The sequence below is a fragment of the Chelmon rostratus genome, chromosome 20 (assembly GCF_017976325.1).
Source record: "Chelmon rostratus isolate fCheRos1 chromosome 20, fCheRos1.pri, whole genome shotgun sequence".
NCBI lineage: Eukaryota > Metazoa > Chordata > Actinopteri > Chaetodontiformes > Chaetodontidae > Chelmon > Chelmon rostratus.
Genome location: NC_055677.1, coordinates 20,767,414 through 20,891,136, shown reverse-complemented (window position 1 = coordinate 20,891,136; position 123,723 = coordinate 20,767,414). Strand labels below are relative to the sequence as shown.

Genomic DNA, 123,723 nt, shown 5'->3' with positions numbered 1-123,723 from the left:
AAGCAAACAGCTCTTCATGTGTGAAGCTGATGGCGAGGCCCTTTGAAATGCTTCAAAACAGCGGGCACTGATTCCAGTCACCTCCACTGCATGGGAGTGAAAGTGGAAATCTCACAAACAGGCTTCTCAAAACCTGGACCAGTAAGGCCAAAGCTATTTGTACGGCTACATACCATTAGAGGTGAGGGAGAACACACAGCATCACATCCAGTGCAGTGTACAGGGGTCGTGTTAATGTAACGGCAAAGTTGAGCAGAAGGAGGCTATTTCAGCAAACACGCTGAAGCCTGCACACTTCCTGCGCTCCTCTTTCCGCATGATCAAAGATTGCGTGAGCGCTCACAAGCATAACATCATGTGCAAGAAGAAGAAGAAGAAGAACTGGTTCCAGTTGCAGAAATAACTCATTTGCTGGCGCGCTTTAATTCAAAGCCATCCTTTTTCCAAATGTGCTGTCATAGCTGCAGCGCATGGCAGACGACGCTGTGTTCTCGCATGCATGGCAATGCTAAGTAAGCGTGTAAGTATTCCAAATGTCAGCCCGGCTCATCGTTGTTATTAATGAGCTTCAGGCGGCAGGAGTGGATCATTTTCCATGGAAATTCAATGCATTTTAAATAGCAGTGGCTCAACATTCCAGGCCAGGATTTACATAAGGTAATTGCAGGATGCTGAAAGTACCTTCTTGCTGGCAATGGATTTTTTTCCCCCTCCTTACCTTCAGTAACACAATCAAGTCCATTAAGTATGCAATAAATACAAGGCAAGACTGTATGAGCGCTCCATGACAGATAATGGCCCCTCTCCACAATATCTATTTATTTACCCTTGGACAGTTACGGCTGCTGTTCTAGCAGACACGCACCTCTACAGCCTGAGTTCACTTCCTTTTTCCTCCTCACCTGCTGAAGAAGACTCGACAGCTTCAGTCCTATGTGCTATTTCCTCCTGCTGTGACTGAGTATTGAAACAGGTTGGCTGCCAGAAAAGGAGAACGTGTAGGAGAATTGAGATGAGGCCCCGCGTTACACCTCTCTGAGGTGTACCTGCGGCGGCTGCAATGGGGGCCTGGGGAAATTAACTGTAGATAGAGAGTGAGAACACAAAGACAATAGTGCCATGCTGGATGTATGCAGAGGTGTAGGGGGACTTCAGGCAACCCACCTCTCCTTCTGTTGCTGAGAAAAAAAAAATAGCTTCTTTCCTTTGGCTTTGTCAACTGGTGGTTATAACATCTTCCCCCAGGCTGGAATATTAACATCAAGTATACCGTCTGCCTTTTCCATGAAGTGGAGTACCGTGGGCCTTAGGTGGTAGTTAGCCTCTGCAGGTCTCTGACACGGCCTGTTCAGCAGCTCATTAGAGAAATGGGCTGAGCTGGCTCGCCGCCCCTCCTTCCTCTGCACGAACACTCTTCCCCTGGAGACCCTGGGATTATGTGTTGGTGGCGTGTAGGGGCTTTTTGGGCCATTAAGTGATGATTACTCTCAGAAAGTGCTCCGTGTGTTCCTTTTGATTAAGACTGATGGATGGGACCGGGTGCGGGCGACTGCAAAAAGCAGAGGTTTCTTGTTTGGGAAATGAGAGCAGCAGCGAGGCGGTCTTCCATCCGGGACGGAGACACGAGGTTGAGTTTGGCCACGATGAGAACTGACTGCGAGACAGGAAGAACTAGGTGCTCTGATTCATGTGAAAAAGGGGGTGGCTCTGTTTTTTTTTTCTCTCCGTCTCATTAACGCTGTTGGCTCCAGAACCTGTTAGCTAACAGCGTATGTATTCCCCCGGTGGAGCTTTCCTCCACTGAGGCTGTAATTAGGACATTTCATCCGCAGCCTTTTCAACACAGCTGTCTGATTGGAGGAAGGGCCCCGCGTAATTACTGGGGCCCTGGGCCCCTGACGCTGCCAGGTGGGGGACCCTAAACAAATCACAAACAAGGATTGAATTAAAGGATCAACAGCCTCACACGTGGACGCCCACATCTGATCGGAGGATTCTCGATCGTGCACGTTTGTGACTTGAAGTCGAGCAGAGGTTTTCTCTCCCTCGCTGCAGGTAGACCTTTCAGAGGGAGGGCCGGACCACTTTGCCAGCTCTCTCATAAGCTCATTGGATTTGCTCCTGTGCCAACGTCTTACTTAATTAGCCTGCACATTTTTACGGGCATAAATCGCTTTTACATCACTGCCAACGGAGCGCACCGCAAAGTGGGTCGATCATATATTATGTTGATCCTCCTTGGCGCAGTTAAAGCCATACATTACATTTGAATTTGTCGAAGAGCTGAGGGCCCGCGGAATAATTCTTCTTTGTTGTGCTGTCAGCGCTAATCTCTCCCCAGGGGCCTCGGCATCAGCTCGCTCTTTCTCTCTCGTCGCTGCCCCCAGATCGGATGAGTAAATTGAGGCGAGCCAGGAGGGCACCCACACATCTCTCCGTCACCCCGCCGCCCCTCCCGGCACGTAAACCTGCCTCCCACCTTCCCCTCGCTGCTTCATCAGAGAGCTCGGGGCCTCAACTTGGAGCGTTCGTGATGCTTATGACACATTTGGAAAAATTTGCCAGCACCGTCAGAATCAGATCTCTCTCACTTTGCTTTTAAGTTTCTCATGTTTCCGATCCCACACTCGCAGACTGAAGGTTTGATCGACTTTAAAGCTGCACAACATATCGCACTATTTTTCTTTGAACAATAGATTAGCTAACTTGGGCTGCATGTAGCCTGGGTGTCGATGAGAACACAGAGAACTATAAGCATTTTAGCATCTTTACAGTTTATAAATGCTGCTTGTGTATATGATGCTGCTGTACTTAAGTAAGAGTTTTAACCAAGCGTGTATACTTAACAGAAGACAAAATGATGAACTAGCTCTTAACTACAGTGGAGCATTCAGCAGCTAAAGAGCCAAGTATTTCCTCAGGAGTTGGTGGAGACCAAAGCAGAGCTCAAAGTGGAGTTAATCTAGTACTGAGATTCGTCAGGTGGACACAAACACGACTCCAAATGAATGATCACGTTGCTCTGTGTCTGCTGAATCTGGAAACAGGAAACTGTTTGCCAACAGGTTCGACCTGATAAGGTGAAAGTGTGTCAAAGTTGTGTTTACAACTTGTCATCCTGCCCCTGAGTAGTCAAAATAATCAATGCAGTTTAACAACTGCTACAAAAGGCCATTAGGCGCTCTTGGCCGGGGCTGCATCGTGTCCATAAAGTCCAGCTGCAGCTTTGGTGTCCTGAATCCACACTCTGAATGTACTTTAATGCACATGTTCATGTTGCTGCTGATGTACAATTCGGGCAGTAAACACAGAGACTGGGAGGTTCATTTTCGTTTCTGAGATATCCCTGGAGCCAAGTCATCACTTCCCACGGCTGATTTTTTTTCTCCAGCTGTGGGTATTTACTTCACTTCCTCTGTGCATTACGTTGTGGAACAATACAATCCATCAACAGCACATTAAAATACCAACCAGCCAAGCCTGCATGCTGACATCTTGGAGTGTACCTGAGGTCGGGCTGAGGGTTTGCAGAACCCTACATCTGCTGACACTTTAAAACAAATCTAAAAACACACTTTTTTTTTTTTTTTTTACAAAAATGTTATATTGTCTTTTTTATTTGAACTTGATCCTGTTTTCATGTACTTTTCTTTTAAACTTTGTCAAGGATGAGGGTTTGTGACAAAATCATTTCAGAATTATAAGCATTTTCAGGGCTCTTAACCCCATGTCATGGCCTTCATCAGCAAACAGACCTGGTACAGGTACGTGGGGTGGGTGGCCTTTGACTTCCATCAGGCAGAGCCTGTGATTGGCTGTGACTGTCCTGGTCTGTAGCTCTGACTGTCCATCTGTCTCCCTGCTGTGTCTCTCCTCTCCCACTAGGGTGTAGTGAAGAACATGGATTCACCCTCTTCTTCTCCGCGACCCAGATGCATACCTGCTCCAGGCTGCGCTGTTTATTCTCCTTGGATTAACTTCCCCAAACGTCCACCCTCCTCCTCCTCATCTTCCTCCTCCTCTCCCACCTCCACACAGGGAAGGAAAAACAACTAGAGACACTTGGCTCCTCAGCACATGGCAAATCTGCTCTGACTGAGCTTGTAAACACGCACACACACACACACACACACACACACACACACAAAATCAAGCTTTTGCCACTGTTCCTCTCCGGCCCCCTCCGCATTAGCATGGAAGTCATCCATATTGATGCTAGGTGATTCATGTGCTGCCAGCCTCTTTGTTTTATCTTTTTTTTCCTCCTGCCTCCTTGCCCTCTTTACCCAGGCAAAGCTTTCTGGGGATCGGGGGGGTGATTAAGGCGAGGAGAGATGGAGGAGTGGTCGACCGAGGACCCCAGGGTGGTGGGGGTGGAGGCGGCAGGTTTGTAGCCGCGGTCCCCCTGGTGATGAGGTGGAGCCTAATTGATTTGTCAATGTGGAGCCATCTGGCACGGAGAGATGGGGCTCCAACCTGTTCTCCTTCCTGAGGTGGGAGGTGGGGGCATCAGGAGAGGCGGGTTGGATTACACACACACACGACACACACGCACACACACACACTCCTTGAGATTTAATATCATCTCGTGTTTTTTCACTCACACACTCACCTTCGCTGAGGACAAAGTGTGTCTTCCTCTGCTTCTTTTTCTAGATCATTTACACTAATCCAGTGTACTGGTTCCGTCCCCCTTTGCCCACAGTGCCCCCCCAGCGCACTCCCAGTGAATGATGACGGGGACAGAAGGCACGACGGAGCCCCGAGGGGTGGGCCCCCAGCTAAAAAGGAAACAGGCACGTCTCTTAACCCTCACGCGGGGGCCCGGGCTGGGATCAGAAGGTCAGGGTTGCTGATGGACGCCGGCGCAGAAACGAGGCCTCCGGTGTCTTAATGAAAAGAGCTTGAGGAAATGGGGACAGACAGAGACAGAAGGAGAGAATGGATGCTGCCTGCACTGATTAGGATCCCTCCTCATCATCCCGCTTCACCCACCCACCCTCCTCTCCCCTTCATTCCCCCTATCGCCCTTCCTCTGACTGGGAGCCTCATTTCTCGGGTCATTTTAAAGGTTATGATAAGAACAGCAAATTGGTGTGTCTGTATGATCGATACTTTGGCTAATGATAAAAATTAGCTTTCGTTTTTGTCGTTTTAGTCTATTTTCAACACAAACATCACTGTCTGAATCTCTGGAAGCTGCTCTCAGTGACACTGACAGAGCTCCACTGATATGTGAAAACCTCCTAACGGCAAACGCCGGCACTTTTGGCTTCATTTTAAGGAACAGGGCGTGAGATGAGCCGCTTTGGCATCCCTGGGGCAAGGTGACGATGTCTCCAAGTCAGATTTGTACACATATTTCAGGATGTCGCGCATCACCGGAAATCTTCAGATTATTCCTAAAATAAACACTTTCAAGTTGCCCAGGATGAGGGGGAAGTGTGGCTGCGGCAGAAATTGCTTTGAAAACACTGACATGCAACTTCAAACCAAGCACTGAAAGGTTAGTGACACCTCAGCTTGATGTACCACGTTGGAAATTCGCACTTTGACTATTTCATTCTTTAATGCCTCCTCACACACCACCTGCCAAAGCAGCTACATCTCTCCTCTCTGAAGCTGGTGGTTCTTTAAAGCTGCGCCGATCAATATTTTTACATGAACAATGCCTCACATGACTGCGTGTAATGTGAACGGTGTGTGTCGGAGTGATGAACCCACTTGGCGTTATTACCCAACAACTCCAGTCCACCTCAGCTCTACGGAGCATTTTGGCGTCTTTTCACTAATTGTTTTGGATTCACAGCCATAACTTAAAAGTTTGGTCGGACTCATCTCTCTCATCAACCTCGTTTCCAGGCTGCAGACGGCCATTTTCAGCCAAACAGCTCTGATGGGCGCACAGACACAGTTAGCGACTAGCTGGTGAACACAGAGGAGCAGCTAAAGAGTAATTAATATCAAGATGAGGTGGAGACCAAAACAGAGCTGAAAGGAAGGAGAGTGAATACTGGACTTAGATTCATCAGGAGGTTTGAAACATGACTCCAAATGAATGTTGCTATTGATCTGCAGCTGATTTGTGCTGCGGCTGAGATTTACTCCATCCAATTATGTTATTTCTGTTTGAAAGAAGTATTTGTATGCTTTAAACTGTTGACTTCAGTACATTTTGACTGTTTTAAATCAGGGCTGTGCTCCAGAGGTCCAGATGTGCTGTAACTGCTGATATAGTCCTATTTTTTGAATAATAGCAGGAAACCTTGTTCTTGTTTGTTGCCTTATTGCAGTCTGCTACTTAAAGTAAATCCTGGAAGTTTGGACACAGAGTGCAGGATTTTGACTCCATTATACCTGGACCGACAAATCGTAGGAAGGATCTTATTCAATATCGTTTATTCTGCTGATTCGTTATTTTATTAATGAGTCATGAATTAGAACTAAAAGCTCAGATTGTTTTGCCTGCACACTGTAGCAGTCAGCGAGTCAACATCTGTCTCTGAGTCTGCAGGAAAGTCAAGTAGTCAGTTTCAATCAACAGTAACGATTACTGCCACTATAAGCTTTAATCATAAAATCATCATCATCATCATCGTAGGGGTGTGCTGCTCCAGGCCTTGTACCGTATTTAATAAGAACATTCAGCAATTCAATGCTGAATTCATTCTAACAGCTTACTCTAACGTACTCTTATTCTGTGTCTGTTCTAGCTGCAAAACAAAGTACATAAATGTGGAATGAAAAACCAGACTCTTTTTTCAACTTAAATTACCTCTCATAGCTCGTGCTCTCTTGCGTCATGAATACAGTGAAGGACAAACAAACAACTAAGTCTATTGTTTACAAGAGGTGGCTCAAATCACCACTTTCCTCTGTGCGGTTCCTCTATAGTGTGAGAAAATTCTACCGTCGACCGAGAAAACACTAAAAAAAAATAAATCATCATCAAGCCAAAATCCCACTGTGGCTCTTAGTTTCTGTCTTTTTTTTTTGATGCAAGGTATTCACGCAAACATGATGATATGAAATGATCACAAACAACACCCCCTTTCTTTGTTTCTGTCTTTAATTAGCAAACAGAGACTCCTTTTATTATTTGCACTGTTTTTTACACTGTTGTGTATGAAGCTCTGGAGCTGCCGTCTGAGACACAACAGCAGCTCGGCCGGAGCTGTGAGTCTCTGCTGTTAACAGAGGGGAGGAAGACCAAAACTGTTGATAATCGCTGGATTTGAAACAACAGGTGCTGTCCAAGCCTCTCGGCCCGATTAGCTGGAGGAGGGACAGGAACGGCACATATTTGAGGGTGAAATGTGTGTGAGGAGGAGGAGGAGGAGGAGGAGGAGGAGGGGAGTGAGCTGAGTGTACAGAGTGCAGAGAGGTAAATGCAGGAGAGAAGCTCAGCTAGTGGTGGAAAGTGGTGGATGACCAAGGTTGCTAAAGTCTGGAACGTCCCCTCGTTTAACCTCTGCTCACGTGAAACATGCACATGCTTCACACCGACATCTCCCAGCAGAGTCAGACAAAGGCCAAGGTTAAAGGTCACCTCTGTGGAGGAGCGTACACCTGGGGAGCAAGCAAAGGTTGAGCACAGGGGGACAGAGGCAGTGGACACATTCCTAATAGGAGCGATGGATGTTGAGAGGGGGGGCTGCTGCGAAAAAGTCCATAAAGGAGACGTGCAGACAGGGAAACCTCTCTGTGGTGAGGCGACCTGAACATGAGAGGGCTGAGAGCTGGTTTATCTGAGTTCAGCTGTCGGGCGCTGAGTGACTCGCAGCCCCCTTCCACATCTGGATGTTTGCTCCATGGCTTCTCTCCTTCGCTCTTGCCGGTCAACAGAGCACGTCTGTCCTCAGATGCAGGGCTGGAGCAGCAATTTTAGAGAGGCTGAGGTCAGAAGCCAGCGCAGCCACCCCACACTTTACGGAGACATGAAAATCACATCAGAACTCGCTGTTCTGCTGTGATTTCGTAGTTTTTTAATCATTTAAAAACAGCTACATGTCGAGAGCTTCTACGTTATCATCTCAAGCTGGCTTCTCTGCTCCAGCAGTACATGTGTTTATTTAATATCCTCATAATTCAAGTCAAAGCTTCCACCAACTCTTGGTGAATTTACCTTTTTTGAAAAAAAAAAACCCCTAAAAATGGAAAAAAGTGAGTGGTGGTGTTCTGGAGCTGTTGTGTAATTAAGGGAGAGAGGTTAACAAAAAAAGAGAACAAAGCTGCCTCCTCCAGGGTTTACTTCAGGGCCGGAGCTGCTGCACAATCTACTTTTATTCACCGCTGGACCTTGTGCTGACTATTTCCCAAACAATTATCCCTTTGCCAATAAATGAATCCCTAAATGCGCTGCTTCCAGCAAAGCTTCATAGCAATGAGGAAGCGATACTGGGACTCAGAACTATGACATGCTGCAAGACTGACACAAAACTGGAAATGTGGTGAGACCGTAGAGATTAGCACTGGCACATAGGTGTGCAAAACAGGCTTGAATTGACTGGTTAAACACATCAAAAGCCAGCTGATTTATGAGGATTCACAGGCTTGAAATTTGGAACAATATGGCCGTTGTTGCCTTTTGTTTTTGCTCTTGTCTGCGTTAATGACAGAACCTTTGGTTATATTTTCGGGGGCTCATGCCACAGACACTTGTGGTTTGTTTTTCTGCATATGATGGGTAAGCTTTGGCAAATGTAACCTGGTCTAACAACAGCCTATAGCCATGCAGCCGCTCTGTGGGGTGGACTTAAGCAGCCAGTATGCCTTATCAGAAGTGCTCGTCGGACGGTTGGGTGGATTAAGAGGCCCCGTCCTCCCACGCTGTTCTGACATCAGATTAGGGTGAGCTGCTTCTGACCGTTTCTGTAACTTTTCCAAAACCAACAGACATTCAGCTGTGTGGTTAATCACCAAAGTCACAGCATTTATTTATTCCCCGGGGACCATGAATGTCATCAATTTCATGGCAATTCATTCAGTGTTTGTCCTGGTATTTGACCAAACAACAGAATGTGTACAGAAGAGCTTCAGGATGTCTCTTCACAAACCTGTGGGTGATGTCAGCGCTGCAGTAAAATTTAAGCTTTGGTGGTGTATGTCTCTACGGTTGACCACAGAGACTTGCAAAGGAGCCAATGTGCACTTCCCAGTGCGCAGTGTGTGGCCCTGTGCGTCAAGCTGATTGCTTTATCCGTTCCATTCAGGAGACGGGTATGAAGCGGTACTCTGTTCATAACACTTGCTGTTATACCTGAACTCAATAAATAGAAATGCGGCCACACGATCCCCTCTGAACGGCACCTCTGCACGCTCAAATCATGAGTCAGGTCTTCTGGTACTGACTTGGAGGAGAGCCTTCGTGCAAGTTTTATGTTGGTGATGTCCTTGACAGTTGTTTCTGAGGGCTGCTGCTGGATTTCCAGTGTGCTGGAGTGTTTTTCCTAAGACCTTCCTGACCTTCAGTGTTTCAAAGGAAGTTGCAGATGAGGTCTCAACTCAGCGTCAGAAGCAGAAGCAGCATCATCTCCTCTGTAGTGACCAGGAGCCTGAGCAGCCAGGAGGAGCAGAATATTTATTTAACACACAGGCACTCAGATATAGTCCTTGTAGCACACGGGCCCTGTAAGGACAAAAAGGTGAACATTTAGGGGAGTGTAAAGAGATGTCACACCTTTTTATGGGCTTATCCACTGACCTCCAGCAGCCAATCACATGGCAACTTTGGAGACGTCTCTTGAAGGTCCAGGCTCCTCTGAGGAGGCCGGAACAATGGGATTACAGAGCACACACACACACACACACACACACAGGAGGGAGGAGAAATGGATATTTGCGTGTGTGTGTTCATGCATGCTTTCCTGTGTGTGTGGGAGGACCAAAGTATACAAGAGTGGGTAGTTGGGTGGAGGTGTGTTACTTACAGCATAGTGCAGCGTGTGTATGTTTGTGTGCAGGCAGGTGGGTGGTAGCTTTTCAAAGAGCAGACCATTTAATTGAATTCTGTGCAGCTCCTTGTTATTCTAGTCATGACTGAGAACTGCTCCATGTTGTCCCAGCAGTGTGGGAGGGCCGGCCGTACCTGCAAACACTGGCTGGTTTGCACTGTGTGTGTGTGTGTGTGTGTGTGTGTGTGTGTGTGTGTGTGTGTGTGTGTGTGTGTGTGTGTGTGTGTGTGTGTGTGTGTGTGTGTGTGTGTGTGTGTGTGTGTGTGTGTGTGTGTGTGTGTGTGTGTGTGTGTGTGTGTGCGCGCGCGCGCGCGCGCGCGCGCGTGTGTGCGTGTGTGTGTGTGTGTAGAAGCAGGGGATGTGAGGTGATTGTGGTTGCGCTGGTGTTTTTCTAGCGCAACGCGAGTCCCGATGTGGTAACGAGGAGGGGAAGTGGTGAAAGTCAGCCCTGAACCTCACCCTGAAAAGAAAGCATGAAACTGCCAGAACATTAATACTAAATATACGTGTGTGTGTGTGTGACACAGACAATGAGAGAATGTCTGCATGTAAAGCCATCAACTGATTGTCCTTATTACAAAGCAACCCAAACTGCACAAAGGGGGACAAAATACCAGTTACTAACACATTCACTTCAGCAATAGAGGGGATACGCTGTCTAATAAAATGAATAGAGTCTCTAAGCAATTACAAGCTTAAACGATGATGCATAAATTTCATTTATAGATAGATTTCACCAGGGCTTATCTCTGAGAAACACTGTAATAGGATTCAGCTGCAAGGCAAGAGAAGAAAGACATGTGCCCAGAGGTGTGTGTGTGTGTGTGCGGGGAAGTGAAGCCTCATTTGTGATTGAAGTGATTGGTAAAAGGTGACCAGGATTCAGGATAACGACTCCCTGCAAAACAAGGACACCTAAAACCTGAGTGAATCTCAACACGGTTAACGATTGGTTTCATATTACCGTGGCTGAAGGGTAATTCTTCGGGGAGATGTTTAAGGTGCGAGCTAAATACAGCGCAATGACAATCCAATCAACCCTTTGCTGTGTGCGTGCACACACACAGACACACACACACACACAGAATGATGTTCTGACTGACCTCCTCGGTCGCTGACCCTGGAGTCCTTTGGCGCCTGCAGTTGGTCACACGCTTGTGTTTTGTGCATGTGTGCATCTGTTGCAGAAGTCTTTTTTCACTCTACATCGCTTATGATGATCGCATAACAAAACGTGTTTCATGTGATGTTAAGCTCGTTGTGTAAGGTCACGCTTTGTTTCATAACATATAAATAAGCATAAAATAACATCACACATAATACAACCTGACATGTTATGTTACATCGTGTCATGCTGGTATATTATGCTCTGTAATGCTGGGCTTTGTTATCTTATGTAATGCTCAATGTTATGTTCATGTACACATATCATAGGAGCTCCTGCATACGCTGTATGATGGAGCTGTGGATGTCTTCATTAATCAATAATCAAATCAATAAGAAATCTGATCAGTAAGAAAGCCGCTGATTGTTGGGAATAACCAGTCCACTTCATCCTTGATTATATACCACTGATAAGGTACATTTCTTATTATATACTGTATAAGTCATACACTATAATATTCTAATAATATTCAGTTGTGATTGATTTTGCTATGTGATGATTTAGTTATAAAGTGTATCTGGAATTTGTGCTTTGATTGGGACTTGACTGTGTAATTGTTCGTTTGGCACTGTGAAGACCAGCACTATACTTCAAATGGTTTCCTGTGTGTCTCACAGGTTTTATACTGTAGGTAAATAAATTGATTTTCAGTTATGTATGAGCTTATGCTGACCACCGTGTTAAAAATGGAGCTCTGAAAACGGCAATTTGTCACATGAAGTGGAATATTAACCTGCCCCTTTACACACACACACACACACACACACACCCACACAGACACATAATGTATCTGTGTACGTTCTACTATTTAGTGGTTGAGTAAATGAACATGATATTTAAGTGACTGCTATTTCCTGAGAGCAGGCTTTTCTTTCCTCCTCCTCCTCCTGGCTTTTCTCTAAATTTCCCCGGGGAGCTTCGGCCCCCTGGGTTTGGCTCGGTGTCAGAGTCCCGGCAGCCATGATACTTCATCAGGCTTTTGCACCATTATTGGCAAGAGCACTCCATATCCTCTTAGCAGTTATAGCTTTTCAATTTTCCTTTGAAATGCTGAGCCCAGCAGAACATATGGCAATATCTTGGCTTTAAGTCCTGGATTGCACTGAAAGCCTGTAAAACAGCCCCGCATCCCCAACATGCAGCCACAGGCTACTCACTCTTTGACCTTTCTGGAGTTTCAGAGCGGTGCCTCGGCGCTGCTGTGACCACTGCTGAAGACATTTATAATAGGCACAATTACAAGATGCTGTTGGAACAGTTTGACACAGTAATGTTATGGCGCGAGCTGTCCTATAAAGCATTATTCCACCACCAGCCCCCTCTTCCAAGTGTCTCTGGGGACCCACTCAACATGACGGCAGGGTCAAACCTTCTCTGTCACACAGTCCCCCATCACACACGTATAAACACACTCCCCTGCAACCTCAGGTAGTTACAGTTGTACAATAGACTGCGCCTGCTCCACCCACAGACTAAGAGAGGCTGCGGCTGAATCATTGCTTTTCCCTGAAAACAAAGACATCATATCAGCAGCACCTTCTTAAGACTTAACGACTTTCCTGAAACTGCCCCCAAAAATCCTCCTTTGGAAGCTGCATGAGTCAGTGCTGCTGGGAGGACAAAAAACCATGAGAGAGACGGGGGGAGAACTATCAAATATGTTGACCGGCTTTTGTATCATTTTCAACTCCTCAACAGACGATGGATTTTCAGTCCATTCCATTACTAATTCATGCTGGTGGAGGGGCTGGGGGCGAGGGGGGCAGGAGGAGGGTCGACCCTCCTGGAAACCCAATCCAGATCAATAGGGTTGACCTTGGGCTGGGCTGCTAAGAGGCAGAGAGGGGGGTTCTGACTGATCACTGAGGGGTGTGTGCGCCTCCTTTATTCATATATTCAAATACTGGAGTTTAGTTTAGTTTGAAAGATCAGCTTGACATTTTGAGAAACGCTGTTTATTTGCTTTCTTAATGACAATTCGATGAGAAAATTGATGCACCAGCCAGCAGCTGGTTAGCTTATCAAACATGTATGTACAGTAAACATGAAGCTATCGCTAGCAGCTGATTGGCTTAGCTTACCAGGAAAAGCTTGACCGCTAGTTTAGTTAATCAGCTGCTGGCTCTGATCTTAGAGGGGTAGTATGTACCAGACTATTTCCTGGCCAGGTGTAGTTACTTAATAAAATCATTATTTGTTTTGATTTTAGTCTGGGGCCTCACAGACCCCATCCCTGTATGTGGAAAACCCCCTGTGAAATCAAACAAGTTCTGCTTTATTTGTTTCTTCTTTTGACCTTATTTGTTCTGATTTTATTGTGCTTTATTTTTTACCAAACCAAGTTTAGATGAATTAATTCATGAATTATTCTCTTACTCTTAGCCAGTTGCCACCAGTCTTAGCTAATTGTCACCAAATTTGCAAAGCCAGTCTGTGGCGCAGTCACAGACTGGTGACAATTAGGCAGAAATGAGCATAAAGCAGTTATTCAACCACATGTCTTATGTTTTATATGTTATAAGAGGTATGCATGAGCAAATAGATATTCCTTTAGTTAATCAAAAAATCATTCATAAAGACATCTACACTCGCATAGTGATATTATGATGACTCAGTTATAGAGCCTATAGAGGTCTAACTCCCTGTTAGACTCCATACGAGTGTTCATTGTATTTATCCATGTTTTACACCTGGAGAAAAACTCGTGAAATGAGGTATCGAGCTGGTAAAATGATGTTAAGTATGTAATACAGAACGTTAGGGTTAAATATTTTCAATTATGTTCTGAATCTTTTTTCCTCTCTTTTTATGCTTTTGAAATAGCTCCTCATGGGATTTTTTTTAATTGTAATATTTGCTTGAATATTGCAGTGCAAGCAACAGCATAACATTGTGTGATTTCAAAACTCTCAATAACAATATCAAACCCAGCAGCTTGTAATTGATGTAGTTTATTGTGAGATGGGGAGTCATAAAAAAATGAACAAAAAAAAAGAGAACAAACAAAAAACAACCACTATAAAAAAGATGAGGGTGTTAAAGGGGAGGGGCATATAAAAGTAGGCGTGGTCTTGACACTGACATATAAAGTAACAAATTGGCACAAATAAAAACAAGAACATACGTCAATATTATTTTGGCTTGGCAAAAAGGACAGGTTGTGTGGTTAAGGATAATCCTTCAACAAAACAGCACACACTCATGCTATTAGACATACTATTAGTTTTCAAAAGTTCAGTAGCTTCATATTAGAGAGGGGAAAGAAAACTAAACTAACATGAGAATGGATGCAGAGAGGTCACAGGTTCCAATTTTCAGGCTTGCAGGGTGCGAGTTTCTTTTTTTCCCAAGGAAAAACATCATTTTGTTTGTTCGAAAAACATACTTCAGTATGCTGGAGTCTCATTTTTCCAGGCTTTTAGTTATTTGCCTTTGAATCTTTTTTTCCATACTAAAATATATTATCGTATTAATACAAACTACAGTATTGTACACTACATAGTGTAATAAATAACCATAAAGAAATATAAAAAATAAGACACATAAATATAAAAGTTCTCTATGACTAAACAGACATACCCATCTCCTTGGGGGTGGGGATAATACTGCCATTACTGAAAACATACAGTACACACACTGAAACAGAACATACAACAACATAAGAGACAAAAAATAATACTGACAGGTAAAAACATCATTGAATTAAACTCCTGGGATTCATATTTGCCTACATTTTGTTACCTGAAGAGACATCTGAGCGTTTCATGGTGTGTTAAACAAGTGCACTGAATAAGCTTTGAAAAGGCAGGACACAGTTAACAATTAGAAATCATACTTCATCATCATCCATTAGAAAACATGTGCATTGTAATTCTTTTAGCCGCTCAGATTTGAAATAAAAGCAGTTTATCTAAAACCTATGATACATGATTATGTGGTAGGCTAACTCTTAGCTCTCAGGTGTGGTGGCGAGCAGGAGTCAACAGTATTCCGGCTTATTGGTTTATCTGGGACCCGGCAATACCTGATCGTAGCTGCTAAGCTTCAACAGCAATATTCAATGGCACTTTCGATATGCATGTTTGTCTTGTTTTAGGTGGATTTTTTTTTGCATATGGCTCGGAGTGGGGGGTGGGTATCGGGAGGGTCAGACAGTTTTCTACATCCCCTTTCTGCTCGCTCTGAACATTAAAGCAATAGTTTGACATTTTGGGAAAATACACTCACTTGCTTTCTTGCTGAGAGTTAGATGAGAAGATTCATACCACTCTCACATCTGTCTGGTGATTATGAAGCTGCAGCCAGGAGGCGGTTAGCTGAGTTTAGCATAAATAGTGCTGGAGGAAACGGCTAGCCTGGCACTGTGTGGAAGTCAGAAATAGTCTGGCATGCATTACCACCACCTTCTGCTCTGCAGTGTGGAGCTGTAGGTAAGCAAGAAATAACTGTTAGCTTTAGCAGCTTTGGATTCAGCAGCTGTTTCCCCCTGTTCTTCATGCTATGCTAAGCTAAGCTGAGCAGCTGCTGGCTGCATGTCTGGCAGACACGCATGAGAGTGGTATCGAACTTCTCATCTCACTCTCACCAAGAAAAGACATGAGCATATTTCCCAGAACATCAAACTGTTCCTATAAAACACTGATTTGTAAAGAAACCTGGACACCTGGATGTGTCTAAAAGCAAGTAAATGACTGAAGAGACCCATCTGCTCTCCATTGTTCTTCTTCTTAAGGCTCACAATCCAATCAAAAGAACATCAAAAAGACATGGTATGCTAACATCTGCTAGCGTGATGGCGTGTAACATCTAGTGCGGTAATACTGAAGGGTAGACAACACAACTCAACTGCTCAATCCATAGGTAAACCAAGCCACTTGTAGTGCACAGGATTTTTCTTATTTTCCTTCCAACTTAATAAAATACTGACTTTTTTTGTTCATTGGCAATAAAAAGGTATAGAAATATCTCCCAACTGTACAGCTTTTAAAGGTTAAAATATGAGTGATAAAATTAGTAACACTGATAAAAAGAAATGACCCAAGGTGTTTTAGTAATAAAACATTATCTAAAACGTGTCGGCTCTAGCTTCCAAAGTCTGTATAATGCATTTCCTTCGTTTTTTTAAATTTGTGTTTGTCTTCATCATTTTCTTTACAAATGGGTTTTTCTAACAGTGAGATATCGTTCTCCTGTGGAAAAGTCACGAGTATTTTTTCAGGCACACCTGGATTTCTACACAGTAGTGAACTGAAACGAACTGTCAGAGTGACCAGACATCATCTCCTGCGTTCCTCCTCTGCCGGCGAGAGGAGGAATCTGATTGTGTCTCATGGAGGAGTCTGCTTCCTCTCTTAGTCAATATCTCCTTTCTCCTGCGCCGTCTGGTTCTAGTCTTCAGAAACCACATTCCTGTCTGTTTCGCCTCCACTCTCTTCTGTGGCCTCCCCCTCGGCTTTCCCCTCTTCCGTCACCCCTTCTTCTGCATCCATCGCCTCCTCTTCCTCCATCTTGACTTCCTGAACGCTCCTGAGCTCCTCCTCCTGCCTTGTGTCAGCCTCCTCTTCTTCCTCTTTCACCTCCATCTCTGTCTTCTCCTCCTCTCGTCCCTCCACCAGTACTCGCTCTATCTCCTCCTCATTCCTCTCTTCCTCCTCCTCCTCCTCATCCCCTCCTTCATCACCTATCTGCACCACCTGGATGTCATCCATGTCCACCACACCTTCCTCCTCCTCCTCCTCCTCCTCCTCGCTCTCCTCATCCTCTCTGGTGCTGCTCCCTCGCTCGTCCGAGTCTACCTGGGAGGGGGCCAGGTGCCGCCTCTGCACCCGGGCCAGGGCCTCCATCTCGGCCTGGGCCTCGCCGTCCTCCTCGGGGCTCTCCCGACCTCCGCCTTGGCTCTGCGTCTCCTTCTTGCAGTAGGAGTAGCGGTGGTTCATGTGCTGCGAGTAGGAGCCCGAGTGGGAGAAGCGCTTGCCGCACTTGTCGCACTGGTACGGCTTCTCCCCCGAGTGCAGCCGCATGTGTTCGATCAAGTGGTGTTTGTGTTTGAAGGCCTTGCTGCAGATGCCGCACTCGTGAGGTCGCTTCCCTGCAGAGAAAGAGAAAATAAATATGCATCAACATCTCTGTTTAAGAAAAATGAAAATGCTGTTGAGTAAAACAGCACAGACAAGGCAGGCAACAATAAACACTGCATTGCAATCGCAGTGAATCCCCCCGCAAGGTTGACAGGCCCATAACATTATCTACCATCAATGTATCCAAGGAGAACTTTTCAAAACAATACAAGTTCAAAACAAAATCACAACAATTGTGCTTGAAAACCTTGAAGGAAACTTTATCCAGGCAGGGAACAGCTAGTTTCACCTAGGATGAGGTCATTTGGAGCTGAAAACTGTGGTTGCAAGCCAGGTATCAGAGCAATAAAGCAAAAAAAAAAAAAAGAGAGAGAGTTGACCTGCACTTGGCCACAGAATCATCATCTTGGAGCAATCCAAATCACTACCAGAGCTCGCTTCTTGCAACATTTGGTGCTTCACATGAGAAGCTGGCAGTGCAGAGGTGGGGAGTTGGCGGAAAGAAACTCTCAGACCTCTTCTGTGCATGTTGAGTAATACCTGCTGGAATGGAGGTGTCCACCCTTTCTTTACGCTGTAGCTCAAAATCCCCGTTTGCTCGCACTCTGACTCATCTTTCCCAGGACCCAACAGTGAGTGATGGTGAGACAAGTTCCGGTAGTGTTTTTTTTTTTTTAATTCAAGAGTCCATCTGCGATTTTTGGCTGTGTTCGTGTGTAGGCTTGGGAACTTTGTTTTTACCTGTGTGTTCATATTTGTGTCTCAGCAGCGAGCTGCTCTTCTGGAAGATCTTGTCGCACAGGTCGCAGGCGTACATGCCGCTGTCCGTCTTCTTCATCTTCTTCCTCTGAGGACCCGAGTCAGAGTCGTTCTGCTCCTCCACGGTGGACACGCCCTCTGAGCCCGTGTCCTGCTTCTCTTCCTGGAGAAAATGAGAAATCACAGACGTATTGGTAGGAATTCAAAGTGTGGTTTTTCTACAGCACAGAGACAATGAATTACTCAGAACGAGTGAACAACTTGTGCGTGTACATTGCAGGAAATGATGCTGTGTCACATCCTACTCATCGCTGTCTCTGGAGGTGAAATTAAAATCACTCCAAACGGCAAAAAAACAACCACAGTGTTCACTTATAGCACATCTACAGTTGTTTCCTGTCTCTGGGCTGGTAAAACTCATCCACTGATGGACTGAAAGATGATGTGAGGCAATATTAAAGAGAAGATATATACACAGGGCTCTTTTTTTACAAGGCAGGTCTACGCCAATCCACTTAACATGAAAGTATAATACAACAACAATAAATCAATGAGGCAGGCAGAGGTGTGCCGTTTAAACAGATTCCCGCAGATCAATAGGGGCTCTGCAGTAAAGTGCAGCCTCATGTCCTCTTGGTGACAGCCCGGGAAGATCACTCACACACCCAGAGAGATCTACATCCATCATTACAGACCCATTAGGTGTCTGCACAATGAAGAACTATTAAGGGCTATCATTTTTACAAAGCAGTGAATTCTGACATTTCTATATATGACTTATTGATTAGACTTTGGATAGTTTCAGACTATCTATCATGTTCTGGTGGATTTTAACAATAAGAAGTAATGATCTGGACCAAAGGGTTTGACTGATCACTCCAAAAAGAGAAAAGCCAACTTGATTCCAATCCACTTGCTTCTCCAAGTACACGCTGAGAGTTTTAGAGTCAGTGTTTGAGTGTTGGCTGTGGCTGACCTCCAGTAAAAGTACAGGAACAAAAACTAACTCTGAAAAGCTCAGGGAGCTAATAAAGCTGTGAAAATTTAAAAATAACTTCCCCACTTGTATACAACAGTTTGACGTGGGAAATATGCTTATAAGCTTTCTTGGCATGAGTTAACACTGTATTTTACAAAATGACACACTATACTTTTAACAAGGACTGTGGGCAGCAAAGCTAAATAGTTACTAAATTAGAGGACACAAATGGTTGCACACCTTCAATCCGTTGAGGTGGATGGTTTCGTGCGTCTCGGTCCCGGCAGGGCTGTTTGCTGTAGTGGTATAGGTGTAAGCCAGCTGGGGGATCAGGATAGTCTGTTTGTTGTTAGTGGCAAGTGCCCTTAGGCATTGCATTGTGGTCACAATGTCGAGGGGTTTGGCACTTGGCTGGCTGGCGTACATTGCAATGGGGCTGGCGCCCATGGCTGAGAGTGGCGATGCCTCTTTCTTTGTGCAAGTTAAGTTTAGGGGTTCATCCACATTGGTAGAGCCAGAAGAAGGGGAGGGGTAAACACGGCCTTTAGCCACCACTCTCTCCACTTCCTCTCTGGCTGGCTTTGGCAGCGACAGGTCTAGGGGTCCCTCAGTGCTCTGAGGAGGCTGGGCTGGGACGGGACCCCCAGCTGTCAGGTTTAGTGGCGAGGGGGAGGCCGGTGACCTGTCAGTGCCGTTGACCTCTGCTGGGGTGGCTTCTGTCGGGCTATCTTGGGTCACAGATGGGCTCATATTGGCCGTGTCCTTCCCTGGGACCAGAGACACCACACTGTTGGCTTCACAGGTGTCCTCTTCCTCTGAGGGAGGTGTTGGGGCACCCAGTGATATCTGGCCCTCCTGCATTTTGTCAAACCACTTCTTAACCACATGGATCGGCAGGCTGACTGAGTCAGAGATCTTAGCCAGCTCATCCTTGGTGGGCTCTGCATTTAAAGCAAAGTAGGCCTTCAGCAGGGACAATAGGTTTTTGGGCTGGTTGCAGAGCCCTCCCTCTGACAGCAGGGCGGCGACAGCAGACTCAGACTTATCCAGGCCTGCTCCATTCAGCCTGAGACCATCTGTCTTGCAGTGCTTGAGGGCATGGAGTGCTTCCAGCCCACCGGGACAGTTATCACACAGGAGACAAGTTTTAGTGGTCTTTTCCTCTCTTTCTTTAGTCTCTTTGGGTCTGGTTCCTTTGATGGTCAGATCTTCTGGGAGTTTCTGCGACTTGAAGGTGTCAGTGGTGGTCTGAGCTGGTGAGTTAGGCTCAGGCTCTTTCTTTAGGTTTTGCGCAGTGAGTTGGCCCTGGTTGGGGTCCAAACTGTAGTTTATTATGATTTTTGCATTTCCATCCTGTCCCACAATAGGCAGACTGATGGCTGAGATGAGCTGCTGCTGTGGCGCATGGAGAGTTCCAGTGGTTAGCCCCGAGTTCACCTGTCCCTGGCCTTTGGCATTGCTTTCCAGTACCTGGCGAATGACGTTACCGTCCACTGCCACTTTCAGAGCATTCTGCAGGTCTGCCAGGTTGATGCTGATGGGTGACACCAGCCCAACAGTGGGCAGGACCACTGCCTGTACTGTGCCCTGCAGAGGAGCTGCAGCACCTCCATTGAAAATCCCACCGTTCATGGTGGTCACAGTTGGGGATGTTATCACCGCCGGCTTGTACTCGTAGTCCATAGGCTCAGTCTTGATCTGGTTGAGGGGCAGCTGCTCCTGCAGGGGCTTGCTGTGCTCCAGCTTCTCTCTAATCTGGGTGCGGAGGACTGAGGGTGACGTGGGCATCACCGGCGATGGACCCTGGGTCTGGCTTTTGGTGTTCCCTAAGCGTGGTCTGCCGTTAACTGAGATGACGCTGATGCATTTCTTACTGCTGATGTGGGAGCTGTATGAGCCTGAGTGGGAGAACCGCTTCTTGCAGTTGGAGCACTCATAGGGTTTCTCTCCTGAATAAAGCCACAACATATAAGACAGAGAGACAGATAGAAAGGGGGGTGGGGGGAGACAGATTTCCATTAGTGAATGAAGCTAAATGAGCAAGCTAGGCTATGAGCAGTATGGCAGGAAAAAGCTCTAATGCATTTCAATGATGCTTAAACGCTGATGTAATGGCACCATTGGGAAATGCCCTTCTCTAATTGCTGTCCCATAATGCCAAAAGAAACACAATTATGGCACATTAAGGAAGAGCACACAATGGACTGAAATACGATGAAGGATATCTAAATACAGGCAATTGGCTCAGACATAAATAAGATATAAATATTGGTTCAGTGGACACTGAAACATCTGTGGCCAGCAGAGAATCACAACAATGACGTACACACTACAGTTTCTCACGTGCACACACACACACACACATACAGAATGCTGCCATGGTGACAGGAGTTGTCCACTCACCGCTGTGGATGCGTAGGTGCTCCTTCAGATGATGCTTGTATTTGAATGCTTTGCCACATTCAGTGCACTTGAATTTACGATTGCCTCCCGACTGTGTGATGTGTCTCTGTCAGACGAGGGGAAAGGGGACGTTGAGTGAGATACACAATGAAAACACAACCTTTGAACTGCTACTAATTCATGTCACAATGTCATTAATCAATCGGGGGCAAAAGCTCATGTTTATTTATCATGTTTGGAAGCGAGCAGCTACAGAAACAGGGCTAACCTTCTATGTGGGTCTGCATAATTAAGAATCACTTTGTCATTGCAGAATTACTGCAGCACTACAGAAGTAGTACGCTACTGAAACCAATTACAATTAATCCAATCGCACTGACCGTTTGAACCGTAGCCTGATGCATACAAATATTAGAAGATCGTACTGAAGCAGAGAATATCTTTAATATAATTTTTAAATCCTAATAAAATATATACAACTTGAATTTTAGTATTAGTTTTTCACTACAAAGTTTCAGTATTGCAAATTGCTTATGTTAATTAGCATACTTCACAATTATAATACCAGAGCAGTGGTATGCTCTTAAAAGAGAATTCAAGGATTCACAAATCATCTGGCTGCATTAAACATTAATAATGAGTGTTAAAACTGTATTTCTACATGCAATTTATAGCACTAAGAGGAGAAAAAATTGAAAATGGAAGGCATTCAAATCTTTTGAACATTAGAAGCTACTGGAATGGGAGATTTTTCACTCTCAGCAGAATGTGTTTTATCAGTATCCGGCCCCGACTAGTTTGTCGGTCAGTTTTTACCTGATCCCGTCCGCCCTTGTGGACTGTCATATGCCTCTCCAGTTGAGCGCGGTATGCGAAGCTGTAGCTGCACTCCGGGCAGCTGAAGCTCTCTTCGGTCTTCTCGTGCCGGTACTTGATGTGCTCCTTCAGGGAGCTGTAACGCTTGTAGCCACGTGCGCAGTACGGGCAGGTGAGCAGCTGAGAAAACGAATCAGGAGTTCCTGGGTGAAAAAAAGACACGAGGAGAGTGTTGTAATGACATATGTTAGAGCGAAGGGGGGAGGAGAACAGGGGGTTAAGAACACATGGTCCACAGAGAGGGCTCTTTGATGTTACACAAGGTCTGCCACAGTAACACTCCCCTGCTATCTCACCAATCTCTGAGAGATCCTCCCCCACAGGTAAACAGCACCCAGGTAACCAAATGGATAAAAGCTGATTGGTGATCCACCGTAATGACTTCCTGTCATTATGAAGAAAGCACGCTGTGTTGCCAAGGCAGGACTGGGTTTTATTTTTGCTTTTGTACTTCTTGCTGACACAAAGCTCAGCGATTACAGCTTTCACACGCCTGAAATTCCATCATTTGATTGCCTATTGTGCGATAGAAGCTTTTCAAAACACCCACGCATGTAAGAAAAAGTGAGCTTGGTAAACAACAGCCGCATGCCGAGATCCAAGCTGGTTAACAGAGGGTCTCAATTGCCTGGCTCCCACACAGGTAAAACATTACTTCGTTAACAGGTGATGTATTAAGTTCCCTTGTGGGACAGGTGAGGGCCTCGGGATGGGAATGCACACACATTATCGCCCAGGTAGCGGTGAGTCAGAGCTCGCATATACGTGACAAATTTACTCAGGTGTTGCTGTTTCTCTTCCTCCCCTCTGCCCCTCCCCTCCCCCCTGTCTTTTTTCCCCTCTGTGGTAGCAGGTAAAAGCCAACAGCCCGGGAGCAATAAAGGCCCCAGTGTGCTGCACTTAACAAATAGCAGTGTGTGTAATGATGTTGGAGAGTGGCGTTAATGGGGTGGAGTTAACACCTGAGGTGAGACAGGGAGCAGGTAGAGCCATCCCCAGGGGGCGAGTAATTACTAGGTAGGTGCAGTAATAGTGTGAGAGCTCAGTGGCTGTGAGCTCTCAGGTGGAAATAGCAGTGTGTTTCAGTGCATGTGTGATTTAGGGACACTACACCTTGCTCATGTGTGCTATTAATAAAGATATGGATGACATTCAAAGCAATGAATGCACAAAGCACATAATCATTTTTCTGGAAAGGGAAATGATCTTGATCAGAGTGTTTTTATAGTTTTTTTGTATGACTTGAATGGGCTGTGAATGTCATGTGGCGTTGACCTGTACCATTCTCATCATGGACGCTGGCATCAGGGGTGCCCTGACGTTGAGGCTCGTCCTCTGGGGCCTCTGGGTAGATGACGGCCGTGTCTCCTTGCTGGAGCATCTCCTCCACTAGGGCGTCTGTGCTCACGTCATCCTCGCCGTCTGACACACAATCCTCCTTCACTGTGAAGGGACAAACACACACTGATTAGACTCAAAAGAAATAATCGATTACCCCATTATTTAGAGGCTTGCATGTTTTTCTATCGATGCAGACTGTACACGTGAAACCTTAACCTTTGTACATGAAATGTGATAATCCAATAATGTCACAGAGTGTCATTATAGCTGAACCGGATCTTACAGTCCAAGCCCTTGATCATGACAAGTTCACCAGCCTGGAATGAGGCATGCGGCACCAAGAGAAAAAACACAAACACCCTCAATACTGTTGTTCATAATAGGATGAGAAAACTAATTAGCATCAAAGGCCACAGGCTACTGTATGAGCATCAAGCTCTTTGTAAGAACTCAATGGTAAGCCTCTATTCACAATGTTAGGTAAGGTACTTGTTGAGACTGAGACTGATAATTAGGTGATGAATCTTGTTCTGGTGTATTACGGCAGATAGATATCAAGCAGGAACGGATGCATGCACACATGCTCACACACACACCACGAGTTGCTCTCTGGAGAGGCTTGGCCTTCAGACTGTGCTTAATATCCCAGCAAATGAGAGCCCGCATGTGGGAGCCGAGCGCATTTTAACTCCACATCACATGAGCCCGGCTAGCTGGTCTAACGAGCACTAATTACCATGCTGCGGCTTATAGGAAGTGTAACCTGAGGATGGAGTTTAGGATGCGCCTAAGCTTCCTTCCCTGTTTCCGTCTCTGCTCTCCCAGAGCTTCCTGAAGTGGATACCGAAACCAAGTATAGTGTGTCGGCGATTAAAGTAGGCAATATTCCTCAATGGATATGTTAGTGTGCCTGTATGTATCATTACACAGAATAATTACAATGGAGATCAGCTAAAAGCAAAGTGAGGCTACTGTTGATCCTGTGCTTGTGTTTACTGGACAGATGTTTTACGGCTTGATTTAAACACTCCCCCTGCTTAAGAGATTTGAGAATTGTGTTTTGTGAATTGTGTGTGTGTTGAAAGACGGGCCCAGCTGTGTTCTCCTCGGAGATGGGAACAGGTGTAGCACTTCATGACTCACCGACGCACAGTGAATACCAGTGCTCTTAGATACAGCCCAGCTCTGGCTTCCTCTGGTGCACCTCAAAAAGCCATGAAACAATATGAGTGCATTCATTTGTTGCTATGGTTATTGAAGACCATTTGAAGGAATCTCCCGCTCTGTGAAAGACCAGTGAGAGATAGTACAGAGAGAGAGGCTGTGTGTTGGCGAACTTGTGCATGTGCATGTGAAGCAGAAGCCGGCAGCAGGTGCTGAGAAAGCTGAATTGTGGAATTCTCATCATAGCGGTGGGTCAGGAACACATTAGGGGCTGCAAACCCCCACATATCACACAGTTTTTTTTCCCATGACCTCAACCGCATGAACAACACCCCCGCATTTTGCCACATTTTTTTAGGATCATAGATAAATAGTTTGACATTTTGGGAAATGCGCTCATTCACTTTCTTTTGAAGAGTTAAGAAAATCAATACCACTCTCACATCTGTATACTAAATATGAGGCTAAAGCTAACAGCTGGTTTGCTTAACTTAGCATTAACACTGGAAACAGGGGGACACAACTTGCCTGGCTCTGTAAGGGTAAAAAAAGACACCTACCAGCTAGCTGGCCTTACATTTAACACAGAGATATGAGAGTTGTAGAAGAAAGCAAGTAAGTGCATTTCCCCACTCATCACAATGCTTTAAATGAATAGTTTTATTATTTATTTAATATTTCGTGTTCTGTTGGTTGTTGACATTGTGAAACATGTTGCATGTGGGAAAGTGCTGATCTGACTGTGCTCCCATTCCCTGCTCAAAGACAGCATCCAAACACCCAAACACACCTCTAGGCTACTAAATGTTGAGCATGTGTGTGAAGTAGAGTCCCAGTTGGGGGTCTGTGGTGCAAAGGTATGACAAGCTGTTGTTTTCAGTCCTTGTGTGTGAGTGTGTGTGTCTGTTTGCCTCTCTCGGCTCTTTGTTAAGTATAGAGCGAGGCCAGAAGGGTTCACAGCCTCGCCGAGGCGGCCCCGTGTTATCAGGCTGCTCCCCTGACATGAAACATCACACAGGCCATTTATGTGCTGACGCAGGGGTGTGAATGCACCACTGCACAAGTGGAAAATCAGTTCAAAAGCCCCAGAACGAAGGCCCCGTGAGGTTGTGGCAGGACATTCTGTTGCAGTTTTGATCTAAAAAAGTAGCTTGTTCTTTATTTATTTTGCAGCGTAACCTAACTTTGGTATGTCTTAGAACAAAATCACCAGACCACCCACTCTCTCCGCTTCTCTTTCCCTCATTTCTTTCTCATCCCTCTCTGCCTCCATCTCTGCAACATGATACAACAGTATCCCATGATGCATTTCCTGCCCTGGCCAACCTTTGTCCCCACTGCTTCCTGTGGTCGTGCATCCAGACCCGTTTGTAGATTCTATCTTGGATGGGAGAGACATGTCAGCGATAAAGATTGCACAAACAGCTCAAATATTCCACAATCGTTGGTTACGACGCTACGCCTTATCTCCCATCACCAGAAAGTAAGTCAGAGGATTGATGTGAGGTATTTCCAAGTCTCGGATGATTTGCTTATCCTTGGCTTAGTGCTATCAAGCATTTATGCTGTTTGTCTCTACTGGACAATCTTCCCAGCTCTCTGGAGAGTCTCCCTTTCCTGTCCAGAGGGGTGGCTCAGTTTTAACATCACATTGTGACATAAGGCACACAGGAATGTATGCGTTCCTGTGTGACCACAGAGTCCTAAAATGAACAAAATGGATTTGAGCCCAATTGTAGGGAACATCAAATATCATCACTGCCATCACAGGTCAACAGTGAAGAAATAACAAGTGTCATTGTCTGCGAGAGCCTTGCAACTTCACTGCTGGTTGGAATAATGCCGTGCAGCACAAGTGCCCATCAAACACACTCAACAAACAACCAGCTCATCTTCTAGTGGCCTTACGCTATATTTCCATGCAGTTAAACCCAGACGTTCGCTCTCATTAAGTGCCACTGCAGCCTCACGATATCAAAGCTCTCCAGCTCCACCCTGCCCATTCTCTGAGATGTAATCACGCTCTTCAACTCATCAAATATAAAGGAGAAGCCCTCCCAGGTCAACACTCTCTCTGCCTTTTCCTCCCCTGGAGTTAGTCAGCCTGTTTTTAGAGGGGAGCAGGCTGCAGTTTACTGCACCAACACCAGGCTTTTCCACCACCGCATAATCATTTAGCAGTGAATGAGTAATGACAGCGAGCAGGGGGCCCATGATACCATATAATCAAGAGGAATGATTCAGAACAAGAGAAACAGTGAGAGGGAGCGAAGAGGAGAGGAGAGATGGCAAAGCAGTGAAAAACCACCCTTTGGTTTTGGAGCACGGCAGTCTCAGGAGAAGGGGTGTCAAGGTTTTAATTTGAAGCAAACTGGACTACGATGAGGAGAAGATTAGTGGGTGGTGGTCACTTTTCAAGGCTGCACCACCTGTTCTCAGGGGTGGAACCAACAGAGGGAGGGATGAAGGAATGAGAGACGATAGAAGTGTGTTTGTTTAAAGGACTGTGGCTTTCTTCGCGTTTCATCAGTCCGATCCAGAGTGACAGCGAAGTGTGTATGATGAATGAGATGAGGGCCAGAGACAGTGAGAGAGCAGAGAGCAAGAGAAGTGTGTGTGTGTGTGTGTGTGCTCATGAGTGAAGGCAAAAGAAAATTTGCCTGATCAGGCATAACTGTGGAGCGCAGCCAGCTCGCTGAGCTGTTTCAGTGTAACTCATGCTTTTGAAGTGTTTAATGTTCACGAGCCCTGGCCAAAACCAATGACATTATTCTTCCTCCAACTTTCCCTTTATGCAAAGAGGTACAGCTGGAGAGCAGTGATGAAAATGACAGCGCAGTCTGGGGAATAGGTGGCTACACTGTGCACAGGTCTGTGTTTTAAATGTGCACATGTATGTGCGCACGTGCAAACCGAAACCTCGCAACTGAAACCGACTGAGCTGAAACTGAAGGCAACTCACTGGAGAGGAATTTTCAAAAAATCCCTCCCTAAACTGAAAGTGATAGGTCGCTGGACATTTTCACTTGTGCTAACTTGACCTCTTGCTAAATCAAAGTCCGCCTCAGTCTCACACATCTCTCACCCATGAAATATCCAGCCAAAATCTGCTAGGAGCAACACCCTAAAATAAATATTCTTGTGGCTGAATATCTAATTACATTTCATATGGGCTTGTCACAGTGTTGCACATACTGTACTTGGCACAGGCCTGAAAACTAACAGCGTCAGACACAGATTTATATGCACATGCAGTATGAGGTCAGGAGAGCAACACGGAGGCCTTGGGCCCAGGTTGGAACACCAACATCCTTCAGCACCTGCAATTGTTGTTTTGGAGGGGGGAGGCGGGGTGTGACGTCAGCCCTTCCTGTGGCAGTGGGCTACCTCTGATGTCACTTCCACACAGTTTGAGGTAAAGAGAAGTTCACTGTGGCCCCTCCAATGCCCACCAGTGCCATAAAGCTCTCCACTGGCTCTTCGGCTGTGAGGCTATTTTCTGGGCTTGAAGGTCTCTCCCTCTGTTGGCATTGTCTTTGTTTAATACTGTGCTTCCTGCCTTAGTTGAAAGCCCACCACGTGTAGTACCTGTTTCCTTACAATCGTCTTTCACAATGAGACAAAGCCTGGTGTTTAACTGTGCACAGATGTCAGCGAGACATTTTTTAACTTAGCCTGCATCACGCCAGCTGAGGTCAAAATGAGACAGCAGCAGTCAAATGACTGATGTTGTAACAAAACATAAAGAGGCTGCATGACACATTGGCATTGTGTGTGCTAAAAGCCTTTGGAAATAAAGCTCTTATCCTGAGCAGATAGGAATAAATATCAAAGACACTTTGCCAGCGTAACCATGGCAGGACTGACGGTGAAAGGAGACACTTGCTGTAAAAATATACATCTTAAGAAGTCATTTGTTCTGATACTTGAAATTAAGTGATTCATTTGCCTGTGTAATTTGGATGATACTAGTGGCATGAAAGACCTTACTTTGCCTAGCCTCAATAAATTCTGGCAAATGGTGAATCAAATGCTACTTTCCCCCACTGGCATATTTTTTCATATTCTAGGAAAAAGATTTTAAAGCAGAAAATATGATTAAATGAGCACTTGTGCTGAACTTTTCCGCAATGCAGAAAAGTGGAACAGAAGCCACAGAGCATTGCGGAAATGGTGGGTAGGAATGCGAGGTGTGTATTTGCATGAATCACTGCGGATGTGTGTAATAATGTGCCCTATGAGTGTGCGCCTGGTCTCACCTCCGTCCCAGCAGCGCTCTCTGGGGTGCTCGTCGTCTGGCAGGGTGCTGTCGCAGTCGGCCCCGTCCGCCAGGCTGCCTTCCTCCTCCACGATGTGCAGCTTGTCCTCGTCATCTGAGTCTGAGCCGGCCTCCACCACATTATTGTAGTTAGTCACTGCACAAGGAGACATTGGGGACAGAGGTTAGAATTGCTGGTCAGATTATGTCTATTTTTTAAGTGAGTCTTTAAAGTAAAGCAAACGGAGTACACACATTAAGTATTTTTATCTTTGATAAAGATAATGGGAGGTGTACTGTATGTGCTTCTTGATTGTGAGCACTGAATGTGAAAGGCCATGAGTCGGACAGGTTAAGTATATGTGCTATGTCATTTAAATGTCAAAACTATTAAAGCGAATAGGTGACAGAGATCGGGGTAGGGAGCTGGAAACACCAATTAAATAGACCATAGCTTAACTTCAGTAAATGAGATGAAACTATCCCTATGGGGAAAGTGAGCTGCTACGGCAAGAGAGAATAAAACAGGTGGGGCACTAACAACAGAGTGAACTGAGGGCTATAAAAAACTGCTACAACTGACAATTTTGATGCTGCCATGTAGTAAAAGTGTGCAACTGAAAATCTGAGGAAGAAGATATGAAGCCACAGTGAAAACAAACTCCGGAACAACAGACTCTGCGTTGCAGAGACACAGAGAAAATTCACACTAAGAGACTTGCAGACACACATTCAGTACCAGTGTGTGAGATCATTAGATTGCAGGCTGAGGTGGTGTGTGTGCTGTGTGGGAGTCGGTGTGACCTGGTCGGTTGTGTTATGGGCTGAAGGAGCCAGGAGACACAGAGACAGCCAGCCTACAGAGAGGGTTATTACGGGGAGTAAATTTTCCTGACCAACTGTCTGCCTCAGATGTGTGTGAGTGTGTGTGTGTGTGTTCCTGTGTCTTCTTTTCATTTCCAACCAGTTCCTCCATCTCTCAATTCCACCTGTGTTACTTCCACCCACTCTCCCTGCATTTCCCCCCCCCCCCCCTCCATCCCTCTGTTCCACTGAGAGAGCTACAGATCCTCTCGGAGGCCAAATCAATTCTCCAGTGAGAGCAGCCCAGTCAGCAGAGGGCCAGGGCTGCAGCACTAAAACTACCTCTCCAGCTACTTTATCTCACATCATACACACTGCGCACAGCACTAGTACATACACACACCACCTGCATTCACTCTCTGAATATGCACTGGCAGTACAAAGCACCTGAACATTTTTTTCCTCTCTATCTTCACTCACCCCAACCCCACTCGCCCACCTCTTTCTGAAGTGGCTGCTTATGTTTTTTGTCTGTTTCAATCAATGAGAATTGTTTTGGTGAGGTCTCTCCCTTTCTCTCTGCATTGTGCAGGTCATTACAACAAGTTGGTATTCACACAAAATCATAGAGACGTGCAGGGTTCAGGCTGAGGGGGAGGCGGGAGGAAGGAGGTGTGGGGGCGGATGGATGAAAGGTGGTGGAGGAGGAGGGAGAAGCACTGTTATTTGGCGAGTTGTTCGCAGGGTCAACACTGCTGTGCCGCAGCTGCGAAATCCTATCGGGGTTCATCAGGAGAGCTATTTCATTCTCAACCTCTTTCCTCTCTTCACACTATTTCTCACTCCACTATATTATCTTTTTTTTTTCTTTATCATGACTTGACCGCTTCCATATTGTACTTTTCAAGAGGTACATTCAGCTCAGTTAGCGGTGACACACATCCTTTGTACACAGATTGCTATCCAGGCTAGGCGCCATAGTCTGTTTAAGGTTCAAAACAGGCAAGCCAATAGAGTAATTGAAGACATGGGAGCCATAAGGCTGGGATCCCATTTAAATGAACTGATAATTAATTGGATTTATGTAAGCTGTATAAACTTGTCTGTCCTTGTTCCTCTCTCTCTTGTCTACCTTACATCACCTCCCTTTCCTCATTCCTACCTCTCTTTTCTGTCAGAGCGACTCTGCCAGGTGATGTATTGTCCATTCAGCAGCCCAAACAGGGTGCAACACTTCATTCTGAAACAGAAGGTGCTTTAGGACGAGTCTGAGAGGCTGTTTAGGGCCACAGCCACTCAGGTGTGGAGCTGAGGTCAGCGATTACAAAGGCAACACTCTCTGCCAGCAGTGTCAAGAGAAAATGATCAAATATAAAGCTGTAGAGAGAAAATCAATGTGCTGCTGTGTGCAGATGGGAGGTGGCAACGGCCAGCAGGACAATAAAAGTTGGAGCTGCGAAGCACAGCAGAGGCTGGTAAGAGAAAGAGTAAAGGATTGGTGGTGTTGGTGGTGTGGGGGGTGAACAGAGACGGTCTTCCTGTGCCAAATGGTTGGCGGTGTTGAAACAAAAATGTGTGTTCCAACAGGAGATGTAACACCTAGCATCAACAAAGGCTGCAGTCCCTTCTGGCTGACCGGCTGAGCGTTTGGACAGCTGGCCTCATTAGCGCTAGCATGCTAGCACACAACAGGAGGAAGACTCCTACGCAGCTGAGAGAGAAAGCACTGGTAGGTGGAGGAGGTGAAGAGCTTACTTCTGAAAGTTTACTTTCCTCCACAGGTTGCAGCGTGTTGAACACCTGAGAAAATAATAGCCTGTGACTACGGCTTTGGCTTTAAGTTAGTCCGTAACCCTTGGCTACATAGATCACACCTTTACTACACCCACCTACGCAGAAAAATTCTATAGCTCTGGGTAGTAGGACACAATCACAATCAAGCGCAATAGCCTCAACATAACATGTCTGGATTACATCTATGTGCATGACATGATAAGCCGGGTCTTTACCAGGAAAACCTAATGCATCATGGTCCCAAGTCCAACTGTTATTGATGGTAGCAGACAAGCTGATGTGAAATGACAGCCTCTCAGTACGTTACTGACTCTTCACCTACACAACTTTGCAACATGCAACAGATATGTGCTGTTGCTGTCAATGACTGGAGCTCCCCAGTATTACCTCAGTAGCTGACTGAAGCCAAATACGCTCGAATCTCTCCACCCTCACGCTCACTCATCACCCTCTTCCCCCTTGCAAAGTTCCCAGAGTCTACTGAAGGACAGTGCCAGACAGTCCATGTCAGCCACACAAATATGCCTGCTGGAGAGAGAGAGCTGTGTTGTTATGACACCTGCCAGCCTGTATCAATTACTGACAAAGCAATGGTTGACTGGGTGGGTTACTCCCAAAACAGACCCTACGTTATCCCATCGGAGGGTATCACCTTGGCAGACGAATCGTCACTGATCTGTCAGCACAGTACATGAAGTCCCTTGACACTGGTTCATTGAGCAGATTCTGACCTGTAATTGAGCAAACTTGCTTGCACTTATTTTAGGTTCATGATATCTGATGCTGACCTGGCCCATGAATGATACACATTTCCGTTACTTTAAATCACTGTAGAGTCATACAACAGCAGATTGGTTTGCGCTTTTATACACTGAGGTGTGCCAAATAGGAATGGCAGTATCTCAACCTCTGTGGGAGTGAGCTATCTCTGTGCTTTGAGGCCCTCGAGGTGTGAGTGACTGGCTTATTAGCTGAGCTTTAGATGAGGACACGGAGAAACATATACAGCCTGTGAACAAACACATTACTGTCTGAAGTAGCTTTTATCTTGATTCATTTCCTATACATCTGTAAGGAACACAAAGCCCATACGTCGTATGTGTAGGCCGACAACCCCATACCAGAAGGTGTAGGAGTTATGTCTGGAATGTCCAACCAAAACACTTTTCTCTGAGTTTGGCTCTTAAAGGGACAGATCAAAGGGTTGCTCTCTCCTTACTACAAATATCAGTCAACTGACTGACACATATTCTGAGGTCTGCTGTTGTTCTGCTTGTGATTAGACAGACTGACTCATCTTGAACAGCAGCAACTATTTGTCTGGCCTTCTACCTCTCTTCTGTCTCTATATTTAGCCTTGGTACTGGCTCCCTCATTGAGGTACGCCACTTATCTAATTTGGAGCTCAGGGCCAGTCAGGCAGCAGTGGAACTACCACAGGCATCCTCAAAGAGAGCAGACCCTGCCGTCACAGAGTCTGCCCTTGCGGCTCTGCAATGCCATTTTCTCAGGGAAGCCAACCACTACAAAAAAACCCCAGCTCCAACCAAAGTAAAACAAAGCCGTGCCATTCAAAACCTCAAGTATGCCGTCTCAAGGTGAGGCGCCTCATTCAGCGCTGAGGTAAACGCTGCTGGTTTTGTTAAAACAACAGCCTTCCTCCCACAGAGTCAGGAAGGTCAACTCAAGTGCCGATAACAAAACAAAAGAATTGGGGATTTTTCATGGTTAGCTTGTTCGCAGGCTGCCTCATACTTTCTGGGCCGTTTAGGTCAGGCAAAGGCTGTTTGGTTCCAGTAGTTAAGAGACATAACTATAGACACACAACAGTATCCCTTTACACAGTCAATTAGCCGTAGAGGGCACTAGGGGTCCTAAGAGACTGTTTCCTAGCAAGTTTAGCCTTGCCTCGCAGCTAATGCCAAGTTTCTCCACCACTAATGTCTGCCAACCATACCAGAGGAGGCCAGTCACATAAAAGACCAATCATATCCTGAACAGTTTCTCCATAGATACACAGCACAATATTGAGCTCCAAAAACTCCCCAAACAATCAAATGACTCTTACTCACTGTTCTATGTTAGGCTGGGAGGGTAAAAAAGCAGAACCATTAAGTATAGACTTGAGGTAAAAATAGGCAAAGCAGTCCTGAGAATTAGTCACTTTTGTATTTCTGTATTTGCTTGTGCCAGAGCTACTTTAGATGTCAAATGTTCCATTGATAGATTCACGTAGAAAATTCAACAAGGCAAATAACAATACAATACAGTACATGGGTAACTACTACTATTATTCCATCAAAGTTAAAGCACTTCATCAACCTGTAGAGTGTAGGAATCATCTGAAATGTGAGCTAGAAGACAATGGGCTCTTGACTTCCTAATGACGCTGATCAAGGTTTTAGCATGTGAGCTAATGGGCCTCTGCGGGTCACTCATCTCCCATCTGATGAGCACTTTCCATGATAACACTAATGCTAATGGAGGCTATTGTTCTCTTAATCTGCATGATGACACTTCGAAGTGTAAAGGAAGCTAGTAGGTGTTAATGAGTGTTCGGAAAAGCAAAAAGGACCTAACTGCGCCTCAGAGTGTGTGGAATGCTTTTCAGAAAAGAAAATGATTAAACCTTGCCTAATATTGCTTGCAACGTGCCTTTAGTACTCAGGGTTAGTCCTAATAGTGCTGCTGTACCTAAATGACACCCAGATAACAGACTGTATTTCTACTGAGGGGAAGTCACAGGCGATGGTATTTGTCTCTGGGGCTAATGAGCCTGGTGATGAGCCACACATTCTGTTACACTGGGTGTCCTCTGAGAGTTGCTTCTGGCTCCTCTCAGCTCTTCTAAATAAGGCCAGGTGGGCTGGTATAGACCCGAGGGTGCGATCACACCACACACACTCACACAATCCACAGCAATGCCCCGGCCACCAAGTTTACACTCGTCTCCAAACCTATGTTTATGTTAGAGGTGAGACAGCCCCATCCACGGTAATAACAGTGGTACACCTAAGTGAGAGTGAAGAGTGTGTGTGTGTGTGTGCGTGTGTGTGTTCTGTATGTTAAGCCGTTTAAAGGCATGCTTGACACGTAGAGGGCTTTCAATCATTACAGGTGGTCACATGACCACTTGGCTGCATATCCTTCAGAGAAGGCCACGTTGAGCTACTAGCCGATGTACAAATTCCCCAAACACAAAAAGTCCAAAAACTGATGCCATCCTACACAACTCTCACAAACACATACAGACACCTAAACCCTGTGCTACCCGCTTCCAGTATCTCCACACCTCCCCTCCCTCCCTTCGTCCATCAGTGAAGAGGCCTGCTCCAGTTCTCCAACACTCAGCAGGTCTGTGGTGAGAGAATGTCCACCCAGTCAACCAGTCCAGCTACACACAGTGTAGACAGGTGACTGAGAAAGCAGTGATGTAGAAGGTGGGTAAGAGGTGGGTGAGCAGGGGGAGGAAAAAAGAGAGATGAAGAGAGGAAACATCTGCTGTAGATTCTGGTAAGCCCAGAAAACCTGCAGTCACGCTTCCGACAACCACCTTACTTCTGCTCTCTCTTTAGCCTCTCTCCTCCTTTTTTCTTGTTTTTTCTTTACACTTGATCTGTCACTGTTTTCCCCCTTTGTCTCAGTCGTTGCTCTCAGCTATCAGGCTATAAACCAAGTAACTGTGTTACCTGAGCTCTGCCACGTATTCAGCTCGATTTTATCCGCTGATGACTGCATTGGAAATCACCTCACAGAAACAACACCAAAACAGCAATGCAAATATTTAGCCGGTGCAAGAAACTCAGCGCACACCTGGGTAAACAGTTGTTTCTCTTCTGTTAGCGGCTGTGTCAAGTTAAGCGCAAAACCTCTGTAATACCAGGCAGGCAACCAAAGACAAACCTGGCTAATGTTGCGTCAGCCTCCGTCAAACCTCATTGGGGTGTCACAGGCAAAATGAAATGTCCCTGTCACCTCTGCTGTCAGACTCCATTCAGGCGGCAGTTACACACTGATAGGATTTGAAAGCTGCGCAGTGGTATAATGGTCTTCTTCCCCTTTGATTTTGCCAGTTTGTGTCTGGTTTGACATTTTGAGTGGAGGCTCTGTGAGGGTATTATTAGAGCAACTGCCTAAAGGTATTTAGCCTATTTAAATGTAGTCAGTTACATCAGTAGCATCAAACTTCATTACATAGCTTGTTTCCTTTTTCTCGAACCACTTCAGCACTAATGACAGCAAAGTGACTGGGTCAGCAGCTACTGTTTGAGCCCACACGTGTGAAAACCATCCACTCATGCATTAATGGTGGACAATGAGCAAATGTATCCAGAGGTGTGATAATCATTTGTCGTCAACAAGTGGCAGGCCAAACTGCTGAGCCTTTTGGGTGTAGTCAGACAGCGAAACCAATTTCACATCTTGATCCGAGCTCTGTCATACAAACGCAGGTCAGACGGCTGCAAAGCTACGGCTAACACGCTAGACGCTGCCATGCTTACTTAATGCCTGTTATCACTGCCGGTTTTCATCATGCTTTCATTTCAAATCAAGCTTAGGGATCATAAAGACTTGCCAATTTGTACATTCTTTATGAACAAATATAGGCAAATCTAACGCATCAGTTTTTGTTACTTTGACCTATTTTCAAAAATCATATATAACTCGACACCACGATTTCAGTTTCCACACTGTAGTATTGTGGCCCAACCGCTGACCTGGGACGCATTGAGGTGTGTGTTTAAATATATGCAATGAGCAACAACAGTGTTGTCCAACCTGCTTGTGTCGTGCAGGTCTATATTAGGTTAGTGTAGCACAGGGCCGTTGCATTTTAGGAGCAGGTGACTGGACATTCCTGCCTGTATTAGGCTTGACAGTTTACTGTGGGGGAGTGCAGAGTTGGGAGAATTACTCTAGCCTATGAGGACAGAGGGAGGTACACTGCCAAAACAATTCTCCAACTGGAAAAGCTGATTAAATCTTACCTGTAAATATACCTTACTGCACAGAATTATCACTGGCATCAATAAATCCGACACAACACCTCAGTTCATTAAGGAGACTGAACATCACCGTCATCAGCGCTGTCACATATTTACACTTGTCAGTTCTTCACTCGAGCTGAGGCTGTGTTTGTTATGTAGATTAATGCAAAGATTGCCAGTCAGCAGCGAGAGATGCGCACACAAACACAAAAGAGAGCAGAAAAGGTAAACAGAGGGGAATGATGGCAAGGTGGGAGGAGAAGAACTGCTAATGGCTTAAAAAGACAAAGCTGGCCTGTCACATGCAATGCTCATCTGAACTGATGACTGCCCCAGGGAGGGAGTGTCACACACTGTCAGAGAGACTGAGAAAGATGGAGAGAACACAGGAGAGATGGAGGCTGGGAAAAGGAGACATAAAAGGTTGAAACGAGGGTAGCTGCTGAAAGAGGAAAATCAAGAGAACAATAAAATGAAGGTAAGCGACAATGAGGAAGTGACAGGAGGAAAGAGAGTCGAAACTGAAAGAGTGAGGTCAAAAGGCAGCATTTACTGTATGTTGGTGTGTGGGCTTTCTCTGGTTGCCTGCGTCTCAGTAAAGGTCAGCCGTTGACGCCGTGGCTCTGCCTGACAGGCGTCTTGGTGAGGGGACAGGCCGTAGGGCAACTGGCAGTGCACACACACTCATTCACACACACTTGTACACACATTCATGGACAGGTGGAAGTGCAGAAATAACCTAGAAGGGCCTTTTTGTTTATTGGTTACATCTAATTTTACAACCGTTGCAAGTTCCCCATTTATAGCGATCAGCAGGTCAGCACACCTCAGTGAAGCCAAGGCAGAGATCCGCGCTGACAACCTACCGTGGCTTCACTAATTCTGACACTAACACGCAAAAGTGCAGCGAGAGCTCTTCCTTTTTGTAGGAAATCCTCCTCTTTGTGGCATTTTGACAACAGCTGACCACTCTCTCATTTCTCCAGAATGTCAACTCTGTCACAAGACACCCGAGGCCAAATGTCCTGGACAACCCCTGACACACACACACACACACACAACGCATAATCAAACACACTGCCTGGGGCTATCGCTCAGTTGTCACAGTGGCTTCTTGTTATTCATGTGAGGCAGGGAAAGAAAGGGGTTAACGCCGTAAACTTACATCCACAAAAGCTCTTTTGTCACCTCAGTCCTCCACCAACACCCCCCCCCCCCCCCCCCACGTCCTTTCCCTTCTCCCCAGGCAAAGTGGCTTTTCCCCGTGTGATCAGGAAGGGTTAGCCCCCTCTCCCCACAACATAAGCCTCCAGGGCGACTAGAGCCGAGGAGCAGTCAACCAGCACTGCTCACACCATTACCCTGCTGTTAAATGACCATGAGGGTGGACTGCAGGCGGCCTGTCGGATGGACGGCTACAAAAATCTGTCTTGCTAAACCAGGCGAGAAAGAATGGATACATGTGCGGATACATGTTGCGAGAGTTCACCCAAAGTGTGTATAAGGGGCCAAATGAATCCACCGTGCCCCTCTCTCAGCTCAACGCCTTCTCCTTTCACTATGACTGTACTTGTTATGACTAACACATAAACTATGATTTGCAGAACAGGGGCGGACAGATGAAAAATCACAGGCTGAGTGAGCAGCGCTGTTGTTAATGCGCCCTCTCAATGCGGCGCTGATTGGTGAAATGGCTGAGGCAGCAGGTAAGCGCAGGTCGTCATGTATTGATGTATTGATGGGCCTTCTTTTTGTCCATTACACCCAGAGGTGCTGGGATGGTGCGTGGGCGTTTGTCTGGTTGCCTCCAGGCCGGGAGACCATTAGTTTGCTGTGTCAGAATTCGAAGGGGAGTATCGACAGTCCAGCTGGGGCAATCGATAGGCGCAGATCTCTCACTCCCCTCTGCCATCTATGGTAATGGGCCTACAGTGAGTCAAACACTGCTGCTGTGGGACCCGTGTGTTATATCACCTCACTTAGTGTATTCCAGCATTGTAAACAGGAGAAAAACGAACTGTTTCTTTTGAGCATGGAAGGGGAACACAAGTGAGTCAGCCAGACTCTGACGCTGAATTGATTGATTATGTGGGAATAGTTGGGCCAATACAACTGCCAACCAAATAATGATGTTGCTTTTTTTTTGACTGTATGTGAGCTACATACAGCTGTCCTGTCCTCCATTCAGCTTAGTCATGTTCTTTTCTGTTCTGGTCAGATGCTGGTTGCTGCTCCCTGGGGCTGAAAGATGGAGGCCAGACCGAGGTTTCTAGTATGCAACGGCCAACAGGGTGGGACCTCGATTACCCAAGCACAGTGCAATCATTGGACAGAACTCTCGGGACTATCCCATGTGATGTCACCCGCAACGTGAAGTCATTCAACAGGGAACAGCCAGATGTTTTCTGGGATAGATCCTCCTCTCTTTCATGTCAAGTATCCCTGAGTAAAAACACTTAGGATGCCTATCTGATAACTGTTTTGTCCTTGGAGCAAAACTACATCTATAAAGATTGAGGTTGTGTATCTCTACAGCTGATAACTGTGGAGAGAGCGATCAGAACAACCTTTCTGTTTCTATTCTACCATTCTAATGTTACATACTGTAGCAATGCTCACTGTTAGAAAATGTCTCACCAAGGACACCCTGTAGCCCTAAACATCCGTGCTGTTAAAATCAGTCACATCACTGTTGTCAGTTCTTGGCGGTTTCCTGACCTGCATCCAAATAATGACTCATCGCAGCTATACAGTTGTAAGGGCAGGATACTTCTAGAGCTAAGACGGGTGGGGTAAAACCAGCTTGGATAGAGCGTGCTCTTTGTTTCTCTGACACTACGGTGGCTGATGTGGGTCAAACACAGCCGTGTTTTGCCTGTGTGAGCTCCCTGTGGTTCAGGGGGAATTCCACTGGGCAGTGTGTGACCCTGAACACTGGCCTTCCTGTTCGACTGTGGTGATGTGCTCTGTAGCCGAGAGGAAGAGGAAAGACAGACAGCTCTGTGCAAGGACTAGCTCTTCTTGTCATGAGTGTGGCTTGTGTTGATGGTTGTGTTAGAGCTGAATGTATATATATGTGTGTGTGTTTGTGTGTACCGGTGTGCAGCTGTTGTCAGCCAGATCAGTGATAACACTCCGGCTTTTAATAAACTCAGCGGGAGTGTGTATGTTTTAGTGTCTTAGTGTGTGTGTGTACTTGCTGAAAGGTCCTGGGCGTGTGATTGATGGCAGCTTTAGCACAGTAAACACATGCACACGCACACACAGTTACACACACACACACACAGTGGAGGTGGGTGGAGAGAGGGGTGGTCATATGCAGCAATTCTCAGCTAACATTATTCATCCTGTGTTCATCTGTGTGAGCCCACCATTCCCAATATTGATGAGCCAGGCAGTGTGTATCAGTCACTTTATTTACATGGCTACACACACAGAGGAACACACAGGAACACACATTAAAGAGCACAGAATGGAGGCAACTTAGAGCATTTTGGCTCTTTTTCTTTTCTTTCGTTTCTTACGTGCTGACCTTCTTACATTTGATATTTGGATGATGGGGTGATTCACAGAAAAGAAGGCTGGGAGAGGGCGGGCGAGAAGGAGAGAATGTACGGAGAGAGCAGGCAGGGAGGAGGAGAGGTTATTTTGGAGTCTCTGAACTGTAATCACCACCTACAGCTGCTTCCTCCCAGGTGCTCTAACTGGCCATCAACAGAGAGAGGGAGGGAGAAAGTAGAGAAGGGAGAACAGAGAGAGTAGCTGGCTCTCCAAAGGAACAAGAAATACTCATGTAGTAGAGGTTGTTTATAACTAGCCAGAATGACCATTTACCAGTGCAAAACTAACCCTAACGGCATTGTGATATCTCCCTGTTTTCACCGCAGACAGATTGCAGGGTGTTTCCACAGATCTTCCCCTAGCGAGCGCCCGCAGGCAAGGGGAAGTTTTATCTTAGGAGTAGAAGGAAGTTGAAGGGGCTATCACAGAGCTGACACAACACTTCCAGTACCTGACAGAGGAGACAGGATGGTGACTACTGTCAGAGGAAGCTAGTCTGGCTGTGAATTATGCCAGACAGCATGTGACTCGCTCAAAAACTGGTGAGGCCAAACAAGCAGCTGCTTTCGGTCTCTGTTAGTTGATGTATAAATGCCCGTTGACATACAGTTTAACATAGAGTGTGGATGTATACTAAATTCCACAGTGCAGTAATGCCATGGAGGTGCGTGCCTAGGTTAATCTTATAACCTGACACCGTTAACTCATTAGCTGGCTCACTTCATCCCAAGACCATGTAATGAGCTGATGTGTCCCGACTTCTTAAACGGCCACCCTAATGTCCAACTGAAATGCACCTGAAGTTCTGTCCCCATATGGTGGAACCAACATCTTAGCAGCTCGTCACAACATGAGATCTGATCTTATGCAAGAATTGGGGCTTTTAAAGCGTCATGATGGCTTACGGGTTGCGACTTACAAGCACACAAGCCTAAAAAGTAGCCAACAAATGTATTACCAGTAATGTTCCACAGTGCTTCACCTATGATGCATGTTTTAAAAATCTCCCGCTATGAGGCACAAACACGATCAATCATACACCCAACAGGCGCACCCACTCAGTTATAGGTGTTGCTGTGTGAGCCCAGAAAATACATCATACAGTGGTTCACATGCATTTCAGCAAAAGCTACCAGGGTTGTGCAGCAAGTGTGTTGCGTTCAAATAAAATCGCTCCATATGGGAGATTGCGGGTGCGTCCCTGTAAGTCATCCACGGCAGCCTCCCATTATTGTCCAATAAAAGCAGTTGGCGCCATGTGAGCTGCACATGTCACCACCAACAGCAGCTCCACTGTCTGCCGCATTTCCAGCCTACACACAGTAATACTTGGGATCTACTACAAAATGTGGATTAATAACATCACTATAGTGAATACACAAACCTCCAGCACAGAGTGGATTACAGTGACAGATAAAGAGACATGGCGGATGGAAGAATACCAGAATGAATACTTAAATTAAATCAACAATGCATTCTCATGTATAATGTATAGAAGGCAGCCTGCCATAGTGTTTAACTCTATATTACCAGCACAGACTGGGTATCCTGTACTTTGATAAAACAAAGAGCACAAGACAACTCAAAATCTCACTTTTAAGAAACCATGATTCTGATTTCAAAGTCCAGCCTAAATGAGTCATTACAATAACTTTGTTTCATAGCGTGACAACATTTTATCTGTCAACTGAAACCCCCTCCACAGACTCACACAATGAAATGCCTGTGCACAGACGCACGGCCCATACAAAGCATCAACCCATTCATGCATGAATAAAATCAGCAGCAATGATACAGAGAGCAGCGCTGAAAAACCACCAAAGGTTAATCATGCTATGTTGTCATCCTGTTAAAACCAACGCTCCCAGCCTGGCCAAACAAACCTGGCTGATAAGAACAACGGTGGCATCAAAGCCTCAGCCATGTGCTGCTGCAATGGACAGGCACCTGCTACTTTACTGTGATGTTCCTTATCCATGGGGCTGATGCGTAGGGCACTGAGTATGTGCACATGGGGCTGATTTGGACCTTTGTACACAATGGCTTTTCATTGATAAGAGAGGTCACAGTGAGATTATGGGATGGTGGGTGATACCTGGACAAGCTGCACTGTTTTTTTTAACTGCATCAGTGTGTGTCAGCATGTTTCTGCAGATGCCAGCTTTTTCACACTCATCTGAGGGTTAATATACATCTGGTCTGTGGTTCTAAATGCATGCGTTTATATTTGTGCAGCTACAGTATGTATGCCATGCAGTATTAACTGACTGTGCTGACTGTCTAGTGTTTTTTTTTAACATGCACACAGTGCCAACCTCAACCTTCCCAAAACACGCTGTCACAGTGGTGCAGTTTGCTGCCTCTCTGCCCCCGTCACTCTCCTCTGCCAGCAGCACTGTGAGGATTAAAGGAAAATCCTGACCTCCTCATCCACCTCTCTTTAAAGCCTCCTCTCATTATAAATGGCTCCTCCAAAACTAACTGGCTGGATTACTGCTCAGGTGCGCACCCAATCCCCCGCCCACTTCTGCTGAACACAACAAAACTTCACATTTTGTACACACACACACACACACACTAATGCACCCATTCCACACATTCCTCACACTCCAGCACAGGCAGAACCGCATAAACATGCAAAGAAGCACTAACAAAAAAATAATTCTTGAAGGCATCAATGATCTTTGTTTCCACAGGTCTCCAACCAATGGTACCCTTTACGTAAACTGATTAAGATGCAGCAACTTCAGCCCAGCGAGGGTTAAGGGAGAAAGTGGGGGGTGAGGCTGACAGTCCACAAGATATGCTGATATTCAATTTACCTGCCTCGCACACCACACACACACACACACACACACACACACACACACACCCCTCCCTACACCCTCAAAATTCCACCGGCGGGGCAGAAATGCTCACTCCTGTCTGTCTCCCTGCCAGAGTCGCTGGCGTAGCACTTTTCTCCATTTTCATCGCCATTCTTAACCTTTATCTCGCTCCTCTCTTCCCATCGTCTGCCGTCCTCCTCTCTTTATCTCTCCTTTTTTTTTCAAACAGACTCCTCACAGGGAAACAAGGCTGTAAAGGTGGGAGATGCTGATATTGTTTTACATTCTAAATATTTCAACATGATTGCAAGCTTCCTCAAATGAGGTTTTCAAGGTTTTTACCACCTTTTCATGTCACTTTGAAAGTAGCATGATACCAAATTTAATAAACAAGAAAACAATTACAACTGTAGACCTATTGGAACATGGATCTGAAGTGAATACAGAGTGGGCTAAATTCTCACCCTTCTATCCAGAAACATTTTTAAGAGCTAAAAAAATCAATTGAGAAAATGTTCAGAAATTGGAAAAAGGCTACCCAAGACCCTCAGATGTCTTAATGCAACCCAAACCCGAACACCTACACCCCGTACTGTATTTGTATTTTCCTACAGCCTCTATGGTCTGTCGTTGTCAAAACCTGGACTCACAGGTATCAGGAGAAATCCAGCATGCATATTTCATTCACACCCACCTATTAGTTATGTACGGAAGACTAGGCAGGTACACTCGCACTGCGGCCGTTTGTCTTTCTAATGGAGGGGGGAACAGCAGCAACTACAGGCAGGGAACAACTCTCATGCTCCTTTAATGGGAATGAATAAAGGATGAGTCGAGGCTCAGACACCAGGTTAAGACGCTGTTTAGCACCTCTGGCCCAGCGCCCGGTGTTGGAGGCAGGGATGGAAGGACGGAGAGATAATGGGAGGACAAACAGAGGGATGAGAAGAACACATCAGGTAGAATGTCAGGATGCATCACTGACCAGGTGAATGATTAAATAAATATACTGTTGGTTGAAGTGTAACATGGTGTAAGAAGAGTACATTTCGGCAAAGAGATGTACAAGTTTTCAGTGACTACAGTAACTAAACACAGTATATAGCACGCAGGAGTTGTAAGGGGATTTTTTCCACAGTAAAAGCTTAGCAAGGAGGCAGAGACAGCAGAGAAAGCTGCTTGTTGACACTGAGTCTGGTTCCATACGCCTCCACAGACCTCTTCTCTTTGATCCACCTTGGGAGAAAATGAAAGGCATTGAAAGAGGGAAAAAGCAACACAGGGAAGAACAGGGACCTGGAAAGACGAATCTAAAGCAGTGCCTTTGAGAAAAAGCTGGTGGTTTTGGGGAGAAGGTAGGAAGGGACAGGTGGTAGTGAGACTCTGTGCCATGGCAGTGCAGCTTAATCGGCTATGTCAGCAGTCATCCATCGGTGGGTTGAGAGAGCAGAACAGGCTGTTGGACGGTGATGGTTAAACCTGCCAGTCTGATACCTCAGACAGAGTCATAATGGCTGCCACCTGCCCTGTGTTACAGCTAGAAAGACCTCATGGCAGCAGCTGGCAGCACCTGTGCTCAACAGTCAGGTCACCACATCAAAACAAGTCTGAAGGATAAGACGACTACTAGGGGTGGAGTCAAAGGGTGCCTAGAAAAAAAAAAAAAGCCAGAGAGACGCTTTTTAAGATGCCTTTCTCCCTGTACTGGGACCAGTGAAAAGAGATGTAGCAGCTGTGAAGGCCAAGCCATAAACCATTTCCCAAATATAAAACATAAATAAGCTTTATCTTTAGCTTTGTACCATCGGCTTAGAAGAAGAGGGAAAGCTTCACACTTCATACAAACCCTGAAAGTTTATAATACAATGCTGAAGATGGAGATGGAGCAGCAGTACAATAGGAGAATTACTCCTCAGATCACATAAAGGAGTAACAATGTGTTAAGCACTGTTTTCTGATAATGACAGCTAGCCCCAGAGCAAATGCAGACCAGTGTGAATGCAGCTTCCTGCACTTTCAGGCTTTCAAGGTCTGTGGAGTATTTGAGGAGCTGTGGGTGATAGCTGGTGCCATGTGACATGGTGTGAGTGCATCTTATTTTAGAGTGAGAGGTTGAGATAAGGTGTTAAAAGGAGAGGAATGCTGAGCTGTCCTTGTAAGCCTTGATGCACGGTGGATGTCATCTCCCCTCCCAGGTTAAATTCTTTGATTACAGCCACTCAAAGATCTACCCTGTAATAGTCTGTCCTTTTCTTTGAGTGATTCCGACCTCTGCTTGTGCTCTCTCTCTCCTCCCTCTCTGCCTTCTTCTCCGTCTCTCTCTCTTTCTTCCTGCCCCACACAGCAGTTTATTTAGCTGCCATGTTTACATTCCTGTTCAGTCAGCCTCTCCCAGGGGAGGATGACTGGATCCGAGCACTGTGGCTGAGCCTCTCTCTCTCTCGTGGCTCAAGTCAGTTACATGATAGTTACAACAGATAGCAGTGGCAGACACATACAAGCACACAGTCAAGGGTTGCTGGTATCTTGCTCTGGCTAACATATGTGCAGACAGATAGGAAATAATCAGACTTTAAGGAAATGCAAACATGCGAGGAACTTGCGACATCGATGGCAAAACATCAGTCAGGAACTTGTCACTCGGGTGTAGAAATGAGGAGCAGCAGATCTTTTTAAACAACAAGGAAACCTAAATGGGACGTCTGTCCTGCTTGATACAAGTAATGGTGACTATGAGCAGGACTGAGGGAGGCTAATTGGATGGAGATATAGGACGTCCTGAGCTCTCAGGTCCCTGGCACTTCACTTGCCTCATCATTAGACTGACTGGCTCCTGTGGCCTACGGCAGAGTGCTGTCTGCACGCCCTAATGACCGCTGACTCACTCAGCACGCAGCACCGCCGCCACATTAGTCCAGCCCAGAATAGCCCCAAATAAAGAGAGATGAGAGGGGAGTTGGGATGTTTGGCGCCCCTACAGTCTTTAAAGAAATTACTCTCGGCCACATACCATTTTGTTGTGTTCGGTTTTATTCTATTCTCACCTTTTAATGTGTTCAATTCAAGTACGATTGCATCTAATCTGCACTATTGAATTCATTTTAGTATAAACTACGTCACTGTTCTAATAACATAGTTGGTTACACCAGCAAGTCTTGAATTGTTATCACTTATAAGTTGGACACAACTGGTTAATGCAGGAAAAAATACCTCAAGATGATTTTCTTATATATTTGTTTGTTCAAAGTTGGCAGGTCTTTAAGGTTTCATCAAGTTAGGGCGGACTGATTTCAAAACTTTCAAACACTGACAAGTATGTTAGTGAACTGTGACAAGAACTGAGCTAATTTTTCCAATATGAGTAAGTGTTGATTTTTGAGTGGCAATTATTCAGAGTTGGAAAGTGCTGACAAGAGAGTTGTTTACCAAGTTGATACATCTCTGGATCAGCCGCACTAAATTATCGAGAGTAGGAATTAATTCTGATGGGTTTGGACATCATTTTAATCTCGCTATGATACAGTGGGTGGTGCTGGTCAGACTATCAGAGCTGTTTATGCTGATTGAGCAGAGGAGCAAGCTGTGAAACATACCGTAGCCTTTAGTATGTCAACACTGCTAAATTGGTTGTATGACTTCACAAGTAGCAATTACAAGACAAAATAACAACCACTGTAACAGCAAGTTGTGGTGAAGAGTGTCAAACAATAGTTCGACATCTTGGGAAATGCATTTATTTAGTTTCTTGCCAAGAATTTGATAAGAATGCTGACACCACTCTTGGATCTGTTACAGTAAATATGGAGTGACAAGCAGCAACTGGCTATCTTAGCTTAGCATAGAAGACTAGAAACAGCAAGCTCTGGCTGAAGGTCACAAAACTGCCCCTCTTAAGCTCACTAATGAACACGTCATGGGCCAGTAACAGTGACGTCCTGGAGTCTTGCGTCCTGAAGTTGTAACTGTGGGTTTGCCAGTAGAGACTGTGGGAAACAACTAGTGCAGGCTAGCAGTTTCACCATGCTTATTTATGCTAAGCTACGCCAACTGGCTGCTAGCTGCCGCATTGTTTAGCTTACAGACAGGAGATTGGTCTCATTCTTATCGAACTCCTAGCAAGAAAGCAAATCAGGATATTTCCCAAAATACCAAAGTGCTTGAGGAAAAATTTGTTCCAGAGTCCACTTAATGAAACGCTGTGTGAAACAATATAGAGCCCTGCTCAGCAGATAGCTATGGGTTAACCAGGCTGTAAAACCCACATGATGGCGGGACAGAGGACTGCTCTGTGTTCAACTGACCATGGGGGGTAGGAGGAAGCGAGTGAGAGCGAGGGATGGAGACAGGGAGAGTTTTGTTCTGTTGTCCTTCCAGCATGGAGATAGCAGTAAAGCTCCTCAAGCAACACAGCTTCCCATTTCAACAAATCTTTAGTTCCTACTGCAAGTGAGAAAACATATTTCCCTGGGATGATGGACAAGACAGACAAAAAAAAGAAAAAAAAAACACTTAAAATAAAAAATGCAATTGAAAATAACAGAGGAAAGACTCTCTCAATGTCCACCTGTTTCTGAATGTGTGTATATGACACACATTCAGGGGGAGAGAGGGGGAGGGAGAGAAGGAGGGAGCGAGGGGACACATCTGCTACAGATTTGGAACAGGGCTATTTCACCTTCTGTCAGAAGAGAGAAAGAAAGAAAGTGACGGGGGCAAGTGTGGAAGAGACATGGCCTGTCTAAGATTTGCCAACTGAGTGCAGTATCAGCCAAAAATACTCCTCCTAACAAGTCAATACTGCCAATCGATTACTTCTGAGCAAGGCTTATGCAACATCACCACCTCAGTGTACAATTATGGTGAAATCACTGTGTGCAGGCAGGGGTTTGCACAGCAACCTGCTTGCCCTGTAGAGACGGAAAAGCAAACTCTTCTTGTGTGCCACAGGGTCTTTAAATCAAACGGCACAATGTGAACTAATGGCCTGGAAAAACTGAGGGAACTGTGCTCGCATACACCCATATATAGAGACAGACGCTAGGAGAGAGGACAAAGGAGGCAGCAGGAGACGGAGGGACACGGGCGTGCTAAATGTTTGCAGGGGTCTGAGAAGGCTTCAACCATGGAAATGACTTCATGATGAGAAATATTCTGCAATCCTAAATCTAGAGGAGGTTGAGAGGAACATGGAGCTGAGGTGGATGTCCAGTTAAAGAGGACAGAGCAGTAGAGCAGAGCCAAAGTGTTGGTGAGACACTTCTCCGTGAGATGCAATCACCTATACTCATCGTTGTCCATCCCTCCTCTCCTCACCTGCTACTCCTTTTCCTCCTGCTCTTAGTCCATCATCAACTCCTGCCCCTCCTCCTCCTCCCTCTTCTCCTCTCCTGAAAGCCAACGCAGCACCATTTCCATCGGGACTCTGATGTGAGCTCGGAGACGGCCGCGCTTAATCGATAGTGCCAGGTTGCCAAGACAACCTTGATTTCCTGCCGCCGCTTTCGCAGAGTGCCGGTGATTGCGCCGGGTGTCCATTGCACCTGCCGCCCTCTCCTCCTCCTCCTCCTCCTCTTCCACTGTCTCATCAAGCGCTCCTTATCCCTTGCCTCCCTCGCCTCCCTCCCTCGCGCCCTCCTGACGCCATATAGCCACCATAGACAAAAGAGGAAGACAGATATACAAAGGCAAAACAGATTAGACCCAAGAGGTTGGGTTTGATCAATCAGAACACAGTATTGAGTGTGAGGCCACATGTAAATAGACACACACACACACAAGCACGCACCCTGGCATCCGTCAAAAAGGTGAGCTGTGACAGCTATCATATCTACCTTGGAGGGTGATGTCACTGCACCTGGGGAGCGTTTACTATCAGCCCCCCTCACACACAAACACACAGACCACACACACACGCGCATACACACTCCCCCCTTACATCTCTTTCCTACAGGAGGGGTTGGCACCTACTGTTTTTTTTTTTTATTCATTAATGGAGAGCTCATTAATCGTGGCTGATAACGAGGATGTGGGACAGGGACATGATTAAGGGGCTCTCTCTCCTTTAGCTGGGCGCCCTTGGGGATAAACAACCTAGGGTGTGTGTATGTGTGTGTGTGTGTTTCTGTGTGGGCCGCATGTTAAAACAGGTAAAGGACACACACCCAGCGCTATCTCCAGGACATCTGTGGGAAAGGCTACTACACATGTTTTCACTTTTTAGTGATTATAGCCAGAGTCATTTTAAGCACTCGTATGCCACTGAGAATTTTACAGTCGTTAGCTGTGTCTGTGCATCTGTTTCATCCATCTCTCCTTAAAGATCTGAATTTGTCTTTATCAGGATTCCCCTAAGGCTGTGAGGCTGAGGCAGATGGGATTCAGAGAGAGGTAAGTGGGTCCTCAAACACATCTCTGGATTTTTTTCCCTACTTTTGTAGCATGTGAGGGTGGTGACTCCTGAGCTTTCCAGCTAACAATCTCTCTCATAACTAAGAATTAAAAACCCTTTCTTAATTGACCTTTTTGAAGGAAGGGCTTACCTCTGCAAGACACATATTCTGATATGACACTATGAATATTTTGTATGAAAGTGATTATTGGTTAAATGAAAAGCCGTGTGTTTGAAGGATTTTTTGGTGCATTATCTAGTAATTTGTCAAATCAATAGTGCGTGAGGCTGAAATGCAGTCACATTAGTTGCTAGAGTGAACAATATGTATGCAAGACGGGGAGTAATTTCCTAATGTCACACATGCTACAGACTATGAAATTGTTGATTTTAAGTTAAGAAAGTAGTATGATTCTCTAGTTGCTCGCCTGTGCGTTTAGCAGCATGTTAGGCTGCATTCTCCTGTTTTGTTTGGTCTTCATCGATCTGTTTCAGACTTCAATGTCACTGAGACATTCATAAACAATTTCAGGGAGAGAGTTAATGGTATTCTCAACAATAAAGGTATTTAAGGGCTCAGGCAAATGGGTTCTGGGTCAAACTTGACTGAACGTTGCAGAGTGCATCTCTGCATATATTGCGTTATCATATCGCAACCCATCCATAAAGTGTGACAGGTGGTCATGCTTATGGGTTTTTTGCAGTTTGATGATTAATACTATTTGTGTTGAACATCTGGCTTTCAAAAAAAAAAAATTAAGGAAAATTATATATACTTTTACAGTATGGTGCACATTTAATTCTGGTTTTAAAGCATCAATTTTGCCCTGGTACATACAGTAGAATTCTCTATTTTGTCACATGATCACAACAACCAAAATACCTGGAAGCACAAAAATGCTAGAAAGAGGTCATCAAATTTGTTCTTGCATACCTGCATGTTTAGTCAAGCAAACAAGTATTATATTACACTAGAAATAAGGTTAGTGCAGGTAGTGAAGCAGAGAAATTTTAAATTGCAGATGACTAACTAGGTGGTACGGTAGCCTACATCCAAATACAAGATTGAAATAATACGATGTTTCTTAGAAAGTCAGAACTGGTGCACAAATGCAATGGATGTAACTGATCCACAAACACAACAGGATGACATCTCAGCCAAAGAGCAGAGATCAGTCTGTACATGCATAAGGGCTTTGTAGTACAGCAATCGTTTAGTCTTACACACACATTAAATCCAATCTGTCTGGACCAGGACCCTAATCCCCTCTCCACGGCCATGGAGACAAGCAGACGGTAATCCTCCATATTTGTTTATTAATAGCCAGAGTCTCAGAGGGGGCCTCTCAATATATCATGATGTATGTTTTATTAGTTGCTTAATCTGCTTGTCGATCAGAAGACCTGGTCCATTTAAACCTGGGTTTTAATAAAAACACAGCCAGCCCTGCCTGAGGGATAAGCTCCCCAAGGACACGTGAAAGAGCGTGCCTGGGTTCAATAGACTCATCATCAACAATAAACAGCTTTACATTAATGTTATCTGTCACGGGGCAATACAATTATTAGGTGGAACTCAGCCCTAGGCCTCAACCCATTCCTAAGAAGGGGGCTAGATAAAGCCTGACCCAAATATAAGCCTGCTACCTTGTTACCATAATGCACATTTTAATCAACTCTAATGTTATTTCTGAGGCTGTACTGAATCATTATGTGTGTCCATAATAATCTACATTGGCCTGAAAATCTCTCCCTGTTCTCCTGAGGAGTTGACCCCCAGATACTCAGGTGGAACAGATGTGGTTAAAATGCAGCTCCACGTCAGGAGACGTGACCGTCAGAGTAAAGGAGAGCACATGGGTGAGATTCCTTTGGATCTGAATCACGTTGGTGTCGTCTGCTTACCTCTCAGCCCGTCTAGACGCTGTGTCACTGCCACACCCCGCCGGACATCTGTCCTGATTCAATAGATTTATCAGACAGCCATTCGATTAGAAGGGCACTGCTTTAAATTAGCTGGTGAGTCGAGGAATGATGGAGGTGGGCTGGACAGGAGGGCCATTACAGCCTAAGGGATACTGTCCCTCTTGCTTACCAATGGTCTACAGTTGCCAGCGATCACGATGACGTCTGTAATCATTTCCCCTTCAAGGGCTGTAGACAACTGCTGATGCAATTAAAGTGGCCTAGTCTTATGATTTCTCTTTAAAAAATACTTTACTCTAATACAGAGGTATGCAGCATCAGCGCGCAGGCACAGTTTTATGGTAGGCATCAATCAAAGTGACTTCCATCAGTTAAGCAAACAAACAGCTTTTAAACATCTGGTTAGAGGAGATAGAGAGAGAACAAGAGAGGCACCCTAGGGAGACGTGAGGCTTTCCTCTGAGATGTGTTGATTGGGAGGAAGGATTGAGGGAAGGGCATAAAATAAAACAAAAAAGAAGAGACCTCAGAGACAGTTCACACTCAGGTCAGAATTCAGGTGGAGGTCAGGAATGCACTCACAAAAAAATGCTTGACACATGAGCCACACACACACACACACAGAAGGACACAAAAAACATGGCCTTTAAATGCATTGCAGGCAGGCCATGTGACTCTCACGGGGTAGTCTCATGGGAGCATCCCCCACCCCTGATCTCCCTGATGGACTATAACAACAGGAAGTTAGCTTGGCCTGCAACATCACACCACACCACACCTACAGATAACTGCTCCCTCTTTCACACACAGCATGTATTAACACAGAAACATTCACACCCGTGCAGAGAAGCACACAGACACCCCGTCCCTGCACCACTGCAGCCGTCCTCATCATTCATACGTTACATTAGCGGCAGCCATTTATCAGTCATCACAGTTAAGTCTAAGTTTAATCCCTCTAAAAGTGTGCTGTGTGGTGCAGAAGAATCGATGGCACGGTGCCCACTGCTGCTGGCGTTGGTGGCGAGTGAGACGCGTTGCAGCCTGGCACTGAAACAAGGAAAGACCAAGGCTGGCAGGGGGTGGGCTTTTCAGTGACTGAATAGCCCTTGTTTATCTAGGCCCCTCTGGGAAGTCAGGACACTGCAGTGAATAGGAGCCAGTTAGCAGCGATGGCATAATAAGACCAGGGGGAGGACGGGGGTCATTGAAATTCAACGCAGGCTACTGTCAAGACAAACCACCCTTGCCAGCTGTGGCAGCTACTCAAAGGAGCAAGGGAGCGCTTTCTACAGCTGAGGTTTTGGGTTAACAACACAACACTAGGTGATCAACAAGATTTGATGTGCTATTGCTTACTCATCAAAAACACCAGACGAGAGGTGATATCTTAAGTTGAAGAAGGGACCTTTCAGAAGAAGTTTCACTACAATTTAACAAAAGAGGCACACAAATGTGGCTAATTCAAGTCATGAACTTGTTCAAAAGAATGACACTGACATGACAGGCACAGAAGAGGACTATTTTCTCTTCAGGCCTATGTGTCACACTGTGTCCACGCACTCCTTGCTCTTTGTGGGCAAGTCAGAAGTGACTGGAAGCACTGGGAGTCATTGGGTTGACACAGCCGCAGTCTTCTTCAGCCCTATTTCCAAGTCTCAACAGGATAGCAAGGTGCTCTACAGAGAAAAAAGACCTTTCGTTCCACGCTCAGCCTTCAATTTACAGAGTCAAATCTTTTTAATGTGTCTGAAAAGAGATGCTGTTTTCTTTGCCCTCTGTGTGGTGGGAAACAGACAGGTCCACAGACTGGCAATAGTGTTGATTCTTTTCCCAGGCTTTCATGTTTTCTGCCCTGGCTTGTGGTCTCCGCAGCCCCTGATGATGAGCCTTAAATAGGCTGCCACAGGTGCTGGGGGCCGGGGAGGTGAAGGCAGGGGGTGGAGGGGGTGGCCTGGATGGGAGCAGGGCCGCAGGAAGCCTCTTGTTTTCACAGAGATAAAGGGCTTTCAGGTTGCATCCTGGGCCGTAATCTCTCACACACTTCCTGGTTTTGTTCGCGGTGAGGCAACAGAAAATGACAAAGTAACCTTCGCCCTAAGAGGCTGATCGATAGCTTCTGATGAGACAGGATGTGTGTCTGGTGTTGGTGGTTTTGAAGAGCATAAATGACAAAGAGACAGCCCGGATTTGATTCTGAGCCGTGTTCATTAATAGTCCTTGATCAGGGCTGATTTATGGGTTCATTTATTCCGAGTGCTGGTTCATTACTGACGATGATTAGAAAAGTGTGCATATAATTTCTTTCCTGACCTCTTCATTTGCTTTTAGAGCACAATTAACATTGTTCCAAGCTCTAAAATCCTAATTACAGAAAAGATAACGCTCCCTTCCTTCAAATTCAAGTTCCTCTTTAACCAGTCACTTAGTGGTGGCCTTGTGTTTAAAAAGATCCATTTACTAGAAATTTGCATGAAAGGGATTTATTGAAAAGTTTGAATTGAGGGAAAGCACAAACTTCATAAGAACAGGCAACACATTCATAATGATAAAAGCTCACATTCCTCCTCTTTTCTCCGCTGCTCTCACATTTTCTCTCTCCATTCTGACCATGTCCTTCTTCAGAAGGCCAGCATTTGACTGTGAGCCACACCCTGTTCTCCTGCCAGAGGAAACTTTCAATCTCTGCCTCTCTGGCTGTAGCTCTGGCTCTCTCATACTTTTGTCAGGTGTTATTTATGAGTGCCGTATAGCTGAGTTGCTGCATGCCTACAGCACCTGCTGGTGTTGTAGAATCAGAGCCAAGGCAGCTGCCAGAGAGAGGGAATGGGAGAAAGAGAGAGAGCAAAAGGGAAAGAATACATAGGACTGAAAGATTAGCCAGAGAGCGTGACACCTTATGAGAATATAAGTATTAGAGGGTTACAGGCAGAAAGTGGAGGCAAGGACCTGATGGTGGGGCAACAGTGTGCAGCTTTGTTGATGTTGTAAGCACACTGGCATGCAGCTAACAGATCATACAACTAATGATGAGTGCTATGATAAGAACAATGGGACAAAACAAACAAACAAGCGATGAGCAAGCGCTAATTAATAGTGTCGTACAACTCCAAACATGATCAATTAAAGGCCATGCTTCAATGACTTGCAAGGAAAAGCACCGGCGCCAGTGTAACTGGAGAAGGGAGGGCCTTGTCAGCATGAGTAAGAGGACAGATGTACGATCGCCTGACTATGGAGATCCGAGGGTATCTACTCCCTTCCCTTCACTACGTACAACACACACATAGCTGTACACCCACATGCATTTATGGAACGTGCTCGGGGAGGCCCCAGCATGTTTTTACTGTAAACACCTGAACACTGGTAGCAGTGAGCTGAACCAGGACAGGTGGGCTGAAACAGGTCAAAGGTCACGTGCTTAATTCCAGTTCCCAGAGTCATATAGTCCCAGTGTCACAAAAAAACTGCACTATGTACTTTGCTCTAGAGGGCTGTCGATCGTGTGTGACAGGTGCTTGTGGGGTAGGCAGCCTGAATTTACAGTTTGGTCAACAAGAGCAAGAACACAATCCCAACCCAAACCCAACTGATCCAGATGGTTAAATGGAGTAGTAGAGAGAATAGTGAAACTCGAGTGGTAGAAGTGGGAAACATATGAGGGCTGTATCAAGGGAATAAACAGTTTACAAAGCATTGTTAAGAAATACAGTACATTTCTAGAGTTTAAGTATAGAATGGATTATAAGTTTTATCCATTTTTGTTTTGATCTGCTCTGAAGACACAGCATCAGTTTCGTCGAGGCTGCATATTACGCTGTTCTGATGTCATCTGCCTTTTCTTCACATGCACTCTTTTCAAATTTTCTTTCACAAAGACATACTGTAGTTCCTTTCTTGTAACAGTTGATGAGTGCGTCTAGGCTTGGCTGCCTCCTTCGGTCAGGTCACACTAGTGGGGTCATGGGGAGCTTAACAAAACACTCATGAGTTAAATGGGGCGATGTGGATGCTCCATGCCTCCCTCTATTCTGCCCTCCCCTCTGTTTTCAAGCTGGCCATTCTCCTCTCATTAATCCTGTGTGGATGTTTATCCATGTTGACATTCAACATAGCAGCCGGCCTTCTCTCTGACTAACAAACAGGGTGACTAAGGTTTTTTTCTTTTTTGCTGGAGTTGTCACAGGGCTAGCCTAGCCTAGCTCAATGCAGAGGCTTGGGGGACAGAGGGGCACTCAATTTGTTAGTCACATCACAGCCAGGCTGTGCAACTGGAATCAGTATGTGAATATGAATGCGTAACCCCCCGGGGGGGTCATTATCAGTTCTGTGTGCTACGGAGAGGAAAATCAATACGGTCATCATAACGGGCTGGCAGGAAGCCAGCCACTAGGCTGTGTTCAAAGCACAGTACATGGCAGCGGATTACTCCTCATCTGATGTCATCTAATTTCATCCCTGTAGACAGAGACACTGTGGGACTATAATAAGGTCAAGCACATTTAAAAGGGACTAGACATCCAACATTTATGTCAAAAAAGACAAGATAATAAAATAGACAAAAGACCCACAAACTGACAGTCAGGTGGTCTGAAATGAAGCTACAGCAGAGGTTTGCCCTAATGAGTTTTTGCCACAAACACAAGCTGGCGTAAGAGCCCCTTACCGGGCCCGCCTTCTGCCTATTGTGTCAGTCCAGTTTTTTTCATTAACCGCTCCACTGAGGACCACAAGGAGGGGAGGGGATAGATGGGCGGGAAGGGAAAGAAAGAGGTGGTGGTGATGATGGGTGGGGGGGGGCAAGGAGGGGTCTGCAGACAGACCCAAAGGGACTCACTGTGGACCTGAAGAGCAGCCACCAAATACATGATTAAAAACACAGATCAACAGAGAGCGCTGGGCACACCGTACACGATATTTACCTCCACCAGGATGGCAATTTAGAGGTAATCTCTCCCTCAAGTATACACACTACTAGAGAATATTACCTCTCACCCCCACACTTGTAGGGAGGGGATAAAAAGGAGAGAGACCAAGAGGGAACAAGGAACAGTTAAGGTGAAGGAGAAGAAAAGAAAAGAAAAGAAAAGAAAAGAAAAGAAAAGAAACACATAGTTGGAGAGTTTGAAGACATTTTGCAAGCACACCTGTCTGCCCATGACTCACTGCCCTGGAGTCAGGAAAGGAGGCTTTTCTGCTCAGTTAGCTTACATGATACACTTAACTGAGCTCTCCTCCCTACACTGCAACAAATACTCGCCTGCACAACTTTCTGTGACAGCGTCATTGTTTAGGGTCAAGGCTGTCAGAGCTGCAAGCCAGGACAAGAGACTCAACAACAACAAGCAGGCCAGTATGGATGCTGTTCCACATGTTGTCGCATCAAGGCAGCAGTTCTGGTAACCACAGCACCTAAATGATGTTTTACGCTGGTGAGAAGCAGCCCAGGCTGCTATTCTGGGGGGGCCGCATTTTGCTCCAGAGCAACGGTTGTGTTTTTGTTCAGTTCAGTGAGCTGACACAGCGCTGCAAGCTCCCTCCGCCTCATCCTTGTACTACCCCCATCCACAATATTTTTGTCCTTTCAGAGGGAGTACTTGCCGATGGCTGCGTCATGGTCAGCTCGGGAGCCTCCAAGGCGCACGGCCCCCATCACATTGTCCTGTCATGCAGATGGACCCCTTACGGCCCATGCTGGGGATTTGGGGAAACTCCTGCCTGCTGTGCCAAATTAAGACCTTACCCTGACATTAAAAACAGCACACGAGGTGGCACACATTGCTACTTTAAAATACACGGGACAGATATGCCACGGGGATGTGTCGGCGTTAACGTTAAGGCGAGCAAGCGTTATGCAGACGTAAGCTACATTTCCGAGACAAAAATGTCAAACAGAGAGCTGTGAAGCAGGCCCTTGAGGGCCCGAGGGCTGCGTGAGAGAGGGATTTGATGAATTCTGTGAACGTTCCACGGATTCCTCCCTCACAGGGACCTTTGGGAAAAGAATGGGTCATATGCAAATGGCATGCACAGTATGGAGGAGAAGTTTCCCACAAGCCGAGTGTGAAAAGGGCTCTCCCTCCCCATGCCGGGCCCGTTGAATGGGCCTTTTCTTCTGCCACTGAAAGTGTATGAGGTAGAGCAGGCAAACTGCAAAGGTAACTAGGCTCTTTCTCCTTAGGCTTTCTCACTAAAGCCTGAACACACAATGGTTCATTTAAGCATTCAGCCACACAAACCCCAATAAAGCACATCCAAGCACAGTTAAGGGGGTTACTGAAACTGACTCTGGGTTTAAAACTCATTCTTTACGGAGAGAGAGCACCTTTTTATAGGCTAATGCTCCCAGCCTCCACGGGAGCAGCTAATCATTAAGCTGCCTTAACAGAGGTGGGAGTGTGGTCGTACATCACATAACATCACAAACTTCCACTGAATGGTCAGCTGAGGACAGGCCTTTTCCCACCCTGATGGACATATTGAGGGATGAAGCTTTACCAAAGACAAAACTTTTTTTCAGATGGATAAGTGAAACAAACAAGTATACGGTTGTGATCTTTACCTGTATGTGATCTAAGAGATGTTATTTATGCCGATGTATGTTTCAAGCATAACATACATACATACATACATACATGCATACAGGTCTGGGAGATAGGTGTCATGTGTGTCACGCTTTTCATCTGCCAGCACCAGTCCCTCAGTTGCCACCTGTTGTAAACTTCTTTAGTCACCTCAGCCACTTCTCACCAATTCTCTCCATCCCCCCTTTCGACTCCACAGGGGACATGGAGCACACAGTTTAAGGGGTCAGAGAGGAATGGATGGAGCGGAGAAAAAGCTGCAGCTCCAACACTCCCCCCACCTCCTCCTCCTCTCTTCCCCTTTTATTGAACAGACTTAAACACAAACACAATTGGACATGCTGGAAACCACACAATGGCACAGGGGGGGAAAGTGAAGTCATACTCTGCGCACGCATGGGTGCCTAGGTCAGGGGGCAATCAACAGCACCCCTGGCTACTGTGTCTCAGCTCCCCGATATAAAGGACAAGCTCTGGAGGGAGGGGTAAGAGGGGAGAGAGAAAGAGAGAGCAGAGGCGGGGGGATTTTCTTCTTAGTTGGCACTTTCAAATGAAGCTGCTGAGGAAGTTGGTGAAAAGCAGTGAGATAAATGAAAAATTTCCTCCTCTGCTAAACTCTTCACACAACAGGGGAGGACCTTTTAAATGTAAACAGATGTCTTTTAAAACACTGAAGTGGCATGCGGAGCTGCAGAGCCAATCCCCACCTCCTCCGAAGCCTCCAATATAGCCCAAAACATTGTTTGTTTCACGAAACAAACTGTCGCTGTAGCTGAACCATTGTTTTCCTTATTGTTCTCCCACAAACTTACAGCATGTGGTTGTATTCAATAGTTTCTAGACAGGGTGAGTGAGTCCAGGGAACTAAGTATAGTTTAAGTATAGTTTTACCAGGCCAATAAACATGCTCCTCAACATTACATGAGTTGTTGCCAAGTGCCAAGCCCACAACCTCATTTTCCTTATTTGATGGATGATTCATCAAGGTGCAAGTGTGTCTGTGTGTGTGTGTGTGTGTGTGTGTGTGTGTGTGTGTGTGTGTGTGTGCCTCAGAAAGAGGGAGGGAATGGGGGAATGGAGGGAGACAGGACAGAGAAAAACAGATTAGGGGATGAGACAAATGACCCACATGATATTGTCAAATAAATAGAAATCCTAGCTACCTGTATGTACACTCATTGCAAGGTGTATCTGAAACAGGCCAAGCTCTTGAGCACGGCCACAAAGCTGTCAAAGCACGGCCCTGTTTATTTTTGCAAAGAATGTTAACACCGTGTGCATTCCTCTATTCCCAAATTGCTGTGTTAAATTACCGTTGCAGGGAACGGCTGCTATTCCTGAGGGGAGCTGACTGGGGAGAAGCGACAAAGGAAGCTGTAGTATCCCGCCGATTGCAAACACCTGTCGTCCTGCAGGCTGTTAACACCTCTCTGTTTACAGCGGGGAATGGAGCTCACCTTGATCTCAGCTGCCCCTGTTTGCCAGGGACCTGGCAAAGCCACTGGTCATAACAAGCTGGGCACAATTTGAAGGCTTGCTTAATTATAAGAACCTAAGCAATGGTTATTGAAACTTTTTTTTTTTACCATAAAAAAGTAGCCGCTAGGATGGAGCTGGTTCCTGCATAGACAGTAGCTCATGTTAAATTGCCAACTTGTTGTAAAAGTCTGACAAAAACAAGGCTTTGACAACATGCAACAACACCAGCTTTAAATCTGATTTACTGAGGAATTCCCTTCAAGAAGCCGAGGTGGTGATTTACATGACAGATCACCAGCCTTGTCAGAAGGTGGAAGTGAAGACTTAAAAGCAGACCTGGATGGCTCTTTGAAGCAAATGCAAATGATGCTAAGTAACAGGGATCACATGTTTGGTTAAGGATGTGACTTTAAATATCAATAGGCCTGTGTGTTGTTGGGAAACGCTTCATGACAGCCTGTTAAGTTTGCAAAAAAAAAAAAAGAAAAAAGAAAAAAAAGCAACTAATGACAGGTAGACATGCCAAAACCTCTTCAGAGCAAACTTCCTTTCTCTCCCAAGACAGAGAGACATCCACACCTTGACAGCGGGACCGTTATCTGAGGTGTGTCCACACTTTGCACACACTGAACAGCACACAGGCTCCACGGACGAAATGACAGTGGAAAACATCGATAACGCCCATCAAAAAAAAAAAAAGAAAAAAGAAAAAAAAAAAGCCACTCTTTCCATCAGGTATCCTCAGAAAATTCACGGCACAGCAAACTCGCAGAAGAAAACCCCGTTGCCTGCCCTCCCACGAATTACTGTTTTTAGCACGACAGAAACAAGTGGCTCTTACTAAGCGAGTTCGCCCATCCCATATCTGATTATACAGGTTTGTTTTGACAAAACAACAGCGAATTTCCTGCATTACCCCAGTTCCTTTCAGCTACACTGGGTGGCACAACGCATGAGCATGACTTGATAGACAGCACATGTTGTCAGACTCGCGACAACAAAAAGCCTGGCTTTCACAATAAAAAATAATAACTAGCCTAAATAGTAACGGTCGCGGTAAATTGTCGCTCAACGGAGTCGCAACAACCCATGACGTAAATACATGGAATGATGCAGTAGAAAAGCAGCCGTTAACAAGTCATCAAAGTCCTTTAAATTAACATCAAAATTAAGTAAAATTAAAAGTTGCGTGTGTAATACAAACAGAACATAAATATCGTAGGATCGCACCCCGAAGAGAGCCCTTTAGGCTACTTTTTAACCGTATAAACAATATTTTCGCACCACAATACGGTGTCTGAAAATCCGTCGAGCTTCGCATACCGAAACGCAGATTATGCATCCACTTGTAACATTAAAGTAGAGGGATTAGGATAAGAAATAACGGAATAGACGCGGAGTGTGTTTAGAGGTTCGCTCGCGTCCTCCGTCGAACAAGAAATCAGGATTCCCAGCGCGCGACTGGAGAGGATCCGCTGTCCTTATATGGGCTGCGCTCGCCCTGCTCACACAGGCAGCGCGTGAGATATTCCTCGTTCTCCGGAACCTCTCTTACCCATCCATGTCTCTACCAAGCTTTCTGCCGCTACTTTACTATCAAACACCCTTGTTAAAAACATTCTTTCGTGAGCGACACAGAAGTAAAAACACTGTGATAAGTTGAAAGACGAAGAAAAGAGAGCAGCTCAAAACGTGCTTCAACACAACAACACGAATTTCTTCTCTTTCCTGCCATAAAACACAATAACGGTGTCGTCGATAACATAAAGCTAATCTGAAGCACATAGCAGGCAGGACTGAATCAGGCCAAATGCGCTCTGTCAGCTCGTGTCGTGCAGCAACAGTGTCCTATCGCTACCTGCTCCGAGTGAGCAAAAGACAAGAAAAAACAGAACAAACAGTTGTGTTCCCTCTGTTTCAGAAACACAGGTGATGTCCTCTGCGTTTTGGACAAAAGAACAGTTAAAGCTATTTTTTCCCAACCAACAAATTGTTAAAGACAGTCTATCGAGGTCCGCAATAACAATCAGGTAGCCTCCCGCTTCTCACAGAAACAGGTCCGAGTTTGGTGGTGGGCTCAAACTCGACAGAATGAAAGTAAATCAATGAAAGCAGAGTGTGTAAAGAGGAGGAAAGTATTTTTAAAAGAATAAAGAGGTATAAAGTGGAGACTAAAGCTGGTCCACTCATTACAGGGTGAGGTGCGTATAACGGTCTCCGGTGCAGCGGACCGCTAGGCGGAGGGAGAGACGCGACCCAGGTATAACGGTACACCACATAGGGCTGTAATACAGCGCTCACTTGCTACTTCACAGCACTTTCAGTTACTAAAACCCGGCCAAACTTTTCGCTGAATTTACCGGGAGACAGAACAGCCTCTAGACCGTTTCCCCGAAAGAAAAGCTCCGCGTCGGAAGTACTTTTACTCACCGTTGTTCCTCCTCGGGTTCGCCTGCTTTCTGCGCTTACACCTGGGGCCATCCGCCATGATCCTTTCGTTGTGTCTAAATGCTGCCGGAGAGTCACCTCCTCTCTCACCCCCTCTCCCCCTCCTCCTCCTTCTCCCTCCCTTTCACCTCCCCTTCTCCGCACCTGGTTTACGACACTCAGCTTTACGACATCACCTTCCCGCACCTCCCCGACCCACGCTGCCAGGAGGCGACCATTCATAGTAAGTACTGGAAGCGCGAGATGACTGCATGCGCGCTGTACCTGCCCAGCCTTTACAGTGTGAGCTCACACTAAGTGATACAGCCATTTCTTTCTGTCTCCAGTCAGTAGAAGGTATGGGCCTAGGTGATAGTGGTTAGGGGTTGTGTCACAAACTAGGCTACCTGCAGTTTATCTGAACACAATGCAGGTTTAACATGTATTTATTTATACATTAGAAAGAAACGTTGTGCTTTATTTATTTATTTTATGACTTTCTTTCTCTTATACACACACACATATAAGGAACTGATTGAAGATGAATTATTTTGTGCTATAATCAGTGCACTATATATTATGATAAGCACCTTTAATGTGACATTTTGCCACCCAGCTTTGACCTACTGACCAACGTATCATACGTGTGTGTTAGTGTGTGTACTTGGAGGTTCGTCTGTGTCCTCTTCATCACCGCTGCAGTGAGCTTCGCTCTGGAGAACAGCGGGGTCTTTCTTTAGGTGGAGGATTGAATCAGTGATGACAGTCTCATGACCTCTTCCTCTCCCTAACAGACACAAGCTCTGTCTGGTGCGTTGCTATCCTACTGTGCAACATACACACACACACACACACACACGCACGCACACACACACAGGCACGCACATCCTTGTTTCCATCACTTGCACACAGACACAAACTTGCACACACTACTTATCACACTGGGCTCTCTTTATAAACTCGCACAGAATGAAAAGATGTTTGAGGTCCCATGACATACAATTACAGGTCAGAGGTGCAGCAGTTGCTGCGAGGCTATGGCTATCCTTGAAGCAGATGACTGTCAGGTTTCTGATGCTTGGACCTCTGCATGTGAGATGTCATCATTCAGTCTATTGTGGCAGACTGTGTAACCCAGTTCTGCCTCAAGTTGGGTGTCCTGCATTGTCATGACAGGCTGTTTAATGAGGCCATGGCATTTTGTAATTGCAAAATTACAATCCCAAGATGTCATCATATAACCATATACTAGATATTACTGTATGTCACAGGCATATAGCCTTAACAGACTGCCCATTGCTTGACAATCAGCATATCATTCAGCTATGTGTGACAGCTTGTATACATAGGATGGCAGATCCCTGGGCTGAATAATTCAGTAGCAGCAGAGCAGTCCAGCTCTCAGGGCAGGCTTCCCAGACAGAGAATAATAGCTTTAGCATAAACAACACCTCCAAACTTGTTCCAGGTGGCCTCTTCCACCAATAGACAGCCTGCCTGTGGAGGACACAGTGAGGGGAGGGTGCCCAGGCTCCCCCTCTGCCTCCCCTGATGAAAAAGGCCACAGAAACAGTCTACATCAGCAAAGATCAATGATGAGACGCTACGCTAGCCATGCAGCCGTAGCGGTGTTCCCTGCACAGTGAGCCTGGAAAAATAGGATGCTTGTTATCCAATGGAAAGTCCGATCTTTCCCATTTTCCTTGGATTGCGCCGCTATTAGCATGAAGTCATTTTTCAGCGTCTGTGGAAAACAAAGAATAACAATTATACGACCACTACTAATACGAAATAGCCTGAGGACATCTCTGATGTGTTTCAGAGGAACTGGAGTAAAACAGGGTGATTTATTTTCTATGGCAGATCACTGTATTTTGTACTGGAGCAAATTCATACACCAGCGAATGAGAATTACACAGAGCTGCTTGTGTTGTTAGATACACACTGGCTTCCTGATGGCCCCTCTATGGTTTGGATGAATGCAGGGTCAGATAAGTCAATTACAAGACATTGATCTAATTTCATAATAACTGCCACCTCACACTAAAACGAATACTTCAGCTAATAAAGAGAGAGGCAGCTTTTATCATGGCGGCCCTGCAAATATCCCCAAAGACGACATACAGGTGTTATTCACCTGAATAATGACATCAGCAATAAAATCGAGATCTTGTCTTAACTAAAATGGGCCATGAAATACAATCAAAGGCTGACTCCTGCTCTTCCTATGGGGAGTTGAAACTGAGGTGAGGAGGGGGGAGAGAGTGAGGGATAAGCAGCCATCCTCCACTACATTAAGGGATCATGCTGCTCCCTGAAAATGAGTATTGATCCTCTTAGGTCCAGGATCGTTTAGGAGATTAATGTGAGTAGTGGTTGAGCTCCATGGTGCTCCATGCAGGACCAGGGGATCAGCTCAGTGGGATGGCTGAAAGGGGGGCAGGGTCGGCGGGGAGGGGGGGCAGCTTTGTCCCGTACATCCAGCCACAACCCCTAGCTCTGCGCCATCTGGGCTGTCAACTAAGAGAATCAGCTGGGTGTCTAGTTGTCAGAAGGGTGGGTAAGATAAAAGGAGGAAAGGCAAGAGTGTAAAATAGGAACAGTCTACGGGAAGGCAAAAGAGCTCAGAGTGTCAGAAGCAGGCGGGATGGATGGAAAGAAAAAGCAAGCGAAGGAACAGAGGAAACGAGAGTAGAAGAGAGGAACAGAAAGTGTGAAAGGAGGATGACGGAAAAGGTACACCCTGCCCTGCTCCAAATAGAGAGGAGAAGCAGGAGGCAGTGGCAGTGATAGAGAGAGACACAGCAAAGACTAAACTGCTTAATCTCTCCCAAGAGATGGCAGCTAAATGTGAGGTCCTCCTCCCCGTTCCACAGACCAGCTTCCCCCACACAACACTGCACTATCACCGCCATGGCACTCTGCTCGGCTGCAGTCAAGGCAGTTATCCAGCTAAAAGATACACAGACACCTACACTCACACTCACACACATTAAAAGTGCTCAAAAGTGCTCAAGTGGAGCCCTCATTGCAACTGATACTCTGGAGAAGAGAAAAGCTCAATTTCAGCCTGAAAGTGAAGCGCCACGCTGCACAAAAAAGAGCTGTGAGAATGGAAACAGGGTTTGAAGGGAAAACCAGCATTTGATTTATATATTCTGCTGCTTTTAACAATCTGGCTCGCTGCAAATAAACAGATCTTATTGCAAGCCTGAGAATTTTCTCATGTCTGCATCGAGAGGTCAAGTCGCCCCCCTGGGGAAACTCCTGAAACAAATATCAGCTGAAGTATTCAACAGTAGTTGAATGCATGCTGTCAGAGTCAGGCGCCCAACAATACAATGTTTTGAAGACCAGATGTCAATCTCTTGGTTTTCCTCTGCCAAGCCGGAGTATTCACGACTCTCTTCCGTCTTCTTCTATGGATTTTTCTCAAGACAGGAAGTGGCTGACACACTTGCCACACCCCAAACATCATAGTTAGGGGGGGAGGTGAATAGGACAGAGCCAAAACACTCACTCACATAGTAGTTTGCTAATACTAGTCCTCTACTAAAGGGGCACTCCACTCACAGTTCCATTTAGTTGTTATGAGGAGTACTAATCAGCAGATTAGAGCAGCTGAATAATGTCTTTTGTGGCTCTGGAGGGAGCACTCCAAATTCTGAAAAGATGACTCTGTTGATATTGTCAGGCTTGGACTTAGAGACTAATCGTTTTAAACAGAAATAAATGTATTTCCCGCTGAAAGCATGGAGGAATATTGTTCGTGTACAGTTCGTGTACTTGAATATTTCCATTTCATAGGACTTCATGCATGTACTCCACTACAGTTCAGACATTTATTTAAAAGCTGCAGTCGATTGTCACTTACCCTATTAAGATTTTACACACAGAACTCATAATGAGCCAATAAAGTATGATGCAAAGCAATTACACTTTAAATTACCCAACTGTATATAAAAGCATTTAAAACTAGCTCCACATTGTGTTTTCCTGTAATGAAATGTGCTATATAATTAAAATTGCCTTGCCTTAACCAACCACAACTGTAAAATGCTGCTTACACATGACTCCATCAGTAACAATAATCCAGTGATGTGCTGTGAATGTGATAATATAACAATCACAGGGGACTGAGTTCGTTTACTTTTGACACTTAAGTACATGTTGCTGATAACATGTACCTTTACTTAAGTGACATTTTCAATGTGAGGCTTTTATCTTACTTGAGTTTGAGATGCTGTAAGGCTTTTATTTAAATCATGATGGTATGACCACTGCGACCATTCCTGTGCTGATGTCAAAAATCTCAAGCACAACCCAAAATAACCCTGATGACATCATTAGGGTTGTTTTCTGAGATTTTACAAAGCTCCCCCAGAGCCACAGAAGGCATTATAGAACTGTTGTCACAGGCTGAGCGGGACTCCCCATTACCTTTAATCTGAAGCAAAACTGGAGGGATGAGAAATTTTGATTTCCTCTCTCCCTTTCTTTCTTCACTTTATGAGTCAAAAATCAAGATTAGATAATAGCTCTCAGGGAGGATTGGCACACAGCGGGGGTGAAGAAGCCCCTTCTGACACTCAGAGTTACACAAACAAACACAAACTCCCCCACTCCCATGATTCCACAGGGGTGGGTGGCCACACGGCTGAGAGCTCCTGACCTGCGGGTGAACGTAACGCTGCCTGTCTCCACGGCAGGCCAAGATATATACTTGTTTTGGCTAGCTGGACGTGTGTGTGAAGTTATCCTAACACATGCATGCACATACACATGAATCCACACACACAACCTCAGTGCTCCAGCCAGGCTTGCCCTAGTCTTCTCCCTCCTCTTGTGACTGTCAAAAGGAGACAGCCATCCTCTGGAAAGCCCAGAGTAAATTTATACTGTATTTATTGGAGCGCCTGTTGCATTTTACTGTTCATTTGTCCTTGCGGCTGGAACAGCGTTTGTGCGCCCTGCAAAGACGTCAAACTCAGTCTATCAAGGCGTTATTTTTGGAAGCATCTTCTCTCACAGTTGAAACCAGTGAGCGCTGAAATAATACGTGTGAACTGAGGTGTACTGCAATGGCCCGATGATGCTATTAATCAGGTGATGCAGCCTCTGACCATCTGCTTCTATCTTTAATGGTTTGCCCAAATCCTACCTGTGTGGAAATCAAACACCTTGTGGAAGTATTTTGTCTCTATTCTGCTTTATTAAAGGGTTGCTGTCACCCAAATTTAAAACAAATGCACATTTTCAACAGGCGAGGTCTGCTGAAGCAGATTGATCTGTTTTGCATGCTCAAGCTTTGTGATATCTGTCTCTGAGGTGGAGCTGAATGGAATTTCATGGTTGGTGCTGAAAACATTACAAAACGACCTCAGCTAAAACAAATCATTTGAACTATTTTTCTGTCAAAGAAATCAACACGGTTCACAGCATGCACTGTGGACTATTATGGGGACACAGTTTCTGTAAGTGGTCGCTGCTGTGGACTTGTGAAGATGCATTAATTGATCTTTTGGTCACTTGGGGAAGCAGAACAAGGATAGAACACCACAGTGACATGTAATCACCTTTTAAAGAACCAGTCTGTAAGATTTAGGAGCATCTGTTGGAGGAATATGGCAGAAATGGAGTATAATATTCATGTGTTTGTGTTTTCATTAGTGTATATTCACCTGAAAATAAGAGTTGTGTTTTTGTACCTTAGAATGAGCTCTTTATATCTACATAGGGAGCGGGTCCTCTTCAGAGTCCACCATGTTGCAGCACCATGTTTCTACACCAGCCCAGCGCCGACAAGCCAAACACTGACTCTAGAGAGCGCCTTTAGTGTTTTGGTGAGTTTCACGGGTACCACAGGTTCTCCTACATGCTTGCAAGGGGAGGGATGACTTATCCCTACACACTGGTCCTTTAAAGTTATTATGCTAAATGTGTAATGCAACAAGCAACTGCATATTTACACATCCGTCAGACACAGAGTATTTACATTGATTTGGAGTGATGTTTCTCATCGCCTGGTGAATCTAAGTCCAATATACATTCTGCTTTTAGCTTTATTTTTGGTCTCTACCAGCTCCTCAGGGAAATATCTGTCTGTTTATTGGCTTCATGCTCCACCATGTCCATTAACTAATTGCTAACATTGTTTGTCTGCTGTTTGGAGCTGGAGAGGTAGTGTGCAGTGGGTTAATCAGAGCTTCAGAACAGCGTCCTGCTGAGGCTGTAATCAAGTTTGACGAGAGCAGCGAGGTTGAACTAGACCAGTAAAGTTGTGGGTCATAAAACCAAAACAACGAGCTAAAAGAAGCAAAAAAGCTCCGTAGAATTTAGGAGTGCTGCAGAGCTGGGTAGTATTTCTACAGGGGTGTGTGACTTAACGCTGCCACTTTTAGCATACATTTTTTTAGCCATTGTTAAAACAAACAAACAAACAAAAAAAGGAATGATTAGTGCAGCTTTAAGTGCTTTTGTCCAATGCTGTGAGCAACCTTCCTTCACCTCCACCGTATTGGAGTGGAGGCAGAAATCTCAGAGATTAAATCAGCAAACGCTGAGCAAATAAAACCAATCTGCATGGATAGATACCACTTGAGGTTTTGATTTGCTTCACAACAATTACTCATGGCAGCTCACTTTTCAATGACGACTGATGTGACCTTACAACAAACACTTATAGGTTGCGTATGAGTGTATTTGTGTGTACATCACCTTTCCATTACAAGGACACGCATCTGAGACTGTGATGTATATAGGTACAATGTCGAGGCTCTATGAGTGAATCGTGTGTGGGTGGTTTGTGTATGTGCTTATGTTTCGATCTGTGATAGGCCACTGCGATTTTCACTGGATGAATATGAATACCACACACCTACACTTTTCCCACACGCACTCACAGCACATCAGAACATTTTTCTCTGTACATGAATAGCGGCAGAGCACTATAAATGAACATCCAAAATGCCAGCCAATTACTATGGTGTCCCTTTACTCAACCTCTCCATATTAAGCCCTGGTTGTCAAACAGATTGTCTCCGGTGCTCCGAGCAGCCCGCGCGGTGAAACAGTTTTCATTAAGGGAGGATTGCCATGGGCCTTAGGTTGGCGGCTTAATGTAATTTCACAGCTCAGCGTCCGTGCGGCCACTTCAGGGTCCAACCATGGCCACCCACACCTTTACAAGAGCCAGCGAGAGGTGCTGAAAGGGTGACAGGTTGCTAGTAAGTTTTAGGAGCGAAAAGGGAGCCCCAAAATGAAATTCCAGCACAGGAAATGACTGCAATAATAACATAACAGCCAGTAAGGCTTTGGAAATAAACATGTACAGAGATAGTCCTCATTTAGTGTTTGTAATGAAGTGTTCAAGAAGGGGAAACTCACTCAGCAGTGGGTATGTTCAGTAATCTGATGCGGAAAGGTTTAAAGAAATTAAGTGGGATCCTTGCAGGAATATTATGGAAATTATCAGTGATGCATTGCAAGATTTGGTTGAAACACTGAATTCTTTTAAAGCTTTTCCTGGCTGTATTTAAAAGGACAGTATTATGTATGAAATATGGCATGAAGCTCATACTGTAGTTCTAAAAACCCTGTGCATCTTTGTCGAAGAAATGATATATATAAAATATATACGGTTGATTAGAAAGATGTTCACTAGGGGCCAGACTTACTTACATTACCAAACCCCTCAGCTCAGAGTGATCTAACTCATTAGTCATAAGAGATGCTTATGTGTGGGCATTTTCTTGTCTCAGGTGTGCACACGCGTGTGCAGATTTGCACTCGAACTGTTCATCCCCGATCACCTCTTGAGTATTCACCCCGAAGGTGCAAGCCAAACGTGCACCAAAAGTCCCTATTAGAAACATGTGGAGAGAATCACACATCAATGTGACATCTGGACAAAACTGAAAGCGAGATAGACTAGTGTTTCATTTTCATGTTTTACAACTCTGGAAAGAGCGAGAGGACTTCATGGCTGGGAAGGGAGCAGAGGTCCAAAGAGTAACAAAGCCAGGCTGCTGGAAACCTAACATACAAATACGAGTGCACAGAGGCCGGGACACACACACTGAAAGCAACCAGATAATCCAACAAGGAGAAAGAAAATTTTAAATATAATTTTCGCCTTCCTTCCCTTTGCAGATATTTCTGATGACTCTCTTTTTCCATAATTCTCTGCCCCGTGTGCCCTGAGACTAGCTGCTTAAAGGGATCTTTTTTCATTCTGACAGTGAGACAAGAAGATTTATATAAATCTCATGTGTGAGCGTTTAATGAGTGGTTTGCATGGTAGGAAATATGCAGCTTCCCTTTCTTACTGAAAGTTTGATAGAGGATTTCTATCATTCTCATGTCTGTATTGTAAATATGAAACTATAGCCAGGAGATGGTTAACATAGTTTTTAGCTGGGGTTATGTGCTGGACTCTTCCTTGTCTTTTGTCACTGTGAGGTTGCCAGACAACCAGCAGAGGCCTCAGTAAGTTGCTCAGCCCAGCCAAGAAATAGCGTAGCGTATCCCAAACAAAGCCACAAACAGTTCTTTTCACACTTGTGTGAATTAAACAAACAAGATATTATGTTTGTATTGGTGAGCTTTTGAGGTGCTGGTAGACTGTATTTACTTTGGGACAGAGCCAGGCTAGGTGTTTCCCCCTCAGTCTAGTCTTTATGCTAAGCTAAGCTAATTGGCTAGTGGCTGTGCCTCATATTTAACCGACATCGGACTCTCAGCAAGAAAGCAAAATGTATTCCCAAGAATGTCTATTCTATTCCTTTAAGTATGGATCAGGAGTCAGGACATGTTTAGCCTAGCTTAGCATAAATACTGGAAACAGGGGAAACAGCTAGCCTGCCAGCTGATAGCTACATCTTTGTGTTGCATTTATGTGCTCGTTTGTGTTATCAATATATGTGAGGGTAAAGAGATATCTCTGTCTGACGCTTACAAAGTTGACCTATGGTCTCAGTCTTCATGCTAAGCTACACTAACTGGCTGCTAGCTGTAGCTTCATATGTACATACATATATGAGTGTGGCATCGATCATCTCATCTCATTTTTAGTATTTCCCTAAATGTTGCCCTTTTCCCTTGACCTGGCCCCTTTGAACATAACTCAGCTTGACATACTGATTCCTCACATGACCGTGAAGCCACACACACACAGAAATGTGACTTTCATGATGCCAGACAAATTACACCTAAGGCACCCCTACCATCTGCTCATATTCCAAAGCGCTAACCAATTATATAACTGTTGGAAAAAAGGTTATTTTAAATCAAAGAACAAAGTGTAAAGGTATATTCTTTGTCTATATGACAAGAATAAAGTCTTAACTAAAACAAAGCATGACGCGGTGAATGAGTCAAAAACAATCAGCCCAGCCTTCACGTTATGAGTCACGAACAAGAGACGCTCATGCTTATTCAGTGTGTCCACTGAGGTGTGCAGCCTCTTCATTTAATATTTCCATAAGGTTGCATATGAGTGTATGCCAGGCAATCCCTGTAATAAGGAGGTAATGTATTCTGCGCCAATGGCAAAAAGGTACGCTTGAAACATCCCTCACAGGAGCAGCAGTTTTCAACTTGACAGTGGACACATACATAATTAAGCCAACTAAAAAAATGAATATTTCATCTCAAAGCATTTTCATCTCCAAACATCAAAACACCTCAATGTCTCACATAATGAGCAAGGTAAATTACTTTTATTCACAGAGGGAATACGCAACAAGGAATGCTCACTCAAAGGACCTTCCTTAAAAAATATATCAGCTCGAAAAGAAGAGGGAGAACTTATACTACTTATTTTTTCATTTTTCCAGAATTCTTTGTGTCCTTGGAGGAGCTGGTTGTTTTAACATGCAAAAAGAGCTAATTCTTTCCTACGATTGTTTGCCGAACCGTTTTTCTAAGCTGTAATTGTGTTATTATGTTATATTACAGTGTCAGCCTTAATGCTTTGTAGCCTGATCTGGCTATAACTCATACTGACCTGTAATTCATGACATGTCATCCATGAGTCGCCTGAGGACTTTTGGGTTTACAGATATGTAGGCACATGCCAATGGAGAATATAAATTATTCCATAACCTTGCAGTAGCTGAATTTTACTAGTGTGGTCTGTGTAAGTGTAGCTTTTGCCAAATCTTCTCCATTTCTGTGATGGCATGGAGGTTCTCAAATGTCTGAGTTTCCAAAGAATGGGTTGTAAATTATATGGCAGCACAGTGGCTTAAAATGGCTGTGTGATACAGGAGGAACGTAGGTGCTGCATAGTGCTACAGCAGCACTGCACTGGTGAGAATCACTTTGACCGTCAAACCTGACTCAGACTGACTCCCTGTACACCTTCATGGATGGGAATTAACCTGCCACAGCTTGAAACGCTTTACTGAGCGCTGGTCGATACTGTCATTATCCTAAAGCAATTCTTAATTCTATTTGGACCTGAGCTAAAGATCCTTGTATTGATCACAAAGTCGGGATGCCACAACTACTTTTTTCTATAGTTGAGACCTCTATGTGTTGTTAAAATAAGCTCTTAGCTCATATTGTCCAGAGCGCCATCCACAGCCACACATTGCTGATCATTTTAAATGTTTAAACACATGCTCCAGAGTGATACCTGAGGATTTATTCGAGTGTTACAGTCATAAGGCACACATGCTTGTGAGTGGTACCTCAGCGTTTCATCAAGGGTAACAGAAAAAGGCAACGCTCTTTCATATCCTGTTTTGGGAGATGAGAAATTTTGATATCACTCGGCGAGCACTATCAGCATGAAACAGAGCCTTTCAGAAAAGCAGCAGTCATAACACCTGTACTGAAGTTCCTGATTACACGTCTTTGTTCTCAGAGCTTCTGTCACTGCTGCTGCCTCTCAGTGTGTGTGTGCATGTGTCTGCGTGTGTGTGTGTGTCTGTGAAAGAGACTAACAGAGAGACAGAAAAAGACATAAAATAGAATGAAACTGAATATGTCTTTTTCTGTTTCTGCCTGTCTGTCATCCACACACACACACACACACAAGCAGAAAACATTGCCACCTGCCACAGACTATACACAGAGGCCTGTGACGGTGGTTAACAGAACAGGACATGTGTAGCCCCAGGTGACTCAAATTGCAAAACTAACAACACCATGCTTCATTGCACCAAGAACGTGGTGTGAAATACCAGTAGAAAGGGCGCGTGTGTATGTGTGTGTCAGTTCACATGTATGTCTAAATGTGTGTGTTTATGAGCATGCAATGTGTCATAACGGAATCATCCTATAATGTATGCTATTAACTAATATGAACTTCATTAGGGTTATAAAAGCTGACTGAAGCATAAACAAAAAAACAAGGAGAGCAAATTGTTATCATTAGGACTCTAAATGACAGGATTATTCCTTCTTTTATTATTGCTGTAAGAATGACATATTAGTGGAAACACAGCAACCAGAGCACAGTCTTAGTGGGAACTGTTCTGTAGTAGCAGACACAATTATAGCAGCAGTTGCTTAAAAGAGGCTGTGAATTGCTTCATATACTGCATACTGTGACCAGGGTGTTTGCTTCATTTACTGGACTATTTTGCACTTGTGCAAAGTTTGACCATGAAAGTGCTCTGCTGACATACTGAAATCTGACTTAACTTCAGTATTTCAGTTTCATGCTGCTTTTTATTTTTACTTTACTACATTTCTGAGGAAATACTTACTTAACATAACTTGTTGAGGCCCTCCTGACCTTCACCAACACTCCCTTTGTAGTGTATATGCACCCTACTGTACTGATAGTATACTATGTGAACATAAATTAAGTAATGTAGTACTTAAAGCTAGACAGGGACAAGGCTAGCAGCATCAATTGAGTACTGTGTGTATGTGTGTGTGTGTGTGTGTGTGTGTGTGTGTGTGTGTGTGTGTGTGTGTGTTGGTGTAAGCACCTTATATGTACGTTATGTGGGGATACATGTAGGAGCATGAATGCACACTGTATATGTGTGTACATGACCACATGTTCAACATGCAGTAAGTCTTGTGCATCTGTATGCTTTTCATGTGAGATGAAGATGAACATGTGTAGTCTTTGAAAACAACTTTCCCTCCTGGGACAAGTAAGACCATCTATCTACGTAATAGGCAAGGCACTCAAGGCAAATTTATTTATGTAGCACATTTCAAACCAAACCAAAGTGCTTTACAGAGTGCACATGCAAACGCATAGGAAACGAGTGATTACACAATGAAAGAAAACAAGCAAAAGCACACAGAATAAAAACAATAAAACAAATAAATACATTTGATTTAAAAGAACATGAATTAAAAGTTATGGTAAACAGGTATGTTTTTAGCTTGGATTTGAAAGCAGTCAGCATTGTCTCAAGTCACTTCTTCTGTCAGTTTGTTCCACATAATAATACAAATCCATGCAAAAATAATACAATAACCAACTCATTTGGGCTTTTGCTGCCTGTTCAGGTCTGGGGCCCTGGTGATCCAGCCTGAATTGTTATACAGGAAATTAAATTACCACCAGTAAATAAAATACTTTAATTACAGATGCACAGATCCAATGCACAGAATTTGGTCTCAGCATTGATGCTGACCTTGTTAAAGCAATTTGGTATTAGCTGTGACATGAATCACTTTACATTAAATGCAATTTCTTAGTCAGTGTCATTGTACATTTCTGTTTCCTCTATTCAGGCTTGAAGTTCAGTTTTTAGGGCCACAGCAATCCTTACATGAAAGTGGTACCAATGATTTCAAAACAGTGAGACACAGACTTTAAATGTGTGAAAAAGAGAGTACACCTTGTATTGGACTGGTACTTAGTATCAGGGAGAGGAAATGTTTAGCTACAACAATTAAAAGCTTCTTTATGGTGACGCATCAGTAATAAAAATCCATTAACATAACACAGAATAGATATTACACTGACAGAGTCAGTTAGTCTGCATAATGAGTTGGCCTATTTTTACTTTTGACATTTTCAGATTTCTTACAGGGATATTCCATCTATTTAATATTGCATTTCCATAGAGTGTCCCGTTAATTTATAATTAAACACCAGGACTTTTGTTTTAATGAAGCATTTCGCAATATGGTATTGCTATGTTTACTGAAATTAAGCAACTGAATACCTTCCACTATTGCTTGTTAGTATTATTCTGTTGCTAAAGAGCTAAAATCACCGACATAGACGATAATTTCGCTCTGAGTGCGCATGTATGTGTTCCCGCGATATCACGACAACGTTGCATAGCTGTTACAGTGTCCAAAACGCTGTGATGTTTGTGACGCGCGCTCAGCTGTAGCCGTGACAGCGCTGTGTTGTACAGCTACAGGTTACTACACAGCCGCTGATTGGCTGCATTGACCGAGCAGAGCAAAGTAGGTCCCTCACGGGCCGTACCATTTCTGCATATACAGGGTTTGTGTTGGAAATTACTGACTGCAAGACGTCGTTTCCTCAACCATCTTAAAGCCTTAATGCTCACTGAAACATAAACATGGCTTGTGCTTAACTGTAATTTAATATTTTGGTACCCATAAGCCGAGAAATGTGGCTGATTCATAAATCGGTCATATTTGTTCCACCCGCCGGATTAAGATAACGGTTTGGCTCAAAATGGCTGGAGAGAAACACTTATGAGGATCGACGGTTTTACCAGGTATTTACGAAAAATGAGCCTGTCTGTAGTTTGAAGGCGCCTCCTCCACATAACTGGGGACCCAGGTGAGACATGTTTACAGTAATTCCAACATTTTCACCCAGCCCGCTGCTTTTCAGGAGAGAAAACGAGGCCAAACCGGGCTCGTTTGCAATGTTGTCACGGTAGCCTCTACATGCAGCAGCAAGGAGCTCTGGCTTTGGTCTGTTATTTACATTATGAGTAACAGCTTCAAACTCAAACAACAGTGTGTACAAAGTGTTGGTTTTGCATGAAAGTGCACATGCAACCAGCAGCGGATAGATAAACGCATCGCAGATGTCACACTGTGTGTGTGTAGCTAATGCAGAGCAGGCCTGTGGCTAACCCTGCAGCTGTGCACCGCGGACATACGTCATCAGGCTAGGATTCCCTGCAGTCAGGTGTACACAGACACGAACCAGATGTGAGAGATGTGCAGACAGTGGACTGACTTTTACTGACCTGCGAACAGCCTCACGTCTGACCTCAACTCGCCTCCTGTGTGTCAGCAGTGCTGGATGTCCACCTGTGCAGGTGTGCGATGACAGACGTGAACCTCAGAGAGGGAGTTTGTTATGCTGTTATTCTGTGGATATAATAACAAACACTGAATGCAGGGAAGAAGCTCAGCCCAGTTAGAGTAAAAAGAAAGACTTTGGGATGAGTAAACACATTAGCCTGGTAAAACAGAATACAAAGTCCAGCCAGTATTGATTTAGTCTTATATGACTGCATTTTTTAAAATTTAATTTACCCTGAAGTGTGATGTAGATGGGCCCATGGCTTTAGCAATTTGCTGACATACACAGTAAAATGACAGAAATGTGTCAGCTGTGAGAGATGCTTACACTGTGGTGTGTGTTTGGCTGTGTTAGGCCATTGTGAGAAGTGTTGCAAACTATTGAGCAGGACTGGATTTACAGGATTTTTTTAGTTTTTGCATCACTGTGATGAAGTGCCTGTATCTTTTTCAAGTATTTATTACCCTGGATTAGCCAAGAATAGAATAGTTACAGTAGTGTGATTCAAAATGAATATTATCCACTACTAGGGCCCTTACCACTTTAATAGTTGTCACTGTAGGTCACTGTCAATCTAAAATTGTTACGTCACAGTTTTACAAAGCTAAAATGAATTCCAATCATTCCTAGATATACAGATTGTAAAGTGAAAAGAAAAACCAGTACTCAGTGTCTGCTAATGCCTTAACTTTAGCTATCATAAGCTGCATTTCCATTGCCCCTAGAAATGCGCAAATCCTAAATATCACAATAAAAAACTGGCAATGGAAACACCTATATTTCGAAAATTTTCGCAAAAATCGCTAAAACATTTTCACGCTCTCATGAGGTGCTTTTCAGACGTGTCAATATTAAAGTGTATCGCAAAAGTGTAATGGAAACACTTTTTTCGCATTTACACGTCACCAAGTTCAGCGGACGCATAACACTTTCGGCCATCTTCCTCAAAGAGAATTTACGAGAATATCGGCTGGTTCACGAAACACTGTTCAACAGTGGAAACACGTGCAAGTAGCATTTGAACTTTGCAGAAATTTCAGAAATATCGCTTTTATTTTGCGAACAACTGTAATGGAAACGCAGCTATTAACTGTGTCGGGAGAGTGAAGGAAACTTAGTGCATTCCAGTGATGAAGCAATGGAGTACTGTGGCTGGAAACCAGCTACAGTTTGTGATTCATGTAGGAAAATTTGAATATTTCTGTATTTCCTAATAGATTTCTTGCACTTCAGCTCAGCGAGGTCAAAGGTTCCAGGCCTCCTGTTCCATACTATAGGAAAGCTGTGAGACCATGATTTCATGTGGCTTTGTATTTGGAGTGCTGATCTAGTGTCAGAGAGCAGCGTGTGTGACCGGTGTCTGCTTGAGACAGTTCCATGGTCCCTGAGGTGTGTGACTTGAAGATTTAGATTATAAACATCTAAGATCCTAAAAGTGAGTCGTTTGATCTGCTTTGGTGATCTGAAGATGGATTCTCAGTGAAGGAGAAAATTCCCCTCAATAAGATCCATCTTTTTGGAACTGGAAATCTCTCTCACTGTGGTATACAGTATGTTCCAGAGGGTGTTCTTGGTTTTCTCTTCCAGATACAACATTTTTTTTTTTATTTTCACTATCTGCAGCAGCCCAGTTTTTGTCACATAAAAGATGCTGTAAAGGTCAGCAAACTCACTGCACGTCTTAGCTCTTTATGTCGGCAAAGTTGACTGAAAACAGTGTGTTCTTTACAGCAACTGCTTCACTTCTACTGTTAACAGTAATTCAGAGCTGGGATGTCCCCCAATATAAACATGATTTTCTATATTATCTGAGTACTTGGGGCTTCGGTGCCTTGCTAGAGGGGTCTAGTGTCAGTCTGACGTAAGTTGGCTTTGTATGTGTCAGACTCCGACAGTATCAGATCAGTTACACAAAGGTCTGACTCATGTTAAGGAAAATTGATCAGACTCTTTAGAGAAAAAATGCTTTGTTGGGGGGTAGAAAAATCGCTGCCACTGCAATATTTTGTGCTGATAATGGAAAGCAGGTCACACTACTCAAATCTGTGAACCCTTACTTTTATGCATTTGATAGAACTGTCACACTCATACCAGAAACTCCTATGACACAGCCAACACATATTTCACACTGACTCTTGATTATCATGACATGAACAAATAGCACTTACAAAAAAAAGCCCCTTTCCTACCACCATACTTTCCAGTTTGATTGTGGTTGTCACAGTGGGAAATCCTGATTTCTGTTTGTTGTGATTTGTTGGCTCAGAAAAACATGCAGACTCCTTCTCCACTGTCCTCTTTAATGGGTCAGTTCACCCGGTTTCATTCGTCCAGGTTTTGAAATATCTGCCACTGAGGTTTCGCCTACACTCCAATAAAACGGAAGTGAATTAAATAATGATTAATTTGTAATTTCTTTGTGTTGTCTCACAATATTTAAAGAAAAAAGTCAAACTTAACAGCAAAATCTCTTTCCAGAGACAGTGTCGAGGGGCTTTTGAGTGAGATTAGTGGTTCAGCCAGATATCTTTGGCTTATTTCAGGTTTTTTAATCAAGAAGCTGACTCATTTTTAACCAGGTTACATCACCATGGTAACAGATGCTCTATAGCGAACCTGCCCCAGAGGTTAACTTCAGAGGATCACATCAACACCTGCCAACAGCCTGCCTACTGACCAGTCAGTCATAATTCCTGCAGGGTCCCAGCATTGGACATTTTACTAACTTTACAATAAAGCAACAAATATAAAGAGCAATAGATGTTTTTTATAGATCAGATGAATCGTTTTGCTGTTCCAGGGTCAGGGGCATTGGGACAGTTTACACAATCAATATTTTATCTCATATTGAGTAATCCCCTTATGGTACTGACGATGTTGCCTGTGATAGAATTTACTTTTCAACCACAGATGCAAATAAGTTTTTAGTGCCAACTCTTTAAATGTGAGGATTAGGTGTGTTTTACTGTTTTATCATGGTAATTCCATATCTTTGGATTTTGGACTGTTGATTCAACAAAACAAGATATTCGAAAACGTCACCTTGAGCTCAGGCAAACAGAGAGTTTTTTTTTTTAAATACAAAGTTCAAGCATTCTATATACAGCATTAGCAGTCAGTTTGTTGAGGAAATGATGCTTCGTTGAAGCCCTAGTCATATATTCTGTATGTTTTGTGAATCTGGGGGTTTTAGGTTGTGGAAAGTTTATGTTCTGCAATAAAAAAAAAAAAACATGCCACCAGAGAGCACTAAAAATACACTGTTAAATGTGTTTTTTGTGGTTACATTTCTTTAAAAAGACAAGAAATCCATACCAGGATTTTCCATTTAGCTTAATATATCATCTGATTGTAAGTTTTTGTTCGAGAATTTATGAGCCCCTGATATATTTAGTCTAATATAGGTCAGGCTCTTATCTGTGGACAAACTTTTTGAGGGTGGAAGGGACGGTCTGGGGGACAGCCTTATTCATCATTACTTTTAGTAATCTCAGAACGTGTTGTCAGTTTTCACTTTGTACCACAGTAAAGGTCCGTATGAAAACCAGAGTTGCAACTATTTTAATAATTGGTTATCCCTAAAAGTCATTTTTCAAGCAGAAACTCCACAAATTTTCCAAAGTTCCAGGGTGTCAAATGTGAGAATTTGCTGCTTTTTTCAGTCTTGCATTATAGTAAATTAGAGTATTCTGGGGTTTTCTAATCGATTATTAAATGTATACACCACTATAGAGTAGCAATATTAGTTTTTTCTTAACTTGGTGAACTGACCATTTAATGCTCTCATCTTTATTAAAATGCCCCACTCTGCCTGGGCTGGCTGCCTTCTGTTCACCTTGTGAGAACTCTGTGCGTCTCATGTTATATAAGTGCGGGTCACTCCAGTTAAGCAGATGCAGGTAAACAGGCCATACAGTTCATTCAAGGTCTTTGCCAGAATATGTGACGTAGCCAGTTCTGAAGCTAATCAGATACTCATAAATCAACTTTAATTCTGGCTCCAGCTCATCTGGTAAATTACATTGCCTTTCCATTCATTGCTAATTTCAGAGCAGCTCACTGCTCACTTAGAAAATTGGTTAGCCTACACATTTTTTTTGTGTGTGTGAATATTTTCTGCAGACTCAGAGCAGCTCTGTGGCCTATAGATGAGTCAGTGTGAGGAACACCCTCCCTTCCTACACACACACACACACACACACACACACACAGAGCAGAGTTTCACTGCGACGGCCTTCTTTATCTCGCAGCTCACTGTGGGAAATGTCTCACGCTTTAAGGTTCATTGCATTCAGTGATTATGAGAGAAGAGTTACACCGTGTGATATCATTTATCACAAAATATGAGTAAGGGGTTGGCATGTAAACCTGGCATCCAGTGTAAACACAGGCCAAGCAAACGACTGGAGCGTTTACTTTGGCCGCCAAGCAGTTCCAGTGTGGTTTCACATGTGGCTAGATGAGGATGGTGGAAGCAGGCAGAGGAAACTTAGATGCTTGTCTAACATTTCCGCTCAATCATAACCGAGATCACGTTACCATAACACACAAGATTTTTTTTGCTCAGGCACCGCTCATAACCAGGTTTTTGAAGTAACAGTCCAAGTAGTAGGTAATAACAAAGAAGTCGAGAGCCTTCCCAAATCTTGTTGACACTGTGCACAAGAGGTATGATAATACAGGCAAACATTCAGCAGTGGCTTGCAGAGTGGACACTGTGTAGCTGGTAGCTGATTGTGTTTTTCCGAGCTGAGTTTTGCTTCAAGGCTTGGCCTACTTTTTCAATTATAGCATCTCTACATTATGGGTGTAATATAGGCACTACAAGAGTGAATTAAAATGCAGCTCTCCTCTAAAAACATTAAGAAGCAGGCTAATTCAGTGATGCATTCAAAGACAGACTCCTTTTGTGTAGGCTTTGGAGGAAGACCTCAACTTCTGATGCAAAATTAGAAAGTCCATCAGCTTATTAAGCCAAATTGAATAAAACCGTTGAAGTTGTCTTTTTTAGTTATACCTGAATTATAAGCAGCAGATATGTATCCGTCTGTTAAGTGCTGCCCAAAGATGTCATGAGTGGAGAGCTGAAGAACAAGGAAAGTGCATCTCTAGTCTGAATAATGAATGGAGACCATATTGTGGATGGAAAATGGAGGATGTGGTTCAGTAATAGCCTGGTGAACATTTCTTTCACTGCTAAATTGTTGGTCTTGCTAGAGTCTTGTTTCCAAGAAAAGTTAATGAAAATTACATGTGATTCTTAATGACTGACTTTTACAGGATTTGTAGGCTGCAGGCAGCTAAGGCATATTATTATATTAGGCTGCTCCTTTGAGCATTAGCATGGTTCCTGGCTATGTTCCACTTCTAGCAAGCCATTTTCTTCGCTGTGTGCGTGGTTAAAAAGTTGTCATTGTGAGGTAACATCACAAGAGGGAATGAGAGTACACTGCAGCATTAGACCTGTGTGGTCATTGGAATGGCAACTGGCTGGTAGCGTTCAGATCTGTCATTTTTCTTAGTGTAATGTTATATTTATGATATGTTGTAAGTTGCTTATAAAAGAAATGAAGTCACTTAACTAGTTCAGTAAAGGCTGGTTTTGGGTAGGGTACATCTGCCACTCCATTTTTAGTCCTGCTGAAGTGCCCTTGAGCAAGGCCCTCGACCCCGAACTGTTCCAGTGGCCAAAAACCGATGAGACTGTGGTTGTACAGGCCAGTTTTAAGCAATTCAGAGTGTGGTACAGGGTGTTCCTGTTAAAAGCCATATGTGCTCAGTGAATAAAAGCTTAAAAAAGGAAGTTGTGTTCTGCCACCATCATGAAAAAGTGGCCTTGCTCTGCTACGAGAGTTATTGCAATCTGGGTTTTTTCATCATTTGCTATTTTTGTGTAGGGTTTTTTTTTGTTGTTTGTTTTTCTTTGCAGGGTATTTCTTTAACGGTCTGTTTTTGTCTACAGAGAATATACTGTATTTCTTGATATTTACTATGTGTAGTTTAGTATCAGTATTAATAATCAAAAATATTTTGCCTATAATTTCCTGTTTTTACAAGAGCTGAAACAGTTAGTCAATTGACATGTAAAAGCAAAAAAATGTGAAACTTTTCCAGTGTGAAGATTTGCTGCTTTTCTTTAGCTGAAATGATAGTGAACTGAGTGTCTTGAATTTTAGACTGCTCGTCAGGCAAAATAAGCAAAATTGAAGATGTTCATTTTGCCCTTACACTTGTGACTGGCATTTTTCATGACTTGACCTGACTTTTTTTTTTTTTTGAACAAATGATAAGATTAATGAATTAATTGTGAAATCATTAACCTTGCTTTTTTGCATGCAATAAGCGTGAATTGAATACTAAAACTTAAGTAAAGCTGTACCTTATCATGTCAGTAATGTTGTTATTTAGTGGTGCATATTAACACACTTTCAATTAAATGAGCACAAACTTGTGGGCACACAGTAAACGTGGAGTTTGTAGGCCCCCCTCACAGTGTAAGGCTAAGATCCTCAGTAAGTTCTCTGTATTGAAATAACAACTGTGTAAAACTCAGCTGTGGCGTTCATTACATCGAGGTGATGTAATATAAATGATAATCTAGATGTAAGAAGGTGATTCTCCTCTCATCTATAGAGCTGTAGGACAGGTTAAGGCCTGGTTAAAGGTTTCAACCTATACAGAGAGGTATACATTTATTTACGTCTACCAGCCTAAATTTGTCAGCTAGCTGCAGACACTAGGGAAAATATAAGTCATTTTGGGCCTACGCGTGTTTATTCTGTCTGAGACAGACTTATGAATTTAAAACCCAGGCCCACGCCTTGTCATTCCTCTGTGGTCCCTCCTACCCCAGCGATGGCACGTGCATAAAAGGCAGCAGAGAGGCGTCTACTTTCATCCCCTGTCATTTGGCTGCTTCCCAGATATCTTGTCTAACCGCTGCTCATTTCTCTGCTCGTCCCACCCACCGTCTCCTCAGCCTCTCATCCCTCTGCGTATCGTTCTTGCAAACACATTTGTGTGTCTCCCTCTCTCCATCCCACAACTATGATTTAGGCGTCAGATTTGCTCCCACTCCCTCCCAACCCTGGATCAAGTTACCCTGCCATTACTCAGTCGTTCCCCCTGCGAGGGTGCTCCATGTCAGGCACAGCGGAGCCTGCCTGCCTGCCTGCTGCCTGCCTCTCTGGACCTGCGGACTAGCACGGTTCAACCACAGACGCCCCTGGTCACTGGAGTCGCTCCAGCTATGGCACAGACTCACTGGAAAATGATGCAGACAAGGAAGCGGCGGGGTTAGCTGTAGTTTCAGAGCTGTATTTTCAATTTCTTGTGGGGTGAAGGAAACTCCAGCGTAAGTGCTGCCTTCATCTGCCTGTAGGACAGAAGAGTTTTATTAGAAATGCCTTTGTTGTTGTTTTTACCCTCAGCCTGACACCCACAAACACAAGTGTTTACTAGCAGGGTTGTGAGCTGTACAACAAGCCCAGTCCTACCATACGTCACAAGTCAACTGTGGTGATTTGTGGACCTCATCGTTTTATGGTTATGTAATGTCGGTTCCCTTGACAAGTAAAACCTCTTGTTAAACCCCCCCGCTGCCATATTCCCATAAAAGTGAGTGATGCAGGCAGTGGTATGGGCCCTTGCTACCCTGTTAAGGTTGGTCTCTTCCTACAGTATGTGTCATGGGACAGGATGGGATCTGTCCAGTTGGCTTAGCCGGAGCATGACACTGCAGAAATTTCCCTGGCTTCGCTTTATCGCTTGATTAATGCATGCTGAGTAAAACTACTAAATCTACTGAGGAATTGCGGGATCCTATAGGTCTAATTTACGAGAGCCAGCGAGGGAAGGTGTATACCTGTGTCTCTGCCCATGCCCTTTCAAAGAGTGTAAAATTTTATAGAGGCTACAGCATCCTCCTCCTATTAAGCCTGTTGTGCACTCTAGTGGAGCCATAACTCCCTTTCGGCTATCGCCAAGCTTTCAGCTCCTCAGTAATTTATTTAGGTCTGACATATGGCTGTCCTGTGTGATGCAAGGTAACATATCACACAGGAAGGCCCGCTCAGGCTAGGCTAATCCTTTCTAATTGAAAGGGAGGCAGCGTTGTGGGCCAGTGGCTTGCATGTCGCTCATCTCTCTGCTTGTTTTACAGTAATGAGACATCTGGGGCTGGAGAACAGAGCTGTTTGTAGAGGGAGAAACTGTTCCTGAGCCTGAGGGCCTGTAGGGCTGTCACAGACAAAACAGAGCTGACTACATGTTTACTCCTGTCTGTATGTGGGCATTTTATTTGGCCCTAACGCTGCCTTGGCACAGTCTCATTTGCCATGCTAATGTTAGATTAGATTTATTTCATTGCAAGGAATAATAATTTTGGAATATTTAGGACAAGGGTAGGGCTGTTTAAGGGAAAGGGAGGACATATCATATCTTTGCCCAGAGGAGGGAGTCTACTATTATCAGGTCCACATCTCTCGTCTTGGTCTGTGGTCTTTTTGGATGTAACATTTTTAGACCACAAACGCTGTCGCTGCAAGTATAGTGGGACTGTAGGCTGTTTGTATTATTATAACTACAAATAGAAGTTTCCACAATGGATTGGTTTAACTGGTCTTTAGTCTTATTTGGCGTGTCAATATGTGGAGTGTGTCGTTGTAGTTTTTGTACATGAAAACCAAATAATTTTCACAGAAGTTACATAGGGCTCTATGAAATCCTTTTTTTCTTTTCCAATTTTTCCATATTCTCTTTTATAAGAAATAAGAATATGATAAGGGGAAAAAAAGAATAAGAAAATATTCAAAATATAATGATTATTAATGAGTTTGATGTAACACAACATTGCACTATTGATGAACTCGCGTCTGGCATCTGCCGTGTGCGTGTGCGTGCGCGTACTAAAACAAGCTGCATAGTTCATTCGGCTTGTGCTGTGTTTCAAACTTTCATTTTCGCTGCATTGCAGAAATCATAGAGCCTAGTTTATTTTGAGCACGCTGAGCCCTAAACAAATGCCCTGTCCTGCACTATGGGTATCGGAGATCATCCAACCTGTTATAGTTCCAGGTTTGTGAGCTGATATAGTAAAATGGTATTCTTCTACTTAGAAGAAGTCTAAGTGTACATAGTTACGGTGTGATTTGACACCGTTTGCGTGAATAAACTCAGTCACTTCTCAGAGGCATGTGGATTGTGGTGCCCAGAACGACTATGTACAGACTTTGGTTGAGGTCTGTAGATGGTTTATTGAGTACTATTCCTGCCAAGGCCCCCCTGGCTCTCAGCCGATTGTCTCTATGTAGATCGAAGAAACTAGGTCTGTGAATATCACGATTCTTTCTGCAGAGAGATCTTGCAGGTGAGCTTTCAGATGTGATTTTTTTCAGTGATTTCAGCACACAAACACATTTGCTCATGAGTGCAATTGTACTGGAATGAGCTGCAGTTTGTATCTTCAGACCTAACTGACACCAACATACTGTATCTGGATGTGTTTGGTGAGAGGAACACACATTTGAATGTGTTTAGGGCCCCTCTAATTTAGTAGATTAATGAACAAAATTATAGAGCACTTTGCTACATACACCTCCGAATGACTGAAGACAATGTTTTCTTGAAACCAGCAACAATCCTTATTGCAGTGCTTCCTGTATTTTCATGCAGCTGTGCTCTTCATTCCTACTTTATTCCATATCTGTGGAGCAGTTGGAGAGTATTTTGTGCAGTGTCTGGCAGACTGAATGAATTATACAGTATACAGTCTGCCCTGTGTCTTCCATAGATGATCAGATGCTTCAGTTCTCTTGGAGAATGAAGTTAAGTTTGTCTGTGTGGCCTGATAGCAACCATTAGCTATTAAACCACTGTAAAATAAGCGCCTGATATAACTGTAGCACTCAGGTATAGATAAATGCCTCAACTCTGGTTGTCCAAGCTGAGCACGGTGCTTGAGTGATAAAAACACTCAGGGAAGTGGCACTGAGTATATATTGGACATTCTTAGCAGTTAAGCTCGCACTGCCACCTTGTTTATGCGCTACAAGCAGCCGTGCTGGCCTTGTATTGCCATTTCACACAGTAAAGGTGACCTGGCAGTGCGTTACGGCAGGTCTGCTGCTACACTCCAGATCCAGTTGGACACACTAAGCCCTCTACAGCTCACCAGAGACCTCTAAATTGCTGCTTTTCACGAGCAGAAAAGCACCTCAAATGTTTGAGGAGGGTTTAAGGAGAGATTTTTCCTTGTTTGCCATGGTGTTTTTTTCTGTCTCAGAGGTAGCTCCACGCAGAGAAATGGTTCGCCCATCTGATACGTTTGCTCGTGTGAGCTGATACTCTCTTTGCTGTTGGAAGCGAAATCTCCCTCACATACACACACATGTATGAAAGGTATGAAACTGACTAACCTTGGCAAAGATACTTGAGAGGCTTAAGGTTAATTCTAAACTGCTGTAATCCATGATTTGGTTGGTTTGAGAGCAGAGATAGCAATGGTTCAGCATGTACCTGTCAGTACTAAATGATTGCTTATTTCCTGCTGGCGGGGGTGGGGGGGTTGCGGTGAGGTGGAGTAATAGCAAGCAGCTGCCTCAGCTGGACCTTACCTTTCCTTTCTGCTGGCCTGCTGTTCTCTCAGGCTGGCCTGCATGCCAAAACACCTACTTGTGCTCAAGTTCTGCACTGCTTGTTCAAGATACCAACTGCTGTGGGTGGCGTGTAATCAGGATAAAAAACAAGAAAAAGGCTTGATCCGCCTTCATGAGTGATAACTTCCTGTGAGGCAGCCTAGCAAGAGAGCATTACAAGCAGATGAAAAGCATCATTGTTTGTCCAGCGAGTTCACTCAACGCCTGCTGCTTATGACAATCCTTTTTACTCTTCCTCCTGTGGCTTTCTTTCGCGATTAGCTAAATGCTCCATCGATCCGCCGAGTTGAGGCACCCAGAGCGAGGGAGCCATATTTATCACGCGGCGAGAGGAGCGTGCAGGATGTTGCAGCGGCTGTCCCTCTTTCATTGGAAAACGATAAACATAAATCTGTGGTATGCATCCTTGTGATATAAGTCGACGTGGACCGGGGGGGGCGATCTGGTCTGTTTTCCTCTGGCAGTAGAATTAGACAGCTGGAGCTCTATGGGGTTTGCTGACATTTAAGGAAAAAAAAGCCCACCTTCAGCAAAGGCAGACTTGCAAATCAGTGTCACAAGTGCAGGAGTGGTGCTCTGAAATGGGAGCGAGGATGTGAGGGCTTTTGAGGAGCCCCCTCAGCAATGCAGAGGGACTTTGGATAGGGCAAGGCTTCTCCCTGTGAATCACAGCTAATTAACAAAGTAATTAAGATCAGAATCGCTGCTCAGAGAGGACTCTAAATTGTCTATACATTCAAATAGGCCATCAAAAGGAAATCCCTTCCATTCACGAAAGGGGTAAATTAAAGCGTTCAGACCCTTTCCTCCCTATTATCCCCGACGTGTGTCACACAAGGGACATCTGTTGAAAGGAGCAGGCCAATGTTACGGTGAGTTAAAGCCCTCTCTGCTCCATCAGAAGCACTGTTCATAATGCATTCGCTATACATATTTCAGCTTGAGTGAATTTATTTCAATAAATAATGTCACTCCAAGGACACGCTTCGATCTTTCCACAGCGACTGTAAGCCACACCATATTGTTATCTCATTCCTCTTGTGGCGAGTGATAGATTAACAAACAGTTTATGTACAGGGCAGTGAGCATGTCCACAGTTTTATCATCACTGCACTCTGCCAAAATAACCTCTCTTTATGATGGATGTATTTTATTCGGCTGCGACAAGATGCAGGGATATCTATGGGCACGGCCATAATGTGAGGGCTTACAGGGAATTTCATATAGTGGGCGCACAGTGGACGTGATTTATGGCCAGGATTTAGTCCAGTGGGTTTTTTCTGGTAGGCAGTATTTAGCTGGTGTTGTCATCCTCTGTGTTGACTTTTTAAATGCTGCATCTTTTCTCTGAGCTGCTTCCTGAGGTAGGTAGGAAGTGCCGCAGCTCTCTCATGTCATGTTAACAGTCCAAGGCTGATTTCCACAAAGTAGAGGCCACAGTACACAGAATTGAAAAGGCATATTTCAGTTAGTGCAATACAGTATAGTATTTCTATTTAGCCGGTAGTGTGGCTCGGGTCAAAGGTTTCACTTATTGGGTGAAAAATGTTGGCCATCGGTTTTTGAATGGACAATATGATTATGATAGGATGATTTCCATAATATTTGGTACAGTACCAAATCAAAATAGCAATATGTCCAAGTGCTATATCCAAATCGCCAGAGCTGCAATTTTTTGCTAAAGCTAATTGCCTCAGTCATTAAATATACAGCATTTGCTGTGTGATTGATTATAAGCCATATATTTCCTAAAAAATTAAGAATTTCTTCCGCCATTAGACAAGCCAGTCTTTATTTCAGGTGAGGCAGGGTGCCTTCTCTATAAAATGCTGTGGGAAGCTGTGCACCACTTCCCCTGAATCAGGCTGGAAATTGGATGTGTTTAGGTGTTCTGCAGCTGGACATGCACCATGTCAGTAATCAGATTTCTGGCCCACCCCTATGTGGAACCATGACTTTGTTATGTTCACTCTACAAGCGTTGCAAGGCTTTGTGTTGTTAGTTTGTGTGAGCTTGAGTTGTAGTATGTTGGAATTGTTTTGAATACACGATGCTTCGCTATTTCTTATTATCTCTAATCTCCTCAGCCACTCTTCTTTCACAGCATTATTTTCTCTCTTCTCTCTCTCTCTTGCCTTTTCTTATGTACATGCATACTTAAAACGTAATTGGCTTTTTAAAATAAGCATGTACTTAATGCATATTTGGGTATATTCTATTGATCGCTTTCTCCAGGTGAGATCTTTCTGGAAAATCAGGTTACTCTGTCCAGGTCACATAAACCTGGTTTCTCTTTTACGTGAAGTTTTTAATAAATCAGCTTCCTGGAGAAAGCAGACTGTTACCTGGCTTCTTATCTAAGTGTGTGCAAACAGCAACGACTGCTCAAACTTTGGACCTCAGCTTTTATCTATCTTCCAGTGTGGTTTCCTTTACAAAGAGCAAAAAGCATCACATGGTCCCCTGATGTGGCTGTAGACGCTCGCTCTTGTTTTCTGCTGCTCCTGTGTACATGTCTTTGTGTGTGTAACTCTTTTGCTCAGCTCGGTCACAGGACAGCGTAGGACTAGGCCTCTTACGGTGAGACTTACTGGTTGATAAGTGTTCTCTGCTTCGGGTACAAAGCCAACCCCTGTTTCCTGAGCTGTCTTGTGCAATTTGTGCTGAGCTCAGTGTAGCGCCAGAGCATTTCCACTTGTGTTTCACCTCCGTCTGTATACTCTGCCGAAAGACACATCAGGTCAAGGCAGCGATGGGGAAATTCAAGCTGAGTCTATGTTGAGTTAGAGGCCGCTGCCTTTTCTTTCAGTGCTTTTCTTGTCTCACATTTGCATCTCTCACACATCACCTCTCCTAACACTGATGGAGGTAGAGATCAGCCGAAAGTGTTACTTGCAAGAGAAGTGAAACTGGTTCTTTTCAGGTTCTTAAAAAGTCTTGATGTGAATTGGCTAAATTTAGCATTTGTGAAAACCTAGTATTCCTGTAAATGCCAACAAGCTCGCTTTCAGGTTACAGTAGAAGTTCGTCACATAACCCAAATCACTTCCTCTTTTCTTTCCTCTCAGGCAGGAAGGGGTTACTATCCATGTTTCCTGTCTAATTCCCAGAGCTCCGTCTATGTTCTGATTGCTTTCTTGATGTTAAACATTCCCAGGCTCCTATAACCTTCTAGCTTGCCTCCGCCATCCAAGAGCCGTCCCAGGTGAACGAGTGGGCGAACCTCCTGTTTTTAAGGATAAAATCTCTCACAGGGGGTGGGAGATACGGGGACTGGAGGGGCAGGGAGCCGTGCGATGGGAAAGCATTCTTTCTTCGCATTCCGTTCAGTTTGTGTAAGGCTGTGGGAAAGCATGTTTTCCCAACCACGGTTTGTTTGAGACGGTGTTTCTTGTGAAAGAAGGCTGTAGTCAAGCTGAAGGGTTGATGGTGAAAAAGCAGGCCACAGAGTGTAGACACATTTAAAGTGTGATGGAATAAATAAATATGAGTCAGTCAAGTTTAGGAACATGCTTCTCCAGCTCATATTTTCTGGATATTGAGGTTAACATGTGCTTCCCTTTCCAACGTCATCCCTTTAGTTTTTCTTCCATGTCTCCTTCCCACTCACTTCCTTCCCCCCCGAGACACCTGATCGACGGCTGAGTTATGTTATCTCGTCTGAGTCAGCGGAGCCTTCGCATCAGTCATAAAACAAACGGCATCCAGATTGAGCTAACATGCCTGCGTGGAGGCTGCGGTGTGGATATGACCCAGGAGCAGAGCTGGGCCAAGCCGGACTATATTTAGCCCAGCGATGCTCGGGCTAATTGCCCTCCCAGGCCTAATCATTTCCAGGCTCTGCAGCTCACAAACGGCTGGAGGGGAGGCCAAACACCCACTAACCTCATGTTAAAGAGATGTCAGCATCAATGGGGCTGTCAGAGTGCTCGACAGACAAGACAAATTAGCACAATATCCTTCCTCCTCGTATGCTATTAGATGCTCCATAAGCGGATTGGATTGGAGAGTCCAGTATTGCTGTCTGCTGTAGTGTATTAATTGAATATGTTTTCCTGTTTCAGTAATATGAAGAGTCTTGGCAGCATCCTCTACAGGCGACACTGGGAGGTTGTCTTCAGTTCATCCCTGCTTTTGATGCCTGCTCGAGCAATCCCTTGTGAATGATAAATCCCTCCACTGCTGCCTCCTACAGCCAGCTTAGCTCCTCTATGTGGGCCTAACCTGGGCTGAAAAGAGAAATGCGCCAGTGCCTCCGCCCTGCTAAGCTGGCCTTAGCTGTAATATGGCGTTGGTGGAAAAGTTTACTTTGTGGTGTATTGTTTTCACCACCCCCCTGCATGAGTTCCTGTCCGTGTCGAGTTACTCCGTTTCCTGTGCGGTTCTTGTCCCCGAGACTTGTCCAGGTTAGACAGCGGGCACATGATGGCCTGGGTCACGGGGTGAGGGGTGGTAGGATGAACAGGTTGGGCTGCCTCTCTGCCTGATAATCAGCCCCAAGCTTCCTTCCTTGTCTAGTTCCCGAAGGCATGCTGGGAAACCTGATTTTTCCAGGGCCCTTTCCATTGTGCACACCTGGAATGAGACCTGGTGGACTGCCTATGATGAAAATTATAATATCAAACGCTTGGCCCACACTAGGTTGTTACTGAAAAGGAGCACATTTGCAGCATACAGACAAGTGACAAACTAAAAGAAAAACCTGACTGAAGTGGATTCATCCAGGATGACATTTCCCCCATCCACAGCCCACACAGGGGCTTACTGAATGCTTTGATGAGCATAAAAGTGCATAAAAATGATGAGAATCATATGCTGTGGCGTTCACAGTCAGCAGGTCTCAACCCAACTGAACACCTGTGTGAGATGTTGGAGCGACATATAGACAGCTCTATCCACCACCATCATTACAACCACATGAGGGAATGTTAGTTTATTTTTTTTAAACGTTCATCCCACTGGTGGAGCTCAGAGACTTGACTAGACGCATAGAGCCCCACCTCAGTGTAAAATCTTCTTTTAGAAAAGTTTCCCCCATCCTCACAACACCCACAGGCAAGTTAGTTCGGAAAATTGTTGTCCACAAAGTGGAAAATTGCCTTTGCCTTGATCTTTCACAATGAGACAGAGACAAACGACGTAACTTTAAAAGGCAGAGACGCTTGTTTTCAACCTCATATCTTTCAGAGGAGATCTCTAAATTGAAACACAGCTAATACATTTTACATTCAAGAATGTGGTTAATTGATTTCAAGTGTTCTTGTGTCTCTAGTGTTGTGCGCCACCCACACCTCTAAACAAGTGAGATAATCACATTCGATGCGAGTGGTTCGCTGTTTTTCTTTCACTTCCTGCCATGTGAGTTCTGAGGTGTCGTGTGTGCAGGCATTTTATTAAATGTCATCTCTTCTACTGAATTTGCTTGGGGAGTAGTCGCTGCTGTTCGTAAAGCCAGTCAGCGTCGCCGTCCTTAGCGTTTGAAAGTTTCTCGTTCCTGACAGATTTAGGGCCTCATCTTCTCTACATGAAGGAGTGAATTAGTGCCTCTGATCGTGGCGACGCTGAGTGCAGCATGGAGTCTCTCAAATTTGGAAACAATGTGGATCATGTCGCAGAGATTTAGTGGTGATGATGACGGGCTTGCAATGAGTATCTGGATGTGTGTTTCTTCATGTATTAACTAAGACAGTTTACACAGTGTGTTCCAAAGAATAACTGGACAGCAGTGCTTCTTGTTACTCACATAGTCTGATCCACAGGGAGGAGTTTTTCCTACAATCAGAACGGAGTTATACGTTTGAGTTTAGAGCTACAACTATGCCAGCCTTGGTGGTATGAGGACAACTATGATTCTCAAACAGTTGTCCCGTTGAATAGACCCTAACTAGGCCGGACATACAAGAGTGATCGTCAAAGTTGAAACCTCCTCAAAAAAACTCCCCTCCACATCTTGCAGGTTGGAGGCTGTTCAGTCGAAAGGTGAGCTGAGAGCCAGAGGCAGAGAGGGAGTGAGAGGAAGAATAAGTGAACTGTGTTTGTCAGCTTTTTAAACCCTGAAATTGATTCTTCTTCTGCGCTCTTTATTCTAATGACAAGCTAATCCCCCTCTCCCGTTTCCCTCTGTTATAAATAGAGCCTCTTATTTCCCCGCTCCGCTGTGCGCTGCTGCTGAAAATTAGCACTCATGATGAGTCTGCGCTCTCAGCAATCAATTTGCCACAGTAAGTCCCTCCAAAAAGGTTACCTGTGGCAACTGAGCCCCGGTCACGTAAATTCGCCTCTCCTGCCAATTTTTATTCAGCTAGTTAAATAAATGTCTCCGTCTGGAGAGTCAGCTGAATGAAATGTCAAAATATTGATGCTGAATAGTTATGTGATTTCAGGGCATTTGTCATTGGGAGAGGAGGGTGGTGGCTGGTGGAGGTGTTGCACAGGGATAAAGGGGTGTGTCAGCCCCAGGGCTCCCGTAATGATATTAGTAGAGATCTGCTAATTTATGAGGCTTTAAGTTATTCACGCTCAGCACTGGCTCTCCATCACAGTTAGTTTGGTTTATTGTAGTCTGCAACAGTCGCAGAGCTAAGTAGTGCCACTACCATCAAATAATCAAATACTTTGTTCATCCATTACTCTAATATCTAGTCATTCAAAGCATACTGCAGGATTAGAGTGTCAATGCCTGCCAGTCCTCCTCCGGACCAAGAGCTGCAAAGCAAAACGAATGTTTGTTTTTTTTTGCTCTTTCTTCTCTCAACTTGCCTCTTACTTGTCCTCAGTATCAGAGGTGTGGAGGAATGCTGCCTGCTGTTCTTGGTGGAGCAGTTCCTTCTCATTTCACCTCCCACCTGCCTCCTCCTCTTGCTCCCCTTTATCGGTTCAGTATGCTTGAAACAGTCTAGTCAGTAAAATGCGTCTGACCATGTAAAGCATGCATAGCTGTTCTTAATGTCCATCGTTGAATGTGATGCAGAAATCTTGCCATCATAGGTTCCAGCAGGCTGCATCGCCCCCCCTCCACCTTTTTGAGTTACCCTGAGCTGAAGGGCCCACACTTTTCTGCTTGAAGGCAATCATGGTGCTTCACTTGGTGATACGCAGAAAAAATGGCCCCAACACAATGTAACCACATAGGCAAGGCACTGTTTTAGCCAATCAGATATGTGTATTTGTAGTAGATTATTTTGTAGCATTCAACTTTTTAGTTCTGCTCTTGAGACAGATAATAAAAATGATTCCTATGCCACGATAAAATCCTGTCTCTTACTATTATCAACAAATTTACAGTGTTTTGGCATCTGATAAACCACCATGGCTCTTTTCGTCAAACCTGGATCTTTTTTCATCATCTCACAAGTGCCAGAAACACTGTTCTGCTTTCGGTCTACGTGGCCAGTAAAGAGCTTAACGAGACATACTGAGACATACCTCTCATGGCTTTATCAGCAAGGCCTTGCAGTGACATTCCTGTCAAGGACTGCCATGACAGGCCGAGGACAAAAAGTGGCATTGGACCTCTGACCTTCTAAGACCGCCCTGTGAAAAGTGTAAATACTGGATGTTTTTCTTTCAGATGAATGTAAAACGTGGTCCCTTTTTGTAAGTGAATTTCTGAAATGTAATATGTCATATTTAAAGTGTATTCCAGTCAGGAAAATGCATTACCATGCACAGCTCCCTTTGCAGGAATACAGGAATGTTCTTACAACATGTTCTGCACATTAATCGTATTATATTTTTCAGCCTACATTTTGTTGTCACAGCTCAGTCAGTGTTGTTTACCCCTTTAGTATATTCTGAGAAGATCAATCAGTGGGATGGAAATCACATTTGTAGGCAGTGGAAGTTGTGCAACCCTGTTTTGGAAGATCAAAAAGACTTCATGAACTTTTTGGAGTTTGTAATATTAAGACTACCGTCGGCTCCCTGGTGAACTTTCAGATGTCACTCAGTGAATAAATAGCATGTGCAGATCTTTATTTTTTCATTTGGCTTCAGTCGCGACATTTGACAGCACAAGAGTGAATATATTGTTGTTTCCTCTTTGATGACTGTGGAGCCCTGGTGATAAGGGCTTCATATTATACTGTAAAATGCATCTGTGGAATTGGAGAGGACACACACACACCAGCTCGGTGTGTGTTGGTGTGTGCTCCTGGAGTCGACTGGGCAGGTCTGCGGTGTGTCTGGCAGGCTGCGGGGTCTCTGGGTTGCTCTGATAGTGCTTGTTCCTTTGAGGCCCCAACATGCAGTGGATAACGACACCAGCCACATCCAGAGTCTGATCTCAGGCCAGCACAAACGATCCAGCATTTCAGCTGCCAGGACCTGGGCAGGATAAAGATACACCCATGGTTGATTGGTTGAGCACATCATCAGACATGTAACATGGGTTTGATAGCTGATAGCACCAGTCCTCCCTGCTCTGGCTCTTTGCTGGCACACTGCGCTGCCTGGATGCACCCACGGAGAAGGAGCCCACCCCTCTTGTCTCCCTTGTCTCCCCTTGATCTGCCTCGACTGGCTCCTCTCCCCCCACAGTTCCCCTCTGTTCTTTCTGTTTCTCTCCCCCCGAAACCATCTTTCTTCTTCGCCGTCTCCCCTCCTAGTTCCTCGTCAGATCCACTGGGCCAGATTTTTATCGCTTTTCTGTGAGTCCTGCGAGGGGAACCTTGAGGGTCTCAGTGGGATCAATTTAAAAAGGAAGCGCTTGTCTCTCCTCCTCTCCTTGGCCCTCTTGGCTGATTGGGTCCGCTCGCCAGGAACTTGCAGGCTTTTGATCTCAACCACCCCCTCCCTCGCCACACCCCCACCCCCCACCCCTGCTCGAAGTTTTTGTCGGAGCTTGGCTCTAAAAAAAAAAAAAAGTGTGTTCCACTTTCCGAGAAATGTGGGCCCCATCCCCTTTCTCTGCACCTGTGAGAGACCAAGTAAAAGTTTTGTAAACCCACTGGGTGGTACTAACAATCTATGGTGTGATTGACTTCTCTTTGAAGATGTGAGAGCAATCCGTCTCTGCAGGTGGAGGTACGCCGAAGAGGACTCGTGGTCCGCGGGCAGCTCGCTTGAACAACTGGTGAGAAGTTGCTGGGAGGTTTGATGCATAATTCACACAGTGTGGGGAACGGCTCTCTCTGTTACAAAGAGGAGAAAGGTACGAGGTGGTGCCTGGGAGCGTTCCCATGCTGAGCTGTGTTGAAGGTGCTCCCTCCTTTGTACGACATGAAGGAACAGTGACCCTGCAGCTAGAGGGACCACATTAGACTTAGAATAACCGACCAGGGAGTGCTGTGTCCAGGGTTTTGTGTTTTTGTTGGAAACCTGGAGCACTGTTAAAGGATAATTCTGGTCTAGTGCAACTTGAGTCTTATTTTAGACGATCCTTCCTATTGGTTATGATGACATTGTGCTCAGGAAAGCTTGTAATTTGTCATTTATGCATCCGAGGAGAAGAATGCTCGGCTATCAGAGCTGTACCCTGGGTTGACGTAATGGAATCGGTATCAGCATAGAAAAAGTTTGGTGCATACCTAACAGACAGTTAACTTGTGTTTTTAGCTTGACAATGCTTCGTTAGCCTTACAAGCTGCATATGGCAATGTGAAACATACCAGCTGCAGATGAATTTGGCACTAGGAGTCGTCTGTGGGCAGAACAGACAAACACATCTTATATCTGCAAATTTGTGTTGCAAAAATGTAACCACACTTGAAACCATTTTTGTTTCTGCCTGTCATGCTTCTGCTTTACTGCCCACTGTGTGCGGGGCGGAAGACCGAAAAATTACACCAAACCATGTTTATTGCGGTGCTTATCTCACTCCTTGGTTTCCTCAGTATCGACAGATGACCTCAATAACTGGCTTTTCATTTAGAAATGTCAATATTCCTACACTGACAAGACAACGTAGAAAAGTATGAAACACGTTTTTTTTATGCTTTCTTAGTAGTGAAGCATATCTATAACCACCCCTTATCCTTGATAGAATGGTGGCCAAATTTATGAAAATAAAACAATAAGACTTTACAGGTTTAACTCAACCACTGCAGCAATGAGTGAAATTTCATTAGCATGTGATTATGTGAGTTTGTTGTGCAACATAACTGCTTTTCTGCCCAACGGGAAGCAGAAAAGCTCTCAGTGTTTGGATAAGAGCCAGGCCCCGTCACCCTCCACCTCCTCATCTTCCTCCTCTCTCTCCTGCCAGGTCACTGAAGGTCAAACAGGAGTTTTTCTTGTCCTACCTTACTGACCTCTGTTCTCTTGGGAAAACTCCAGTCACGACTCCGGATTAAAATTCCTGGTAAATTTAGCCAAACCAGGCCACAGGTTCTTGTGCTTTTGTTTTTTCAGGCCGTATCAAAAGAACACCTCATTTCTTGCCAGTTAAATGGAATAAACAACTTTCCTCAGCTGCTGAGCTACTCAGAGAGGACCTGAAAGTTTGAGGCGGAGTGTCTGTCTCTGTAAAGCAAAGCACCCCTTATTTTCAGGGCTCTTGGGTCCCTCGGTGATGACATCATCGGTGTAGTTGTGCACTAATTGAGGTTTAATGCTAGAGTAGAGAGAGCAGGGCTGTAATTTTCCCGCCCCGGCCGGGAATAGAGACGACAGCGTTTCATGTGGTCTGGGCTAATTTAGGTTGCAGTGCTGCAGCTGTGGGACACCTCACACTTTTGTCCTTCTCATTCTGCCGAGAGATTAAAAAATATGAGAAAAGCGGCTTGTTTGTAAAGTTAACGTGAAGGGCTTGGCCTGGCCTAGACTTAGACACACTGTGAACAGATAGAATGAAGCATAAGTCAGTAAGCTGTTGGTGAGGCATCAGAGGACCTGGCACTTTTGGTCCAACAAAACACTGACATGGAAATTGGACTTTTTAAAAGTTTTTGGTAATATTGTTTCCAGGGCCTGTTGCAAAACCACCAAAGTAAGTCTTAATGAAATAAATCTATCCTCCCGCCACCACCTGCCTAAAGACCGAACTCCTGAATCTAAGGCAACATATGTCAGAACTGCACAATGTGGTTTCTTTAGACCTGTGTAGGTGGTGGAGGAGTAAGAGCGCGAGGAAGAAGCAGCTGTAATGTGCATAATGACATTCAGCATGTCACTATGACCGTATGTCCGCAGAGCCTGTGTGTAATGTCATTCACCCATCCAGGTGCACACAAGCGCATGCACACCGACACAAACACAGACCTCTACCTGCTCTTTTTCCCATTCACCATATCAGGGCCTGTGTAAACCTTAATCACAAGCGTCATCATTGACAGTGCTGGGTGGTTACTGACCTTAGAGAGGAGGGGCAGAAAGGCCTGGGGAGACAACTGATAGCAGCAGGAGAAACTAGAGACGCTTTAATCTTGCTATTTATTTATTTTTACTTCTGGGAGCAACATTACAGGATCAAGTAACTGCTAATACCGAAACCACTCTCGTGCACATTTTCTCAGTTTTATTTTTAAGCTGTTAAGAAACTGTCAAATTTAAAGTGACTGTCCAACAGTTCACAAAAGTGTACTTGATATCCATCATTTGTCTGTCCCAGCGAACACATGCTGTCCTGTTAACAGATGTGACAATTCACACCTCCTGCAAGACATGCGCATCACCTGTCAATCTGCATAGGCAGTCAAATTACACAAATGTCTACAACTAATTAATGCTGTATTTAATGTTTGATCAAAGGCCCCCAGATTTACTGATAGTTTTCTGGTTTCTCTATGGACATACAGCACTGTGGAGAGCAGAATAAATCAAGTAGTTGAAGCAGTAAGTAAAAACAAAGTTGTTTTCTTCCTGCACACTTCTCATCAAGATAAGATCGAACTTTATCCGCCCCTGGGGACATTGTTGTGCAGCAGTTTCAGTACAAAGTAGCAAAGTGCAAATATAAAGAGTGCAATTCATTCAATTCAGTCTGCTCAAAAAACTGTTTTTGTCCATTTCTGATGTCAGTGCGCCTGGCGAGGACCTCGTCAGGAGGTGTGCTGGACAGCTCGGACAGGACATCTTGTTCAGAGGACAGTGACGCCATGACAGAGGTCAGAGGTGGTGTGGATTGAGCTTCACTCTGCAGGAGGAAGAAGCAGGTAAAGCAGCTGTAAACTGCTTCTGTAGCTTTTTAACTTCAGCGTTGTTGAGTTCGTAACCTGACGGAGGATAAATCTAGTGGTGCCGTGGTAACTGAGGAAGCAGTGAAATCATGTCTTTAAGTATTATAAAAGGCTGTGCAGTTTTTTTGTTAAGCCTCCAACTCAGACCTTGTGCTTTTTTTTCATGTTTTATCTTAAATCTTCAGGTCTTGACTGCTGCTATTACTTGCCTTTCCTACTTGTGAAAAATACTCTCGTGATGAATCTGTGAGTTTGTAAGTTTGCGAACAAGTGACATGCAAGTTCCACGAGATGCTCGAGTCATGACATTATGTTAACGCAAAAATCCTATTACATTATGAGAAGAATGTGCATCACTTTTATGACCAGAACATTCTACTGGTCATAGAAGTGTTTGTGTTTGTCATGTGAGCTGTCCAGCCTGCGATCTTTTCGAGCTAATCCTAATGTAATAGCAACTCACTGAGCAACAGTGGATCATGTACAAAGTCAAACAGAAGCCTTTTGGTAGCAGGGTGCTGTGATCAGAGGAGTTTGTGAGTGAAAATGAAAATAAGCAGTAGATGTCATTGCGCATTGTGTATCAGTGCCTCTGTAATGTACAGTGGCCTCGGGGTGTGATTTAGAAATGAAAGAGCATTTTGTGATTAACTCTGAGCACATGCGCGCCCACATACACACACACACTGATCCCATTGTAGCAGTCGGGTCTAGCTGGCCTCTGCCTGGGCCAAAGCCTGTTAACTCCAATTCAGAGCGTAGAGGCTGGTAATGAGCACTGTCAGAGTTGACATAACAACCTCCCGCTCTGGGGCTGAACACTGGAGTCAGACACACAGAGAGGGAGAGCAGGTTCTGTCTGTGCCGCGTTGATCCTGGGATCCTGTGCAAATTAACCATTGAAATTCCCAGTTAAATTCAGCTGTGTTCAGGCCATTTGCTTGGTTTGCGTGGCTAATATGTGGTATTAGAGAAAAAGGAACTTTCTGTTTTAGATTTAAATGCTCTTTTCTTCAAACTGCTTTCACTGTGATGCATGGTCACAGGAGAGGTTTGGAAGTCCAGGTAAATCATGTTAACTCAGACTTACACTAACCCTGAGCCCTAACTGTGCTCTGGAGCTTAGTACTTTGGCATCACTGGTGTTTTCAAGTATTAGGAGTTAAGTTTTATTTGAACACACAGTTTTTCTGACTTGTATTTTGGCAAATTTCAAAGTAAAGGCTGTTCCCCTCTGTGTGATCTTCAACATTTAAATTAAAGTTGTGTGCATGTTTGTATAACTATGGAATAATTGTAATTGTTGTGCACTAGGGCTGATTAATTAATTAAAATATTATCAAATTCAATCCAGTTCAAAGGAGCTGCTATTTTTTGATGAAGGTAAAATGTGTCAAATGACACATTCTCCAGACATGAGAGAACGTGCCAGCAAAATTCCCATCATCACTTTAAGATATTTTTAGTGAAAATACAATGGAAAAATGACCATTCCCACTAAAATCTTTGCTCATGTTTCAAATCAAAACATCTGGCAAAATAACCGCCATGTGATATTTTTGGCACGTGGTTCTATCATGCACTATTATTCACATGGAATGGATTTTTTTTTCTTAGTCATGCCATGAATACAGTTTTGTTATACAAGCGATGCTCTGTGCAGTTGTTCTGCAGGTTAATATCCAGCACCGTTGTTTTCTCCACAATAAGCATTTTTCCGTCCGTCCACATCCCGACTCATTAGAATCAGCTTGTTTAGAGTGGATGACTTGCTGTGTTGTCTGACTGAAGTTCAGGCAGCACAAAAAAAAAAAACAGCTCCGGCATTCCAGCATCGCGTGCCCTGGACTCCCATTTCTCAATAATTTATCCAGACAACTAGAATGATTATTCTATGAATATGCACTAAAAATTCCTTTCTTATGCTCTTTCTCTCTAAGTTTGTGCATGTCAGTGTGTGCTCAAGTGTGTGTGCATGTGATTGCTCACAGAGGTGTGTGTGTGCGGCTCTTTCCCCCCCCTGAAACAAAGGAGGTGTCAGGGCGAATTAGCCCCCCCACGACTGAACGCCCAGAGAGCTTAGAGATGCACCACAGGTTCTGCTGAGTCGCACATGAGCCGCGGTGTCTGCCTCTTCCCCTCTGCTTCCCCTCCGTTTGCCCCCCCCCCCCTCGCCCCCTCTCCACTCCTGAGTTGCTCTAACAAGGTTGTTGGAAGAGGATAAGGCGTGTTAAATGAATAATTTACACAGAAGAGCGCTCCTTATTTATTTAATACGGCTGGATCTGACTGAGTGGGCACCCTGCGTTCCCAACTGCCGAGACACTGGCTAAACGAGCGCTCGCTTGGCTTAATGGAGGGCCAAAGCGACAGGCATTTAGAGAGAGCAGGGGGTGCATAAGAGAGAGTTTGTAGATGGTGTGTGTGTGTGTGTGTGCTTGTGAAACGGGCCATGCAGAGCCGTGTTAGTGTGCGAATCTTGTTGCTGTTCAATGTACTTTGTCGTTGCACCATGTTACACTTTATACCCTATAGACAGATCGTTTGAGAGACCCCTCGCCTCTTTCATCACACTTCCAGGAATTTATGAAGTGGTGCTCATCCTCTGATGAATGCGTTGAAAAAATACTGCAGGCACCATCTTTTTGGTCCTAACCTATGGTGCCCTAAATTGTTTCATAGCATAGACAAATAAGACATTAAGAAGTTTTACATTAAAAAAAAATGGTAAGACCAATAACAATGTCTTCTGCCCTTTTACAAAACGTCTGTTTTTTTTTTCATGATGTCATTTTTCACAGTGGTATTCTTGTCATAATGCCTCTTTTCATGACTGTGGAGCTGTCACCTGTGCCCGCCCCCTCACCTTTCAGCCAATCACATCTGCCCTCAGCATCCCAGGAGGCTAACTAACTGCCAGCAAGCTAGTGAAAGCCACTCAGCCTAAACCATTTCATACTTTAGCTTTTGTAGCAATGATTTCAGTTTTAAACATGAATTAAATTATACCAGTGTATAAAGATTCATTTATTTTATTCTGTTTATTCATATGATTATTCATAATGCCTCATTCATTTAAGACTCTGGGGCTCTGTATTAACTAATCTGTTATGGACTTCGCCTTGTGATTGTTTTTCTCTGCTTTTTGCTATTTATTTAAAGGGTTAATGTTTGATGTCTTCACAGGGGGAGTGTGGAGAGGGGGGACAGGACCAAATCCTGGGCACCACCTAGGAAGAGGAGGAGCGAGGAAGGAGCTGAGGAGGAAGGATCATCCAATCGGTAAACACTTTTTGGTTGTGTGAGTAGTTTTTAAGATAAGACAAAATACATGTTATAGATCCTTATTATAGGTCCTATGCAGGGAAATTGAACTTTCACAGCAGCAGAAGTACAAGATAATATATATGTTTTTTTAACTAGAGAACTACATGCTGTACATAATCAACACACACTACATACTCAATGTACCAACTTAAATAGTAACTAAAAGTGCAGGAATATATGTATTTTTTAGAAAAAAATGCACTTGAATCAGACATCGAACTTGAGGGGAGGAAAGTGGTTTGAGTGTCTGTTGTCTGCAAAAAATTGTAGTAGTGTTTTCTGTCATTAAGTTTGCAAAATGTACTGACTTAGAAACAGTGGGGGTCATGGGAGTGGAGGAATATGTTTGTTTGTTAGGAAACAAGGGCAAGAGTGAAAGTCGGTCTCGTTCAATAATTAAGCATCAGTCATTGTGTTCTAGCACTGGAGGGGGGAAACGAGACCCCTCCGGCCAATCAGGTGACGACCAAAATCCTCAAGATTCTCTCTCTGACACCTGGGTTTGTGTGTTTCTCCCCTCCTCCTCCTCTTCTCCTTCCTGTGGACAGAGGCAGCCCCAGTCAGCAGGAACGATGCATCGCCACTGTTCCCCTGTGCTTGTGTGTGTGTGTGTGCGTGTGTGTGCTTGTGCGTGTGTGTGCTTGTGCGTGCGCGCACGTGTGTGTGCGCGTGTGCGTGTGCTGTGTGTCTCCCAGGAGAATGAAATCCCACAGCTCAAACTGACCTCATTATAAAAATAGCTCATCTATCCAGCCATTACATTTCCCTTCATTTCCCCTCTCCTCCGCAATCTCATAGATATATTGTGATCCTCTCTGCCTTCCACTTTCCCCTCTCTGTCTCATCATCACTGTTTGTGCTGGACTTAACGTCAGATTAAAAGCTTATGCAAGTCCTTGTAACAGCAAGGTTTCCCGTGCACCTGTCATTACCAATCTGGCCGTAATCTGGGATCATAAGATGTCTTTTAATCGTGCGTCATCTCTGTGTAACATTAAAGACAGTGTTCACGTGATGTGTTAACATTATCTCTTGCTATGGTACATGTTTCACCATTTTTCCCCGGGCGTCCTCTCCCCTCTTGTACCTGGTCCACCGCCTCTCTTACCTCCTCTGCTCGTGGGGCGAAATCCCCCCATTAGAGTGAACAGCACTCACATCTGGTTAATTTAACAGCAGCATCAGTGATCGTTACGGTCCAAGGCTGGCTTTGATCCTGCCAGACAGCGCTTCCTACGGTTTTAATAAAGCAACAAAGACACCTGAGCAGATGCTCAATTTATGGACTCCAGACAAAGACAGACATAAGTGATCCACCAAATCTTCAGGAATGAGAATAGCTTTGAAAGATAAACAAAAGGTCTTTTCTGAAGACTTTATTTAGGCAGGAAAAAAGCGTTCATGCTGTTTTTCACTAAAGCCCTGTTTTACATTCACTGTTAAACACATAGTCACCCCTGGGAGCTGTTTATACAAGCACTGTTGACCACCGAGCCCCTCCTCTGGAGCAGCCCAGGGTACTGAAGATACACTGAAATTATAACAGTAGAAATGATTAGTAGTAAAATTAGAATTTTTGTAATCTAGAGGACAGAATTAAAAAGGCAAATAACTACTACCAGTAACAAATAATCACCATCAGTTGATAGTGTAATAGAGTGACTGTATTCATAGTTCACTAAATCAAAAAATTAGATTTTGAGGTACAGCAGGGGTCCCGGCGCAGAAGTGGAACCGGGCTCAGCTTTTGGCGCACTGTAGCATTACAGTGTCTGGCAAGGCGCTGGACTGGCCAATAAAATACATGCAAGTGCACATTCCAATCACCTTACTTTTTAATGTGAATGGTATATTTCTACAGTATACCTCATGATCGTCACGACGAAAGATGAAATAATTGCCGCTTTGATGACTTTCCAAAGTTGTAAAATTCTGTCATCATTCTATACCGCCGTGCAGCATTTTGGCATCTGAAAAGCCTTCATATTCACAGATATGTTAAACTGGACTTCCTGGAATTTATTTCACCTCTCACTGGTACTTAAAGCAACACAGCTGCATGCGTTGCTTTAACGGCAGGCTGATTTCACCCTGAATGCCCCCTTTGAGCAAGTTCAAGTCAAGTTTAAAGTCATTCCATCAAAATTCAATTCAAGTCCATTCAATGACACGGTATTTAACATTTTCCTTTCAAACCTGTATTAATACTGTTTCTTTTACACCCTTATGAGGGTCAAGGTTTTAAGATGTAATGTTATAATTAAATATTGAAGGAATGTAGTAATGCTGCTCTGGGAATTCATCAGGTCACACTTGACTTCAGTCTTTAGAGAGACAAATCTGAAAAACAGCTAGCTGCCCTTCGTCACTGCATGAACTGTAACTCTCACAAACTCTACTCTTGTCTCCACATTTCTCCACCCACTTTGGGGGCGAGCTCCTGCAACTGAATGTCGGCACTGCTCAGTAGGTGATACTGAATGCGAGGTTGACAGCAGAGTTGTAGATTGTGGTACCTTCTAAAAAGAGTAATGGACCACACTGAATGCAGTGCAGCACACTGAAAAGTTACGAAGTGGTTGGCTGCATTGGAAGCCATGTTTAACCACCGAGCAGCTTGTTCCGGCCCCAGCAGAAGTGATTTAAAAGCTAATACAAGTCAGCCTGCTGCCTGTCCAATGAAATCATGTTTTTGCTTTGATAGTATACAGACACAAGCTACAACCAAGTGATAGCGTGTTTGTTTGTGTTCACCTCTCTTTTGTTACATTACCTTTTCACCTGCATATCCAGCAGCTTATTCCCTGCAGAAAGGCCACCTTATGTTAAATAAAAACAAGCTGTCTCGCATTGACCTGTTTTCAGAAGCCCAAGCTCACCTCAACAGCAGAAGAACTGTTGAGATCATCTGCATATTCTTTTGATCTCACACCGGGTCTCTAGGAGCGCGTCATTAAGGAAGTTTGCATGACGTTCCCTCTTCCTCTCATCATGGCTGAAGCTCCACCACATGCCCCTTTCTCTGCTAGTGCCCTTCACTCCGTGGCAGCTCCTTCAAAGTCCTCTACCCTGCTACCGCCCTTCGCTTCAAAGCCGCCCTAAGTTGGGTTGAAAGCCAAAACCGGTCTTGTCTGTCCTTCACCGCTAAGCTGACATGTTTGTGTCTGTGTTGTGTTGCCCTTGGGGTGGGTTACCTCCACCCCCTCCCCCTCCATCTCATCTCTTCTCCTCCCCACCTTGCTGTTTATCTGTCTCTGGGCTCGTCACGTCCCTGAACTTGCTCTAATTAGCATCCCACACAACACTGTTTATTTACTCAGGTACCGACAGAAAGGGGAGGGAGGTGAGAATGAAAGAGAGAGTCGGAAAAAGGGAGAAAGAGACGGAGCAAGCCGGGAAGAGGTAGAGAGCGAGGGAGGGCTGGGAACAGGAAGAGAGGGAGAAATGATTCAGAGAATCAAAGAGCTATGAGACTCTCTCTTACAGCGGATGCAGGGGGTAATGATAGTTAGAAAAAGACATGATGCAGAAAGTCGAGAAAGTCAGAGACAGAGAACTTTCCCGCCTCTCCACGCCTCCTCGCTGCCTTTTCCAGCGTTTCATCTCAGATGCAGAGTGCCTAAAATTAGCAAGCTGGCAGCTTCCTTCCTTCCAGGGCCCCCATTAAAGTTCTCCCATTGCGATGAGTGATCATTAAGGTGGGACCGGGAACGCAGGTGTTTTCTTAGTGTCCCAGTCGAGGTTGCAGCAGCATCACTTTTCCTTGGAAGGGCCACCGTGAACAAAAACCTCTGCAGTCGTCATCTGTGGGAGTGTTTGTGCATCTGAACAGGTTTTGTACTTACTCTACTTGTTTGTGCACTGCACGTCTGTCAGTAGGGACGGAGGAGCACATTAATAAATGAAGGACAGAGGGAGAGGACAGGAGGACGGGGCTAGATTGAGATGGACGTGGCGTTTGCCTCTGCAGGCAGTGCAGGTTTGAACATCTTTGTGTCCATCAGGGATCACCTGATGATTTCAAAGTTCTATATTTCAGATTGCACAAATCATTTGTGCAGCGTTCAACCTGTTGTGTTGTGGTCATGCTACCTGATATATCTTAAGTCTTATGTCCACTTCCATACCCCTGCACCTCTGTGTGATTGTTGGATTGTGTGTTACGGAAAGTCACAGAACTTCTCGGATGACACCCGCACTTTCCAGATGGAAAGTAATCCGTTTGAAGCATAGCACACGGCCAGTTCAGTGAAACTGCGAACGGCTCATTATTGCATGCCTACTCCGTGCATTCTTGTGCACACACACTTACATAATTGTTACTTTCCATAGACCTGTGCGTGCCTCTCAGCATTTGGAACACACTGGTCTACAGTCTGATCGAGCTTCTTGCTTCTGGCTTTGTTTTGATGATTGACAGAATCAGCCGCTGCGTGCACAGAATTCGGATTCTGTATCCTCTCATCCAGCTGGACTGGGAACACGGTCTCGATATTAGTACTATGCCTCTCACACTGTGGAAGTTTGCTGGTTAGAATATGACAACAGTTTCATTATTATGCCTAGCAATGCCATGTCATGATACGTGTGGCCTACATGTCATGTAAATTCACTATTTGCTTGTTTACTTTTTTACTTACACACCAGAACAAATTGTTTGTTTCCTGTTGCATCGACTGTGTCCTTATTTTAGAGTTCACCATGTTTGTATCTGCGTTGGTACAGTACACAAGGACACCTTCTATGTCCTCGTGTGCCATACATCCACCACTATCCGCTTTGTCATGTGTGTTATCTACTTCTGTCGCGATCTTACCTATATGTCGTCATTTCCTCCCTTGCTCCTGTTAGTCACGCGGCAAAATGAAGTGACGCTCGACATTTCTAAACAAAATAGCTGACACTGCCTGTGCTTTTTCACCGACTCAAATTCAGCGGAGTAGCATATTAAATTGACCGTCCTCACGTGCTGTCACACTGACTGATGGCCTTCTGCTGTTCACAACCAAAGAACTAACCCGCCATGACTTTATTTGGTTTGAGAGAGTAAAATCTCCCATCCACGTGAGGTTTTTATTTGTGGAAATTTGAGGAACACTGGAACTTTCAGTTATTGATGTTTCTGTTTCTTCCACATTCCCAACACATATCCGTTGTCACCTCCCTGCACTGACAGCCCTTAGCCCCCTCTTAGTTCTTTTCCCCTCCATCTCCCTTCCATTTTTCCACCACTCTTTAGTGCTGTTTGACCTATTCACAAGGGTCCAAATGTCACAGCAGAGGGAAAGGTCAGGTAAAGGTTTAGTGTTCAGCAAAGTCTCTATGGCCAGCACAGTGCTGGCTGCCTGAGGGGGGAGCACGTTAACGCTTGAGCCCTTGAACACACACCTCCACACGCACGCACGCACGCACCCGGGCACATTGCTGTCACCTCCGCTCCACGTCGATGCCACTCAGCTCCGAGCCGGCAGCCATGTCATCTGTGTGCATGTTACTGTGAGGGTGTGTTTGTGTGTGCTCATTTGGTTCATCTGTGAGCATGGATGATTGAAGACGCTGCAGCTTCCCAGGGATGACACATGGCCTTGTTGGACGCAGGGTCAAAGGTCATTGGTTGTCAGGGGTTTACAGCATCCTGCCTTCAAAGGGCAGTGCCGTGTTTTTAATGAGGGTCCAGCTTGTCTGTAATGACCACCAATTCTGAAATCCTTACACCGTGGAGGGCCCTACCTTGCAATATTTATACTTAGAAAAAGGTTTAGGTAGAAATGAAAGTTATCAGAGGGTTTTCTTATTTCTGACATGAAAGTCAATCAAAGTAAAACATCCAGAGTCTCAGTTCAGCCTGTTCTCTAAGAGGAACCGTGGGCTAGCCGTGGGATTTCTATATTGATTCATCTGCATCCGCATGCAGGGCAGAGCAGTGGGATCCTAATTGAAATGGATTTCTCCCTTGCATTGATTGCTCAGGTGACAGTGGATGACATACGGTTGTGTGTTTGTGCGCATGGCATGAATACCATATGGTGCGGTAATGTTTTCTCTTGCAACACCTTTCGCTGTTTGTTGTCCAGTGAAAAGAGAAAAGAAGCAGCTGGATGCTACCAAATTGGCAAGTGTGTGTGTGTGTGTGTCTGTGTGTGTCTGTGTGTGTCTTCTCTCCCACTCCTTGGCCCTCTCATTCAGCGGAGCTCTGAGATGAAACAAGGACCTCTGCAAACACTGATTTCATTTTCCCCATGACTGCCTTCGCTCCAGACCCTAGCTCCCCAGCTCACACACACACACACACATACACACACCTTAGCCTGGAGAGCAAGATGAACAGTTAGCATGCATGCAGGAAGAAGCAATCGAGCACAGATAACGCTTGTGGTCACTCAGGAGAAAAAAAAAAACAAATGGAATGATCTAATGTCCTCTTGGACTGCAAGATTAATTGAATGTTCCTTTTAATGTGTTCTAACAATGGCCTGAAAAAGCGAGAGTGAAGTTTTAATTTTTTTTAAATACTTCTCTCATGCTCTCAGGTTCATGAATCCCACATGCTGTGTACATGTGTTTGTGTATGTATGTGTGTGTTTGTGTGTGTGTGTGAGAGAGAGAGAGAGAGGGAGGAGGTTGGTGAAAGATGGCCGCTGGACATGGCTTCTCACAGCCGGCTGGCCCCGACCCCCCATGATCTGCCCTCTTATCTAGCCCAGATCCTGGCCTTTCATCTGGGCTAAAACCTGGGGGAGCTTGGCCTCTGCTGGGTTTTTATCCCTCCCTCCCTTACACACACACATACAAAAACACACACACGCACACAGACACACACTTCATTCCAGACCCCCTCCATCTCCAGGCACTATCTGTGAGTCCCAGATGAGCATTGCTCTCACCTACAAGGGAGATAACAAACCTCACACTACTCTGCTCTCTGCTCTGCTTTCCTCAAAACACTTCAGATTTGATATTTTAAAACTCACCACAAGAGAAGAAGAAGCTACCTCTCTTTCCCCATTGTATACTATCAACAAACACTGTCCACACACTGGCAGTTTCACATATGAATGTTTTTCAGTAGCTTAACTTTTTTTGAAAACCCGCCATGTTGTCTTATGTTTGGATCCTGCACACAGTCTGGGTGGACCGGGAGTAAAATGCTGTACTCCGCAGTTTAAACAGTAGCTGGCCAAAAGTGAGACAAAACGGAACCAGCGAATGCATCAGGGAAGCTACCAAAACATAGCACTCTCCTTGTTTTGACATTTCACAGAGCAGTGCTTTAACCTCTCTCTAAATTGCATTACTGGCTAACAATAGGCAGGTTGTTTTGGCTGGCTAGTCGATCGGTCTTGGCTCGACCACCTCTACATGTGACCCAGGTCCAGGTTTGAGGGTGCGAGCTGAAGTTCGTGTGCGTGTAGCTTGTGCAGTCCACGTTGTACCACTTCATTCCATTCCAGGTGGATGCCCGGCCCGTCCCCACACTGCCCTCCTGCTCAACCCTGACCTGTTTCCAGCATAAACAACAGATCCTCACCTCTCACCCTTCTTGCTCTACCTGATAATCTGTCTCTGTGGATCACCCCCACCCTTTTTTCTTCTCTTTCTCCCTCAGTCTCTCAGATTGTCTCCAGAAACCAGGTTTTTGTGTCACCCTAACCCTGACCTCTGACTCCAGTCAGATTAGAACGGTTGGCGTTTCAAATCCAGCAGCAGATTGAGTAGCGTCTGTGACCTCCCTGTACATTTCTCCCCTTGCTCTGCTGTGTAATGCCCCTTAGAAGAGTGACAAGGCCAGTCAGATCTGATGAATAATTAGGAAGACACAGGTTTGCAGTTGTGGGCATTTTCATGCACTTAGATTAATAGGCTAATGTAAGTGCCCTCAGCCATGTAGGCCAGTTTTGTAGTTGCAGTAGGTGTTGTCGTTGCAGTATTCAAGCCTTGCTTGTTTAATTTTGATTTAGATGTACTTCTTGCCCACTAGTCTAAACACAGTACTCTATAATTTAAAAGCAAAAACATATTTTAGAAATGTTTGCAAATTCATTAAAAATCAAAACACGACATCTCCCATTGATATACTGTGTATATGTGTATGTAGTCTCTTTGCTATGGCACTTTGAGATGTGCACCTTTTCTTTTATCATCTTTGCTTCATGTCTTCATAGTGTAGAATTTGATTGGACGTGATTTGGTAAGGGACACACTTGTGGCTCACAATGCACAGGACCAAACACCATGAAGTCCAAGGAACTCCCCATAGACCTGTGCAATCACATTGTGCTGAGGCGTGGGTATAAAACCAATTCTAAGAAGGACAGGTCAAGCTGAATGACACTTTGTACACTTGGTACATAAACAAGTGAATAAACCCTTCCCTTCTCTTCTCTTTTCATCCTTCCTACTCTCTTGTCTGCCTTTCTTCTCTACCTTTTCCCACGTGGAGAGAGTTGTTAACATGCTGATTATGCAGATGGAAGACCACACTGAGACAACTATCCCATCTCACATACCGTAGAGAGGAGTAATGGAGAGACAGGATTGAAGGAGGATGGGAATGGGTGGCCTTGAGTGTTTTTTCAAATGGTGAAATTTGTCAGCCTATACCAGTAAAAGAGACTTTGCCATTACCTCTATATAATAAATAAATAGGTATGGCTTTAAGCTGTATCATCATCATGCTCATGGACCCACCATCAAACCACTCATCTCCCAGGCTGGTCATTCCCTGGAGCTGACAGCAAAACACCACCCGACAACAGGAGCCGCTCCGAAGTTGACAAAGAATAACTTTTTATCTATTATACGCAAGAGGGATCAATTGGGTTTATTTTCATTTTCCAACTTTTGTATTGAGTTTCAAACTGAGGATTTTTGTTTGCTCCTTTGGAAGAGGAGTTTTTTGTTGAGATAAGGACTCATTCATTGGTAGTTGACTGACTGCCTCCTTGGTGAAGCTGTGAGAACATTTTAACAGTATCGTTATGGATTTTGCATGTTTTTAGGAGTCTGTTCACACTTATATGAGCCAATAAAAATAACATACATTTTGTAAGAAAGAGAAGATATTAAACAGTAATAAGACAATTAGGACTAGATGCAATTAATTTTGTTTTATTTGAAAGTCTAACCCCGACTGTGTCTCCTCAGAAAAGTTCTTGCTTTTGGACAAATGTAGTTGTGGACCCCTGGTGTACATGATCAGACATTATATGTTGCAACAAGTTTGCATTTGAATGAGCAAAACTGTCCGGATTATCTCAGGATGATGGTGATGAATTCATTGTGGTCTTTGTGTCGAATATCAAATACACTGATTTGCTCCAAAGTTCACGTCTCAAAGACATGAAGTTCAGACATGATATTCCCCTATAATGACTGTGCTGCTCCAGAGTCATTCCTACTTTTCCAGGTGGAATGACACGAACAGATATAGTAAAGCTGAACTTGTTTTTGCGCTGAGTTACTTGGTGTCAGGTGATGTCTGCTGAATCATCTGTGACAAAAGGATTATAGGCCTAGTGGCTGCTTCTCCAGCTGTTGATACACACCTTTTTTTCTCCCTCATGTCAAACTGTAAACTTTCACATGGTAGACTCGCCAAGCATAGCTTCTGTCCCATTCTCCCACTTTCTATAGCCACATAAAGTGCCCAGAGGAACACACATCCCACGGTTTTATTCCACTCGGTGTTCAGCCAAAGTCACAGTCAAACTGGAGTCAACTATCCACACAGAGAAGGAATATCTCCAGTTTTATGGAGTCGTAATGCGGTAGGGGTACTGTATAAATAATCTCTCCGCACAGAAACACTTCCAGCTGTTAAACAATATGCCCTTTGCAGTTTTTCTTTTTCTTCTCTTTCTTTTTGAATATATAAAGCTTCTTGCCCAGACTGCTTTGAAAATGAATACTGGGGGGGGTGTATTGAGAAATTATGTTGTTGAATATTTGCCTTTTGTGACACCAGATTGTTGCACTTTACGCTGATTAGTATTACAGAGTGGAGTTGGAACTGTACCTGTATGAGAAGCTGCTTTTGAAAGTCAGGTCATAATGTGAAATTCAAACTTCAGAGTCTGTTTACAATTAGGCCCTTTGAAGCATTCCACTGTAATCTCTCCCTCCTTTTGATATAAAGATACAGTATTGATATAAATGAAGGGAATTTTGCCTTTGTTTTTAAAGCCATACCTGTGGCTTTTGATTGATGGATGGAAACTGTCTGGTAGATTTAGATAATATAGACTTGTTTAAAACCTCACTCTGAGGTTGCAGTTTCCCCATAAACTTCAGCAGTATTTTGTATCAACACAGTCAGAATGGTGATCCACAGACTGGAACAGCCTTATCCCCATTGGATAACCATGAAACGTTGTTTGTGAACAAGGGATGATAAAGTAAATCCAGGGCTTTTTTCAGGGGCATCCTCTTTGCCTTCGGCCAGGTTGCAGTGTTGGTCAGTGGAGGGGGAGCTGAGAGGGGAGTCCCTCTTCATCTGGTAAAGATCCTGCCGTTGGGCAGCTTTCACGCTCTACTGGCTGATCCTTCCAGGAAGTGGGTTGAGGTGGGGGTGTGTGTCGGGGGGTGGTATAAGGAACCCCCCCGCGGAGCCCCAGCATGTACCGTGGCTGCACACTGAGCCCAAATCAAAGGGGGCAGTCTGTCCTTAGCCTGGGGGAGAGTGAGTCTGCTGTGTGTGACCAGAGAGACATGGGTAACAGGACAGCTTGTCACACTTGTGCAGATGCCTGTGTTTTTGATGGTGTATGTTTGCTTCTCTCCTGCTTGGGTTGCACAGTTATGGCACCACAAAAAAAGGCCTTGTGTAGTGAGGTCACATTTATACTTATCATCTTGGCAGCTTTCATAAGAGACCACAGGAAGTATTGTAGCCATCTGAATTATTCCTATTTAGTATGTTTGATTAGGGATTTAAGACTGCAGTCATGCGTGGTGTTGCATTTTCAGGAGTTATTGTTGATGTGGAAACTTGAGGTTGGAGGGGTGAAAGGGCAGGTTCAGGCTATAAAGGCATAGTGGGTCTCACTGCATAACTAATCAAACTGTTTGTTTTGTGATTCTGTTTCAGTTGGTAGCCAGTAAGTCCAGCCCTTCAGATGAAGAGCCTTCAGTTCCGGAGCATCGCCCCTAAGGCCCCAGCTGTGGTGCCCTCCCCCTCCCCTGCGGTCCTGTCCTGCCAACCTCCCTCTGCCCTCCCTGAGGCTACCCCCGCCTCCAGCCCCAAGTCCATTATTGTGCCCACCCAAAACTATGCACTGATGCAAATAGCTGGTCAGGATGGCACTTTCTCTCTGGTGGCACTGCCCCCTTCTGTCTCCTCTCAGACACCACAGCAACAACAGCAACAAACCCAGTCAATTCCAAAGAACCTCAAGTTGCCCATTCCCAGATACCAGCCAGTGAGGAGCAAGGGAACGACAGATAAGGTCAAATCACCACCACTAGCTGCCAGGGCAAAAACAGTCTCCAAGGTTGCTGTGACAGCAAAGACCAAGTCAGTGGCATGTGGGACATCAACAGTGATGAACAAAAAACAACAGGAGTCCAAGCACACAAAGGAAGCCCTAGTGCCCAAAGAGGAGCCTTCCGAGCAGGTAATTCTGATTGACCCAGCCTCCTCTGATATCTCTGTCACTGCTCTACTCCCAGACAACGCTGTTCTGTACCCAGGATCTCAGTTAGAGCGAACACCAGATGGCTCTGAACGACCTGCTACAACTGGCCTTGTTCAGAACCTCCAGTACCCCCCTGCTGCTATCAAAAGCTCCCCAGGCAAATCTCCGGACGAAAGTAAGACTACAGTGAGGCTGTGCCAATCTAAGCCTGCTGCAGCCCAACCTCAGAGCAGTATCACTGTCCTGTCCCCAGCCATCTTCAGCAAAGCAGTCCAGATTATCCCCTCCCCACCTAAGGGTAAACTGCCCATCCCGCCCTACTCTAAAATCAAAAGCACCCTCATCCCAGCCACCAAGCTCAGCAATTTGTCCCCAGAAAAGAAGGCTTTCTCTTGCCAGCCAGGACTCACCAGCTGCTTAGATTCTTCATCCAAAACCCTTGAGACAACTGAATCATTGGGTCACAACCAGGTTCCAAACTCCACTCTACAGCCCCAGGCCAAGACCACACTCATGCCTGTGTTGGGAACCCTGCAGAAACCACCTGGCAAGAAGAGGGGGAGGAAGAGAAAAACAATGGAAGACATCTTGGCATTTGAGGCCAGAAAGAAGAGGTCCTTGTCTTTTTTCCGTAGAAGGGTCCCTGAGAAACAGCCAGCAGGTGTTCCAGGCTCCAAACAAAAGGAAGTTGACATTTCAAAGAAGTACCGCAGCATCCGACCCAAACCCATGTTGGTTATGGAGTCAGTGCCTCAACTGGTTAGTTTGCCGGCCATTACCCCAGACGGTCAAGAACAGGAGCTTGTACTTGGTCATCAGGTTCCCACCACTACCACAACCAAGGCCCTGGACTGTCCTCCCCAACCAGCCCCAGTAACCCTGCACCTGAGAGGTGCTTCCCATCCTAGAGTGTTCATAGGCAGCCGTCCGCTCCACCGTTGCCCCACCTGCAGCCGCTGTTTCCAATTCAAGCATCACCTCCAGAGCCACATGAACAGTCATACCAACAGTCGGCCCTACGTCTGCCCAGTCTGCCGCAAAGCGTACGCTCACTCTGGCAGCCTGAGTACCCACATGAAGCTTCACCACTCTGAGGTACGCCCTCGTCGGTCTCTAGGCTGTGAGTTCTGCAAGAAGGCCTTTGGATATGTGGGCGTTTACTTCAGTCATCTGAGAGAGGTCCACAAAGTGGTGCTGACCGTGGAGCCGTCCATCAGCCATCATGAGGACAATGTGTCTGTAGAGGGGTGAGATTATTACTGATTGAGACAACTCATGAACACATCTCCAACTAGTTCATCGTTACCATACTCTTGTTGCAGGTTTTTTGCTCACATGTCACCATACAGTATAGATTTGTTGGTTTAAGGATATTGATCAATTTTCTGACTAGGTAACTTTTTCCAAACAGTTAAAACAAAGTTATAAATAAGTTTCTTTTTTTTTTTCCTCACCAGGGCCAATTCCCCAGATGAGCAGGATCGTGAAGACCCCGTGGAGCTGCAGATTAAGTGCGGTCGCTGCCAGGCCATCACTCCAACCTTTGCAGACATGAAGATGCACTTGCTGTACGTGCATGGGGAGGAGGTCCACGTACGACTTCATGATGGCCAAACCCCACGAGGTGGCCGCGAGGCTGAGAATGAACTGGTAAAACACGCTGCCCACTACTGGTGGCAGCTCAATGAGAAGCGTAATCTGGTCAAGTGTGGTAGCTGTGATGAGGAGTTCCTCTCCTTCTCCAAGCTCAAGAGGCACATCATGTCTCAGCACCGTGAAAGGGAGGGGGAGGACCTCTCGTCACCAGATAGCAGTGGAGGCCTTGGGGTTCTCGCAGCAGGTGCAGCCTTTAACTGTGTGCTTTGCAGCGAGGTGTTGGACAGTAAAGAGAGAGTTATGGAGCACTGGAGGAGTCGCCACCACTGTGAGCAGCCCAACCTGTTGTGGGATGCCCTGAGCTCGTACTCTGGCCAGGAAGAGGGTGAGGCGGATGAGGATTTGGACACACCTGCCCCAAGCCCACACTATCCAGCCTAGCCCTTGGATGGGCGTGGAGCCCTTTGCTGTGGCTCCTCCTCATACGCACTCAGTCCTAACAATCAGCAGCACAGGGATGGAGAGTTTCTCTTATGTCTTCTAGCACTAGTTTCATCTTTCACCAGTTGAATTATTTCACGTGGTCCAAAAGAAAAAAAAGGGGAGAAAGAACAACAAGCCAATGGTGAAAATTGATCTTTGTGTTACAATTCATAAGGTATATCCTCTCTTGGTCAGAGAATCCAGTTTTATAGAAAATATTATTTTTCATGTTATTTTCATTGCACTGTTCTGTTTTTGGACTTTATTTTGTTTGGAGGTGTGTATTTAATATCCTGTTGGATTTTTTTTCTACATCTTATTTAAATGTTATTAAAAGGGTAATTTTTAACCTAGCTGACACAGTAAAACTGTTAAAAGGTCATTTCACCCAAACACTTCTCCCTCTTGTGATATCTAGCCATGCAGATAATTTGGTTTTCTGTGCTCAGTTTTTTAAGATATCTGCGCTGAGATTTCTGCCCCCACCCCAAAGAAAAATTACATTTTTAAAGTTTGACAACATCTGTTATTCTGTGGATTATCCAGGGAACAGGTAACAAGGGAGAGAGTGAAAAAACAAATGGCCACCGCCAGATTTCAACCCGGAAACATTGCAGTTCATGGTCAGTGTCTTGATCCCTATGTGGGGGTGGGTGGTATACTGGATTTCATCACAGTCACCAGTGTCAAGTTCAGTCATGACACTGATTTTGCAATATGGTCATTATGTGATTAGGTGTTTAGCATATTAAATATGATGCTCTTGACTGTGGCTGTGATAACATGCAGGTAGAGGGTAACACATGTAGAGCTGCAGTACATTCAGTCAGTATTTTCCTCGCTTTAACAGCGACTCTTATAACATGAAGATGTGGAAGGCAACATTACAAGCAACCACGCCAGTTTCCCTGTCGTTGGCACAACAACGGGAAAACTCTCATGCTGTGTCTTATGTGCACACTCCTCATTTTACTTCACACTACTTTGGGGGCCAATACGAAGTAAGATTCACTTCAGAAACTTAATTTGCTGGTTAGCCTGTTGAATTTGACAGTAGCACGTTTTGCGGCTAATGTGGCCAGTAGCATCTATTGTAGTGAACTGAGGAAGAATAGGTGTACCTTATAAGTAACACAGTGATATAATACTGTCACTGTAAAAACAAAAAAACATAGTGTGGTGTTAATTTTAGGTCACATTACCTACGCTGACTACTAAGCCGCAGAAGCTCTACAACTTTTTTCCTGAAAGACAAATACCATTGACCTGCATTTTATTTACAGTACACTCCTCTACTTTAATATTGTGAGCAACACAAGCAAAATTCCATTCAGTTGCTTTTCATAGTGGTGAAGGTGGAAATTTCAACAATGACATCTTGACTGAAACTACCAAATCTGCACAGCTATATATTACTATTTACCATAGGAGAGTGAGGAAATACGTTTTTCAATTTGGGTGGACTGACCCCTTCAAATACCGAGAAATGTAAATCTCATAACAAGGGCACACTGTCTACTATCACACTGGCTGACAATTAATCTGCTGGCCTTGAATTATTACAGGTCACAAGAAATCAGTGAACACAAATATGTGATGTAATACTGCTTCTCTAATGGAAAATCAATATTTTCAGATTTTCATGACTTGAACTTTGACAGTCTGATTAAGGGCAGTATTAGGGTCCTCTGTGAAACCTGGACCCATGAAGGAACACTTTCCTAACCAGCACCCAAGTGACATCCTTGTGGCCTTCTGAGAAAATCGGTGTTCATGCGTAATGTGGCTTATCGTCAGTGTGGTCCTCTGTAGGCCAAGTTCTATCTCCTTGACTTGTTGATTAATGCCTATATGTGTATTCTGTGATATGCCAAGGGTCTTTTCACACTAGTGATTGTAGAAGTGAGTTTTGCATTGAAGCATTTTAACCACTGACAGAATACCTTTTGTTGACTTAGTAAATACGCAAAGGAAACCATCGAATTGCCTACCTGTTGTTGCCAGCTCATGTATGCACCTGTGGAATTGTGTGCACCCAGACTCTATTATTAGAGTTAATATAAACTGTTGTCAAGTCCAGAAAAATATGCTATTTTATACTCTAGATTAATACAGAGGTCTTTTAGTATTTACGCTCGTTGTTGGTCCTCGTGGAACCAGCACTGAGACATTTGTTTTGTTTGCTTCTAATTTGGGCGATGCCTAATGTCTTGTTTCTTGATGGGGAGGCTACATGGCAGGTAGCTCCGCTAACATATGTCTGTGGTTATCTTTCATATGGAGAAAAAAAAACATCACAGGGTCAAGTGAATGTACCTGAATGTTTTAAAAACCCTACCAAAAGTATATGTATGCTATATAGACTAATTCTATAGATAGAATATATAGATATATTGAGAAAAAATATATATATATTTACATAGAGTAACTAGTGAATCAGCTGCTTTGTTCTGTCACAGTGGAGGAAGGAAACAAGATGAATACATCATTGCCAAAACTGGCAAACAAACCAACTAACAAAAGCCATGTAGAGCTGTCCTTAAGTTTCTGACACAAAATGTAGGACTTTGAATGAAGGGCAAAGCACTGATGTGTATGTGTCGCACTGAGTGGGTAAACTTTACAGGACGACAGTTCATTGAATGCCATGTTCAGGTGTTCATCAGTGAACTGTCCTTTGTTTTCAAGCCCTCAACACAAACCAGGAAGTGACAGAATTAAGGGTCAGACTCTTCTTTCCTCAGTTCAATGAGAAACATACATGACCGTCAGCACAAGTCAGAAAGTGAAAAAACCCACATTTGGTGATATAATGTGTTTGGCTCACTTAATATGTTAACTGTGTCCAAAAAAAAAAAAACAAAAAAATACTTAAACTGTTTGTGCTTGTGACTGTTTGTGTACCTGAAGAACCTGATGTTTATGACAATAAAGATATGCTTTGTTGAGGACTTTGTGAGTGAGGTGCTTTCTTACAACAGGGACACTCAAAAGTCTTAGGACGCCATCAAGCATATTTCCACAGCGTAATGGGTCCAGGAAAGGTGAATATTTAAGTTCAGGACTTCAGAACTGTGACACTTGAAATCAATTTCAAAATGAGCATATTTGATGTCCTGAAGTTTTACCACGGCCATTGTTTTCAGCACACTGGTCTTGTGCTTCCCGTTGGTAAAATAAAAGTAGATTTAAGCTCATTAGCTGCAGCTACAAGCCCCTGAAAGATGTCTGGTGAGGTGACTTGATGCTGGTGTGTCAGTCAGGTGGTGTGTATGTTTCCAGTCTGGATCCAGACCACAGTCTGGGAATGGCGTTTCTACCAGTATTTGGTCATGAAATTACGGTCAAATTAAAAGTTTGACGTGCTCATGGCGCTGACAAGGGAAAGCAGCAGGAAATCCTCACTTTTCAAACTAGGAACTAGAAAATGTTTCCTTGATAATAGATAGATAGATAGATAGATATACTTTATTTATCCCAAGGTGGGAAATTGCAGTGCAGCAGCAGCATTACACACAGTGAAATAAGTGAAAATAAGACTATAAAGAACAAACTATACATAATAAAAATATAAAAATAGCGAGCAGTGAAAAGGTTATATACATAACAAAATAATAAAATAGCCAAATAGTAAACAGTAGTAAAAAGTATTGCACAAAAGGAATATCAAATGCAAATGGCAGTGAAAATTAAGTGTACTGTGACTGTAAGAACAAACTATATATAATAAAATATCGAAATAGCGAGCAGTAAAAAATTATATACATAATAAAATATCGAAAGCAAACAGTAGTGGTAAAGGAATTATATAACGAATAACTGCCCATCAATCATTTCAGCCCTGGTAAAAAGCAGAAATACAGAATAAAGCCATCCTCATGCACATTTAATACCCTGCAGATGTGACCACTTCACCCACTGTAGCAAGAAACGACACGTTGAGTGACGGGTTGAGGCGGACAAGAAGGCACAGTCACTGTGTATTTATCACATGAGACTGAGAGAGAGTGAGATTAATTGATGTTTCACTCTGGAAAGGTGTGCAAGTGTGCAGCATGTGAGGGTCGAGCAAAGTGGGTTAGCCAAAAGGTTAGCCTTTCAAGAGCCTATATATGCCTTACCTCTGTGCTCCCCCCACCAACAGATCTCCCATCTGTCTGCCTCAGCATAATCAAACCAACAGATATGTGTACAAATGTTCCAACCTTTGGTTTTACTGCACTCTATGTTTTAAATAGACCACATATGATCCACTTTACAAAAACTGGCCTTAAAATGCAACATGATAGTTGGTTGGAGGCAGTTGTTGAAAGAGGAAGGTTTCCATGTTCTGAGAGGAGTGTTAAAACAATAGCTGTCTGTTTGTGATGGCTTCATATTTAATGAATGGGGATGACATTAGTATTGGTCTCCGTTTTTCCCTCTGCTTGTCTTGTTTCTGCTTTGCAAGATGCATTTAGAGTAAAAAGAAACACTAAACCACTCTTGTCAAATTCAACAACAAGAGGGACAAACATTTGAAAGGAGCATGTTAGAGAGCGCATTTTCTTTTAGCTGTTGATGTCAGAACCAAATGGTCTCTGCTCTGCTGCAGGCCCAGCCCTGGTAGTCATTGCCACGCCAGTGTGGAATGCAGGTCCACAGCTCTAATTGATCTGGAGGCACATGACCCTGTATCAGAGGTCAAAGGGCACTTCTGGTGTGATTTCTGCTGCTACTCAAACAGCCAAACAGAGAGAGAGCAACTCCCTGACACAAAACAACCTCAGCTACGTTTACGTCAGCTCCTCAACTTCTTCAAGCTCTTTATAAGGACTCAAAGGTTTCAAATGAGAGTGACTCAACTTCAGGTGGCTTTCAGCTCCGGTGGAACACAGATAGAGCCGCGACATCAGTACATATCGGGGCCCAATCTAGCGTCGCCATCGCACCACATCGCAGGCGCAGATAAAAAGGAAAGCGCTATACAGTGATGCATATTTCCCTTTAATCAGAGCTAACGTGTACCACAGCCGTCACACTGCACTCCTACCTCACTGTGGCTCTCAGGGGGCCAGGGGAGATCAAAGCCACCCCCCCGCTTGTACATGATCAGTGGGAAAGAAGGCGAACTGGGGGCTGTTCTCTTTCTTTCTCTCTCTTGTTCTTTATTTCTCTGGGTCTCTGAGCTGCACCCTCTTCAACACTGCCGTGGCCCTAGAAGTGTTGAGCTTGAGCAGGAAAAGTGAGGGACAGACAGCTGCGCTGCTTTTTTAAATCCCATTCCGAGAGAAATGTTGGACTTGTTGATCTATGCCAGATGAAATGTGCCTGCCGAGTGTGTGTACCCGTTTGGCTTTTGAACGTGCTGCCTCTCTTTCATTTGACCCTGATGCACAGACCTAGCAGGGAGGAAACAAGACCGCTAAACAACATGCAGGGAGACGTGGAATAACAAAACTGGCGTCACTGGAAGAATGCCGGGGGAGATTTATAGGACAGTAAAAATGTGACCCACACTGACCACAGATGTTCTCGAGAACAACTTAGGTGGGGTGTAATGTGAGTGCAACATGCAATCTCTGGGCCGACGGAAGCTCCACTCCCGCCTTCTCACGTCTCACTGTTGATGCTCTGTTGCCAGTCTGCCTTAATACGCTAACATCTGTGAAGCTGCTGTCGGCACGTGCAATATGCTGGTGATACGTGTGCACATTCATCAAAGTGATTCTATGGTTTCATCAAAGATTTATAAACCCTCCTGGATGTCGGGACTTAGATGTACAAATCGGTAATCCCACATCTATGAACTCTCCCTCCATCGCTCTCTCGATCTGGAGATGTGATCCGCCCTTCCCTTCCCTGCTGCCTCTCGGTCTCAGGTTTCAAAGCGTCCCGTCTCTCCTCACCCTCCCGGATTAGTCATCTAATGAGCAGCAGGGCTGATCAGGTGAATAATTGATGACGGGCGGCTGGAGAAAGGCATCGATCCGAGCAGGGCTGTGGCTCTAAATGGAGCAGGGAAGGAGACACCTCAGGAGGATAAGCAGGCGCAGGTACATCACTGCAACACCCTGCTGTATGGGCTGATTGGGATTCAGATTCAGTGCTTGTGTCAGTTTCATGAAGAGGGAAAGGATAAAGAGCCACTGCTGGAGGATGTGGGCCTCTGTATCTTTCCTTAAAAGCATGCATCAGTATCCCCAGATGACTGAACTTTGTTTCACCACATTATCTAACAATGTCAGTTAAGTGTTGATTTATGCTTGGATGCAATTTGGAGATAATCATCAAAGAGACCTAAGTCTGTCTGCATTCTTACCAGTGCATATGCACAGACAATCACTCTTATGTCATTATAATTTTGATGGCTCATCTTGAACTTGGGGGCATATGCATAAATGTATCCAATCAGATGTGATTTGGGGAGGCCAACCTATCCCACCCATCATGTAAAACTGCGACTGATGGTAGGTGATATGTGTTGGGATGTCAGATGGCAAAAACTTGTTGATATTTACAGAGAATGTGCTTGAGATGTCATTTATTAATTCCTCCCTCTTCCCTGTCTTCCTCCTGATTGGACAACGTAGGTGACGGATGTGCTGTACACCATATTACAGAGGCTGAAGACAGACTAAGTGCCGTTTCAAAAGTACCAGGCAGCAGGTCAGGTCAAACATTCACTAGTTGTCACAGAAATATCTTCCTTGACATTTCTGCTGGTTTATCTATTAATCTTACTTCTGTTTCTGTTGTCGCTCGTTCAGTCTGCTGCTGATGTTACTTTAGTCTCCCCGATATACACTGTGGTACCGTATAGCTTTTTTTAGTCCTCACTCTACCTGCCTGTCATGATTCCAAAGGTGCAGTCAATCTGAAGTCTAATAATACTGATAATGCTCAGAATGTCTTTGTGACCTAAAGAACATAAATATACACATCAGTGCTGCATGACCTGCTGTCAGTCCCTGGTATGATCCAGAATGTGATGGACGTGGGTCCATGAAGCGCTGCACACCTGTGAGTCTGTATAACGTATCATTTTTCCCTGACCAAATGAATCAAACTACATGTGTGGAAGCAGAGTGTTACTGAGAACTTTGATGCAAAGGTGTGCTGTAGAGTTAAATTTGAAGTATAATTTTCCTTGTGGAAATCATTTGGACAGTACTTGCTACCAACAATTTGTCATTATGTTGAAAGTCAGCGCATGTCAGTGACTGGCAGGGATGGTTGGACGGTAAACTGAGCCCCCTTAATACTCAAACTTCCATGTGAAGGAAGGATTTTGAACAACTCACTGGTTCACATCAACTACCTTAACCTAATACATGCTGAGTCTTTCTCTCCTGTTCTTTCCCAGTCTGGTTCCAATAGTCCCATGGTCTTCAGCATGAGAGACGACTGCACAGCTACCCAAGCCAAATCAAAAATATGCTTTTGATTTGTAGGAGACATTATTTCTACCAAAGGAACAAGTTTAGCCAACAGCTTCAACTTCATACATTCCAGCAAGTGCTTATATGGAACGATGGACAGCTCGAGGAGCACTGAGTATCTTCCTTGAGTCTATCCTGCATGTAAACACTGAGACTACGTTGACTTCAAGATAAGCTTTCTCTGTGTGTGAAATGTTGGGAAAAGTAGGCAGTTGAAGGGTTGACAAATGCATTTTATTTCAACATCCAACCCATCATGCACTTCATTCATTCCTGTACAGAAAGAGCAACAGATCAGATCTCTCAGTGTGTATGTGGGACACTTTATTCTGACAACATGGAGCTGATGGACAGCGCGTTGATGACATTGCTCCAAGTGATCCTGCCTCTCCTCTTCCATGTCGCTTTGGTGGGGAATCCGCTACGGGGTGCTGCTCATTGCCTTTTGCTCCAGATGGTCAAGAGCTCCCAGTGTTCAGCGGGGTAGGCGCCGTTCGCCCAGGGGGACTCCTGCCATCTG

At 44.6% G+C, this 123,723-nt stretch overlaps 2 protein-coding genes across 4 annotated transcripts; one reads left to right on the top strand and one right to left on the bottom strand.

The window, feature by feature from the left end:
* Positions 1–14,087: 14,087 nt before the first annotated feature.
* On the bottom strand, positions 14,088–61,830 carry zeb1b (zinc finger E-box binding homeobox 1b). The gene is made up of 8 exons (XM_041961429.1): positions 61,758–61,830; positions 28,977–29,132; positions 23,494–23,655; positions 22,153–22,355; positions 21,337–21,442; positions 19,174–20,882; positions 17,937–18,117; positions 14,088–17,206 (listed from the first exon to the last, which is right to left on the bottom strand). Exons 1-8 carry the CDS (start codon positions 61,813–61,815, stop codon positions 16,506–16,508), a joined length of 3,276 nt encoding a protein of 1,091 aa, XP_041817363.1. The 5' UTR covers positions 61,816–61,830; the 3' UTR covers positions 14,088–16,505.
* A 126-nt stretch (positions 61,831–61,956) lies between these two features.
* Positions 61,957–118,699, top strand: znf438 (zinc finger protein 438). Of its 3 annotated transcripts, XM_041961900.1 has the most exons (5): positions 75,397–75,495; positions 98,586–98,719; positions 101,930–102,025; positions 113,157–114,950; positions 115,161–118,699. In XM_041961900.1, exons 4-5 carry the CDS (start codon positions 113,185–113,187, stop codon positions 115,738–115,740), a joined length of 2,346 nt encoding a protein of 781 aa, XP_041817834.1. In that variant the 5' UTR covers positions 75,397–75,495; positions 98,586–98,719; positions 101,930–102,025; positions 113,157–113,184; the 3' UTR covers positions 115,741–118,699. The 3 variants fall into 3 exon arrangements, with proteins under 3 accessions (XP_041817836.1, XP_041817835.1, XP_041817834.1); XM_041961902.1 differs by lacking the exons at positions 75,397–75,495; positions 98,586–98,719 and adding an exon at positions 61,957–61,998; XM_041961901.1 differs by lacking the exon at positions 98,586–98,719 and having other exon boundaries at positions 75,395–75,495.
* The last annotated feature ends 5,024 nt before the right edge of the window (positions 118,700–123,723 follow it).

What these genes read in the sequence shown, in the direction of transcription:
- zeb1b (XM_041961429.1), bottom strand. Translation starts at nt 61,815, where the DNA reads ATGGCGGATGGCCCCAGGTGTAAGCGCAGAAAGCAGGCGAACCCGAGG. An exon ending in GAACCCGAGGAGGAACAACG is followed by an intron (nt 29,133 to 61,757) that starts GTGAGTAAAAGT and finishes CTCCTTGTGCAG; the next exon opens with TGACTAACTACAATAATGTG. An exon ending in GCACCTACGCATCCACAGCG is followed by an intron (nt 20,883 to 21,336) that starts GTGAGTGGACAA and finishes GGCTTTATTCAG; the next exon opens with GAGAGAAACCCTATGAGTGC.
- znf438 (XM_041961902.1), top strand. Translation starts at nt 113,185, where the DNA reads ATGAAGAGCCTTCAGTTCCGGAGCATCGCCCCTAAGGCCCCAGCTGTG. An exon ending in GACAATGTGTCTGTAGAGGG is followed by an intron (nt 114,951 to 115,160) that starts GTGAGATTATTA and finishes TTTCCTCACCAG; the next exon opens with GGCCAATTCCCCAGATGAGC.